At 34.7% G+C, this 144179-nt stretch overlaps 5 protein-coding genes across 7 annotated transcripts in view; all 5 read right to left on the bottom strand.

Moving 5' to 3' along the window:
- Positions 1–5266, bottom strand: part of LOC136409132 (uncharacterized) — a 7621-nt gene extending 2355 nt beyond the window's left edge. Inside the window, exons 1-3 of the mRNA XM_066390458.1 lie at positions 5195–5266; positions 733–3791; positions 1–669 (exon numbers count right to left, since the gene is read on the bottom strand). The exon at positions 1–669 is cut by the window's left edge and continues 2355 nt beyond it. Of these exons, the coding sequence (XP_066246555.1) occupies positions 1–669; positions 733–3791; positions 5195–5197 (3731 nt within the window). The 5' untranslated portion in view covers positions 5198–5266. The remainder of the gene's footprint in view (positions 670–732; positions 3792–5194) is intronic.
- Positions 5267–6345: 1079 nt separating this feature from the next.
- Positions 6346–8672, bottom strand: LOC136409291 (uncharacterized). The gene is made up of 6 exons (XM_066390702.1): positions 8612–8672; positions 7633–7803; positions 7303–7584; positions 6998–7250; positions 6740–6888; positions 6346–6680 (listed from the first exon to the last, which is right to left on the bottom strand). Exons 1-6 carry the CDS (start codon positions 8670–8672, stop codon positions 6346–6348), a joined length of 1251 nt encoding a protein of 416 aa, XP_066246799.1.
- Positions 8673–10123: 1451 nt separating this feature from the next.
- On the bottom strand, positions 10124–40585 carry LOC136409157 (uncharacterized). The gene is made up of 5 exons (XM_066390488.1): positions 40197–40585; positions 12974–13079; positions 11509–11741; positions 11299–11451; positions 10124–11244 (listed from the first exon to the last, which is right to left on the bottom strand). Exons 1-5 carry the CDS (start codon positions 40276–40278, stop codon positions 10802–10804), a joined length of 1017 nt encoding a protein of 338 aa, XP_066246585.1. The 5' UTR covers positions 40279–40585; the 3' UTR covers positions 10124–10801.
- Positions 40586–54431: 13846 nt separating this feature from the next.
- LOC136409155 (pyrokinin-1 receptor-like) lies at positions 54432–110818 on the bottom strand. Its single transcript, XM_066390485.1, has 6 exons — positions 110429–110818; positions 90214–90745; positions 71078–71314; positions 68572–68794; positions 62291–62508; positions 54432–56164 (listed from the first exon to the last, which is right to left on the bottom strand). The coding sequence occupies exons 2-6, from the start codon at positions 90634–90636 to the stop codon at positions 55673–55675; spliced, it is 1593 nt and encodes a 530-aa protein (XP_066246582.1). The 5' UTR covers positions 90637–90745; positions 110429–110818; the 3' UTR covers positions 54432–55672.
- A 25196-nt stretch (positions 110819–136014) lies between these two features.
- Positions 136015–139578, bottom strand: LOC136408970 (protein Malvolio-like). 3 transcript variants are annotated; one of them, XM_066390221.1, is made up of 8 exons: positions 139471–139488; positions 138188–138376; positions 137928–138117; positions 137474–137878; positions 137211–137419; positions 136964–137153; positions 136360–136612; positions 136015–136306 (listed from the first exon to the last, which is right to left on the bottom strand). In XM_066390221.1, the coding sequence occupies exons 1-8, from the start codon at positions 139471–139473 to the stop codon at positions 136039–136041; spliced, it is 1707 nt and encodes a 568-aa protein (XP_066246318.1). In that variant the 5' UTR covers positions 139474–139488; the 3' UTR covers positions 136015–136038. The 3 variants fall into 3 exon arrangements, with proteins under 3 accessions (XP_066246318.1, XP_066246316.1, XP_066246317.1); XM_066390219.1 differs by having other exon boundaries at positions 136964–137419; positions 139471–139578; XM_066390220.1 differs by lacking the exon at positions 139471–139488 and adding an exon at positions 139076–139192 and having other exon boundaries at positions 136964–137419.
- Positions 139579–144179: the final 4601 nt, after the last annotated feature.

Raw genomic sequence — 144179 nt, 5'->3', positions numbered from 1 at the left:
GGAACTCTGATAGAATGGTTCTCCATGATCACATGGAATAATATGTCAAACATCTTGGTGCTGAACATCAGCAACTGCAAGAGTATGTAGAGCTTCCTGTTGTGCTTATCTTTGAAATGGAATTCTTTTGGGGAATTAAACCTTATATCGGAGATAACATTCTCCACGAATACGGAATTATGTTCCCATAAGAGTAGCAAATAATGTTTCAGCAAGTTTCCAAGGCTTTCGTAGATTAAATAAAATCCGAAATTATAGATGTGTTTTGGCCTTACAATTTGATCTTTGCAGTTCTTCAGCACTATTCCAGCAGCTTTCTCCTTACTATTTAAGCAGCTACGCGTGAGCTTAAAGCTCATGTCGCTCAGAATGCGTTGACAAATCACTGCTTGAATCTTTTGATTGCCACAATATGTCTCTAAATATGTAGCTACGAATTCCTCGGCAAAACTTCGATGGACAAAGCGGACATTGTCGCCATGAATAGATATGAAACCCACTCTAGCAATTTTTGTTTCGTCGAACTCTATGGGATTATCCACGAACTCTGGAAAGAGCACTTGAAAAGCAAAAGCCCCATGGATGTAGCTGAGGTGTTCAATGTTCGCCTGGCGCATGTCTTTATCGGCTTGATTTTGAACGCACGTTGAGGTTTTTTCATCGTGGAACCTGCAATGGGGACAGAGAAAATTAAAGAATTTTGTGTTTCCAAAGATTCCTATGGATACAAACCTGCTGAACTGAATGGTCTTAAATTTTGCATACAGAGAGCACAAATCCATTTTGGCGAAATCTACATCTTTATCATATAACACTATATTCAACAGCATGGTCAAATGCAGAGGATTGTCGGTAAACTCCACTGGCAAAACCTCGAAAAGAATGGTCTTGTAGGTTCTTTCAGGAGAATAGAAAGGGGCAATATCTTTTCCCGAAATATGCAGAGCTTCAAGACAGTTAGACAGTCTCTCAGATATCATTTTTGAGTTCATTGTCTTTGTTTGGTATTCGCTAAAGAACTGAAACTTATCAGCTTCGCTGAATTTGTTCAAATACTGAGCAGCCACTCCTAAAGCATCTTCTAGAACTGTTGTCTCTTGTAGATTAGTGGTGACCCAAATTTGTTTTACCCTAGTGCCTCGTAAAGCTTTCAGCAATTTCAGAGTAGAATCTCTATGCGTCGGGCAAACTTCATCAAAGCCATCAAAGATAAGAACCACTTCTGGGAACTTGCATACATTGCTTGAATTTAAGGATAGTTCCAGGAATTTCCTACTGAATTCATCACCTCGTAGGAGCATGTAGGAGATGAATGTTGCAGCTTCACTTGAAGCGAATTCGTTGAAGTTAACATCAGCAAGGATGGTTTTAGGGCTCCTGGAATGTTTGGAGGAAACATAGTCTTGAAGATTAATCCTCCAAACCCATAGAGTTGGATCTAAAGTATGCAGCTTCTTGTGAATGTTTGAAACAAGTAAAGATTTGCCCAGGCCTGGGTCTGCAGCCACTATTATTATTTTATCCCAACATTGCAACAGAGAATCTTCAGGGATGTTCAGACTTTTATCACTTCGAGATAAATGTTTTCGCCATAGATCAGCACTTCCGGAGAATTGTTTCATAACCAGCTCTCCATTGATGAAGTCCAGCCAAGATGTCGAAGAACTTATCATCTCGGCGTCTACCAAATTTACACCCTTTTTTAGGTCTTTGCCAATATTAACATCATCAGCCATTTTACTCAATTCCTCAAGAGTAATATTAGAAACCACTATAGATTCAGTTGAGACCAGGTATTTATCTGTTAGAGCTGATTTTGCTGCTACTTGAGGGCTGAGACAGCGATTTATATAGATGTTTTCTGGTTCTAAGTATTTGTGGTTATGGCCGATTTGAATTTGGTCACCTTTGAGTAGTTTCAGAAGAGTTTCATTATCGATTAGCAAGAATGCAGAGTTTTCATCGACAAGCTTTTTCAAGGATAATTTAGTGCCTTGAAAATAAACCTCCTTACTGAGTATTGCAGTCTGAGACTTTGAGCTGAGATTATGAAAGCTGCTTCTATCCACAATAGTTTCGTCAACTATCAGATTTTCTTCAAGCTCATTTCCTGGCTTTGCAATCAGGATGAGCTTTTTCAAAGTTTTTTTTTTCATAGTCTTTAAGAGGTTCTTGGACATACTCTTCGCAACCTCTGGTTCTAGCTGATGATTTAGCTCGCAAGTAATAACCAAGAGTCTATGAGAATCTTCGGCTTTAAAAGACTTAAACACCAAATTCCTAACGTTTTCTAGGCCTATTAACTTTGAAGATACAAAGATGCAGCTGTCCTTAGTTTGTAGCATTGCTTTAAGGTTCTGATCCACTTTAATAGCACTCAGCAAGGGATTTTCTGAAATGACTTGTAAAATTTGCTTATCACCGCTGAGGAAACTCCTTACATCCAGATCACTGCTAAACTGGATGTTAAAGCTGCGAAGCTGCTGCGGGTAAGTGATAGATAGTCCTGCAGTCATGAGGGTTTGTATTTTTTTCTTGATCTCATTCAAGAATTTCTTCCCATTCTCTATTAATAAAAATTCGCTGTGTTTGTTTTTATAGCGTAGGAACCACTTAAGAACGTATTCTTTTAAGGTGTTAGTGGCCAAATCAGAGTCCACTAACTCAAAATACTCTCCTATCTGCTGTGATAATATTCGGTTGATCTTGCGCCTATCAGGGTAGCGGACTATCAGCCGGAACTTGTTCATAAATTCCTTTAAGAGATTTTCGTCAACGTTAGAACCTTCCAGAGATTTGTATACCATCGTAATCCGCTTCTTGGCAGCACCAGCTAATTTGAATTTCTGCATTTCATATCCATGGAAATAGAGAATTTTATCGTCCTTAAAGCGACTGTCTTCTACAAAGAATTTAGTTTCATCACTTGCTTCGATGAAAGTGTTGGTGCACAGCGCAAACTCTTCGAAAGTGTCATTTTTAAATAATTCCTTTTTGGTGACTGCAAGAAATGACTTAAAGTATTTGTGCAAACAGAACTTCAAATGCTGCTTCTTGGAGACGCTGAACAGCTCGCTACTTTTGATTTTATCTGTTTCCACACTGAGCAAATGCTTTGCCTGCAAGAACCTCCAGTAGTACCCCTTGTCTGCCGGTGATTTCTTGTACTTAAGCACCACATCATCGAATTTTTCAGCATCGTCGAACTCAGTAGCCAATGTAGCCTCGTAGTAGGTTTTAACAGCTCGTTGCAAGAAGAGCACCAACAGCAATATCTGGTAGATAGATCCGTGCTGATTCAGCTTCAAACCTGAAGCTTCATACGATTCATTATTAGCATAAATTGCTTCATCCCAGTCCATTTCTTCATCATGTTTGACTATATTAGGTTTACTGTCTTTGTTAAAAGGTGCTCCATTTTGATATAAGAGCCGATACACTGGATCGTTTGTATCCGCCTTCTTGAATCTCTTTTCGAACATATACAACGGAGTCTGTCCTTTGTTGTTTTTGCTCTGCAAGTTAGCACCATTTTGCACCAAGAAATCAATGATTCCAGTGTTTTTATCTTGGTCGTCGAGCTTGCGCTTCTTCACAGCGATATGCAGCAAAGAATTGTTTTTATCGCCTGCATCCTTGATGTTTACTATATCTATAAGTGGACGATGGCTTGTGGAGACCAGTTTCTGCAGAGACGTCAAGCTGTTTTTTTCTACGGCGGTAAATATCTGTCGATTGAATGTGACTTCTTCAGAGTCGGAATCTGATGTGTCTGAGGTGTCTGATGATGCCTGAAATAGATTAACTGGGATTAGTGCTTGCGCATTTACTAGTAGAGGTGATGTAAAACGCGATTTGGTTTTTCACGGCCTCAGAATATCATGAATGCTTTACGTGGAAGTGAATTTCTGAATATGGCGCACTGAGCTGAAAATGATTTTAGTTTGTATCATAAAGTGCAGCTGCACTGGATGTCCGCTAGTCTTGGCAGCTTCTCCCTAGTTCTTTGTCTTGCTAAAATTTCTCTCTAGTGCTTGCTGAGACATCCTCTGTTGGTTCGTCATCCTTTCTTTTCAATTTTCAAAAAGATTTATGAAAGATTTTTTTAGGTATTTGTAATACCTTTTTATCCATTGCTTTATCAAGCACAGTCTCCAAGTTATTCCCCTCATTTTAGCTTTTAGGACGCACTTATCCTGTTTTTTTTTCAGATCTGTTCATTCTTGTTTTTCATTTTCTCAACTAGATTCAAGCTGATTTCGAGATACACTTTGAAAATATTTCTGAAACACTCTTCCCCTAACAACTTTTCCTCTTTAAGCATCAAGTCACTTTAATGATTGATTATTGGATTATCTTTGCAATAATCTTCTTCATTTGGTTCCCAGATTATCGTCCTTAATTCTTTTCCATCTCGTGCTTCCCAAGTTATTTTCTGTAATATTTTCCTCAAGTTCTATTCCTGAGTTTTATCTCTCTTCTTACTCTTCATGGTTTAGTGACGATGACGTTTTCGGTTATTTTTAGAGGTCACTTCTCCAGTCCTACCTCAAGTTCTTTAAGTATCTCAAATTTGGCGTATTCGAAGATTTTATAGCGCTGCGTGGAGCCCTGTTGAATGCGCCATCGTGTTCTAATTTATTAGGAGGCATTACTTGGAGAAGGTTCTGACGAATATTTTCCTCTAGAAATACAGTAGCGTCTATTCCTTTTTTAATTTGTACAGTTCACCTCATAACTGGCAAATCTTCGCACATTTTCACCTACTTAAGGACTTTCATAATTCCGTATAGCACCAATATTTTTACCTATTTGAACAGGCAATGACTAATATTTATTTTTGAAAAATCTTTGTCGTAACTCTCCTTTTTCAGTGAGTACAGTTGAAAAAAAGCATATTCATCTTCACATATGTTGACTTCCGAAGACTGATGGTACGATATGGTACTACTATGGTCGGAGTAGGAATCTACCGGCAAAAATTTCTTTACAGCAACTCAGTGGCGTTGCTGTCCTGTAGATGTCTGCATATTTTTCTAAAAACATTTTAATTTGAGTGCTGTAGGCATTTTACTTTGCGCCACACTAGATTCGGGAATTTCACGATTTGAAGCTACGAGATTGGTTGTTGACACACGATCTTTTCCTAACGTAACAAATGCATAAATTAATAGATACAAATAAATATACCAACCATTAAGACGTGTTCAATTTCAACTAGATAAACACTCACACATATGGTATCTGAATGCTTGTAATATGGATGTACGGTTCAACAAATTTCAGTATATTTTAAGCTATATTTAGATAAGAGTCATCAGCAGTTCAAGGTTATATGATATGCACGATATAATCGAGAGAATATTATAATGGTGAGATAGCATATCAATGGAGATTGGAGGAAAGTGAGGAGTAACATATCAAAACGCATTTTAAGCCAGAAGCGCAAATTTTGGGAAATCGCAAAAAACTATAACCTATTACCTCTTTATTCTTTGAATGTAAAATTTTGAAAATCGATCATTTTCTGGGTCTACATTAATGTCATGTTCGATAAAATAAGGCAATGAAAGATTCAAAAATATTTTGCAAAATTTTAGGAACAAAATGCGTTTTGATGCGGAAAATGCATAACATGCATTTTCATTTGAATGTCACTGTAGATAATGTACTTTGTAGTTTTTTTCATACATACTTCATTTGCGTTCCCTGCCACTACACAATGATGGTCTTCCATCGCTTCTTGTTTTTTTTACATATAAACTAATACAGTTGAATTAACTGTTTACCCTTTATTTTAAGTTAGATCAAAATATGGGAATCCCCTATTAATTCTCGGGGAATTCCCATGACAACGTTCATAACACTGCGACCTCTATACCGAAAATTGCATAATAATGCTTTTTGAGGTGGGCATGTCAGGACACATAATTCGGTTTGATGCGGAGGAAAATCTTTTCCATATAATTTAAGTGGGTTAAAATGAGTTCATAAGTATACTTATAAAGTTATAAAATCCGCATCAAACTCAATGTCGCCTCGGGTGGCGGAAAATGCGTTTTGATAAGTTGCTCTTCAAATTATAAGGAAAACATTTTTCATCTTTAGATTAGTTGAAGTTTCGCATTTTTCTTGAATAGCTTTAGTCAGATTTGGAATGTTATTAAGCCAAATTTCACATTTTTTCCGAAAATTGCTAGTGAAATTTGCAATTTTTGCAAAAAACCAATAAACATGGCTTATGCCTACGTTTTTCAATATTTTGTACAGAAGACTCATAAGATAGCGATTTAAGCCTGAAATTATAGGTTTTTAGGATAAAGAACAAATTATATAAAACAAAAATCAATATTCTATTAATTTACTCTTGAAATAATCCGAAGACGACTCATTATCAGTAAAAGGATTTACTAGCATTGCAGATACTACTAATTCAGGAGAGCCCATGACTTCCTTCTTGAAATCGCTGACACTGCAGCAGAAAACGTATCCAGAAGAAGCATATTTCCAAGTCTTTTTCAAAAATCCATATTCCAAACACACATCCCGGCAAAACACTTGTGGTGTTGCATCTTTAGTGTGAGGGTCATTAAGCGCAATAAAAACTATAGCTCTCCTTGTTTTGGGTTCATACGCAATTTTCCAGAAGTACTTTGGAACTGGAAGAATGCCATTCCTGCCTAAAATAAGAAAATTTTTGAGGTGTAAGGTAGATTTGCGTGATAAATTATTTTATTACCTAAAAATATTGGTTGAGGGTTGTCATCAGAGTCGTTATAGGTCAGAATCCCATGGGTGCCAGTAATGACTTCCAGATATCCATAATAAGTAGCCATATTTCTCACGGTGAATTCTATGCTCTTCCAGTTGGCGGTGTTGATATTTTGCCTAAAAATTACGATATTAAAATTATTTAATAATAGATTTCTCTTTCGGTATAAACGAAGTATTCTATCGACTGCGCCATTTCGTTTTAAATCACAGAAATTTTACTCACCATTGAGGGGCCACATTAATATAGTAATAAGTGGAATATTGCTCAGTTGCCAGCAGAAAATCTGCATCTGGAGACAGGTGACCCTTTGCCAGGAAATATTTACTGTTTATATAGCGATTGGCCAATACTGAGGACCCCAAAATGCTATTAAAGATGGATTTCTGATAAGCCTGTTTGTACGCCACTGAAGAGGTAATATTAGCCATCTCTCCTGCAGTACTGAAGAACGGTCTATATGATGTCTTTGACGCATCTACAACACGGTCAGCTTAACAACCTTTAAGACATCCAAAGTACCAAATTACGCTTAATTTCTCTGCCATGTATTACATGCCGTGTATATAAAGTGTTTCCATTTTTTAGTATGTAGCATATAGATATTAAAGTGAGCCAATCAGTCCTTGAAGGCGGGTACCCGATTTGAAACACCATCCCCCCTTGTGCATGCGTACCACACTTAGTCTTAGTACCCCGCACTTCCCCTCGTACGATATTTTTGCAGGTGATTTCCTCAAATTTGTAAACATTCCTAAATAATTTCACGACGTCCCCTTCGATGCAAGTCACAGTACTTATGTTTGCATTTGCTGGAATTGCGTTGTTAGCGCCATTTTAGATTTTATTATAGTACCCACTTTGTCGAACATAATTCCTGTTCCCTGCGCATAGTAAACTGATATTTTGTCCTGCTGCCAAACGAATGGTACCCTGGTATGGTACTGCCAATTGGTAGTCGGATGAGGAGTTGAATATAGGTACCGGCTGGTGCTTCTCAGTTGCTTTGTTTGTAACATTGAAGGTACAGTCTGCATGGAAAAAAGCGTTTTGAAATGATAATTTGTAATATTAAATTTAGCATTCCTATGTATTAGGTGGGAATTAAAGCTTTGACTTGAGTAACTTGAATTCATTTGAATGAAAAGTCAGGGGCGTACATTCACAAAACAAGTTTTCTTTTGAAATAAACGTCGAACAGAAGATATCAAAACTTGTACGCCAATGGATATAGGAAACTTTGCCCCTATTTTAAACAAAAAAAAGTCATAACTGATAAAGCGCCCGTATGTGTGTCCAACTAGTATTATAGACTTGAATTTCTGACTTTGGATGAAAAATATCGACTTGTTTACAAAAGTTTGCGTCCTAGTCCAGTACACTTTTTATACTTTCCTGATGTCTGTTTAATTTACTACAAGAAAAAAGGTTTCGATCTTCACCATTGATTAACGATAACATCTCAGCTTAGATAGGTGCCCATCAAAAGCATTCATTATATTTCTATGAGATTAAAGCGAGTCTAAATGTCTTATATGACATTACTTTTAACGTGCGTGCATTAAAAGCTGCGTTTTCCCGTAAAAACGTTGAAATTGGAAAAATTAATCGTCATGTTCCAGTCCTTTTAAGATTGTCTTAAATTCTTCCATGTGGAAACGAAAAACCCAGTCCTCAAAGTCTTGATTCTTTATGCAGAATTTCAATGATAAAAAAGGGTCAATTTAACTCATTAGAACTGATATTCAGCGACTGATTATCTATTAGTACTAATCAAGCAAACCTTGTTGAAATCGCATGTACCACTTAAAAGACAGTAAATGAACCACTTAAGCTTACCTGCTCCCTCTGTAAGTGGTGCTAGACACTGAAAAAACTCGAAAAAGAGGAGAACAATCATTTTATTCGAAACAAACAAATCCATGATATTTATTATTAAATTATAGAGATTTGCGACCTCAATTCGTCTCTGGCTGGGAGGAACTGAAGTGAGATAAGTTAATGTGTTGGTCACTTATCAATGCCTTACGGACAATGAGCTCTTTATCGAGAATAACAACGGCTTGAAATAGTACTACTTGTGCTCAAATTTGCACATGATTCACGTATTTTACATCACCGAATTACTGCATCGACAATTTACTGCATATGGTGCTCGTGTTTTAAAGAGAGATGGCAACAAAATGGTCTAATAATAGTTGCTTACTACTGAAGAGCGCGGTAGTGATGCGATTTTTAAAAAGAGGAAAGTTCAAGGCTGTTTCTGAGATATTTTCATGGAAAAAGACAAATAATAATGACAGTTTATTTGACAAAACCCTGATATAAACCCCCCGGATGAATAATGCGCTCGATTAAGTGACGAGGGCTTTATTCAACCCAATTTACTCGGCCGGCTCTGAAGGACCGTAAAACCATAAAACGCGATTTATCCCTTTATTGCAGGAACAGGCTCAAATAACAGGGGGTTTCCTGTTGAAAATTCCTGTCTGAAATCTTGATGAAACTTTGTTTTACATACTTTTATGCTTGGAAAACAGGACGAGTACGGCGGAAGTTGTATAATTTTATTAGTGTTCAGTTGTTTCTGTTAGAGAGGTGGCGAAATGGGACTTAACAAAGTTTTTCAGGCTTGACATGCATCTTTAACTAGAAACTGTGTCTGAATACATGTAAATTCCTTGCATCAGCATTTTGATTTGCTAAAATCCTAGCCGAATTAATCAGAATAACAGACGTGAATATACCGTCAAAATCGACCTAAAATGAATCGAAATTCTCAAAAAAACAATTCAATATTTGCAAACAAGTTACATAGGACCCTGCAACGGCGTTTCAGACGTTAAAGACGGGAGTACGAAATTTTAAAAAATTAGTGAAGAATTTAATGAATTTAGCGAAGAAAGATGCATATTGAAATGCAGGTGGTGGCACCACCTTTTGAACAATAGCCGCACTGACTGTTTTTCGTTTTTTTGCAAGTTCAATTAAACAGAGCGGCGGCATCTGCCGTGTGTTTTGCAAGTTGGTTTCTAGCAGGTTCGCTAATACAACTGTAGGTGACGCACCTATTGCTGAGTGTTAAAGGTGTAGCTGTTGTTGCTACTGCTACCCTCTTTCGGGCACTAGCGTAACTAGAAGAAAATTAATACATTTTAAACAATCGAATTTGAATTATAGCGTTTTGCATGTTGGAAGTTTTGAATTGCAATCATTTCAAATGTTGGTAGAAAAGAAACCTACATCAATGGTTTTTCAAAACCGAGTTTCCCCTCCACTTTAGTAGTATATATAGTATTAAATGGTATTAAACAGTATTAAATAGTATTAAATAATATATTAATAACTGTATTAAATAGAAAAATAAATTTATTTTATCAATAATACATCTATCATATTACAGATTCAACAAGTACTAGCCACTACGTCGATAGCATACTTACATACTATTACCAACTACATACAAAGCTATACTATTTACCTGCAATTCACGTATACAAGGAGTGTCCAAAACTGTGCATTTATGCACTTGTAATATGCAAAGGAATATTGCAGAAATAGAACTAGATCATGGTCTAAGGAGAGTATAAGGTCTTTGTCACCTACAAGCATTGACACAGATACCTAGTTCAATATCAATGCCGATAACTATTTTACATTCTTCAATGGTTTTAGATGCAGAAGAAGTGGAGAAGAAAAGCATTCTTAAGTAGTTTAAAATGTAATATGTAAGTACTAAGTAATCAGTCATATTATTGCAGCTTGTAATGCTGAATATTGCTTGGTTACTTCTGAAAACGTAGACACTATGAAGTAAGAAAAATCCCCTAAGTTTTTATGAGATTGATGAGTGGAATTGTTCCTGGAGGAATTTTTTTAGGGGGGATTGTAGAAGAGTTACATTTGTAACTCTTCCAAAGGAACTTTTGCTAAAAAGTTTCATCATTTCTCTATACTTATTTTTTCCTATCACATCACCAACACTCTCAAGAAAGTTCTTGGTCTAATTCACTGGGAGAGGCCTCAAAATCAACTCAGAGCTAATAGAGGCTCACTCATGTCTCTGGCCTTCTGGACCAGTCTGGCCTCATGCTTCTTCTCTGGAAGAAGCTCGGCCAACTTCCTCTTGGATTTCGACTGTTTCTTCTCGGGAGGGATTTCTATGAGATCCCCTTGATTGTAAGAGGGAAGCATCATGGTTCTTGTGAGGTAAACTACCTCCTCGTGGTCTCCCTTCTTGTTGTCACCTTGGTCTAGCAATGCCAAACTTTCCAATATGTTTTTGGGTCTCTTTACATCTATTTGCACAGCTTTAGCCTGGTTTTCAGGACTTCCTTTAGGTTCATTTGTCTGGATTCTAGTCCCATTCTTGTTGGTATATACTACGACGTATTGAGAGTATTGACGTTCTACAGGAGCGTTGCTGTTGATGTCTGCGAAATCTCTGAAGTTTTCGAACTGCTGTTGCTTGACTGAAATAATCATATTAATCATCAAAGTATTTTCAGAAAATCACGAAGAAATACCTGGTTTGGGGTTAGATCTGAAGGAATAAGAGGGACGTCCGTGGCCGTTGTGGAAATAAGAAGAAAAATCATCATAGCCCCCTCCCTCAGTTTCATATCCGTCTTTCTCGGGGTAGAATGTTCCTCCTCGGATTATACCAAAATTTCCATCTCCTGCATTAAAAATCAATACAATTTCATCATGTTCTCAAGCTTCAAAAGGGTTCCTACCTAAGAGAGCAGCTGCCTCATCTTTGGGGTTTTGTTGAGTTTGTGCTTGCACTTGCACTTGCTTCTTGTAGGGGTAAGTTTTTGCTTGATTAAAGGAAAGGTCTTGCTGGAATGGCTCGTTTCGCTGGCTATAAGCTCCTTCTTGTTGCTGGTAAGTGTTGTAAAATGCAGGTCTTGAGTGTCCTGAAGGAGGATGATCGTAGGGCTCATATGCCCTACCAAATGAGGGGAACCTGGAGAGATGAAGAAGCAAAATTATTCTGAAGAATGCGAAAGGTAATATAAACAGGCAGAGAAAAAAAAATACAGAAAAAGGAGGTGAAAGCAAGGGTATTGAGAGATTAGATAAGGGAAGGAGCGATGTAGAGACGAACAGAAATAGGGATGGAGACAAGTTGGTAAAGGAAATGTAGGAAGTGAGAAAAGAACTGAAGATCGGGAAAAGGAGGTGAAGGCAGAAGGCAAATTCATGGGAGAAGAAAGGGTGATGTCCGATGACAATCATAAAAGAAATTATAATATTCTGGATAATCATATGTATAAGGGAATTATTGAAATTGGAGAGGGTAGAATTCGAATATTGACTCAGATCCTACCAAAATATTGGCTGCAATGTTCAGTAGAAGAGTATAGACAAGAACAAATTAAGAGAAGAGAGGGTGGAAAGCGGAGATAGAACCAGAAAGTAGCATAAATGGGGGAAGTGTTAAGGATGGCGGGTTGGGTATAGAAGAGAGAATACATTTGACACAATGATAACGAAAGAAAATAAGAGGGCGAGAAAAAGGAATGTTCAGAAAGTATGTAGAAAGTAAGAGCAAGAATGAAATTGTGCTAATTCAGTGATAGGAAGAGTAAATCTAAAATGATGAGGAAAACTTAAAAAAGTGGGTGCCATAAATTAGTGCAGAGGGACGGATACTATGCAGTGTTATGAATCTCACCTCAAAAGGGGAGTAGGCCTAAGAGGAAGAAAACAAATTAATAGAGGAATGGAAAAGTAAAAAATTCTAGAGAGCCAAGCTAGAAAAATGAGAAGTAATTACAGTGAGTATGACAAAATTGCGATGGAAGAAGAAATATACTGGAAAAAAAGAAATAAATGAGGTAAAGATAGAGACAGAAAGGGAGAGATGGGGTGGGAAATAAAAATAGAGAAGAAGAATAAAATGTACAGGTATTTAACGTTAAAAAAAAGATGGTAAATTTACATTTAAAATACCTTCAACTTGGTTTACAGATTGAGCTGTCTAGCTCCTTTAATTTTGAAGGTAATAATCTTGACTTGCTGCTCACTCCGGATTTAAAAAAAAACAATTGCAAAGTTCATTTTAAGATACCTCCAACCTGTTTGGAGAAGCGTTCACACCGCAAAAGAGAGTTTTCTTGATATACTAAGCACAATATTAACCTTCACGTTTAACAAAAACTAAAATTAAACTCTCTAAACTATAATTTAACACACCATTCTCCGGCCTGGTAATTACTCGAAGCCGGCTGATGGTCGTCTTCAATATGCTCCATGTACATGTCGGAGTCATCTTCAACAATCGTTTTCGCATTTGCTGGTTCTGAAAGCAGAAAAACGATTTTAAATTACACTTAATTGCGCGTCCTTCATAGTGCAATAATAAAAGTTCAAATTGGGAATTTAATTATATTACTTTTGTTCAAATAGTGATAAATTTAAGCTCTCTGGGGCCTTTTTTTGCAGTTTTATTGATCAACGAGAAAGCGGACCGATAATAGGTGTTTCATAAGTAAAAAAAAATAAGGAAATTATAGTCAATTCTTGCTCCCACACTGCAAAAACTATATGATTTATATCTTATTTACAGCCAATAGCATTGTCTTCCTTTTCGATTAAGCCTTCCCATATTTGGACAGTACGTATTATTATGCTATTAGAAATAAAATACCCAATTTGTAACTAAAAAAATTCAATAAGCTTTCTTCTACATCTGTTGGTAAAGGTCCTGCATGCCCGTTATGGTGAAGGCCATATGTCACTTTAAGATTACCCTAAATCTCGGCAACATAAGGGGGGGGGGGATGTTAAACTCACCCACCAATATAAATTTCTAAACCTATAATTCTTAAAATAACTGAGACTTAACATATATGTATATACATTTCGGCAGCATATGTGAGTCCTTTTGGAGACACCCCGGTATAAACTTACAAGAACATTCTCAAAAATTTGAGAACGACTGATGTATTTGAAACAATTCGACGTCGTTCTGGAAATATCTCGCTGATATCGCAAATCTAGCCGACGAATCTACAGGGTGATTCGCCATGAACACAGAACCTGTGCAGTAAGCTTATACCGGGACGTCTCTAAAAGTAAGCATATGCACTGCCCCTACAGTGTGTCAATTTGACAAAACAAACCATCGTTGATATTGCGGTGATTATAGAAAATATGTAAATATGCAAAAATACGTCGATTTTATTTTCAAGAGAGACATTCTTCAAGTCAGTTTGCTACAAAATGGCAAACACCCTTTAACGGGAGTGGAAACAATAAAAATATCATAATGAAAAATCGACTTGTTTTAAGATCTTCTATATGCACATGTTCTGTGTTCATTGCATAGGGATTCATCCTGTATATCCACCCGATAGACCTGCGACATCAGCGAGACATTTCCAGAACGATATCGAATCGAACAATTTAGAGCCGCATTGTATACAGGGTGTTAGTGAAATATCTTGTTCTGTGAGTGTATATCTTCGTTATTTTAAGGCTTATAGGGCTTCGTAGTGGGGAGAATAGGAGAGTTTGGGCCACCCCCAGTGAGGTGTGTACGCAAGCGTTTTGAGTAGTTAATTTTTTAAAGTAATTCGTGCGTTATTTATTGTTATTTTTATTATCAAATAGAATTTATTGAGTCTCGCAGTTTGATAAGTAGTCCCACATATCGGCAAACCCACCAGAAGTATGGCACTATACATGCGAGTAATTGAAGTGTAATTCTCATGCCAAGGAGTATTTTAAGTAGGTACCGATTCATTGTGTTGCAATATTGTAATCCTCTATTGTTCTACGTGTAACTAAACCATATTAATGTAATAACAAGTTATTTAAATCATCTCAAGCAATATGATCTTGTTTAAACCGATGTTGGGTCATCGGAGGTTTCATAAGAGCTGCAATGTAGTTAATTTCGTTTATTTTAATTAATTGCTGATGATTGCTCACGATCGCTTACAAGGGAGAAGCAGAGTCAGTGTAAGGTATTTTTTGTTTCATCATATACTGGGTGTTTGAAGAAATAGGTATAATATAGGAAATGAAGCCAGAAGTCTGTTTATGAACGAGTATAATGAATAGGACCCCGATATTTTCCAGGTACTTTTTTACAATTTCTTAGTTCAGAAAAGTAGCAGTTCTTACTTGGTACAAGTGGTTCCGATGATTGCAATTTAATTTCTAAACGAGAATTTTTCAAACGATGACTTATATGAAGCAAAGCTTCCAGTTCTAGAACGTCGCAGCGATTTTGATTCTGATACCTCTCTGTTAGCCACCGGATCCTCATGAAAATATGACACTTTACGGAAAAAAGTACCACCTTTCTGCTAACATAGACTTTATGGGGTAATTTAACTTAGATCAACAAAAAAAATTATTTCGAATTTTGAGCAGTGTATCTATCTTCTGATAATGATTTTTTACACTCATTTAGCACCTACTTCTTTCCCCTTAAGACCACTAAAACACATGCATGTATTCATACAAAAATCTAGTTCAGGTGCCACGGTTTGTGATTCTTTGTTTTCGTCTTACCGTTCACGTTGATTGTCATGCGTTTCGCCAACGAAACTAAAAGAGTGATTTATGCACGGATTGATTGAACATGAACCATTATTTAGGTTGGAATGTGAATTCCTTATAGTTCTGACCGTGTTTTGATGGTCAACCAGCACAACAGAATTATATTTGGTTAGTACATTTCGGTGAGGCCGAGAGAAGTTCTATGAAGGCGGTTTCTCGAACTGAGTGATAGCTACATCCAAACTGGCATTAGATTTCGCCTTCCTGGGAAAAAGTAGCTGGAAATGAGTACCATGTCGAGGGGCTTATCTTCATCAATAAGAAAGTTATGAATTTTCACAAAATTTAGTCAAAAGCAACTTTAATGTGAATGCATGTGCTCCACGATCCTCCGCCTTCATGTGAAATAATCCTTTTCTCATAACAACGGAATCTTCGTTATATAACGGTTATGTAACTTTTTGTTATACCGATCGATTAACCGTTTTGCCTAATAGGACTAACAACGCACTACTCAAACATTACTGGAAATTTGTACATCCGACATGATTGTTTCAATACCCTTAATAACAAGTCTTGCCGTTTTTTTGCACATCTTGTATAACCATAGCGAATCTTCACGAATTGGAACATAAGGTTTGAACATTAAAATAGGCAGAATTGTTACAAGAGCTGCCTCGTTTGCCCAATGCCCAACACTAATTGGATTAGTGCGGACTTGTCTGAAAAAAGGCGATTGCCTAAATGTTTTATTGGTTTTACAGCCTCCTGCAATAACAATCCAGTAACGCGTTTGTGGTTACCCAGATGGTACACTGATGGAGCATTTAACTGTACCGAACCGAAGGTGTAATAAAATGATTCTGTGGTAAACATTGCGAAAATTGCATTGAATGCGAGGGAACGTAAAGGAAGGCATCTTAAGATATGGTCTGTTATGTGACACAGAGTTCTGAGCTTTAAATTTACCTGTAGAAAATATGAAAACACATATTCGTTATTTCTGAGCAGTTCGGTGGTAGGGAGAACTATTTGCAACTGTTCCTGAGACTACCAATACGCCACAACCAATAGTAGTTTGAGAAATTTATAGAATAATTTAGACGATACTCATTTCCGAATATATCAGAAGTAATTAAAAATAATTCGCGACGCCCCTGTAAATTATCTCTGAGACTGAGAACCTACCAGAACTGGAGAATTGCGTACGTTATTCGTTATTTATACAAAGTTGTAACTGAGAAGCAAGCTGCTTATGTTCAGTACCTACTCCATTATTCTTCCCAAAAATCAGTGGCGTAGGCGGGTTCTTTAGGAAGTTACAAATTTTCTGAATTTCCTTTCTACCAAGGTCTGTGCGGTTTATCAGATTATCAAATATGGATCTTCTACTCAACTGGTTTTGAATGAATCTAATTACAAGTTTTTCTGCTTATACTCAGTAGGTCGTTAATTACTCTCCATGAAATTCGTTGGTGTAGGTCTGCCGTGTAGGTAGTTACCAATTTTTGAAACATCCTTTCTAATAACGTCTATCCTCGAACAAAATAAAAGAAAAAGTATAGATTTTAGAGAGGTAGTAATTTCTGCTTATATCTCAATTGCCTATTATTAATTCTGAAGCTGACACTAGCTACAAATTAAATGAAAATCTTATTTATGAGTAACAACATGAGGAAGACGAAATTATTTAGCGCAGAGTTATTATTTCTGAGCACCGGGGGTTATTTTTTCTTATTTCTGAGCATGTAGCCAACGTGCAAATCAATGAATGCTGTTTATTTCTGAGCGGCTATTCTTTAAGGCTCTTTCTCAAAACCTTATTTCTGAGCATCGACCTCCAAATGTGACTTAATTTTTTTTGCCTAGCTCGAGGCCGCATTGTGTCTTCAACCATCACTTCTTCCACTTATTCATACATCAAACAAAAGAACAATAATTGTGACTATATTTCCGTCCTTGACATCTGCGACATTAACGCAATTACACCCAAACACTTGTTATCTGATTACTATTGAGCAACTCAGGTTAGCAAATAATCGCTCTTGTTGCAGCACCTGAGGATGTCGCAAAGTACCAAAAAACTTCAGCCGTTTTTATCCCCAAGAATCCGCCTTATTGAGCATTGGCGGATGTGTTCCGTTTCGTGGTTGATTTCATGCTCTATTTGGGCATTTATCTTGTTTGTGCTGGACTGGATTGGGTAATGGTACCGCAATGAAGTTAGTAGGTTATGTTTTCGGTCTGGTGGGAAATTGTGTTGGTAGCGAGGCAAAAATTCCGTTTGGTAGAGGAAAAGCCTGAAAATTTTCTTCAACTGAACCTCCTTAGATTTGCATTATTATGCAACGACAAAAAGCAATAATTGATATGTTATGCAGGCACAGCCAATTACCGGTGTTGAGATGAAGTAAATAAATATTTGATATATTATGTGAAGATATGTGTAAACATATATCTTCTCACAATGCGTAATAATTCATTTCATCGAAGACACACATACGTAATTTTAGCTTATAAATTACTCTAAGAAAGTGCCCATATAACTTCCTTTTCTGGGCTTGCCAAGTTTCTAGTCTCGAACTGAAATAAAAGTCACTGAACCATGCAGATCTTTTTCAGCACAGTTTGTGATTTAATTGGTAAAATGCAGATAATGTTATCGTGACTGTAAGTTAAGCCAAGTGACCTTCCAACGCTACAGCCGCAAGCGTTGCATGACCGCCAAAAGAGTCAATGTTTAAGCTTTATTTAATTGCCAATAATGGTTTGTGTTTCCACATCAATTTGCACTTGAACAGCAGAAAGGTGTTCAATTTGGAGATGTGTGGCTTGTTAGCTGTCATAAATAATTATCGAGAACTTTGAGAACAAGCTGTCCAAAGACGTAAACATGATGTAGTGAAGACTGATCTAGATTCCATGCACAGAGAAGAGCTAATCTCAGAAATCGTTCATTAGATAGCTGAGAGGCCAAGATAACGATTTATAAGATAGAGGAAATACTTCTAAGTCAATGACCTCAGAAATAATTATTTTTGCTTCATCGAAACAAACTTCAATTAGATGAGCAAAAAAAGAACTTCACATTCATAAACTTGAAGTTGGTCCGAATTAAAAAGAGAAGAATTCCTCTTCTAGGCCTCAGATAAGAAAAATGAGGAGGAGAGTTCAGAAACATCGTGGCTCAGAAATAATAAAAAATAGTCTTGCACACAATCAGTAGGCACTCAGAAATAAATTCGCATCTCATAGCATTGGCTGTTTCTGTAAAGTCAGTATGAACAGGAGGATTATTATCACCAATAGCTTTTTAGGTAGCTTACTCGGGTTCAGACACCCATCGGGCTCGGAAAATTCATTATCTTTGCTCGATGATAACAAAGTTCAACCTGTACGAAGATCGGCCTCAGGAGTAATTTTGAGAAACTTCATTCGAAATTTTAAAGAGTAGTTAATAAAAAAAATTGCCGCTCAGAAATTATTTTTCACATTTGTCTTAAAATTTGCTACGAAGTGGTCCCTCTTAGAAGCTAACCATCAGAATATCGGAAAGTGTATAAGATGCCAATTCCGCAGTTTGTGGAATTTTGGAAACTTAAGGAGGCAAATTACTGAGAGAAAATTTGCAAAACATGAAAGTATCCACAGACGGATGAATGTGAACGTGTTAAGTTAAGCTCCCTCCCATAAATAACGTAAACCACCGAATATTTGCCGCATTGCTTTTCGTAATCTCGGTATGAATTGGAAATTTTTTCGTCCGAATAGGGAGTGTATGTCACTGACAGGCACTTACATGTCTGACGACCTTTTACAATATGGTTTTAAATTCAAACAATACTAATACCAAAGCCGCACAAGAGCGAGAATAAAAGCAGAGGCGTACCAGAGATCCTTCGTCAGAGACTTAGAACCACGTAGAATATCGATATGAAACATCGCTGTTTGAGTCATATGAAAAGAAGAAAGGCTTTTCTCAGATTTTATATCTATTCTAGTAACACTTTCTGGTATAAGGAGATCGACTGTAAAATCTGTTTTCAAGGTCAGCAACTCCTAACCCCCTTACACACTTAAATCAACGTGGATGATACACTTACGCAAAGCGCACTTAAACGAGCAACTAGCGCGTAAAAAAATTGGCTACCGAGACTATTAAGTGAATAAAATATTGCGCATTTTCTATTACGGTTGCTTGATTTGAATATTTTGCGTAAGTGCTAACTGCTAACTGCTAACAACCAACTATAACCCTATTGTCTGCGTTTATTACACATTCATTTATTCCTATCCTTGTTTCTCGCATTGAGGATTCCTACACATGAAGGCTGAATCTTTTGTTAATAATGAAGAGCAGGATGGTGGTTTCCAATTCTGTAAAAATTCCTTTATGCGTAAGCTCTTTGAAGCAAAAGAATTGACTTTGGACCATGCGGTGTTTAGTAGCGTTCTATTGGAAGAAGTGATAACGAAATAGACTGCTAGTGACTAAAAACTCTTACGATTTTCATAAAATTTGCACAACTAGTACTGGCTGTGATATAGGTAGTACCACTTCGGTTTGTGTAATAGAATTTTTCGTATTGTGTAAATTAAAAAAAAAAACATATTTATACAAGAATTCATCAAATTTGACCTTAGTACCTCCCTGTTGCTTATCACATCATTATGAAAATTTAACAGTTTGTAGGGAAAAGTACCATCTAGCAATTGATATAGGTGGTACTGAGGTTTCCACTTCAGTTGCTGTACTATAATTTTCCATACAGTGCCACTTTTCAAAGTAGAGTTGATGATCACAAAAAATTGCAACGAATACGACCCTGATACTTTCTAGTAATTTATCATATCGTCATGAAACTCTCAGTTTGCAAATCAGGCGTGATATTTATAGAACTTTGCAATTAATCTGCCTCTGGCTCTTCTCAAAAACTTATCATATCATCCTAAAAGTATGATAGTTTGTAGAGAAAAATAGCAACTTTCAGACGATTTAGGTGGTTGATTCTAGGTAGGTTAATTTCTACACTACAATTTTTTGGAATAGTTGATCGAATAACGAATTTCAAATCAGCCAAATTCCTAAAAATTCATTGCATTATTAACGCATATTATTGGCCAGCACATTTTTATTTCCACCAATAGTAAGGCCTGAAAATGTCGGTCTCAGTGGCGTACACTATTTAACAGGATTATATTCATAAAAAATGTCTTGTGTTGAAATGTTGAATTCTTTTGAGAAACTCGTCTGATTGCATTTTGTAACGTCACTGATACTTTGGTCGAACTTGAGGCATCTTCAGCACAGTATACTGCATAATTTGGCGCTTTCAAATTCCGGGTGCTGTATCTTTTGGCACGCCACTGTATATATATATATATAATTTTTTTAATTTGAAACTTTCCTGGTACTTCTTACTGTTAAGACCTGGTTCCTCAGACAAACAGGGACATTTCTTTTAAAATATGTGTTCATAAACCATCATCAAAGCCCCATAAATCAGATATTTTGAAATGCACAAATACAGCCATTTAGCCGACATGACAAGTTTATTTATTAGTGGTGTAACATAAAAAGTAAGCCACGGTTTAAAATGCGTGGAAAAATCCGTTGTCTTGCCAAAGTTTTTACGTGCTATCAGATGGCCCGTGATTAACATCAGATGGACATGCGACCACAGTCATAATACTTCACATTATTCAACTTTCTTTCAGGATCGGTTTCACTTTTTAAAGTTTATGTTTTATTCATGGCAAGTTGGTCGGAATTGCGCTTTTTCGGGGCTGATATTCATTGGCCATATCAAAATGGTCATGGCTTTTATGTTGATTAAGTGATGTGATTAAATTAACTGCAATATGTTTTTTTTTAGATCAAACTGAAGATCGCAGAGATATAGAAGTGCAGGGATGTCCAAAAATAGTCCCTTGGTGTAGTTGGATTATGAATTTATATTAAATGTTGCTAGACTTATACCGTGCGGCTCTAAATTGTAGCTCCCCCTCCCCCTTCACTCTAACTTTTTATGAAATTATTATTTTAAAAAATTCAAAAGTAACATTAAATGGGACAAAAAATACTATTTTTTGACGTTAGTTTCTTTTTTAACCTTGTTTGCGTCACCGATAGCGCAATATGACTGATTTATTAAAATTGAAACATTGGTCAAGTGACACCTCAAATTAAAGGCCTTTCAAAACTACATTCAATGGTGTATTGCGATTCAAAATCTATCAATTAGTTTTTGAAAAAAACAGCTATACATTTGGTAAAAAATGCAATACAAATTAAGTTAAATAATACGCAAACAATGAAAAAAGTTGTTTGTTAATAGGAAATTCGTTTGTTTTCGATTTTGTGGTCAGAAACAGTCTTTGGTAATATTTATTTATTTATTTGTTTATTTATTTATTTTTAACCAAATACTGTTTGTGAGCACAAAATCAAAAACAAACTAATTTTCTGTCAAGAAACAAGTTTTTTCATTGTTTACGTATTGTTTAACTGAGTTTGTATTGCATTCTTTATCAAACTTATAGCTGTTTTTCTCAAAGACTAATTGATAGATTCTGAATTGCAATATACCATTGAATGTAGTTTTAAAAGTTTTGAGAAGTGTCACTTAATCCATATTTCAATTTTTAAAAATTAGCAATTTTGCACTACTGGTGATATAAACAACATTTAAAAAATAAAGAAAAGGACAAAGGACAGTATTTTTGTCCTGTTTTAAGATGCTTTTGAATTAAAAAAAAATGGTAATTATTTAAAAAATTACTGTTGGGGGATAGTTTAGCGCCGCGTGGTATATTTTTTTCAGTGAAACTAGTGGACAAGAGCAGATAATTTGAAAAATCACTATACAGCTAAAATTCACAACACACGTCACTGATTTACTATTAAATATGGAAGTCATCAGGGTATTAGGTTCAGCTATATTTAAACAATTAATCAGGGGCGTATCCAGGTCAAATTTTACAAGGTAGCACGTGTGGGTATAGTCTATATAAGGGATTTGCATCAAAAGTGCCAAATTTAATTATTTTATAACTGACCTCTGAAGTTAGTTATACCACTGATTTTTTCCAAAAAACTTATTCGCCGGTTGGAAAAAATCTCTTTCATCATCAAAAACTTGTAAAAATCAGAGGCGTACGGAACCCAAATTTATTTTCGTGTAATCGTGCTTAAAGTCTGATTACACTACTGATTTTTGATTGTATAAGCGCTACAGCTTATTTTTTATAATACTGAAAAATTTCATGTAATTTGTGAGAAAGCAGGAATGTATCTAAATTAAATACGAATGTTGCAGAACTTTCTATAAGAAAGCAAGTGTATAAATCACATTTAGAGTACAGCCAGGCAAAAAGATTTTTCTCACAAAACATATTTAAAAATATACAGGGTAAATCTTAAGTAGAAGTTTCTCTTTTAGCACGACATAGGCATCAAAAAACTAAGCAAAATCTTTATATGACATTTTTCGGAATCTTAAAAACAACCGAAATAATGGGTTATGGACGTTTTCATAAATAATAAAACCTTTAATTATGATTCACTTCGAGACTGGCTACAAATGATGTTCGAAATTGTCACCATTGGTTTCATTTACACAAATTGTTGCTGGCCTTACCCACGACTCGGTACATGCTGCTACAAGGGATCTTTTCTTCCAAGTATTTCTACGGCGTCTTCTATTTGTTCACGCAACTCTGCCACCGTGTTAATTTCAGCTGTGAACCCCAAACTTTTCATATAACCCCACAGATAAAAATAACATGGATTTAGGTCTGGTGATCCCGCAGGCCATTTCATTGATCCATTGCGATCTATCCACCTGTTAGAGAAATGGTTATTTAAAAAGTCTAAATCTTTTTCACTTTCTTTTCATACGCAAATATTTTGGTTGTTTTTGAGATTTCAAAAAAAAGCTCTATAAATATTTTGCTTAATTTTTTGAGGTCTATATCGTGTTAAAAGAAACTTGAGATTCATCCTGTAGAGTAATATGAAATATGAAAAAGTATTATATTTAAGTGTGCCAATTTCCTTGAACGAAAACTACAATGGAATAATAACACTAGAGGTGTACTACAGCTCATCCTTTAGCGCTGCTCACAAGCGTACTAATGAACACTTGCAAACTTTCGGCAATTTTTCAAAGTTTAAGTAAACATTATACGCCACTGTGCACTTCTATTCTTTATCGGATTGCTTTGATTCAAAACACAGAATAAAATCAGAGGCGTGCCAAAAAGCTGTCGGATGAAATCAGTTATACAGGTGTAAAATAATTCAAGTGTATAACAACCTGAAATTTTCAGTTTTCGATGGAAATTTACATAATATTGCTCAATTTCTGAGACAGATAGCGAAAACTTTTCTCGCGTCCGGGATTTCAGGGCGCAAAAACCGTCACGCTGATCGGTTTTTTTGCTCCAATAAATAAGCATTTTTAAAATTCCCTCATAGGTTCATTTCTTCATGCCACATGCAGCATTGCAGAATTTAACAGCGTTAAAAGAAGAAAATGTGAATGTGGCAATTTCAGAACTCCGTCGCAAAAATTGTGCACAACAAAAATGCCTACTTTCAAGGCATACGCATGTGAGTCCACAATATCCGTAACTGCCTAAACAAATAAATAACAATCATCGGACATATTGCAACATCATCACGTGGAGTATTTGATCTAAATTGGATCTATCTGTGCCGATAATCCAAAAACCTGACTTTTACTTTTACATAAACAGAAGTCCGCATCTTAGGGTATTTATATTATCTTGCCGTGTAGCTGGATCATTAAAATAATTGAACAGATGTTGGCCATCTGAGTATTTTTTCCTTGGTAGTGCTGGTACGTGCACGAGTGACGATTACATAAATTTTCTCGAGTAATTTTGGTTCATTGGAACCTAAATAATTGTCAAGAATTATTGCACTATGGTTCGTTACATCTAAGGTACAGGAAGCTCGGTTTAAAGCTGAGGCATTTAGTTAACTCCGAGTGGTATTTTGCTAACTAGCCGCCTCAAGATAAAAACAATTCGACGAACAACGTGTCTACGAGGGGAAAAGACTTCCTTGATTCTTATTATGTAATTCTGAGATGAATATACATGATTAGAAGTGGCCTCTGATTGGGATTTACCTAATCGGAAATGAGGAATGAAAGGCGGTGAATTGCTTCTTTAAATCAGGATGGTAGATAGTTCTGAACAGGGGGGGGGGGCATATATCATACAAGCAAAAAGCAAATTCGACTCTCGCCAAAAACGTGTCAGTCGCAAAAATTGATCTGCTCTTGCATAACACTGACTTTTCCTGCGAAAATATTCAAATCCTGCGCTTTTGTTTTGCAATAAATTAATGTTTAATTTCCCTGATTTTCTAAAAATATCGCAATTTGCCTTCAAACATTTCACAAAACCTAAATAAATCGAAATCTGGTTGTCATTTTATGAAGAAAGATGGCTCTGACTGTCCTCTGTAGTACGTCAAATTGGCACTGTCATTTGAATCAAACCAGAGGCGTACTGGAATCTGAAGTATGTTTACGAAAAGTTCTGAAAACGAGGTTTTAATAATATTGATTTTTGAAAAATTGCCATACTTGAAGCCACTAATATTTGGTCATTATTTTATGACGATATAGAGGGTATTATTTAAGTACGTGGTCCAACTTCAACTGGTGATTCTTTGAGTGATTCTAAGATGCAAAGTTTATATAAACATAGGCCCGGTAATGCTTCGTTTTCAAAATATGTGGTGTCAAACTTTTTATTTAAATCATGTTTTTGTAAAAATCTTAATAATCCTTTAGTCGATTTGATCGAAGTTTGGCATTTATTTTTTGTTAAATGTTTTTTTCACTAAAAAAAATCGTACTATTTGTTTAAGTGTAGTTTTAATAAAGAGTTTTTCTTATTTGATTTTTCGTAATTTTCCAGCTTTATCTCTGTGCACGCTACTAACAAAAGGTACAAACAATTTCTAGCTTAAGAAGTTTCTTTGTGCTACATTAAAATCGGTCACCAAGTTTCAACGTCATATTAGTTTAAATGTTCTGGTTATTTAGGGGTCTTTTCTTAATAAGTAACGATTAAAAAAAGTCTGATACCCAGTATTTTAAAAACGAAACATTACCGGATCTATATTTATATAAAATTTTCGTCTTAAAATCAACCCTTGAAGTTTGGCCAGATATTTAAATGACACCCAGTATAGCGATAAGTATCAGTAAATTGCCAAATTTGCACTCTCGTTTGAATAAAACCAGAAGCGCACATGGCTCAAACCTGCAGTGTATTAAAAATCCTGAAGACAGGGTTTAAATTTCACTGATTTTTTTTAACAATACTTAGAAAAATAAAAATTTGGTGACTACACCAGAGGAGCATATGACTTAATCCAGAGTGTAATAAAAATCGAGAAAATAAGGTTTTAAGTCCACCGATTTTTGAAAATTTAAATCATCATACATCAGATTTTCCACTTATAGACATTGTCTTCTTCATTTATAGAAATCGTCTTAATGTTTAGTAAATTTTTTCCCATGTTTTCAAATAAATTCATATTCACCTCCGCTACGTCACTGTTCATCAATGTATTGGAATTCCAAATTTAAGAATCAACAAACACTCTTTGAGGTATTTTCTTATGAAAGTGCATTGGCGTAACATATGTCTTTTGTTGACTACATTCTTACAAAATTTATGTTCTTGTCCCTCTCAATCAAATCACTGAGATTTTTTTGAATATGAAAAATTGAGAGGTCAGTTTCTTGCAGCAAAATTAACTTCTGTGTCCAAACTTGATTGCACCTGAAGCCTTTAGCTACAGTAGTCTTCCTCCCAAGTTAAAGCAAATTTTGGTTAACTATCGGGTTTGCCTATGTGCTTTAGAAACTATGAAATTATCTCTATATCATCTCCCTAGCTAGTATGAAACGAGAACTGTTATGGGAAGCTAAAGTGAGTTCTCAGAAGAATAAGAATTGAGTATCTTGACAACTGAGGAAAGAAAACGAGAGTATCAATTCTAATTAAAGGATACATTGTCCTGACTTACATTGTGACATCAAAAAGATCTGCATTTGAAACATGGCGATTTGCAAGTAATTATTAAGTTCAATTTCGCTTGCAGGAAAGTTCTCGTAACTTCCCAAGGCCTGAGAGAAAGGAGCAATTTGCTTTGAAAACAATTTGTTATAATACCAATAATTTATGGCTTTATCTATCATGGCAATAAGGAAGGTCGTTGTTCAGGCTAGTTTTAAGGCAAATTGACTAGAGAGGATTCTTCCTAAGCTGCACCTCTTGTTCGGTTTCAGGCATTAAAGCTTCGTGATTTCAGTGTCGAAAAAGAGAAGGGTGTTTAGGAAATCGATCGTGGTTCAAGAGCTTTGCACGGTTTGATTGAAGATATTTTTTAGCAGCTGCTCTGTGGATTTTCGCAATTTTAAAGAAAATTTCACAGTAAGAAATGTTTGAACTATTAATAGCCACAAAGAAAATCTCTGGAAGTGGGCGGGTGTAGTCGAGAACAATCGCGAAAGATCGAGAACATTCTAGTAAAATCTCTTTGAAGAGGATCAGGAAATAATGATTTTCAACGATGGGGAATGGATTAAAATGAGATTTATTTGTCATTCCGCATATGTTATAACGCCTCAGAAGACCGCTTAACGATAATAGGATTTCACCGCACTATTTTGAAATAATACACTGCAAGTACCAAAGTAACCAATTATCAGGCACGGCGATTGAAAAACTGGAGAAAGAAAACCTTATTAGTTTTTTTGCCTTCGAAAGCTACATATAGTTAATAATCATTAACCCAGTATGTCTCTTTGAATCAGACTGATTGACATGTTTATTACGTAAGGAACCAATAGGTAAATAATAAACAACTGGTCAATTTCCCATACAATGAAAAATTAATAATTTTAAATACGCATGTAATGCTTTATTAGTAATTTGTATAGGAATTTAATTATTGTAATTGAAAGTTAAATACAACTTTCATGAGCAGGGGAGTAGTGTAAGTTTTTATTTGTTCGAAAATGTGCGCTACTGTGTTCGCGTAGAGCGGGAGATCCTAAAAAAGAAAACGAGAGATCAGCAGCTCCCAAGTGAGTTCCGGTTAGTTCGGGTTAGGGGCGTTCTCTGATGGAAAGCAGCCTTGCAGATGATAGTAAAAAAACTCAGAAAAACTCTTACATGTCAGGAGATTTTCCTAAGGTCATCAAATCCATGTTTCCTTTTAAGGAATTTTCCATTTGGGAAATTTAATAGATCGAGACAGGAAGACTCTCAGGGATCAAGCGATTTCCTCGTTTTCACAGACAGGAAATCCCCTAAGGAAGGATGGAAAGGAAGGATTTCAATGACCAGAAGAGTTTTCCTTCTTTCATCAATATAAGGGTAGTCTGGAAAAAACAGTCATTCCTAGAATATTTCCTTGGCACATTTTTTTTAGTACTAATGGAATATTGGTAGGTATAGTTTCTAAGGGTCATCTGAACTGAAATGTTACAGAGTTGCAAATTAAACAAACTCTGAGGATCAAAAAACTTCTTATCAACTCTCAAAAAAGAGCCTGGAAAGAAAGGCTGGACAATAGAAGCTTTATTCTACGCCCATAGAATATTTTGTATCCAAGATTTTTTTAACTTTGAAATTTTCCAGAAAATCTAATGAAAAGAAAGACAGATTTCAGCAGTTCACAGAATATGTGCTTAATTCTATTTTATTGCAATGAAATCTCCCATAGAAATTCAGCAGATATTCAATAACAAGTCAACACCCAAAAATTTCTTTCCGTGGAAATTTTTGGCCCATTCGCAGTCCAACGAAACTAGCTGGCCCCTCAGTAAAAAATCAGTTTTCCTATTATCGATTACACATCGATTGTAGTTTTAGGTAATTTTTGCAATGCCAATGTCGCAAGGCAAACCCCATTAAAGGCAGACCATTTCTACCTAGTTGATTAACTGATTAACTGATTAACCTTGGAAAGTTCTATCAATCTGCATTAAAAAAGTACACTTTCCAACTGCTGTTGGAATATAAGATTTGTTGTATATTAGAAAATAAATTACTCTTTAATTTTGTTATTGCATTAAACATATTTAGGACATACTCCATTTACAATCTAAATAAGCAGTAAAATTTTCAGTTGACTAAACATTCATTGACCAACGTACCGAGCCTTAAGAGTGAGGTACTTCCTCTTTAACACACTACTGATGCGTAAAATTAGATATTGGTTTTTGAACCAATTCCAAACCGCAACAGCCGATTGGTGATAGTTCAATAAATGGCAATATCACCATATTTTTACATAACTATATTGTTGGGTGGATATAATAAAGGTTACATTCTAATGTGCACAGTGGTGTAAATCAAGGTGGAAATGGTTAAAGTAAGTGTAACATATCAACAACCAGTCCAAATCTTAATTCTAGGTTAGCAGCTTTAAACGAAAATTTCCTTACTTCAAGGAAAAACTTGCTACGCCGATGAGCTTTTAACATGAAGCAGCGACGTACTGGGACCTTGGGTTGTCAGCTTGAAGGGCAGATTTAATTCGAAGAAGAATAACTTTTAGGAATTTCTTCTTCCAAGACAATATACTACACCAATGTGATTTTGCTCGATTTTAATTCCATTAGTTTCCAATGTAAATTTCGAACAATTATTAACTTAATTTAGCAGGAAGCAATGGCGTTCTGAAACTTTAAGCTATCATCTTGAAGGTAAAATTCAATCATAAGAAGAATTTTCAAAAATTCCCTACTCCACACAAAAACATGCAACGCTAATGTGCTCTACTCCAACTACAGTTCTGTTTCTTAAGTATATTTACAAATATTATCCACTTCTATCCACACACACGACATCAGCATCCTTGGAAGTGAATTAAGGTTATGGGCTTCAAGAGAAGGTTCATGTTAAGATAGAGAGACTTTCAAAAATGTCTCACTCCAAGGAAAAACGTGCTACGCCAATGTGTATTTATAAAAATTGTCAACCTCATTTACTGCGAAGCAGTGGAGGTTATCGACTTGAAGAAAAATTTCAAGGAAGAAGAATTTTCATAACAAGGGAAAACTTACTACGCCAATGCGCTTTCGCGTGATTTTTAGTTTCACTCATAAAAATTATCATGTTGCTTTAAAATGAAGCAGCAGTGGAGCACCGAGGCTCCAGGTTAGCAGGTTCGACAGATGATTCAATTTGAGAAAGAAAAGTTTCAAAATTTTCTTACTTCAAGGAAATCATTCCACGCCAATGCCTTATTTTAGTTGAATCACTATATTTATTTTCGAAAGTCTACAGCTTGACGAAATGCGAAGCAGTGGCGTAGCGAGACTCGACGAAGAAACAAATTCCAAATCCGGTGAGATAGAATCTAACTTTTTTCTTTTTTCCCGTTTTTCAGTAAATTTGTAAATATACCCCACCCTTAGTACGCCTCTGCTATTTTAATAAACTTTTACCAACAAAAAAAATCATTCTGGGTGGCATCGCCGCACAAAATTCTACTGACATGTTTTATTAATCCCCTAGGGGTTTATCAATTGAAGCTTCAGTAATTGTGTTTTAGGGACCTTTCAATGATAGCCACATTAACTTAACGATACGAATATATTAGATAAAACTTAGCAAAAAACCGCGGGCACGACCCCTGAGTCTTCAGTCCAGCAGGAAGCCAGGAAAAAGAGAGCGATCCGCTTCCTCCCTAGCCCTAAGTATTAACATCCATGGTCGTAAACCATGGGCGTACCATGTCTAGACAATACTTAAAAGCATCGGGACAGCCCTCCGCATGGAGCCGCTGCGTCCACATCTGGCACCCAGCCCTTGGCGAAGACCTCGCCGAAGGGAACCAGCATTGTACTTCCCATGCCAACAGAGCGTCGTGGAAAAAATCCAGGGTAATACCAACCATGGGCGTACCTTAAGAGTGAATCGCCCTCGTGCCCCATTCCTTAATCCTAACTTACAGAATAATATTTACAAGCTATGTACAACTAAGCGGTCTGACAAGCAGATCTCACATTTATATCTCAGGAACTAAAAGAGGTGTCACCGCCGTTTGTTGATTCATATTCTTAAAGAATACCGCGATTGAAGTCTTAATGAGAAAATATTATTAACTTTTAAAGCGACAGTAAATTACTGGTGTTGCATTTTGATTGTTGGAGGTGCTGGTGTAGTGTGTGTAATATGGTTAACGTACCATTCATGTAACGTGGAGATTCATGTGATCCTTCTTGCACTTCAGTTTTTCCAAAAGATCAAAAACTAGTTTCGTCGTTTTTTCTTCCTCCATCTGATGTCTTCAAGCGTATATTTAACACTGTTTAAAGGCAGTACGGAACCATCGAATATACTCGCAAATTATTAGCCTTCTTTCTCTATTGCCAATAAAAACGAGGAAATAGAAGCAGACATAAAACAAATTGCCAATGGCAACACAAGAGATAAATTAGCATCGATAACACCAACGTCAAGAGTGCATCAATGATTTTTACGATGGTTGTAGTAGTACCATATTGGTAGTACTATAGTCCTTTCTCTTTTCCGAAGAAACGTAAACGCATAATAAATTGAGGTAAGAGCAGCGGCAATACGCTAAAACATTGGGTAAAGGCACCCTGAAACTTGTCCGGATTTTATGTGCGAAAAGTAATTTTTTTAATGACCTATAATCTCTATAATTCAAGCCACTGTAGGTGTAATATGTCTAATCCCACGATTTATAATTAAGTGCAAAGGTTTAGCAGCTCGTATGGGATAATAACAATTTCATTAAGAACCCGTTTCAGTACGGAAACGACTACTCGTATCCTTCACACAATAAAAAGAAAGCGACTAGGCCACTTATAATAATTTCTTTTCTCGCTTTTCGGTTACGTAACACATTTATGTTTAGCGAATTGGCCTGTTGTGCAGCATATTGGCCATTAATCATTCTCGAATTTGTCTTAGGTTGGGATAAAATTCATTACAGAAAGCCCCAATTTCGTGACGTAACGTTTTTTCAATCGAGGAAAAAATAACAAAAATTATTATTACACTAGTTGCGTAATGGCAGGATTTTTCAACAGCCACTGCCTGTCGGAATGCCAAATCTAAGGATGTTTCAAAACCATGAGAAATCTGCTTTAATCCGTTGAAAAATGTCGATTTTCTTAATCGATTGTTAAATCACGATGCATTATGTCGTCTGTAAGCCTTTTTTAAATAGGTTTCCTTATGATGAAAGTATTGTCAACGTGTATATGCATTGCGAAACCGTATAATATACCGTCGAATTCAATAACAATAATGTGGCCGCTTTATAGCTATTTGGATTATTGCGTCTGCATTTGTTATTAGAAGCGATGGCATTGTTGCAACGTTTTTAATGGAAGTTATTTCTTCACTTGAGCCGACGAGGAATCTGAAAAGTTTGCGTGAAGTCGCTTAATGGGCGCAGACAAGCTTGAAAGCTCGCGTTTAGGCGATTAAACTCCACATAAATGCGAAATAATGTCAGGCTTACGTACCTACCGATTGGATGGTTCCAAACAGATCGCTAAAAGTTACCGAAAAATGTGACCTCTTAGTGGTAGCCCTGTGGTCAGAAGGATGGCACGAGGGCTGCCTTTTAAATTTTGCATGTAGACTTAGAATAAAGCACTAAATTTTTTTTCGAGGTATTCTTCGCGAAGATTAATGCACTTTTACATACGCTGGAACCACTTCTGCAGCAGCAGTTGTACCACTCGTTTGTTAGTACAGCCAAAATGATGTTTTTGAAGGCATCGACTGGGTCTTCCGGCGACTGGACCCTTTGACCACGCAATCCGTTCTTGATTTTCATAGAATCGTTGTCGAGATTTTCAAGAAATCGTTGGAACTTATGTGAGGATGGATTTAATTCGTAGCGTTTTTTTGCAAAGTTTGATGGTTTATTACGAAAATACCATTCCAGTGGCATTACTCAAAGTATTGTCCATCGTTTTCCACTATTTTTACCATCTTTCTGGCAAAACACGGATACGACGCCCAAAGAATTATTCATCTTTAGTTTCGATACATAAATCGATCCATCTCTTGGTAGTTTCGTAGTTGTCGAAGTGCCACTCTGCCAAGCCATGCGCCATGGACCGGAACAAGTGGAAATCACATGGAGCAATATCTGGTGAACATGGCGGCTGGGGCAGAACTTTCCATTTCAGCGTTTCCAAATAAGTTTTTACGACTTTCGCACCATGGGGTTTGGCATTGTCATGCAACAAAATCACCTTGTCGTGTCGATCCTCAAATTGCGAGCGCTTTTCCTTTAATGCTCGGCTCAAGCGCGCCAATTGAAGTTTGTAGAGGTTCCCAATGATGGTTACGCTCGGTTGGAGCAGTTCCTAAATGGATTTCGCCCAGTTGATCCCACCATATGCACAGCATGATCTTCTTTTGAATATTCTGCTTGGGGGATGATATCGAAGCATGACCGGGCAAACCCCACAATTTTTTGCGCTTAGAATTGTCGTACCGCACCCACTTTTTGTCACTAGTAACTATTCGATGTAAAAATCCCTTCCTTGCCTGCCGTTGGAGTACTTGCTCACAGGTGACTAAACGTTGTTCGACGTCTCTTGGCTTCAACTCATATGGAACCCAGGTTCCTTGCTTTTATATCATTCCAATGGCTTTGAAACGTTTTCCAACCATCGTTGAGTCAACTCCAAGCGATTCGAATAATTCTCGAAGCGTTTGGCAGGGGTCTTCGTCGAACAATGTCACCAATTCTTTATCTTCAAACTTTTTCGACTCTCCGAGACGTTCCTTGTTTTCCAAGCCAAAATTTTCATTTTTGAACCGCACAAATCACTTTCTGCACGTTTGCTCAGCTAGAACATATTCACCGTAAACATTCACTAAAATATGGTGACTTTCCGTGGCACTTTTCTTCATATGGACGGATGAAATAACACTCCTCGAAAAAGAAATTTTTCAGGCACAAACATCGACATATTTGATGACACACAACAAAATGTTATGAGCACAATAACGAAATGTCATATAGTAGAAAAGATGCGCCTTGTCAATACCTTTATGGAAAATATAATATTTACTTTCCTGTGTGTGGGTATGGATAGTTGAGTAGCGCCATCTTTTAGAAAACGCTACGAATTAATTTCACCCCCTTATAAGTCGGGGCAGTACGGAGGACAGTGTAACAATTCGACGTTTTATTCCGTTAAAAATTCCATTGTCTTGTGAGCTGGGTGTGAACTTGCATTGTCCTGATGAAGGATAATTCGTCGTTTAAGATTGGTTTTTCTAAGCTCGGCGATGACTTCCGGCAAACAAATGGTTATATACCAATCGGCAGTAGCAGATCTTTGATCTTTCAGGAGAATTGTTGTTAGATAGTCTGCTTTGAAGGCAAATGTCAGGACCATTTTTTAAACACACTTCGAAAACGAATAACTTTTGTTGGTTTTTCTTTACCTTGGAACACCCGAGCAGATGACTGGCGTTTATTTTCAGGTTCACATAAGTAAATCAGCGATTCATCACCACCGACGATGTTGTAGACGTTTTCAGAGTTTCCCGCGTTGAAGCGGTCTAGAATTTTTTGACGCCAATTAATCCTAACTTCGTTTTTGTTCTTCGGTCAACAGATATGGTATCCAACAGGACATTAAGTTTTTTACAAATAATTTTTCATCTAAAATTTTTTAATTAAGGTCTTTGAAATCTCCAATGATGCTTCATCATCATCATCATGCTTCGATCTCGCGATATGTCACGCGTCGATCTTCCTTGATACGCCTGCGCACAACATCGATCTTTTTCTGGGTTACCGTCGTTTTGGTGCACCTGCTCTTAGATCGTCGCTAAGACTCATCCACGTCGACATCAATTCTTCATACCAACGAGAAATTGTCGACTGACGTGGTGTTCCATTGCCAAAAACAGAAGCCAAATCGGCCAGACATTCTCGTTGAGATAATTGTTTTCAAAAGTTGTAAAACATTATTAAAGGAAAATTTTCTCGATTTAATTCCATTGTTCGAACAACTTGTCAATTTTGAAAATTCATTGCACCTCCAACACTATATGTATCGCCCCGAAGCGTTCGATTTAGATTAACTAGAGGTTCAAGTGAAGTTTTATTAATGACATATAAGTAGTGCCGCCATCTATGTCCTTGTACGTAAAATATAAACGACAGCCCTCGTATAACCACCTCATGCGCCGTCGCCGCTAAGTACCTCATACTTATGTAACTTATAATCGTCTCTGCGCAATAACCGTTACGGTAATAACATTTTCGAAATTGTGACCGAAACAGTTCCAAAGGCATTATCGGAATATTACTGCAGATCTTCGCAAAGAACTCTTGAACCTTCAGAAGAAGGTCACTATTTGGACAGAACCAGCAAGTCTCTACTCTCGTTTCTTCATTTCCCCAGAACATGATGGCAGCTTTTGATTCTGAGTCAGTGTTATCACTAGGTTTTTTAATATATCAGTCTTAAGAGATGAGGTGTGCTTTGAAGTGAATATTCAAATAATATCAGAGATTCGAAAAAAAATTTTTGTTACTGGCAGAAAAAGCACGCTCTTCAATCGTTTCTTCATTTTGTTAGAACGTGGTGACTTTTGGTCCTGATCCAGATTAATTGCATTGAACGCAGTCTTCATGAATAAAGAATTTATTTTTTATTTGGTTTTATACATATGGTAAATTTTTTTTTTCCAAAAAATCGGGATGGATGTTCATACCAGATCTTTAAATGGACGAACTAGCCATTTCAGTTCTGTAATCGGACTAGGATTGAAACTCTACAACCTCATTTCAAAAAGACGATGGATGGTCCGACCAGCAAAATATGAAAAAAATTGATACCTACGTCCCTGTGTTTATTGATTTGAAAAGCACCTTTTTCAAATTAACTAAGACCTCCGTCTAAAAATCAGTGGCGATAGTAAGGGTAAATATAAACCCTTTATGAACACAGGGTTCGCCTTTGGGAGCCGACACAATCCGTATATGGGAAAATTACAAGTTTAATGTATTTTTGAAGTTTGCATTTTTGTCTTATGAAAAAAACGTGACGTTGTAGAAATATTTTCAACATGATATGATTTCCGGTTAAACCGAAAATTAACCTTTACTTAATTTTTTTAAATGGAACATGACAGTTTTTTTTAACGAAAATTAGTCTTTTATCGAAAATAAACATAAGTTTCATAATCAACATAGTACGGATTTTCAACTGGTTTTGATTTATTTTGATTTTTATGATTTATTCGATACTTGTAGAGCTCTACTAAACCTTGTTTATCTACAAAATTATTTGACGTAAATTGATGGAATAAATTTTAAATTACTGAAAAATTAACAAATTTTTATAAATAATTAAAAAATTCAGAAAAATATTTGAACAAGTTTTTGAAAAAATAATTTAAATTTAGACTTTGTAAACTCAAAAAGGTTATTTTTTTCAAATCCCATGCAACAATTATTTTTGCACTATTAGATTAGTAGGAAAAAATGAGCAAATATATGACATCATAATCAAAAAATATAAACATCATAAATATAAAAAATTAGTACTTTTTGGGTAAATCGGAACGCAGTATAAACTACTTTATACTGCGCAGGTAATAGATACATTAGCGCACTTTTACACGATAAAGTTACTTAATGTTTATTTTGTTTTTTTTTTAAATGTCAGGTTTTTTCCACAAAAGAAAACTACAAATTTCGAAAATACATTAAAGTACGATTTTCCATATACGGATTGTGTTATCTCCCACAGGCAACCTCTGTATAATTAAGACTAAGTGACGTGCAAAATGTATCGCGTTCGCAAGTTAAGGCGGAACAGACTGCCGTAACGTAGTTAAGACCGGATTTTGCAAAAGGCTTTCAAAACAGCTATTTCTGCATCTGCTCAGACAGTTTTGGTTTTCGTCGTAATTGCGGAAAATCTAATTATTTTACATTGACCTCCTTAACAATGCGCAATTTCAGTCTTAATTTCAAATGTATAGATACGATCATTTGCTGGTACTTACTTGGTTACACCCGATGCCTCTTTTAATAGGTTTTATAACGAGTTCGACGTATTAATTACTGTGTAGTAGCAATGAGGATAATTAAGGTGAAAAGTAAAAAAAATAAATAAATAAATAAGTAACTCAGTCTCGTGGCCGTACGACGACAGGAACATGTGTAAATAATGCATTTCGAATCGGACATAACCCAAAATAACCATATCTGGGTCAATACTAATACTGCATAGTAGTTTTTGATAAAGGTATAAGTTAGTGCTTTTGCAATGTTAATTTTTTACGTATTACAAGTAACTAACGGAAAAATTAGATGCCTGTCCACGAATTTGGCTATGTAGCACATATTGTTGCAAATCGCATTAGAAATTAGCGTTTCAGCACCATGGAACTTCCAATCTGCAGAGATGTATAAGTTTTACTGAAATATTACTGTAAACTAGGCGTTACTGCATTGGAAGCGGCATGAAGGGTCCTTAGAGCTTCCTTCGTTGTGTAAGCAGTTAATACTCGTACTCCCCTGTTTTTAAGTCGCTAAAGCCTGAATGTTTCATGAAATCCCTGAGATCAAAACAGCGTCGCGTACTTCTTGAAACTTGACACAAAATCTTTTTCTGAACAGGTAACTTACTCGGCTGATACGCCTCTGGTTTGTGAGCAACCCTCACACCAATTTTTTACGACATATATGAGGCCTTGACGTACCGTTCCAGGCATAATGCAGAGGCGTACATGCTCTTTTAAAACCTAAAATGTATTTTAACGCATTTGCATAAACTGATTTACAAGAAATTCTAAAAATCTAGACTGATACGTCTCTGGTTTTTAAGTATCAATATTTTAAATGACCTTTAATAAAGGGCACAGAACTACTTGACCCTATTAACGATTTTTTAAGGTTAATTCTCCACTCCTAACTCTGAAGCAGGCTGAGTTAAGATAATTTGCACGATATGGCGAAATCTTCAGAAAATCGAGCGTTTTTCTAACCCCCTGAGGGCACCTCTCCCAGTGCAAATCTTAATAATTGCGACAGAGAATTAATCATACAGACGTATTTAGAGGAGGAACTTGCAGGAGAGCACGGCCTCCGGGCAGACACTGTTTTTTTAAATAAATTTATAGATTAATAACATCCTATAGGTGGGTCGCGAAAGGTCACAGTGAAACAATTCGGGTGTGTGAGGAGGAGAAATGACGAGACCGACGTTTGGAAGTCTTTTAAACGGGATTGGCAGTCATGAATTCCTGTAATGCGTCCATCAAATGTTTCCCTTTATGACCAAAAACATCTGTTGTACGTAAAAAAGCAATGCAAATAATTGCTCACATGCACACGTATTTACCTACTCCACCCAAGAAGCAGATGACTTAAACTTGTATAAAGTGTTTAACATTTGCAGCAGATCGGTACCCCTTCAGGCGGTCTACGTTAATAGTCCTAGGTCAATGTTACTTAGCACCAAAGCAAGTAAATAAATATATTGATTCAATTGTTTGCCAATAGACCAGCAGACCTTTAACAGAGCTCTGCTGACATTTATCGAATCCATGGGAGTGCACCGACATGAGAACCACGTCGGAATTGCAGTCGGAACGACGTCAAGAGATCCCGAACTAGAATTATTGCCTTTAGATAGGATCGAATCGTGGGAAAAAATTGGAATGCGAGCTGAAAAGTGAAGGTTGAAAGGTGATGATGATGAAGATAGAGGAAAGTTCGTCATGAATTGGGTGTGAAAATTGTTGCCGTTCAAGGAAAACTGAGAAATCTTGAGTTTACATTGGCTCAGTAACTCTGCTAAACTCGCATCTGCGCAGGTTTTTAAACTGCAAGAGTTGTGGCACAATCAAAAGTATTAAATCAGCATGGAATGCTTCAAAGTGTTAAAACACAAGAGCTTAAATTGTCCGTGACTAGAACGCAAGATTGTAACGTTTGTCAAAACATTTCATTCCAGCCTTGAGGCTGGACGATGAGAACGTGACAATCCCCTTTTTCACATTAGTGCTACTTTCGAAGCCTCAACATGAAATTTTGAATTCTCTCAGAATGCTCAACACTTTCCCACGACTATGTAACAACAATGTATCATTTCTCGATACATTAGTTCGCAGCATTTCGATAATTTTTCCGAGCCTCATAGATAAAACATTACAGCGCGTTCTTATGTAAGAACGTGGCGCTTTTCAATTCATGTTTTCATGAATTAATCAAGCTGCTTATGTCACAGAAGAGTGTAACGAGAAGAGTGTTAATTCACTATTATAGTAACCCCATTATTCCTAATGAGATTTCTCATCTTCAGTTCGGTATGCGACAGGCCTGCTAATAATTGCCGTGGAATTTGCGCCAGTCTCAACACGTCCATAACTGAATTCGCTCATTCAACTGGCTAAATCACAAGAGTCCAACATTTGTGAATGGATTTTTTTCAGCTTCACGTGTTTTTTCGCTTTGTTGCTGATCGCCGGAACGTTAGAATCGTCATTGAATGTTTCTAAAAGTTGCCGTGCATCCATGAACGACAAATATTTTGTCGCGCGAAATTTAGAGCTTCAAAAACTCGACCAGCTGATTATATCCCAAGACTGTAGCATTTATCAATGTGTTTTTTGTTCTTAGTCGAACTAGGAAGAACGACTTCCCGCGACTAAATCACAAAAACGTTACCATTGTCATTGAAAGTTTATAGATTTCATATCATTTATGCGAATTTTCAAATTCGTCCATCTCGCAATAAAAATACATTACACCCCCAAATCAGAGAGGAATGCCATAGTTGTCCCGTTTTTTGCGCGTTGTTAACTTACGAACTCCTTCGCATGAGCTTTGTTGTTCAACCGTGAACCGCACTCTGTGCCAGCCCGCTAATTTGCCCTAATTTCAGTCATGCAAAGAACAAACACATTACGAATACCTGTTCGTCTAGTATTACATGCATTTTCTATTACTCAGCTCACATGTCCTTCCCACAACAATTTGCCGACCCATAAGGTGTTGTCAACCCGATCGCCTTGCCCTTGTGGTCTAATCAATAAATACATTGGTATTACAATACTTATCCCATTTACCATTTGGGTGCAGGAGAAACTAAGGCTAATGCATTATTAATGTCAAACATTTGATTCGGAAGTGGTCGTTAATGATCAACTGCAGTTCCGGATTTGTTTAAATCAATTATTGCCGTAATGTTTTTTCGTTGAAGGAAACGAACTTTAGTTCTGCAGGTCGTTGAGATAAGCTATATGGCATGAAAATCCACGCCATTGGGAAATAGATAAGTAATTAAGGAATTGCTCAGTGCGAGAAACAGGCATTACGAAAGGTTTTAAAATATTCGAACTTGAGGGCAAACGTGAAAACAGCGATCCGACTTCCTCCTCGTTGGTACCACCTGAAAGCCATTAAGAGAAAAGTTTCGCGTTTTATTGGAAATAAAATAAAATAGCTGAATAAATTTACAGATTTTTATCTCTTGGTGACACTAGCCGAGGTGCAGGCAGCAGGAACTAATTGGCTTTATCTTGAGACAATCAGAAGTACCCCGATCCAATGATGTATGTAGCGCAAGTGCTGTATGTTATTTTAATTGACGTGAGTAGGTTGTACATAGCGATAACTCATAAATTTAGAGCTTAAAAGCTTCTTCTATCTCTGTCTGCGGCACTCAGTGCATTTGTAGCAACAATTGCTGCTTAAATCAATTTGCTGCAGTTTGAGCAACCAGTCAATAAATTACTCTCTCCCATATTACCATACAATTGCTTCTATGTCCTTTGACACTATTACACTTAATTGCTTCGTGAAATCACTCACCTGCAGCAACCTCTTGACGGTCCTTCCCAGTGCACACCACCACACAAAACAACAATGCAAGAACCACCCTCAAGTCCAGCATTTTCGCCCTTGAACCTTTGGAATAGTCACGTAACCGGGTGCTAATCGCGATGACAATAATTGGTCAATTTACTTATATAATTTGCTTTGCTCAAATTGAAATCGCCGAATTTCGTATCGAGTCGAACTACTTGCAAGAAGTCTACCACTCGGTACCAGTTGAGACCAACGCTGGTAACAGACTCCCGGCGTCAAGCACTTTCTACAAGATTTAATATCCGCGGTGGTTCGGTCGCAAGAAGTATCTCGTCGGGTTGTAGGTACGATTTGATTGAATACATCAGTAATTGGTGGTGGTGGATCGAAACGAAACGCAATTTAAAAAAAAATCATGTCTTTGAATTCACGAAGGTCGGAGGCATGTATTTGCTCCAGCAGGAAGAGCTAAGTGAGGCTACATGCGGAGAAATTTTCAGCGCTTTTTCGGGGAGGAGCAGAGCAAATATGTCCATAAAAGTGGATAAACAAACGTTGTCCAAATTGGGAAAATTTTAAGAAACCTATATGCCTGCGTATAATCAGGGATATATGAGAGTTATCTGCGTGCTTTAACTGATCGCTCTAAGTGGGCTTTATAGAAGAAATTCTAATGTTGTCAGTCAGATGGTACCAGTGAAGTTACAGTCACAGACACTACTTACAAAGCGAGCAAACATTGTTAAGGTAAATACTCCAAAATTCTTGTATCTAAAAGCAGGAAAGTCAGACATTAGCCTGATCGATGTATGAGAAAAAAATTGTAGCTTTATTCATAGCATTAGAGACGTCCCTGGCTTTTAATATGAAAATGTACTAAAATAGTATTAGAAATATTTTGGAGTTTGGCGCTTTTTGACTGTAATAAACAACGTTAACAGTGGCGTAGTAAAATGTTTTCTTTTTATTAAAGAAGGATATGTAAACTATTGCGACACGTAAAAAAAAAATCGTTCCGCCACTGTATATAGAAATGCGCGATGTTTGCTGCATCGGCCACGAGTTTCTAATGTAGAATTTGTGGCAAATTTGCAATACGAATCCATAAAAAAAATGGCGTACCAGAAAAAATTAGCAAAATGTTTGGATTAGCAATTCCTCTTGTACAGGGTGCTATTTAAGTATGTGGGCAAACTTCAACAGGTGATCCTTTGGGTGATTCCAAGATCAAAAGTTTATATAAACATAGGTTCGGTAATGTTTCGTTTTCAAGATACAGGGTGTAAATTTTTTTTTAATCGTTGTTTCGTAAAAATCCTAACAGTTCTTTAGCCAATTTCGTTCAAATTTGGCAGTGTTATTTATGATTATTATTATTATTTATACTCCACTGATTTTCTAAAACTTGTATTTTTTTTCGCTTGAAGCGACTAAAAATACAACTTAACGCAAAAAAATTCAAAGGACAAAAAAGTTATATTTCTAATTGCTTAATACAACAAAATATAAAAGTTTAAAAAAAATCAGTTTTGCGTAAAAAACAATGTTAACCATTAATAACACTGTCAAATTTCAACAAGATCGGCTAAACGATTATTCATAATTTTACGAAAAAGAAATTTTGAAAGAAAAGTTCGACGCCCTGTATCTTGAAAACGAAGCATTATTGGACCTATGTTTATTTAAGCTTTTCGTTTTAGAATCACTCAAAGAACCACCAGTTGAAGTTTGGCCACGTATATTAACAACACCTTGTATTTTTCTCTGTTCATTGATTTGCAGTATTTTCCCGATTTAAAATGTCTAAAATGCAGTATAAAAAATGTCAGTAAAGAAAAATGCCTGATTTTCAAAGAATTTAACACAATAAAGATACCGAAAAACAAAAAGGTAAAGGTCGAAACATAAATTTGTCCGAAGAAATCGCTTGATAGTTTTATCCGTGTGGTATTCAGTGAACAAAGGAATACATTTTTTTGCTTATACACTTTGCTTAGAGTTATTGTACGGAATGTAACGACATCTCCATCTGTCCTGTCTGCAGTGATAAAAATTTTAAAATGTTGACCCAGTTTCGACTACATGTGTTTGCCTAGAGTGGACATCTGTAGCTCTAATTTCACTAGCGTTCACTCAACAAGTTTGTAACTTTTCCTGTGTATAGAGCACACTTAGAGCGGTCATGGGGAGCAAAACAATTTTCCTAACTTTCCTAGCTTCAGAGCTATGCATTTTTAAGTACTTGCTCACACTTCGCTATATCCCCGAGGTTGAATGAAACTATCGGTGATTATTTTCTTAGGGACTTGCACGTACGATTGTTGACAAAGTTGTAATTTATTATTCTGATTTATCGGCATCCGTTTTATTTGCATCAACTGCAAGATCTGAGGCTATAAAGTTCAAAAACCCCGATACACAACACAACTCTGTGGGCAGATCTGCAACTGGTTCTTCGGCGACTCCAGGAATTTTTACTTTCGCCTTTGCATTGAAGATATTAACTGTGCGCGCTGAAATTTAAATAGTTGAAATATGTAGATGGAAGATTTGCTCGAAAGACAAGAACCATCCTCAGTTCAAATTAATTAACGAGTCATGGTTTCGCGATAATCTAAATTAAAAGCGCCTGATAGTTGTGCAAAAATCGTAATTGAGACAGTAAGAATTCACATTTGGCCCGAGCGATTAATTATTTACCAGATAAAGCACATGATTAATCTAATTATAATCTGATTAGCATAAGGAAATGTTTAATAGGAGATGCTTCTGCATTCTTAATCGGCGATTAAAAGGATTAACCTACAAATTTTGTGTGGCAGTTTCGGTAACCGAGACTTGCGAAAGGTACGCAAATCGTTAATCAACGTATTTTTTGTTACGTAAGGAAAGAAGTTTTAAATCCGTAGATGCCTGAAGGGTTTAAGATGCCCAGATATCAGCCCAAAAAGATGAGGACAGTTCAAAGCTACTAGGGAACGTCCCAAAACTCAGAAATCCACGCAAGAGCGTCGCTCAGAGCACTCAATTGGGGCTTTATAAATGCTCAAAAAGCAATCAAATACTTCTGTCCGCAATATTTGAGGATCAGAAAAGTGAAGAACATTGTGAGAACAAGAGATGCAGCACTAAAAGTACACAAAAAGTATTTTCTTCTTACTTTTGCGGACGAGTAAAGCATTTCTAATGCGGCTTATAACACTACGAATTTTCGAGAAAGTGCAATAATTTTATGAACTTAGCGGGTGTCTGTAACTGTATATTCTGATTATGATCAGAGTATATTTTTTTCATTTTAAAAGATATTGTGTATACAGTGTGTCTCCCTAAGATCGAATCATATGGGAAATTTTTTTATTATTAATTTTACGAAAAAATGTGTTCTTCGTAAAAAGCCTTGCATGGTCTATATATATATATATGTCGGGGTAACATTAGGAACGTTTTCCATGTTTAACGTTATAATATTTTAGAAAATAAAAGTAGAAAGGCAAACTAACGAATTCACTACTACTCGACCGCCCTTCTGCCCTTCTATCTCTTAACTGCCTGTTCCTTTCTTCTTCTTAACTTTCCCCGATCGGGTGGTCCTTCAGACCCAAAGGGAGTACCTGCTAGTCCCTGTTTCGCGTGGACAAATCCCACATGTGGGCACTTAATTATGTCGGTAGTAGTGACCTCGTTTGACAATGCTTTATCTTCAAGATGGCTTTGTCAGTCTGCCCCTCATCTATTATCGGTTCTAATGGTACAATTCCAACTTAAGGACTAATAAATCTCCGACATATATATATATATATTGCTATATATACATATTGCATGGTATGAAATAATCAGACATCACATTTTTGAGGTCGTATACCAGCTTCCTTAAAAACATGAATTTTGCTCATGAAAATTTTATTATTCTTAGTTTCAATAATGCACATTTATCTCAGGGTTATTGAAAGCATGATAACTTTTTGCCTCTTGATACGTTTTCGCAACCACTGCACAATTTAAATACGTAATTAATACAATGATAATACAACAACAATGATTTATTTTGTTAACAGAAAAAGGCAAAGAGTTAATAATTTATATAACTATGTAGGATTATTTACTTTAGTTTTAAACCATTGCGTTAGTTCCTCTCCCTCCCTTTCAAAACATTTAATCGTTCTTTTGCCAAATGTCCTTAATACATTCATTATCATATCCTGTCATGCTTCCGAAATGATTGTCTCCAAATGATTAACATCTAGAAACGGCTTGTGCTGGTAGACTTTCTGTTTTAAGTAACCCCATAAAAAATAATCCATAGGGGTCAAGTCAGGAGATCTAGCAGGCCAAAAAATATTTCTATGTCTGTGAATTACTTTTTTATTGAAAATATTTTTCAGATATTCTCTAACAGCTAATGTACTGTGACATGAGGTACCGTTTTGTTGGAACCACATTTGCTGAGATTCTTGTAAAGATAGCTCGTCCAAAATGTCATTGAATTGATTTTGTAAAAATTTTAAGTAACGATCTGCACTTATAAATGGTGGAAAAAATATGCCTGAAAATTTATTTGTTTTTTAAAATACCACGCCACGCATTCGATTTAAATAAATATTGGTCACGAGTGTTTATTGTAAAATTAGGATTATATTCAGATCACCAGCGACAATTTTGCAACGAAACAGTTCCATTTGAAGTAAACTCAGGCCTCATCGGAAAATTATACGTTTTATTAAAAAAGGATGCTCTTCTAATTCTTCTTGTGAAAGCTTAAAATTCAAACCGTTTCTTACACAGTATTTTTACTTACACTATTTTGCATTGATGTCTTCGTTGTTTCCAATGATATTTTTGGAAATTCTGCTACAGACATCGTTACTTCTAACTACGTGTCTTTTTGGCAACAAATTTTCGGAGTTTTTAAATTATTTTGAATACTCCTATAAGTCTTGAATATATTTACCCATTTCGTAACTGTTGATTGATTAATATCTCTGTTCGGATATCTATTTTTATTTCATATTAGGTCTCAAACCATGCAGAACTTTTTATGAAGAATATTTTTTTAATAAAGTTAATAATCAAAAAGTTTTCCATATGATTCCAATTTAAGTAGACATATTGTATAAGTTTAAAACAGTAAAAAATTGTAAAATTTCTCCCTTGGTACGCCTTTGGCTTTCAAGCGTTCTCAAATGAATAATTTAATTGTATGAATTGTATGACGTATGATGATTATGTATTTTTGTTAATGTCAGAGTTTGATTTCTTCAATGCACATCATTTTTAATTTGTTTATTTGATTTGTGCGTTAATAATACTTGTAAATGCCTCAGGAACATTTTGTCGCCTGTCTCTGTAATTCACGTAATCAATCTGAAAATTGTTCTCTCTCGAAGACGTTGTGGACTCGAAGTCGGGTTTTTCCAGTGCATTCATATTTTTTATCAATTATATGACTAAACCATTATATTACTGGCCTGTAGCAATATTTGTCTGTCACGCCTTTGGTTCTACGAATCAAATTAAGAATTTTTCTGCAATTTTCATATATCGATAGTTATTTAACAAATCCCTGAAAAACTCCTCTGCAGTAATATTATGTCTAGCACACCTCTGAAAACTAAACAATTAAATTGTGAATTTTTACTGAAGTTGACAGGCATTATTAACTATTGCCATCCACTATCATCAGTGGCGTAACACGCCCTTCTACAGTGCAATTAATTTTCATAAACAGTGATATACTAAATAACTCAAACAACTCTCTCGAGAAATATTTGGCTCGGCACGCCTCTGAGTTTTCGGTAATTGAACTGAGAACTTTTACGAAATTAACAGATATTGATCTCGTTACAATCAGTGGCGGATCACGCACTATAAAGGTGCAGTAATTTTCCTAAAAAGACTCAATGGAGGCTTTAAATGCTCAGAGGACAATTGAGCATTTCCATCCGGAAGGTTGCAGGATGGAGAAAATAAAAAATATTGTGAGAACCAGATGAAAGACACTAAAAATGTACAGAATGTGTTCTTTTTTGTTATTTTTACGAATTTGGGAAGTCGTAAAATGTTGCTTCCTTAGTAGAAAATTCGTATTAACCTTTCGTCTCCTTAGAGGTGTCCTGTGATTATGACTTCCTTGAGAACTCAATAAGTGAGCAAAAATGTCGATTTGGCATTATAAAATAATTCTGCAGAGACTGTTTACGAATAATTATATAATTTGCATACCTTTTAACCTTCCGAGTGAAATTCTCGATGGTATCGCTTACACTATACAATACGAAGAAAGTTGTAACCCATTTGCCGGTACCATAAACATATTTGACAGCTCCAAATTTGGGTAACACGTTACATAACGAAAATTCTTCTTTGTAGTATCAGAGGAAAAATGTACCTCGTTGATACGTTATTACATAAGCGTAATCAAACGTCTATTTATTTATAAGGTAATGAGACGTAAGGAAGAGATTTAGGTGAACGTGGCGTCGTTGTCTAGGCTGCTTACTTCTATTATTTGCCTGCGAATGTGGTTGGCTAACAGATCATGGATATTAAAGAAATGGGTATGATTGATACCGTAACTAAAACATATGTTTATCTCTGGCTAAGTGTCTGATTGCCGACATCTGAAATTTGTTAAATTGTTAGAGGTCTGCTGAACCATTATATCATCCACGAATAAAAGACGTTGTAAATTATTTAGTATTTAACCCCTTTAAAAAATTCTTGAAGCTGTGATGTGTTGAAATCTTAATGACCGTATGGTTTTGGTCTTGAATTATGTCTTGGTAATACCATTCAATATTTCGGAATTTTTAAATCACACACCATGATTGTTAATGGGTTTTTAGGACTACGCTTTAACGGGGAAAAATCTCTTATTATTCACCGATCTCTCATTATACGCCCCTATGACTAACTCCTCCAGTTATCGAGTTATCAGAAGCAATGCAAGCAACAGCAACGTGAAATACTTTGGAAATCTCGAGAATATCAGTTAGGATCTCGATATTTTCATATGAGACATCCTAAGTATTAATGGATTTTTAGGATCACCGGTTAAAGGGAGACCATCTCTCATTATAAGGTCCGGGACAAAAAGATAGCTCATGGTATATTTTTTAATTGTGCGTTCGTATATCGACTGAATAAGGATAATTTTCAATAAATATTCTCTTTTTTTATTAAAATGCTAAGAAGTTTTGTTAACTTAATGTTTTAAAAAATATATAAAGGATTGAATTAAAATCCAATTTCGATGGAACAAAAAGATAGCACTTTTGTAGAAAAATTTCATTAACCCTTAAAAAATGGTAATAATAAAAATGAAAAAATTCGTTTAGTATCCTGTATATGCTCCTGTCTTTTCCAACACAGTCGTCATCCGATCTGGTAAGGAATCGTAGAGGCAACGAACATATTGTGATAATTTATTCCACTTTTCCTGGACAACTTCTTTCAATTCTTCTGTCGGCAACCTTTATAAACAGCCCTGGCAAGTTGCTCCCAAACGTATTCAATAGTAGTAAAATCCGGGGACCTCGCTGGCCATTGCAGAACTTTACAATTCTTGTCTTTGAAAAATTTCTTTACGATTTTCGTGGTATACAGAACTATTCACTCAACTCGTTCATTAAAAGTTTACTAAGATTTAAAAATGATACGAATTTGAAAATTTGGAGTTAAGTTAACTTTGACATGTACTATTTTCTAAAAATAGTTTCCACTTCCTTTCATTTCCGGTTTAACCGGAAATAGCTGTTAACTTGCTTGTTTCAAATGTGACCTCCAGTATATTATTTTATTTTTAGATTCTATATAACATTTGAGACACATTTTCTGTATAATGTCCTATACTTAGCCTTTACCGTTTTTGAAATATTTCGCTTTGAATTAAAAACATACCTCCTGGGAGAGCCTGCGGAGGTGCGAAGCTATCACAAAGGCCCTCTCGATGTCACGAAGGGTGCAAAAAGCACAACAAAATCGAGATGATTCAAAGAAACAGTAGATATTCTGAAAACACAACAGGTGCGAATATCATGGAATCAACTAGCAGAAGGCAAGTGGAGTAGATAGTAGCTACTCGCAGTCCTCTCCGACCTTGATGATATATCCCTGAGGGACAATTCGGGAGTTGGAGGAGGTTCTTTCATCTGAAGGTTTTTAATGGGTATGCGTTTCGATAAATTCCACATTATCCGGCCGTCAGAACTCCAGGCCGGTTGTCTTATGAAGATTTTCCTCGTGACAGAAAAAAATCCCCAATATATGTCCCTATGATTAACTGTGATAGTTTCCAAAATTCAAGTCATCTAATGGTAGGTTTGGGTCTAAAGATAAAGCAGCGCTATTTCTTAGAAGCAGTAGCTAATAGCTCTATAACTTAAAATGAGACACTATGTACATTAACAAGTTCACAGAAAACCAAATTCCTGAACCTCAGGAAGGAAGTTACAGTCTTCGTTGGTCTTTGATGCGCTAATTTTACCGTACTGAGAGTTTTAGCACCCGATGCGCAAAATATCTACTAATTTCAGGAGAATGAATTGTGTCGCCCTCTGGTACTGTAAAGTTGTGATTAACGAGGAAAACTGTGTGAGTCAGTGCAAAGTGAGCAAACTAATCACTAACAGTAGATGGAACCATCAATTGCTAGAAGTCAATAACAAATTAGCATTATGGTCGCTAGATGCCGCATCAGTAGGGCATTGAATGGTTACACTATGGGTGCTAGATGGCATCTGTTGAAACATAAAAATCAATTGACTCTCAGTATTTCCCAAAACTCATTCTGTCCTTTTATTACTCAAAATCCAGTGGCGGGGATGGATTCACTCTTTCATATTTGCAGTTTCTATTAGATCTTGTTAGTCTCGTGTTAGAGTAGTCTTAAGTAGAGAGAAGCTCATATTGACCACTGAAGTACGAAAAAGTGGTCAATAATAGACTTATAAAAAGTTTATTAATGATTGAAACAAGACCCTCATAACAACACGAAATATATTTAAAAGGATTTTATACTTAATCTATATTTACATATACTCCTTGGTACTTCCTTAGTTGCTAATTTCGTTCCATTTGTGTACAACATGAAACATTAATGAACAGCAATTATTACGTAGTATAAAATAATGTTCTGCCTTACTCAACATTAAATAGAGTAGGTATCCTTGTATAGGGAGTGAAAAAATGTGTTTATAGTTCATTTCAACGTTAATTTTCAATAATTAGGTATTTGAGGGTAGAATTAGAGTGTACAGCGTGTGTTTGAAATAATTCTAAAATAATAAATAAACAAGAATTAATCAGAACCTTTTTATGAATCGTGACAGCCATAGATATTTTAAGCGTAGATATACTTACATACTTTACAATACGTATAGATTAATTACAAATTTTTAATTTTCCATTGCTCCTTTCTCATTTCGTTGCTTAAAAAATGTTATTTTCAGTTACAGAGCGAAATTTAATTTTAATATTAAGATTCATTTAATTACTTATTGAAAAAAAAATATGTAGAATATTTGAGCAACCCTGAAAAATTGGAGGATACGCCTCTGATTTTTACGAAGAAATTTTTTATTTTATTTTGTTATTTTTTTAGCTTTAGCAAATATCTAGTAGAATTGCTTCAAACCAAAAAAACATCTAATGTGGCCTAGGACGTTACTGCTTTTCACGCAATCATTAAGCACAACAATTTTATGAAATTAGTAAATGCCTGTATCTCCATGGTCTGCCAACAAACAGAGTATATACAGGATGTCCGATTCATTACTGCACATACTGAAATAAGTGATAGATCTCATCATTTTACGCAAAAAAGTTCATATGAACATAGGTCCGATTTCGATCGATAGCGAAGTTACAGGGTGTTGAAATTTAAAAATTCCAAGTTTCTGGCTTGCAACTTTTAAATTAAATCGACAACCCTGAATAACTACAGCAAACAGTTTTTTGTTAACAAATGAATTATTTTGTTTATTATTGAACCAAAGTCTGTATTTTTTCAGTAAATATGAAAAACAAGTGGACAAATTTAGTATCATTTATTTTGAAAAACATTATATTTTAACTTAATAAGAAAAAAATTGAGGGTTGTCGATCTAATTTAAGAATTTCAAGCCTAGAAACATAGAACTTTTAATTTGAACACTCTGTAACTCCGCCACCGATCGAAATCGGATCTATGTTCATGTGAATTTTTTTGCTTAAAATGATGAGATCTGTCATCCATTTCAGTATGCGCAGTAACGAATCAGACACCTTGTATATTTAATTTTAAAAAGTATCGTGTACATAAGCACAAATATTTCGCTCCTGACACGCCTCTGGCTTTCAAAAGTTCTCAAATAAATAATTTGATTTATAATATCCCTATGATTATTATCTATTTCAGTCAGTGGCGGAGTTTGATTTTTTTCAGTTCGCATCTTTTTTAACTTGTTTATTTAATTCCTGTGCCAATAATAAATGCATCAGGAATATTTCGTCTTGTATCCCCCTATGTTTAATGTAATCGAACTAAAAAATTTTCTCGAGCTCGAAGAACAATATTGACTCAGAGCAGGTTTTTTTTCCAATGCAATAATTATTGTTATTCATAAATCATGATATTTTACACTCTTGAACAATTGTATTATTGTCCTGTAAAAATATTTTGCCATAATAACGAATGTCTAAAATTATGCATCGTGCGTCTTTGGGTTTTAGACGATATAAAATTGAAAATTTCGTTGTAATTTACAGATTTGAACTCTCGCTTAAAAAATTTTGCCAGATACGTCTCTGAGCCTTTAGGAATTGAAATTTAGTGTTTATCCGCAATTAACATACAGGGTGTCCCAGAATATAGAGGCAGCCTTTTGAATTCACAGAGAATGCATCAAAATAATATGGCAAGTTCCTATAAATTTTTTTCCTACAGACCTTCCCTACGGAGATACAAGCTCCTAAGGACGCCCCTGGAAATCAGTTTGAATACCTTTTGAAGTACTTAGTGTAATTAAACGATTTTTTAGTATTATGGACGTTATATGAGGTTCCTTAAAATTACGCTATTTAAAAGCATTTGACTTGTTTAGTTTATCAACAACGGGCCAGCTGTAACACAAAAATCGTAATTTTTCTACACTCTATATCAATGAAGGCGTGAAAATAATTTTTTTTAGATAGCCTCCACCTTAGACAAAAAAAAATATTATTGCTTGTTATCGTAAAAATGAACCGCTTTTGAAAAAAAAATTACCGAACATGATTTGTGCGCTAGCGTTGATTAATAATTTACAGTGCCTTAAATTTTACAATAATTTTATTCTTCTTGTATTATTTATTTACTATTATGGGATTAACGTTCAGTGTATACGCTGACATGCAACAATTTTCAATTCTTAGAGCCAGGAAATGCATACGATTAGAAGGGGCCCATATTGAATCAACATACAAAATAATTAAATCAAAACCATAATGAGTACAAATTGTTTTTTTCTGAAAAACAGTTCATTTTTGCGATAATGAGCAAAAATACCTCTTTTTAGTGTAAGGCAGGGGTTATCTAAAAAAGACATTTTAATGCATTTATTGATACATGATGTAGAAAAATTACGATTTTTGTGTTAAAGCTAGTCCGTTCCTGGCAAACTAAACAAGTCAAATATGTTTAAATGGTATAATTTTGAGGAACTCCTGACAACATCCATCATATTAAAAAAGTATTTAATTACACTAAATGCTTTAAAACTTATCCAATAGAAACTGATTTCCACATGCGTCCTTTAGGACCTTGTATCTCCGTAGAGAGGGCCTATAGCAAAAAAGTTTATAGGAACTTGTTATATTATTTTGATGCATTCTCTACGAATCCGAGACATTGCCCACATATTCGGGGACATCTCGTATATTAACGAAAATGAGCTCACATCATAATCAGTAGGGGATCACATTTTTAAAATCCACTATCCTTCGAAGCAATATACAGGATGTTGCAATTTAGGAGGCCAATCCGCTAACCACAGATTCCTGGAATGAAAATAATTGGACTTTCCTCGTACCACCTTTTTCTTAGGCGCTTTATACTCACTATACAGAGTGTTGAAGTGGTTTAAATAAATTAATTTTGTTAATAACTTCGGTGTTTCTTGACATATTTTAATGAAATTTTTCAGATGCACAGTTCGATGAGGCGCACTTTTCCTATAGTTTGGCTAAAAAAATTTGAAATCAGGGTATGGAAAAGTGGGAGCTCATGGAAAAGCCTCCTCTCCCAACTTTTTTTTACGCACACCAATGCTGAACGTGTTTAATTTTTTTGACTAAATGTTGCTTTATCTTAATTTTTTTATTCTAGTCAAATTTTAATTTACCGCTTATTTTAGACGGTATTTCAGCATATTGCCTCTCAATAATTGGTACCCATTTTACGTTTATGTCGAGAACGTATCTATTATTTATTTCTGTACAAAACGTACTTTGCATAAATATTGAAATATCTAATAGACGTTTATGATTATGGTAATAAAAAAATTGTCAAGGCAACGATTACTTTCTATTTATTAAACAGTATCCGGAGTAACTTTTACTCTTACTTGCAAATTTTATAGAGTATATCCAGCGTAAGAATAGTTGCGCGTCATCGCGGTGAAAATCCGCTGCGTTGCCAACTTGTAAATATTATATCTAAACGTAGAAGGTCGCACAACGTTTTTGTTCTTAGAACAGTTTTGAAAACTGATAAAAACCCAGAAACTTTTTAAAAATTCCAAAAATTTGAAATGTGAACAATGCGATAAAACGTCAAACAAACAAATCGCAAAATGATGTTTGAGTAACGGCAACATCGCAATATTTTGCCAACATAATTTATGACGCGAAATTAAAATTCCAATAATGACGCATGTTGTTGTTCCGTATGGTCGGTTGGCAATGAAATTACGTCACTTGTGACGTGTAACCATTCTTAAGCTGGATACACTATAACTTTACATTTATATAAATTTTACAAACGCAAATGGCTAATAAGAAAACAATTTTATCATTTTCGAAAATGACTCATATGGTTTTAATTATGAGCACGTAGCTAACATAATAAAATTTACAATAGTAATGGTTTTCGTCATCATGGTAAATGATTTTTACCATATATAGGAAAATGTAGTTCTAATGCTAGTTGAGCGGCTAGATGTTGTGCAGATACCTTTCCTAATCGGTACCGTCCAAAAAGAAAATTCCTCTTCAATTTAATTAATCTTTGAGGCAATCGGGAAAACTTACAAGCTACGGCCAAATCAAAAAGAACACATTTTTCAAATAGCGGAAGCAAATCCGGACATAAGTACTAGACTAATCGCTATAGAAATAAATTGGATTAACGAAGATGTACACGTAAACTTTAGCGATGTTCGTAGAATCTCAAGACAAAATGTATTGTATCCATATCACGTTCAAAAAGTCTATGCGCTTCTACCATCAGACTCTTTAGCAAGAGTTACTTCTTATAATTAGCTTTGCCGGCAGAATAATTATATTGTTAGATTTCTTAAATTTATTTTATTTTCGAATGAAGCGACATTTACGCGCAATGGATTTACGACTATGCACAATATTCACGTATAGGCAGAAGATAATCCAAAAACTGCTGTTGAGAGACATTAACAAGAAAATTTTCGTTTAAACGTCTCGGCAGGAATAGTGACAATTTTCTCTTAAGTCCAGTTTTCATGCCTCCTCTATTAAATGCTGAATAATTTTTATTTAAAAAAATCATTCATAGATCAACTTGATGATTTGCTTTTAAATGTGCGTCAAAATATATGGTTTCAGCTAGATGGTGCTCCATATTATGGTCGAAATATTAAGCACCATTTGAACTTGGATTTTAAGCTATTAAGCTGGAATGGGAAAGCTATTAAGCTGGATTTGCCAGATACAAGCACGTATTCAGTGGCCAGTTCATTCTCCTGACCTTAATCCTCTCGATTTTTGTTTTTGGGGATTTATAAAAAACGTTGTTTATATGGTTCCACAATTTAAGTTAAAACTACAAATTTTTCACAATATTCGTATTACTGTAACAAAAAGAGCTCGGGCGTACATTTAAAAAGGGAAAAATTATATTGAACACTTAATTTAGATTCATTTAGGCCATTTGTTTATTATTATTTGTTTTTATCCATTGTTGTATTATTATTATTTATCTTTAACTTTTCAAAATCGTTGTCCCTTTGCTGAAATAACTCAATTTGCATAAAATAAAATAAAATCTAGAAGAAACATTAAGGACAAGATTTATTGTACTATTAATATGGTATTTAAGATAGTCATGTGACAATACATCGTGTTTTTTTAAAGATACGTTCCCGATGTAAACGAAAAATAAATACCATGTATTGAGAGATAATATGCTGACATGTATTCTAAAGCAAGCGGTAAACTAAATTTTTATATTAATATTTAGTTTATCGCTTGCTTTATCTTAATATTTTTACTAGAATAGAAAAATTAAGAGAAAGGAACGTTTAGTTTAAAAAATTAAACACGTTCACCATTGGCATGCGCAAATAAAAGTTTGATGAGGGGGGACGTGTCCACGACCCCCAATTTTTTCCATTCTGATTTAGCATTTTTTTACCCAAATTATAGGAAAATTGCACTTCGTTGAATTGTGCATCACTGCAAAAATTCATTAAAATATGTCAAGAAGCACCGAAGCTATTAACAAAAAAATTTTTTTAACAACTTCAACATTCTGTATAGCGTGTATGAAGCACCAAAGAAAAAATTCAGGTAAAGAAAGACTAATTATTTTCGCTCAACAAATCTGTGGTTAGAGGATTGGCCTACTAATTTCCAACACCCTATATATATTAAAAATCTAAAGTAGACAGCATTATGCTAATGTTTTGTGAGGTTTCAGGGACGTTTCGTTAATTCCTGCATTTGTTACATATGTAATTACATGTAGATACAAAAATACATTATGTTGTGCAACATTGCCTCTATTGAAAACCATCAAACCATCTGTTCGTAGTCTCATCCTGAGATTATCAAACCCAAACTTACTACTTATTATTAATAAATTTGAATTAAATCCTATGAAATCTTAACTAACTAATATTTATAAAAACATAAACATAATGCAAATTCACAAGCCTTATATGACAATATGTCATTACCCGTAACTCTAGAAATGAATCTTAAGTGGTAGGACTTACTGGTGGAATCACAAATAGTCACAATTCAGAATCAAGGTTTAAAGAGAATTTTTAAAGAGTTTGTGTATGAAAAATTGAGGGCTTCATAGTAAAGCTTGAGTATTGCTGCTCAATGGTAGATGGCGACACTAGTAACTCGATAGATGGCGTACTTGACTTGTAATAGCTTTTAACCGTAGCCGCAAATACGTATAGTTTTTTTACTTTCTATATACTCAGTCAGTAAGAAGAATTTTTTAGAAAATTTAAAAACATAAATGTCCATTACCATTAGCTTTAGAGCACGTCATTCACCTGCTTCATCTGTCTAACCAAATCCGCACACACAAAGTCCATCTCGTCCGTGTCTTTCAGGCTGGAATTACTAATAGTGTTTGAGCCCTTATTAAGCTTCGATTGACTCATGTTGTAACTCTGACTCAACCCCGATTTGAACAGTTTCAGAAACCGAGTTTTAATAGAAGCACACGAATGCCCTTCCTCCGCCGGTACTGGCATCAGCCTGTCGTAAGTCTCTTTCTCCAGGTGGGACTGCGATGTCTCCAGTTTGGAGGAGGAGAAGCTGGTTTGACTGGTTTGGGGAGTAAGTCTGGTCGTCACAGGTTTGGTCCAGTGAGAGTTAGAGGAAGTTCTCGCATCGCCCGTTTGGACTAGATGCAAGGCTTCCCCTAAAAAATTCTCGGGGTACTTTTTAGTGGTGTTACGCACAGGGGCTGCTATGTAGTGGCGTCTTCGCGAGCCTCTCGAGCAGAAGTTGTGGAATGTTTTCTGGAAATCAACGAGAAACTTAATTAAAGGGAGAAAAACATGGAATAAATGTAACGATAATTGTAACCATATAATGGTGGCTGTTTAAAAGCGATAACGACCTAGAGCTTAGTAACGGTTCCTGTAAAGTTATTTTAACAGCGAAATGTAGGAGTGTGAAAACGAATTGGATTGAACGACCCTCCACTTATGCCACGGTTACTGCATAGTAACCATTATTTAGTTTAAAATTGCTCTTCCCTTGAATGCCTGTTTGCACCAAGAAACTGCGACTGATAAAGTAATATTACCAATCAAATGGTTATCAACAAAAGACCGACTAGCAGTTTTTGATACCAGCTGAAGTAACTGTTACCAATAAAATAACTGCGAAGCCGTGGTAATTCCAGAACTTGTGAATTACTGAATGAAAAGTCCGTTCTATTTTACAGCCTCATATACCTAAATTTATAAATTTCCACCCCGCAACTCCAGCTTTCATGTTGTAACAAAGACCTCTTTCCCAATTCCAACGTGATGCACTCAAAGTCCTCGAGATTAAGAATCCCCACTAAAATTAATTTTATCCGAACAAGGACTAGCACCGATCAGACTGCTACAGACCATTTTATTTTTCTTAGAGGTTTCTATTTTCTATCGAAGTCTCTAATCAATTTAAGTGTCTCTCCTTATTTTTAGGTCAGCAAAAAAGCAATATAGTATATCATATAAATAATCGATATCCGCATCATCTGTCTTTTTTGACCCCTTTTACCATTTTAGATCCTTCCTACATCTTACTAAATGTTCATCTCGTTTTGCCTGGAAAAATCTTGATAACAAGGTTCGTGTAGTTTCCAGTTGCCTTCACATTTTTATCCAGTTATTTCCATTTTCCAGCATTCATGCTATCCGCAGATTAGACTTGCAGCTGTCTGCATTCGTACACCTTTCCAGTTGATTAGCCCGAACTAATTAAATTTTTTATCCAACCGGAACATCTAGTAATCATTTTTTCAGCAATCACTCGTAAGTGGCCTAAGACAAAACACACTGTCTGCCCCATCGAATTCGTGGTTGGAATTAATTTTCCCTTATCCAGGATGAAAACTGGAAACGTGTCTGGGGGCCCTTTGCGTCTGGACCAAGGACAAAAAAGGGGTCTCAACGAGAATAAGAAGTGATATGTGTAGTAAGATCTTCATCGGTTTTATTGCTATTGAAATGGGGTTTACTCGGACTCAAACAATAAAGTAATTAAAACTGCAAACCCTTAAAGCTTTAGAAATTGAAATTGGTGCGAAACCCCGAGTGCATTTCCAGTCTTTTAATGGTCAAACAAATTCCTCCCGCAATGGTAAATATTGTTTTAGTCAGTGGAAGTTTGAGTTTCATGTTGGTCGTTAAAATAATTGAACTCTAGTGCAGTACCGTTATCACAGTTTTAATTTCAACAAAGAGCACGAGGCCAAGGTCGAGTAGATTCTTTCAACAAAATTTCTGGAATTGTTCTGTACATTCGAAGCTGAAACAACGTTTTACTAACTAGATCCTCACTCAGCTCTTAACGGTTACCGTTACGTAACAGTGATTTCTGCTAAATAAAGGTAAATTTTCTCGAGATCAACTTATAACATGAGCGTTACTAAGTAACTGTTACAGTTACTCCTCGTTCTCTTAAGAGCTTATTTTATTATGTAACGTTATCGTTACTCAATAATTCATGTTATATTTGTCAGTTACTACTGCCATTACTTCACTAGTATTTACTGTCTTCTCCATTTCACAGGTATATTTACTTATATTAATTTTAACAGAGATTGTTACTTAAAAGTCCCGACTGTATTATCCAAAATTTTATAACTGATTTAACGGTTCCACATAACCGTTGCTTCATTATCGCTATAGTAATACAGCCTGCGCTTATTTTTTTGTTTGAGAATCTTGGAATATTTACCTAACGACTAAATTACCGTTGTTTGCATGCAAACATCGCTATTAGATTAATCCGATTTTATCGGAAGTCCCTTACAGAAGACTGTCTTTATTGGTTTTGGGCCCAGTTGTTTGAAAATCAGTTAAGCTGAACAAGAATTGGTGATTGAAACCTCGTGACAGCAATCTATTAGTTCTTATGAGATGGTTCTAAGTGACAGTTGTGGTAACGCTGAGTCAATTCATGTAACTGGGCTTTAGACTTAGAACTACACGGAACCAAAAATATCTAGTAAAATAATTTCGTAACGAAATTGTCAATAGGAATGTCTTCTGTTTTTTCAATTTCCATTTAAAATTTTATATTTGTTTTAGTTCTGCATGAAATAGTCGAAATTTGGCAACTGAATTTGCCCCACCGTGTACTATTTGTCAAGAAAGAACCAGAGGCGTAGGTTACTTCATTTAAACTTAATAAAATTTCTGCACGAAATGATGTATTTCAAAAGTCTTTTTAGAAGATTTTAGAAAATTGTCAAAATGCGTAAAGCCGTTGTATCTTAAGCAATTGTTAAGTGAAATATGCCCGTGAAGATTAAATTTCAAGACGTTTCGGTTTCTGGCAAGATCATCAACTTATATTTTTCTTATTGTGGCTATATTGGATTTTGTAATTTTTACGATCGCGAGCGAGAAATCATCAGTTTCCTCCCTTGTTAAGAAAATAACTATTTCATCGCCACCCAAAAATTCAAAAATCCAATATGGTATTCGTAAGAAAAATATAGGTTGATGATATTTCCAAAAATCCGAAACGTCGTCTTGAAATTTACACTTCAGATATGTATTTTCCACAAAAATTAACTTCACAAATATATTTACATATTTCGATGATTCGAAAATTTCTCAAAAACTTAGACCGTTAGCGCCGGTCTGTTTTCACTGTCACGTTACTAACATAATTGTTTAGAATTCTCCCTCTTTAACCAGCCTTAAAGCTCGTACAGTTTTCAAGATTCCAATACATGAAAGCTCAATTTAGGATACATGTATAAAACCGATAGCAGTGTCTAAGGTAAATAAAGTAGATCCATTCAACGGCTTTTTTTTAGCCTCGTGATATTTACCCTGGACACGGAGGGTTTATAAATATCCCTTTTTCCTGACGTACAGGCTTAGATTTCTGCCAGGGAAATGAAAATCTAATGCCGGTTGTTAAATGTATATTTTCAGACAAAAATGTATTTTTGAAAAAACTTCATTTGAAATTCATACACCTGCTTTAGTTAAATCCCCATTTATGCACGCACAGGAATGTACATTTGTGGAATAATTCCTGGATTTTTATTTCCGAATTTAGCCGCATGTGGCTTGAGTTTGGAACGAACCTCATAAAGCATTCAAGAACAAAGGATGTTTTCCATAAAAAGCAGTTTTCCTAGACGACAAGGGTTTCCTCCCCTATTCCAATCAATTATTTGTTCTTTATCCCAGCAATATTTCAGCAAAAAGAGACAATTTTCATTTCTCTTCCATAAAAAAAATTGCTTCTGAGTAAATCACTTGTTAACAAGTACTTTATTTATCTCTTTTCAGCGATATTTCCTGGCAAATTGGACAGATCCTTATCATAAAAAACTAATTCCCATGCACCACCATAAAAATGTACGAAATATCGAGTTTGATGAGAAGCTTAATATAACTCAGAAGGAGTGTTAACCTTTTTCGCCGTTAAGAATTTACTCGGATTTACTGCAATTCGCAATATTGCAGAGATAAAAGGGGTTTTTATGTTATCGAGTAACGTAAAACTGTCTTTTGCCATCTGATCACTTTTAATTTACGTGAAAACTAGAAATAAATGTCATTGCAGATGATGGAAAAATGATAAAATGGATTGTTTTCGATGTAAAATACGATTAAGGATTTTTCTCAATGGATTGACGCGTCGTCTTCCCACGTATTGCCCGAGACACCTCTTTAGAGCTCGAAAACGAAACGGGCTTAGAAACAAAACCCAATTAATCCATCATCTTCGAGACAGAAAAGCTCGCTGTCAGCGAGAACTGGGACTCCCAACGGTTTGAATAATGAGTCGTGTTTCCACATACCCAACCACGTACATAAAAACTGAATCGTTTGAGACCAAGAATCATATTTTTCAACTCTGGAAAAAGAAAACGTCTAAAGCTAATACCTGGATCTATTGTCATTAATGTGGCAATCACTCCAAGGGTTCGGTCCTTTTTTATCATTTAACGACACAATCTAGTTGGGACCACAGTTTCCCATCCATACAGAATTCTTAGTAAATTTCAGCAAATAAAATTACTAAAAATTTAATTTAATGTAGAACTTGTTTGCCAAGCAGTATCCCTAATCGGATGGAAACTACATCCCGTTATATGTATCTCAGGCATTCGAATGGAAAACAAAATCTCTGCCAGCACTGAAGAACTGAAAAACAGGAAATATCGCGTCCCAATCCGAAAACTTTATCCCAAAAGTGGGAGTTTTTTTTGCGAAATTGCCAGTTTTGCGTTCTACATTCGAGCTCTTATTGCCTTAAGATGCAAAAAAGCTGGGGGAAAAAATAAGGCTGTTTTTCCTGAATCACTTTGTTTACGAGAAGGCTCGCATTACGTCTTATTTACTGAAGGCAATGTTTATAAACTTCTTAAATCTTCTTAATAAAAGAGTTTTAAAAGGCTTAAGAACCTGATTTCTGGAAATAAACTGTCGTTACTTTTCTCGACGAAATTTGTGATTTCGCCTGCCGCACGGCCGCAAATTTTCGCCGCGCTCGCAACACGCTGCTTACTGTTCTCGTTATGTAACTCTATACGTAACGTACGTAACATGATCCGTCATATAATTAAACAGTTCAAAAATATTTATCAATATTAGATGGATTAAGAGAGTTTTTCCTGGCTTACATTTAAATGTAAAAATATACAGGGTGTTGCATCTAGAAAAGCTAATGATAACTTAAATTGTAATCTTTAAAGTTATATACAGAGTGATAAATAAAAGAAATCTTTTTGTTCATGGCAGATTTCTTTAAGTAAAGATATTTGAAAGCTCTTTATCTCCGAAACTATTAAAGGTAAATACGGAGGGATTCAGAACTATGGGATGAATCTGCTGAGGATTATTCAGTGAAACAATAGAAAACATTAGAGTATCAGAACCCATGTCCGGAAATATGTCATTAAGATGCTATGGCCTCATGATGCTTTAAGACAGTCATATACAAAAATGTGTTTTATTGAATTTTAATACATTTTATTTTTAATTTGTTTATACAAAATGATACTACAGTAATTATTCAAAATGTAATCCTTGAACTTGAATGCAGCTTTTTAAACGACCATCATGGTTTCTGAGAACTTCGCTAAAAATTTGATAATCGTTTTGAACATGCTTCAAATGCCTCAGTAATTCGTGCAATCAAGTCTTGTTGTTTACACTGGCGTTTCATAAATCAGAGACTTTACATGTCTCCACAGAAAGAAATCTAAAGGTGTTAGATCGGATGATCTAGGGGGCCGCGAAACTGGACCATCTCTGCCGATCCAATGTTGTCCGAATTGACGATCCAACGAAATACGAAACGTACGACGTAACTTACTAAAACTCTACAAAACACATTTTTGCATATAATTGTCACAAAGCATCATAAGGTCGGCAACCTTAACAAGTCATTGCCAGACATGGATTTTCATACTCAAATATCTTCTATTGTTACAGTAAATAATCTCTAGACTCTTGATTTCATAGTTCTGAATCATGCTATATGAAGATTTGAATACTAGCAATTTTCTTATTCGTATGTATTTAAATATATAAAATATACAGTGTTCTGAATTTGAAAGCACGCTCGATGCCAGAAACGTGAGGTGACTAAAACTTAATGTGTTTTGAGTCTCTCTGTCTCCGAAACGTGTAGAGGAAGATTTCATACCCGAGATGAACCTAATTATGTGTACTATTTAAGTCTATCAGAAAATAGAAAATTGCGTTAAAAATATCTTTTGAAAGTGTAAACACGAGGCGATCAAAATTGCATTTTCTTTAGAAGCTCTATCTCCAAAAAGTATATGCCAGAAACTCTCTAAATATAGTATCCATAAAAATACGTGGCAATACACAGGGCACTGCATTAAACAATTCAATTTTATGGAAGTATTGTCGTGGGATTTTCTATCTTACCTTAAATGCATTTCTATACTTGTTGGACATAATATGGTACAACAGAGGGTTGATGCACGTGGACAAGTAGTACAGCACGCCGCTGGTGTACATCAAGTATAAGTACATTTGGAAGTACGTGGCTTGGGCCTCCTGTGACGCATCAGACAAGTATACTGCCAGTAGTCTTTGAGCGTGGAAAGGGGCCCAGCAGACAAAGAAAGCTGCCACAACTGCAACTGGAAGAAAAACAGAAAACTTAAATTTAAAGTGGGCGTAAATTTACAAATTGCTTATAAGATAAATGTTTCAGCGAATTCGTTAATAATCGCGCAGATATTTTGGAGGCGATTGAGGTTGGGGAATCGATTGATCGGGCATAAAATTGTACAAATAAGCCAGGAAAAAAGGTTTTATCTATAATATTTAAGCACATGATTATTAATATACAAATTTATTAGATGACAGCATTATTTCTGACCACATCAAATTACATTCTTAAATCATCATTTCAATCTCCGTCTTGACCACTGTCCACCAGACAAACCCTAAACGTCTATATGCCTTGACTTCTTTCATTCATTCACACACAAGGTTTAATTTTCCCCTCTGTTGATTCCGTTACGAATCCCTGCCAATCAGTTCCAATTTTTTATTCCAGGAAAAGTTGAAAATAGCCTTGGTGTGCATCAGATTTTTCCATTAAATTTCTCCTGCATCCAGAAATAAGCTGAATATTGTAAATCGTTACGGCTAATAGGGAATTGCCACATATAAAACCAGCGTTGGTCCAGGAGAGTCAGTATGAATTTCGACTTTTTTGTCCAAATTATCGACAAACGGCACTGCGAATATGAACAAGCGAATTAGTGCTCTTTGTAGAAATAAATTGTGACACAGTAAAAGTGAAATTGAGTATAAGTGCTTTGTCTTTATTTGCAAACCACTCGACAGAAATATCTAAAATAACGGTGAAAATTGACTAAAACATTGAAAATAAAAGCTTCTGAATTAGACGGCAACAGTTTGCCAAATTCAAAGAAGCTAAACATGTACAAACAAGATACGCCCTCCGGGAACGAACAACAGATTACAGAGAAAATTTTTTAAAAATTAAAATTACGTATATAAATGGAGAAAGGTACCTTTTTTCATTTTTGCAGACAGCCAAACTTATATGGAATCACCCCGTATTTTCCGAAGAAGTTATTTTTGGCGAAATTAGGTACTGGAAATTAAAAGATTAGGTTAAAAAAGATTTGTACTGCCAGAATTTAAAGAAAGAAAAAAATTCTATATGTATAATAAAAAACTCTCATTTTGTAAAATCAAGATTTATAAGAAATTCAAATTATAAATGAAAATATAGACTTCTTGAGTGTTCTAATAATCTGTATTTCCACCCCTAGCTTCAGTACAAAAACGGATTCGACGGAACATGATTCCTATAAGATTATTAATTTCTTCTTGAGGAAGATTTCTCCATTTTTCATGAACTGCTTGTATCAGTTGTTCTATATTTTACGAGTTGTGTTGACGAGCTCTAATTTTTCTTTTAATCATGTCTCATAAATATTCTATGCGATTCAGGTTGGGAAAACAAATAGACCAGGTTAAAACTCTTATACCCCCCGGTTCCAAGGTATTTTTCGCTACTCTCTATTGGTATGCGGTGGGACATTGTCGTTCACAAATAAAAAAACCCTCTCCAACAGCACCTCTCCAAGTTGTTGTTATTGGCTGGAAAAACCAAATCTACGTGTCTCTATCCAGTTAAGGTGGGTCGAACGCGAATTGAGGGAGGTATTTCCCCTATCGTTATACTGCTCGAAAACATTACTGTTCCCCTTTTATATTTCGGGACAGATCGGGCAACTGAAGCCTGGCCTGCCTTCCATAGCCTCTTAAAATATGGAATCGCCGAACATCAGATCTAAAACCAATTCTGGTTTCGTTCGCAAACAATACGTTTTGTCATTCGTTTATTGTCCAGTTTTAGTGCTACAAATACCAATTTAATACATCGCGTTTATGTGGCGTTATCAATTCAAGGACCTTTAGTGGCCTTTGGCTAAATAATCCCCTAGCTTGAAGTCGTTTCTAATTGTTTCCACGGATACGCGTATGTCGCTTGTACAAGTGGCTTTTGAAGCTTTGGATTTGTTATCGTTGGATTTCATCTAGCTATTTGAGCTAAAAATCGGTTTTGTTAATCTGTGGTAACGTTTTGGCGACTTCTTGGTTTGCTTTGTAGTGTTCCCAATTCTAAATATATCCTGAATAGGTATTTGGAGTCCCATATCAGTTTAAGCCACTAGAGATTTAAGGTTTTTTTTTAAATGACTTATTTGATGTTGTAACACGTGATTTTTTACAAAAAAATGCGGATTTTAGACTTTTATTGCAAAAAAAAATGTTTTTCTTTTGCTATTTTGTGCTATTTTTCGAGTTTAGCATTTATTTCCAATAGGTGAAGTGTCCTTCGAGACCATGGAGTGAATTGAGGTGCTGGGTGGGGTAAAACAAAACAAAAGAGTTGACTTGAATTAACCTGAACTAACCTGAACTTAACCTGAACTAACTTGAACTAACCTGAACCTGACCTGAACACCTCCCCCTTCTTCCATTTAACTTGAGCGATTCCTCTTACCTTTGACTCTGGCCCTTACCCTTACCCTATCTTACCCTACCTAGCCTTACCTTACCCCACCCAGCACCCCAATTTACTCCACAGTCCCGAAGGACACTTTACCTATTGGAAATAAATGCTAAACTCGAAAAATAGCACAAAATAGCAAAAGAAAAAAAAAATTTTTTTTCGCAATAAAAGTTTAAAATCCTCATTTTTTTGTAAAAAATCACGTGTTACATCAAATAAGTAATTTAAAAAAAAAAACCTTAAACCTCTAGTGGCTTAAAGTTATATGTCACCGATATTTGAAATCACACCTTGCAGAAGACCAATGGTACGGGCAAAAGTTCTTTGAGGCATACCCTGCTCCACTAACGCAATTATTCTTCTTCTCTGTACACCCGATAATCCTACAAAAGGCATTTTAAGGCAGTTTGAAACATAGAATACAAATGAGAAAATCTGAGATGTGACTTCCAAATTAATAAAATCAATGCACTAACTTTAATTTTTTGACTAACAACATTTTTTGACTATAAAAACCAAGTTTTTTATTTGAATGCAAAAACAAATCAGTAAAAACACCTTTCTATAAAATACTGGGTGATTCCATGCAAGTTTGGTTGTGTGTATTTGTTCAACCCGTAACTAGTAATAAAATTTGAGAATTTTTAGATGTTCAAATAAACAAAGTCCCACTCGTTTATTTTAAAAATCCCGGATTATCACCACTTTCTGAAAAATTTGTGTAACTTCAAGAATTTTCCAAACGCCTGCAAATATACCTGAAGCCCTGAAAAATAATCCTTTCTGTGTTAACAATAAGTTCAGATTTGCCAGGTAGCAAACTCTGGTTTTCCTGGCAAAGTTTCCAGGGAACTAGAACAAGGACTTTCAAACACTTTAACTTTTGTAATGGAACAAGTGGGGTTATTTTACTACGGAATTAAATTCCGATTTAACCTTCGACATTGTCTTTTCTCAAAACGTACATTATTTCAGGAAAAATAAGTTTTTCTGGGAAAAATCTATGAAATGATGTAAAATTTGACGATAATGGCAAATGCTCAAATATGGCTTTCCGGACTCGATAATATTATTTAACAAGGAAGCATGGCGAAGAAATCCTTTGCGAACTCTTTAATCCGCATCTTAAAGATAAAATTTGCATAATATCGCTTACGTATTCATATTCTGGCAATTTCCAGCCGAAAGGTTTCAGGAAATTTCAATCTTTATTTTAGTTTTTTCGTTCGATTAAGCCCCCAAGATCAAGGAAGGTTTAAAGGAAACAAGCGGCTCCGTGTGAGCACCAACACTCACAATTTGTGTTTTTAGAAGGTGATCAAATATTGTGTCACTAGGTTTATGATCAGCACTGAGCCAGTGGATTGATTGAGACCCAAACCAACCTGAACTCGCGATCATAAATCCTCGGACCTCGTGTATACATACAAATTCCGGGATTGACACTATTGAATCGTGAGCCCTAATTTGCCCCTTTGAAAGGTCACAATTAAGCTTACATAAAGCGGTATGTGTTTCACCCCGCAAACACAGAAGAATTTGCATTTTAGTCAATTAGATTTTATGGAAATTGTGCAGCTGACCGAACGCTAGGAAGAATGGCTAATTTAAAGGACTGAGAACATGCATAAGTGGACAATATATCGAGTTGCTGGTTCAACTCCTATTGCCATTGGCAACAGCAGCTATGTGCATGCAAATTTAGTGGTACAATGACTAATAATCGCGATAATAAACCTCATCTAGGAGGAATGTAAAATTAGGGGATTTGTACTATTGTTCGTTTCAAATAATTTATTATCAACTTCAATTTTTCAGATTTTATCTGTTTCCTGTGTGTAGTTCTCTTCAGCTAAAACTGAATTAACCCTGTCTGTTCGCTTACTATAGAAAATACCCCCTATGCAATTTGTCTGTTCCCGAATATTTGTGAGAATCAAGACCTTTAGTGCGTTTCCGCGAGCTTTGACATTCGTCCGAACATCATGGGCGTGGAGTGATTGCACGAATGATTCCACTGAAAAATTGTTAGATGCTTGTTTATAATAAAGGTTCCTACCCGCATTATTATTTTACTTCGTTGCCTTCATTCCAATTGATCAGTGGCTTCTTTTTCAATACACGCGCATTGTACAACATGTATTATTAACTACTAATACTAATATTAATAACAAATAAATTTATTAGTAGTTCAAATTAAGCAGATGAAGTGAATGATCCAATTGCTAGAATTAAGTTGATCTAACCTTGATCTAAGCAGAATACACATATTGAATTGCACATGCTCTATCAATGTCTGTTATGATTAATCGTAGCTTATATCCGTATGAAATATATATTATTATTCAAATTGGTGACACAAATATACAATATATGTATATAGCTGAAAATATAATAGCTGAATGATAAAATAAAGACCCGATATTGCACAATAAACTAGAATAGTTTACTGGAATTATTCAATTGTAGTACTGCCCGTTTGAAGTCTAATTCCATAGAATCTATATGTGGGATATTTTAATTGGATATTGTATATTTATATTATTGGCATCACTCTACTTTAATTTATTTGGTACATCACATATCTAATCTTCCAGATTTCTCTCATTTAATTGAGTTTCCGAATCAAGACTCAAGGACGTCTCTAAAGGGGTTATTGATAAGATTAGACATATTACACTTCAGGTTTAATTAAAGGTTTGAAAATATTTGTTTCTCTTTGTACACCACTGAATATATATCTAGTTACTTAAAAGTTTACATCAGTGATTAATGAAAAATCTTGTTTTAATTCAAATTTTGAACGTGTATTGAGTTCTTTATACGTCACGGATTAGATATCTATATGTCTATGTCACAATGTGTAATTAACATCCATCGGTTTCTCCAGAATTTAGTTTCGAATTTAAATTAGGAACCAAAGGCGTCTTTGAAGGGTTTCTTGAAAATTTGAAAAACCACTATTTAATGGTACAGTTTTGAATATTTTTTAATTATTAATATTTCTGCACGCTTTTGATTATCTGAACTTGTCCTTAAAAAATTATAACATCCTCAAAGTCTTCGGAACCATATTCAATACTATTTAACAAACTTGTAAAAACTATTGCTCTTTTTGTACCCCACTGAGTCTCTGAATTTTGACTTAAAAAATTGTAATCAATTTTTAAAACCTAATTTGATATCAAAATTAAGAACTAGTGGCGTCTCTTAAGGTTTTACTGATAAATTCAAGTAACTAAATTTATTAGTGCCAAGTTTTGCTTCAAATTATGGAAATTTACTAATTTTTTGGTTCGCCAATGAGTACAATTTTTACTGAAAAAATTATATAAACTTTGATTTTCCCGGAACCCAATTTGGTTCCAGGATCAAACACCAAAAGCGCCCATGGAGATTATATTAAAACGGTTTTAATTGCCTTCCTCGCCCAGTTTTAATTTATTCCATCAATAAGCGAAAGCTACTCAGATAAAATAAACACAACAAACAACGTGAGCAAACAAAACAGGAAACAGATCAAGGTTTTTCTTTCAAAGTGTCTAAACGGAATGTCGTTTCTCTTCATAAAATATATGTATATCTAATAAATTAAAGATTTTTTTTCAGCTTCCACGAGCTCTGGAAACTGCCAGATACTTACTCAGCATCTTCACTACTCTGTTCTGAGACTGGGTATTTCTGATCCTTTTTTTAACGACTTCGGTATTGTTATAGTGAGTGGAGTATCTGAGCGCTGTACAGTTGCTATTGTGCTGAGTCAGCGATGGCCTTTTGGCAGTTGATTTCTTCAATTGTCTACCAATAAGGATATAGAGCACTGTGATGAGGGTCATTGGAGCTACGAAGAACACTATCGTAGATATCTGGAATTGATGAAAATAGTAATCGGTTAAATCTCTTGCCAAAGGACAAATTTCCTTTCATTTAGTTATGAAAGAGTGAAACTGAATAATTAATAGAAATATCCTCCTACGAAAGACCGAAAAGGAAATATTATTTCAAAGAGGGTAATGAAAGGACAAAGAAGGAAATTAAGTTTTTAGGCTAGATTATTTATTTCGGGCTAAAGAAACAAAAGAAAATTCGCTAATTTCTCTTATCTCTTTTACGGCTCTTAGAAATGGCCCAGATTATCCGGACTTTTTCAGTTTCGCTGGTTTTTCTGGGATAACAAAATGTAGAATAGGAAAATTGGCACCCCGTCTATCGAAAAGTAAGTGAAATTACCTTTAAATTTAATTACCGCCAGACTAAAATTAATCCTTCGCGTTGACTTCGCCTGAAAGTCTTGTGGAAAGTTTTCGTGAAATTTTAAAGTTATGTGTCTGGTTCTAATTTAAAGAATTTCTTGATGAAAGTTTCAACTAGAACTGCGACAATGTCTTCGTGTCGTTTTCAATTGAGTACAGGGCATGTCAGGAGTTAAAAAAAAGTCCAAACCATCATGCCACACCAATGAAGTTTTGCAACATAAAACTCTTTCAGTTCTATAAATTTGTGCTTTAACTCATTTAAAACTTGAGGCGTACCACTAGTTGATTAAAGAACAAACTTTTTTCCCAACTTCCTGAATATTTCCAAAATAAAGTCGTAAAATGACCCAGCTACGCCAAAGGAGTCTTGCACGGTGGTATTAAGTCCTTGGAAACCAGAGGCGCGCCAGAAGGCAATTGAACAATTAAATATTCTCTTTAATTCGTCGCTAAAAATGAAATTATTATGAACGATCCTACTATGTTAACAGAGTCATGCACGAGAGTATTTCTCGATCATCAGGTTGGACGATTTAGGTCATAAAACATTAAAACCAAAAGCGTACCAGGAGCCAATTACACCACTTAACTTATTTTTAAATTCCTCATTATGAAAAAAAAACAATAATTAAAAACGGCATCTTCTGGCAAAATTGTGAAATAACAAGGTGAAAACCAGGGGCGTAGCAATATTCGGTTAACTAATTGAATATTCTCGTACTTTCGTCTGATTAAAAAAAACAATTAAACGTGCTACGTCGATGGAGTCTTGCAGGACGATCTTCTGAAGTATCTCCTCCAGCCCGTAAAATATATACATTAAAAACAGGGGCGCATCAAGGGTCGATTTTGGTAGTAAAACTTTTAGTTAATTTAACAATTATTTTAACAATATCACTTACGAGGATAATTATGTTACGTCGATGTCGCAGTGCGTTGGTAATATTTCTAAGTGCCTTCCTCGGGCTGGAAAATATGTGCTTTCACACATCAAAGACCAGGGGCGTACTGAGTGGCGCATTTGGAGAAACATTTTCGATTTGTGGATGCCGTTTTAATAGCAAATTATTCTCTAAAGTTTTCCAGCATTTCTAACAAAACAACTTGAAATAATTATTCCACGTCAATGGAGTTTTACTGTGTGGCATCCAAAATAACGGTAATCGAAGTTATCTGATTCTCAGTTATTTATTAAGTGTGCAGGGAGTTTATTCTACCCAAACACTAAAGCAAAAGAAAGCGTTCGATTTAATGTTTCAATTTCCCGATTTCTATCCAGATCTTTGTAAATTATGGATAGATTTGCAAACATAAATATTATGATAGTTGATTAAATTTGAGTAATTCCCCCACGTTTTCGTAAACATTAATTACCGCAACTGCCAACTATGTAAATCATATAATTATTAATGTAAAACTACCTACATCTATCTCAAATTGTTCTATTTTGAAGGCAACATAGTTTTCTTAGCGGATACTAATTTAATAATCTCTAAAACTTCAAAACCGTGATATTAATGAAGTAACGCAAACATGCTAATAGCTGCGAAACGAAAATAAGAGGCTGGATCGAGGACACTACTCTCCTGGATAACGTTTCCTGAAAAATTAAAATATGTAAAGGATATTTTAAGGGAAAATTTTTGATCCTTGAATGGATAATGAAAGTTTAAAAAGTTCCGTCGATTCGAATTAAAGGGTCATCAACGATGATTAGTATATTCATTTTAATACTCCGCATACGTTACCTGGAAATTCGAAAAAAGACGACTTTATTCCATTAGTTCAAATTTACCCTGAATACCTCCATGAAATACATAATTATAATTCACCTCAGGCTGATAACTTTATACACAAGGCTTCAATAATAATTACCCCTATGACCTAACATACCTCGAAAGCATGGTCGAATATCTTAGTAACAACAGTGCAGTGCGTGAACAGTTTGCCATTGTCGTCCAACTCCTGGATGCCGAACTGGATAGCCTGCGGCACGGCCAGCGTGAAGGCCACCATCCAGATTATAATGATTATCCGGACACATCTGGATAGTTTCGACATTGTATGGGAAAAGAAGGGATGGCATATGGCGAGGTAGCGTTCCACCGTGAAAGCTGTGATTGTTAATACCTGGAACAAGAAATAAAACTAACTAACTTTCGCGTTTACATTCAAACTCGTTGAGACCCGAAAAAATGGGAAAATTAGCGTTTGTCACTCTAAATTTCGTAAATGTGTGAAAATTCCGAGAATGCGCCATGACTTTCATGAAAATTGAAACGCCAATAGTGACGTAATATTGTATGTTGAGTGCTGCAAACGCTCTCTGTAATTTAGGGAACGTGCATTTGAACCCAGTAAAATCTGAGGCGTACGGGCTAAAATTTTCTTCACGTAAGAACCCCTTAGAAAATTGCGGCGAATTTTACATACAGGGTGTGCGTTCCTACAATTGAATCATGAGGATCATGGCAACCACGTGCGAAGTCCACTTGATTGGCGGAGAGCATGGAAAACACTTTATTTCTCTGGTCCTCGTGAAGAATGCCTTTACATGAGCACAGATGATGGTTTCGTTAATATCCAACTAACATGGACCTAACGGTGATCACGTTAACCTGAACAAACCAATGATCTTAATGCCTACACAAATTATTTCTGAAACGAACTTTCTAATGAAGTACTAAAAGGGTGCGTTATTTATTACTTTTTTGTGCACTTTCGTTTATTTTCACTTTATGTTTGTCCTAATGGTGTTAAATGAACCATTGACATGCTCATTCCCAGCAATTTTGCACCGGGCCTTGTCAACTAAATTTGCAATATTTTTATAGTCGTTAAATAGCTATTAAAGAATAGAAAATAGTTTTCAGCTGTTTTTCTTGGCGTAAAAGCTGGATTTTATCTTGTAGGAGCTCGGAGTGAGAGACTATGCAAACCAGAACTTACCCGAAGATCCGCTACTGCCTAGACGCTCCTCACCCACCACTGAATTAAAAGAATTCAGTAAGTAGGTTAACTTGAAATACTCAAACCAATGATGATATCTAAATTTATCCAGATATCCAATATCCACATTGCCCTGAATTTTCATGAAGCGCCTCAGACATAAAGCAAAAAATCCCATTTTGCGTTATATGAAGCACAGTATCAAGAAGCGAAAAGTGAACGAAAAACCCAAAACTAGTTAGGACTGTGTTAAAGCTCAATGCTTCATGTCAAAGCCCTCGCGATATTTACATTTTCCTTATTTTGCCAATTCCAATTCTCTATTTGGTAAAAAAAACCTGAAAAATAAACTAGAAAATGTGTTTCACGACTCTGCAAACGGAACAAGAAAGAAGTGAAAAGGTGTTGTTGGTTTTGACGCGAATGCTTCAATTCCACGTTTAGAATCATAAATCCCGAATTGTATTGCTAGAATGAGATTTCGGGACTGTTTGTGTGCCACTTTTAAGGGCAAAGACCGAACACTCGTGCGGGAATACTAAAGGCCGCTTCATACTATAGCGCCACTCATTGTCCACTCAAGCAAAGATCCAAATTGAATCCATTGAAGGGAATCAGTATGTTCACACTAAAGCGAGTGTTATGTCGCTGTACATTCAAATGGGAGCCCCGCTCATTTGAGCGTGAGCGTGAACGTCGCTTGACCCATAGGACGAAACTGGCTTAAACCTCATAAATTCTTAACAGTTTAAGAAGGTTTTACCTTTTCGCAAATTTATTGTCCCAAAGGTTCAGAGTGACCTTCGCAAGGGTCTAGGGGACCTTTAACTTTAGGGCAGCCGTTAAAAAAATTTTATTTAATGCGGGTGTAATTTCTTTGACTGTGTCGACAGGTGGTAGATGCGTTAATTCCCTAGACCAGTGACGGGTGTGTGGCTAGGGGAATGCCACTGCGGATTTCAGCTTGAAGTTGAATATCATTAAAAACGTTAAAATGCTTCAACGACAATTAGATATGAAAATCGCAAAGCAGGGGCACCCCTAAAAAGACCTAATATTGAAGCAATTTAGGTTGACGTACTGATAACTTTAGAGAAATTCAAGATATCTTGACACGCCATTGTACACTTCAATTTGAGGCCGAAACCTACTGAAGACTGCAAAATTCAATTCCATATCAAAATAATAATGCAAACAGCCCCTGAAAAGTACGCTGATGTTAATGATATAGAGACATTGAATGTTTTTAAAAAATAATAGATACTTTTGGACGCCACTGAAGTTACAGTTTTTTACCTGGAAAACCTGAAGTTTTCAAGTTGTTGAAATACTAACTTGCCGACCAAATCCAGGAACAGGAACGAGTTAAAAATCGATTTACAAAACTCGAAATTATTGCAATAGCTGTGAAATCAGTGGCGTGGGCACTTACAGTCTGAGAACTTCCATGAAACGGGACCCGATCTTATAGTCAGGGGCGGAGCTAAGTGGGCCCACGAGGAACGAAACAGTGAATGTGCCCCTCCTAATAATTTTTAAACAGATTTATTTACTGCGCATTAAAACATTATTAAGATATATGGCCTGGAACGTGGACGTTTATGTTCAAACACATGTTCAATTAGTTTCTTTGAGTTAAAGTTATCTCTGCCAATACACACGAGCCCCAAGATCCTAAAATAATATTCCTCTGTCCCAGACGTATTTATGTTTTTTATTGCTTATCCTGACTAACGAAGTTACGATCATTCTTTCTACTCAAATATGTATATTAACATTCATTAAGGTCGGCATGCTCTCACTATGATTTTCTATGAATATCATTAATACATGTTATTTCAATATGAACCCCAATCTAGATCTCGCTGAATTGATGTTTCGAATCAATAACATGTTTAGTCCAATTTTTCTTTTACATTTTTCACTTGCTTCAATGAATATTTTAACCAGGGTTTCTGCCAATGAATAGTTGTTTTTTAGGACAAAGGGCAATTCATAAATTCTTGAAGCCCTCTGCCAGAAACAGCATTGAAATTAATATAATGGATTGTTTTCATGGCGAATGGTGCTTTATGGTTTTGTCCTCGGAATGGGGTGAAAAAATTGTTTGTTTTGTAATTATCATTTCTATCTTTGTCGCCATCAAGATGGTTATTTGTACCACAGTTTGTTGATTTTTCTGAAAAAATGAAATTTTACGATACCCAATTTTTTCATAGGGATGTGCTTTTTTCTGTGCATTAAAGCTCCATTTTTGGAATATAATCCTAAAAATTTATCCAGAAAAGAGAGAATTTATTATGAAATACACAGTATTTTGGGATAATAGAGATGGGCGATATTGATATTTTCCGATAAACTGGCCAAAAGCGCTTTGTTTGAAAAGTATTTTGGATGGCTCTTTAGAAGTGAGGCTCACGTCCATCGCATTAATAATTTCATTAAACACTCGTCACAGTTGCAGGTAGGCGGAATTTGTTAATAATAATTAACATTGAACAGACTATAAAATAATATTTGAAAACGGACTTTAAACAAATGGCTCATTAACTACTTTCCGCTAGTCGACGACATAAGCAGGAAAGGAAGCACCATTGATAACTAGCGTTTCAAAGCTTCGTCAAAACGCACTTGTAATAACAATTAATTATTTATATATATAAAAAGTGCTATAAACTTCAAAATATACATGAAATTGAACCATCGTTAAGTGGTTATTATAAAGGACAAAAAGGCATTTGCAAATTGAATTTCAGGTTGACCTTAATTAAGAAAAAAATAGACTTCAAAGGCAGCCTTAAAAATCTAAAATGTTAATTTCGAAAAAAAGCTAATATAAGTACATTCTAACTAAAAATAATTACATACTTCCTTTTAAAAATGTAAAATCGGAGCTTATTCAATGAAACGTGTCACTTTCAGCTTTCCTTCAGAAAATTTCCTCATTATTACATTTTATTAACGTACAAGCAATCAATTTCTTGCAGTCGATTACGCTTTCTTCAGTTTGTTATTAGAAATTATTGCCTGCACTAAATCATTACAAGAAGTGATCCAGTAACATAGAGATACTTCTAAATGTGTAAAAAGATTTGAACACATTTCAGGCATCTAAATATGAAGTATTTTAATATTTTTTAAAATTGTTTTTTATATTTTTATGTTTTGTACTATTTTATTTACTAATTTTATAAATTGCATATTTTTCAATTTATAGGCATTTGGTATTTTTAAAGTAAATTAGTTACTTTCAGATGCCTCTCTGCACTTTTTACTAAACGAGCGCAAGCGATAAAATCATTTTACCGCACGCACGAACGAAATTAACAATGACGTAAACATTTTGCGTATATTTGAGCTTTTAATAAATCTCTATACACTACATTAACTGCGTATTTGTGGGTGTTATAAAAACGATACCAAATAGCTTATCTATTGATTATTTCCCTAGTAACTGAGGGAGTATATTTTCTGCTTGAAAAGACATAAACAATGGATTTCAATTAATAAACGCATTAATACATCTATTTAGTATTAAAAAGTACATTCACCAGCTGATGTACACTATAAATCAGGTATTTCATTATTAAGTAACAATCGCACCCACAGTCATAGACGCTAACAGGAATCTTACCCCAATAAAGTGTCTCTATCAGTAATTTTACCACCGGGATTAAACTTTTATCAATGTCTACAAAGTCAAAAATCCTGAAAAGGTATCACAAATACGTAGCATTTGGCTTATGAAATTCTCCTCTGGATATACATAATGTACTTGGTGCGTTCATGTATCTGGATCAAAAATACGCACCTAAACCTTAATACTTTGGTTCCAACCTTCTCATAGCACTGTTTATTATCTGACGTTTGCACCAATTTGACAGGTTATTAAAGGACGTTAAGGCGAAAATTTGGCAAAAATTCATAAAAACCTTAAGTAGTAATTTTCTCTTCCGGAATTTGTCAAGACTTGAGAGCACATAAATTTAATTAAATCCTTAATACTTTGATCCAAGACTCAGGACGCTACTGTTTATTGTCCAACGCATTCACCAATTGAGCATATTATTGAAGAACATTAAAGCGACAGACTGACAAAAATTCATTAAGAAATTCGTATTATTTTTGCACCGAGAATATTTCAAATTTTGAGATATTCTCGGTGCATAAATTGGATTTTACAGAAAAAATTCTTACTTTGGACTCGGGCTTGGCACGCCACTGGTTTCCGTCTAATTCAGCGATCAATTTGGCACGCTATTAAAGAACTTTAAAGCGAAAAGTTGACGAAAGTTCATTAAGAAATTAATTTTTTCATTAATTTTTTTCATTTTGTAATTTGATCTCTTACTCGATACCCACTGCATTTACTTCTGCGTTAACGCCAAAAATTCCAAACTTTACCTTCCCCTGTTTTTTTATTAAAACTTATTAAGAGAGACGAAGTGTTGAAAGTGGAGAACCTTCATTAGTTAGAAAAGGGGGACTAAACCATAATTTTCTCGTTATTATCAATTTTAAGTTGAAAATCCAGAATTAAGCATGATTAACACCTTAAACGTTCTAAAGGACAAAAACACTGTAAGGTGATAAGTGAAGGCACTTTGGGTGACGATTTCCATCCAAAATCTGGCGTTTCTCGGATTTTAGACGTAACTAATGGGAATTTATGTAGGAAGAAACATTTTTTCGGGGTACAGCTGACCTTTAATTTCCGGATTATCACGGAAACCAAAAATCACAACTTCCCAAATAGATCACCTTCAGCAATGGAACTTGGACTCGTAAATCTCCCAAGCAGCGAAAAGAGAGTAAATATTATTGGAAAAACAGTGGCGTGGCGAATTCGCAGTTGAAGACACTATAAAGCACTTTTTCAATGTTTTTGAAGAATTAAAAAAAGCACGTTTGAGATGAAATAAACTTTCTGTAACGCCAATATATTCTAGACATCAATGGAACATCCAGGTGTCCTCCACCAAATGTATTGCCAAGTTGGACCGCTCAGACTCGAATTCATCATGCTGACATTCCTACAGCTTAAAGTTCTTAAAAACACGATGGGGCAGACTATTACTGTACCTTCCAGGAGGGACCTCGTAGTTCCGTCTTGCTGCTAGAATATTCGTAATTATCCTCTTAAAGGAAGCAAAGTATATGTATTTGGAGTTCAAACTAGTGCATGCAACTTCTTTCGACTTAGGAAGCTTGTCAGGATTTTTGACCTCGAGACAGAATCTCTTGAAGCAAAAAATGCTTTTTTGACATAATTCCTGGAATTCAAATGGTCCGACTGACTTCAAATTCTGAATGTGTGCTTAGTGCTTGGTTTCTTCCTCACTCAAAAAAAAACGAAGTATGTCTCGAATCCAACCAATTTTAATCCTTCTCTGCAGGCACTCCGTATTTCTACTGGTCCAACTGACTTCAAAATTGAATAGGATGTTTGCTGCGGCTCCCTAGCTAAAAGCTTTAACGCTCTGGGGGAAAATTTTCCGTTATTCGAGATTGGACCGCGTATTTTCAACTTCAATTTGCGAAGCTTTCCACTGCCGAATTTCCAGGTTCTGGTTGACCGACAGACTTCAAATTTTCTGAGGCTGTTTCCGAGATTTCAACGACACCCTTTGCGACGAGATTTATCGCCAAAATTTAACGAGAAATCTCAACTCGATTAAGTTACAATTTTAGGGGAAGCCCCAATGCGATTTCGGGAAGAAACAACTTAACCAGAACCACAGGCCAAACGTGGGTGTGAGATAATTTTCAAATAATAATGGCGACGAAACATTTTTTTAAAAGCATTTACTTGGTGGTAGATTAAGGGTTATTCACCGAAATTAAATTGTGAATTTCCATAATGAGTTAGGAAGAGTTCCTGAAATAAAGCACCCCGGAAGGAAAACAACATCTCCATTTTAATAAAGATTAATCAATTTTGGAATTGTTTGTAGGTGATTGGGCTCAATGGAATCTGGAGGTTTTCAATTACCCCTTGAGATCCTCTCCGTAGATGATTCGAAACTGCCCTTATTGTGTTCATAAATTATCTTTGAGCTTCTAATATTCTGTGTGCGTTTTCTGCAAATTTGATAAACTATCAAATCAAAATTAGTTTAGTTCATCCCCACACTTGATAATTCCCATTTGGTGATTTATCCTAATTTAGTCCCAAGCTCGTAATAAGGGTCTTTATCGGAGTTTGCACAGCAAACCTTCTCCCTGGAACTGACTCTGACAGTCAAACCCGAAGTTTTTCTTGTGTTGTGGGGTTTCATTAAATTGCGCCAAATTGCCTTTTTTTGGGCCCTCCACACTTTACTCAAGACGACCCCGAAGACTTATTTCTCCACTTCACTCCTCTTGTCATCGTCGCAAAAACAAAGTTAAACGGGACACATCAAAGCGAAAAGCTCTGTTACGACAGACTTTTTGCCTCTATAAAGCAAAAAGTGCTAATTATTTCCTAATTTAACTATCAACTTACAACTAAAAACACGAAAATCTGAGATTATAAAAGCTCAGATTTAATCTCGAAAAACCGGTCGTAACAGGTAACACATTCAGGGATTAATTATTATGAAGCATAAAATTGCATGGTTTATGGTGTCATCCACAAGGCGGAATAATTTATCTTTAACAGCTACCGTTCCTCAGGATTCATTTTATGAGGACTCAGAGGTTAAGCAATTTTAGAAGTCGAGAAACTTTGCTATCAATATACCCTTTTCATAATAAATAAAACATATTAATTGTAAATGCGGGTATTCAGATTTTATGAGCGAGCAGTCCCTAAGGTAGACAGGACCAGCGCTGCCTGAAGAAACTCTCAGGCAGCTTCCTGGCCCATTTTGGAGTGAATTGGACCACTTGAAATTCACCCGTTTTGAATGTGGTCGAATTGCAATGCCTAAAATTCGAAAAAAAAAATTTTCCATTCTTCGAGAAGACATCTAAAGGTTCTTGAAGATTTACTGCGGCAACAAAAAAGGTAAAACTGCCAGACACACCGATTGTTTCGACACTGATTTATAAGTTAAATATAAGATATCCATATGTGCCGGCTGAAGTAAGGAAAATTTGCAGTTTACTTGTCTCAAAATCAGGGGCGTATCAGGTGGAACAGCTATGTATTTCTAATCTCCAAGATCTCCCATACACTGAGAAGTTAAAAACTATGTAATTAAGAAAAGGCTTCTCGAACACTTGACAAAGATATTAGTTGGGAATATAAAAAATAATAATTTGTTTATCATAAGGAAAACCAGAGGCGTGCCAGGCCCATAGAGCGAAAATTGCTGATTTCCAAAAGACCTTAAAAGTGGGGGGGAAATTATTCGTTCCGATCCTGATAAACGTATAAACTATAATATCTATACGTGTCAATTAAAATAATGAAAATTTGCTATTTATTTAGCTGAAAATCATTGGCGTACGAGGGTCGTATGCCTAGAGAAACGCTAGTAATGTATCCTAAGAACTAAATTTTAAAAAAAGGCAGCGCTTGTAGAAAGTGTTTCAACACGTTTATAACTTCCATAAACCCGATATTAAAAAAAAAATGCTCAAACACGTACAATTTCATTTTAAAGAAGGCATTTTAATGCATTATTTTCAATGTTCAAATTTTTCACCTCTATCCAACAACCCCTACGAACTTTTTATTTTCCAATGGAAAGGTAAATAAAACAAAGTCTATATCCTAAAAAGATTAAAAGTTTCAATGTTTGCTTCCCAGATAGACAATCCATTCGTATTTCACTTTGAAAAGAGTGAAAAAATGACAATAAGGCGTAGAAATTCGAAATCGTCTTTAATGTAAACAACTTTTTAGATACAAAATACTTTGGTTTTCGTAGAATTCTTTAAAGTTGAACTCAATTGTTACGCATTTACTACAGTTTGAATATCAAAAAATGGATTATTTATCTGAGAAGTAAAAAATTGAAATTTTAATCTTTTTGGGGTATGGAGATCGCAAAAGAACTGACGAAAAGGTGTGTCTCATATTTAATGAGAAATATCTAGACCAAACTACTGATAGAAATGTAGTTTGTCGGATTAATAAAAAAATTTAGCAAACTGGAAGTGTGAAAGTTGCTCCAAAACGTGGAAGACCTCGAACAGCAACTATTGGCGATAAAGGACTAGACATTCTTTATCTATCGATGAAAACCCCATACAACCTACCAGCAAACTTGCCAATTAATTTGATATATCTGCAAAATGAGTAAGGAATCTTTGAAAACGAGAAAAAAATTCATCTACACAAAATTTTCCTTAACCAAAAGTTGACGCTTGAAGACTTTGATGGCAGGATGAAATTTTGTGAATTGATGCGAGAAAAATGCATTCAAGATAATAGGTTTTAAAAAGTAACAAAATTTTTAATTTAAAAATGACTAAAAATTTTAATTTTAGTAGTACTCATTTGTATGAACAGAACTTGGTGATAACAGTACTGTAAAAGAGGTCCCTTTCCAGTTTTAGTAAGACTGTAGCAACGAGACCTTAGTAGATAGACTCCCGTGCGAATAACCGCGACTTTTAAGTAACCGTTACTTATAACTAACCCTGCCTTTGTACATTAACAAAATCCAATCTTATATATAATATTTAACTTTTACTTTGCTGTATTCCATCGTGGAAATCGTTAATTAGGCTTCAAACTTTGAAACGTATCTACTTTAAGTCAATTCAGTAAATTTCTCTCCAGAAAAATGTTTACAGATAACTGAGGGCCCTATGGAACGTTTAAATTTTGTTCGAAAATAGTTTTAAAGGCCTTTCAGTGAACAAAGAAAATTTTAACCGAAATGCTCAAATATCAAAATATCGAAAGGATATTTTTCTCTAGCGTGTACGTTTATTACAATTTCCTGCATGGCTGGAAAGAGCATACTTGGGACGTTTAAAATAAGTAGGACCATTCATGAAACTGGCACGAAACTGTTAAATGGAAATTGAAATATTGAATTTATAACCAATCGATGACCATTCTAAATAACTCTCTTTTTAACACAGTTTTTAACTCAAAGGAACATTGATACTTTGCGAATATTGATTTCATATCTCATAAAGAGAAGCATCTAGAAAAGGAGATATTTGCTACAGAGCTTAAGAGAGTAACGAAACATTTGAAAATTTATTTGAAAAAAGCTGAAGTTCTTAAAACTCTAAAATCTTTTACGCGAAAATTTTGGTAATAATACAGTTCCCCCGCTAAGGGTGATAATTGGTAAATAACAGAGTTATTGAGGACTTCTAAAAAACATTTCCATTAAAATTACTTCCCAGACGTTGTCGTTGGAAGCTCGAATACACGTGAGTGGAAGGATGTTAACACTTAAAAGTGTTAGCACCCCTAAAATCTTATATTCAGGTTATCGCTCTTTCTTTAAATCATATTAGTCAAAATCAGAAGTCGACGAAAGCCCTTCAAATGGCCCCTTTCTTCACGAGTTCTTCTGAGTTCTTCGTGTGCTCATATTGCTGTTTCTTCAATTTATTCTATGATTTAATTACAGTTTGAAAACCACCGATATAAGAAAATTCACAACAATACCTTTTTACCTAAATAATGAGAGTTTACGTATAAATCATAAAATATTTTCTATTATTATTTCAACCACAACTCCCTGAATAGCTGGAAAAACTACCTACACCAACGAATTTTACTCCTTTATTCTTCCGAATATTCTGAAATCAATAGTAATATTGTTATGTAAATAAGATTCGGAACAGTTTTCGAACCTTAAAGAGTGGAAAACTCGTAAAACTCTGCATATATCCCTATTAATTCAAATGTGTTTATTCTTTCGAGATGACGAAAATCAAGGTACACCACTGAATTCCTTACTATCAATACTAACAGCACTTTAAAATAAAATCTTAAATTTTAATTATTGATAAAAAAATTTTATGTTAATGTTGATTTTAATTTAAGGAATTCTAGTTCACGACAATGGCGTTTTCTGACCTGAAAACCTGAAAGCTCGTTAAAAATTTGTATTAATGGAAATATGCCCATATTCCGTGAAAAATCAGTTAAATTAGAGAAAAGTTGCACTATCATGTGACCCTATACACGGCGATTGCAAAAAGAAATTTATATTATATATGTATTATATTTTATATTATATTGTTTTTTAAATATTTTAGTAAAAGCAATTTTTTGAAATTTTGTTATTATTTATTTGTTAAATCATTTCAACGAAAAACAAAGGACAAAAATACTTTCTCATGCTCCTTTTTAAGCTCTACAAGTTGGTATTGAGTTTAAAAAATCGTCTACCCTAGGGGATTGTGCATTTTATATTCCAAATATTGTAGAATAAATTCTAAAATAAGGGCCAAAATATGGTAGTGGCACTTTAAGGAAACCTCAAACTTTAGCAATTTGAACAAGAATAAATATAGTATCTACTCTCTGTGTTGGTTATACTTAGAGACTTGGCAACTAATTTTAGAATGCAGCTAAGTCAATGAGTTATGAACATTTGATGCTCAAAATGTTCTAGGATAAAAATCGCATGAAGGTTAAAGTGTAGTTCAAGTTTAGTGTAGTGGCGTTCTAAAGAGTCCTAAAACTTTAACGTCTCTTGCAAAATATGCAAGTATGTACTCATTTACCGATATTACAATTCAAATTTAGTCATTAAAACCCGGTGCCGTTCCACCCCTTGATGACGATCCCCTTTACTCGTTTCATTTTATCTCGAACTAAGTAGAATGAGCTAGGAAGTGAACCTAAATAATTCCCTAAATTTCTTATTCCGAGGATCAAATTACGATCATCATGCTGACCCTAACTTAAGTCAGTTTACCCCAAAATTTATCTCCTTAATTGCCGTAATGATGTCTGCTTCAGAGCCCAATTTGAACTATCCCTTAAAACCAACTGTTGATCCTACAGCTAAAACAGTGATTTTTGCACCTAATAAGGAAAATATTGATATATGGCTTTGTTTACGAGCTGAATATAACTGGCACATTCATTCATCAATATCGCGAAGAAACATGGCTATTTACGTCACACTATACAGGGTAGTGTCAAAGTTTGAAATAAAATTAGTAACTTTTCAACGAGTAATTTAAATAAAAAGATTTAAATACGTGAATTGATTTTGAATTATATATGTTTTTTTGCAATAAAATGAAATATTTGCCTTCAACTCGTTAGCTGCAACCCTTCCCAACTTTTTTTTATGGAAACATACAGCCTTGGACAAAAGTATTTGCCACTTATGTAAAACCTCAATCATTTTAAATTATTTTATATTCGAGATAAAAGGAAAATACCAGATGGTAAAAATAGAAATATTTATTAAAATAAAACATTAAACGTTAACATTTACTAGAAAACCCTTTAGCATTACTAAGCGGTGATTCTTTTTGGTAAACGTGATACTAAACGTCGGCATTGTTGTGGAGTAATGTTATGCCACTCCTGAATCAAACATTTTTTATTTAATTTCATTCCTTTGATGTAATAGAGTGTCCTCTAATTTTGCGCTTCAGTATCATCCACAGATGTTCAATGGGGTTGAGGTCCGATGACTGAGGAGGCCAATCTATGACCTCAACCCCATTATCTCAGAACCACTTCATTGTCGTTCGCCATTTATGACATGGCGCGTTGTCTTGCTGAAAACGGACGTCATCCATGTTGGTGTTACCAAACATTTTATTGAAAAACGGTACTAGTGCCGTTTCCAGTACTTGAATATATTTTTTTGGATCCATTCGGCTTTCACACACAACGATTTCGCCCACCCCGTAGGCCAAAATACTACCCCACACTAATATACTTCCTCTTTCGTGTTTTATGATTGGTACGATACGTTCTGGCTTGTATTCCTCGCCTGTTCACACCGCGCGTCTAACAAAGGTTACACCCACGGCACTAAAAACCTTAAAATATTACAAAAATCATTAAATATTTAAAGGACGACTAATAGGAATTTTACTTGTTCCTCCATTATTATAATGTATTTCAAATAAATTTAGAATTCATAAAATAAATATACCTCGAAGTTACATTCATCCGACCACGCGATATTTGACTAATCCTCTTTAATGAAATTTTTATGTTGAATACACCATTGTAAGCGTTTTTTAAATCATTTTCTGGCAGCCACGGTTTCTTCCTTGCTTTGCAACCTTTGACCCCAGCATGTTGAAGCCGTCTTCTGACTGTTCTGGCAGAAACTTTTTTCTCAGTGCCCCCGAATACAGCCAGATCAGAAGATGTGTCTTTTCGATTTTGTAAAGATGTTGTAAAGAACCAACTGCCGATCTTCTCCTGCGCTTGTAATGCGCTTTCTTCCACTTCTTTTTAAATTTTCATTACTTTTTGTTTTTTTTTGGGATTTTATGAGGGGATCTTGTCTACGTTATTCAGATGACCACGCCGATCAATAACTAAATACAAAATAATTGCTTAGAATTAAAAAAAAAAATCAAAAAATTGAGAGGGGTGGCAAATAGTTTTGGCCAAGGCTGAATGTTGTGTGTGGTGTTGAAGTATTTAGGAAAATCTTCTGACATCAGGTACTATTTTTCACTTGAATACTGCAACGGAAGTCAGTATGATAACCAAGAAAAACACTACTGTTAACATCAACAAAAGTCTGTATTAAGATCAAATGGTTCGATCTTACATGAAAATTAAACACTCAATAACGAAATCAAGATTAAAATCAAAGTTAGGAGGAAACGTGGATAACTACTTTGCGGCTCGAGTCCCTCTCTTTTTCTGTCTTTTGAGAAAAACCCCTGGGAAAAATGAGCAGAGTTTTGTATCTGCCTACTTTGTTCTGATTGACCGATTAGATAGGTTCCCACGAATTTGGGGTTTTAGTCTAAACGATTTAAAAAGTAAACTTTAAAAGGTTTTTGTAATCAACATTTTAAAACATTGACTCTGCGAAGGGCAAGGTCACTGTAAACAACTTATGACTACCGAGAGAATCATGATGCCTAAGAGTACACGTGAGTGCTTCTACGTATAGTTTCTCGCAGTGAATCCAGAACCCCCTTAAGTTGAGTGATTTATGCATTTTTGACTTTCAATCATCTATTATATTATAGACCCAAAAATAAGTAAAACGTAGTGAGTTGGGCGGGCATCCAACAGTGGGCTGGTTGGAAAGCTTGTGAAAATGAAATCTGACCATACCTTTTTTTTTTAGTTATGTGGTTAATAGAGAATAAAAGGACTCTTAAAAAAAAACAAAGAAATGACGAATATCTTCTTAATCCTATTTATAGGTTATTTAACATAGCAGATGCTGGAAATGCTCTCCGTCCTACACTTAGCTTGCTCCCAGGCGATGGTAAAATCCGTCGATGGAATTCCGAATGGCTTCAGCCGGTATGTTATTTGACTCCATTCTAATTTTGGTTTCTATGTCTTCCGTATTAGCCGGCCTATTTTGATAAACCTTATCTGTCAAATATTCTCAAAGAAAGTAATCCAATAGCGTTAAGCCTGGCAATCTGGCAGGAGGATATCTTGATGAAATATTTACGGGTCGCTGGATTGGACGATGTGGCACAATTAAATAACCATCGAGATCCCCGGACTTAACGTTATTAGATTACTTTCTTTGAGAATTTTTGAAAGATAAGGATTATCAAAATGGGTCGGCTAATATTGAAGACCTAAAAACCAAAATTAAAGTGAAGTCAAATAACATACCGGCTGAGGCCATTGGGAATTTGATCGATAGATTTTATCATCGTCTGGGAACTTGCCAAGTATAGGGCGGGGAACATTTTCAGCATCTGCTATGTTAAATAACCTGTAAATAGGATTAAGAAGGTATTCGTCATTTCTTTGTTTTTAAAAGAGTTTTTTACTCGCTAATAATCACATAACTAAAAAAAAAAAAGGTATGATAAGATTCCATTTTTCGCAAGTTCTCCAGCCCACTTCCGATGTATGTTCCCATTTAAAAAAAATTGGGTAGGATTACAGCTAAGGGGTTAAAGGAAAATATTTCATTTTATTGTCAAAAGACAGGCGTAATTTAAAACCAATTCACGAGTTTAAGCGTTTTTTTTTTAAGTTATTCGTTCAAGAAATATTAATTTTATGCCGGACTTTCGCCCAGCTCTGTATATAAAGATCGAAAGTGTTTCATTACTGTCGAGACACTTAATGCTTTACAGAGACAAGCAACGTTAGTTTCTTGACAAAACGGCGAAGAAAATGAACCCCCAAAACGATATGTTTTGGAGAGGAAAGTGAACAAAACGAACCATAAGCTTTGTCAAACTACTTGAGGAAATGCTAGAAACGAATAAAAATAAATCAGGAAATTAAGGCGGGAAGTGAGGATGGGAAATAACTGCATTTTCCCATAAACCTATTTCCCAGCCTGTAATGAAGTGAGCAATGCCAACATTACATACGTATATGACTGTAAGCAAGTTGGATTTTACAATCAAAGACATTTTAAATTAAATTAAATTAGCCCAAACATTAGACAATGGATAGATACTACGACGCAGATTTCAATTAAATTCAATCAAGCCATTTGATGGCAAATTGGAATATTGGAAACACATTCTCTTTTCGAGCCAAATCCTATTTTATTAAGGCAAAATCTATAGGCTCATAACATCAAAACTATTACAACCAATGTGTTTGTTTACAAAGCTCGAACATTTTATAGATTAGAAAGTTATCTTTGATTCAATGGACCCTACATGTAACTGGATTAGATCCCTGTCAGCTCCCATACCCGAGGGAGAATATTATAAATCGTATACATTGATATTATCTCTATATTGTGCCTGCTTAGAATGCCGAACTGGGCCCAGGAATATTTCTGTTATAAAAGTAGATTTCTCCTTACTGCATAAGAGAAAGTGAATCTGGGTGAGTGCGTGGAAATTTCCCCCCTGAAGGATTTAAAATGTGCAACAGTAGATCTCCGTACAAGGGAAAATGCCATTTCCTCGAGACGAGCAATTTTCTGTCAATCCTCGCTTCAAAAATTGAATAGAAACTTTTACGTGTGGCAAATAAAATATTTATAAGAAATATGGCAGAATCATCATTCGCAGAAGATTGACCCACTAAGATAAAACTTCTGGAATGTATTTCTTTTCGTTTCGTACTGCGAATTTTCCAGAGGGATTTACGTATATGTTTATATGCAGGGCTTCTGTGCCTTTTTTCCACTTTTTCCCGCGGTAAAATTATCCATAAAATATTTCGTAAGCACAGTAATAATGCTGGCATGGTAGACTTTTTGCCTAAAGTTGTGTCCGCATCCATCAAAAACAACTTTCCGCCGTTCTTTCGTTAACTTCCTTTTTCAATTTTTCCCAGCGTGGAATTATAAAGTTTGAAGATACATCAGGCATATAATAAGTAAACCTCCAAATGCCTAACCAGGAACTCTTTTTATATGATTTTAATCCAGAGCTGCACTGAGGGAATTCGTCGGCGATAAGAGAAGGCTGACGATGGCAGTATTACAGTTCGGCAAAATTCATGTCTTAATATTATCAGCCAAATTACTAAGATAACCTTGGAATAACATGCGTTCCTGGCCTTGATGTACAATTTATTGATTTTGCCTTCAAAAGCTCCTCAAATTATAGGCGAAATTCATCAGATAACCTGGGAGTAGCGGACTTAATTGTGGAGTGGTCAGCAAGGTTTATAGGTCAACTTGATGATTACACTTAGTTGGAAACCTTTTTACTTCCATATTAACACACCCTAGAAGCCAACTTAGCCGAAGGGAGTTTCCCTTCAACTTCTCAAACTACAAGATAAAATCGTCAGTTTGCCCGGGCATAGAGGGCAGCGAAAGTTTGTATTAATTTGACCCGGCACTGGCTTCGCAGGGTCAACATAAAAACTAAACAGTTTGTAAAGCCAAAATCATAAATCAGACTACAACAAAATCAGCGGCGTACCTTAACTGTAATAACAGTTATAAATATCCGACACATTTATTGAGAGATTCCTCGTGAGGTTGAATTCTAATAATTCCAGTACGGCACTGATCTACCATTAATATTCACAGTAAACATTCCTAAAGCTAATTTCATAGTGGAAAGTTTGAGGCGTAACTAGCCTTAAGGTTTTATTTATGGCTTAATTTATGAATTTATAAAAAGTGGAGTGTTCTGAGATGGGTTGCACGGAAGTTGTTAGTTCTGATTATGATATGGCACTGATTTTGAATCATAAGCCATAAAAAGCCTTATGCGTCCAAAGTAAATTTCAAAGGACAATCTGTAATTAAAGTTAGTGGCGTAACTTGCTTTTAGAAAAGCATTCAGGAATTTATAAAAATTTTAAATTCTCATAAGGAATAAAAGCTCTTAAAACACGGTGCGCCAATGCTTTTAGAACAATTAAAATCAATTTTCCAATTAGGCTTTTTGCGAAAGATACTGTTAAATAACTAATAATCTTATAAATTTCTCTTGGATATACTCCTGATTTTTACCATTTCTTGATTATACAAGGGGCACCTTGGAAAAAATCAGAGGCGTATCTAACCTGTTATTCGGTAAGTTATAAAATTATGAACTTTAACAGTTTATCAAATTTTTTGTGTAGTTTATACACTCGTTTATGCCCTTCTAAATTTTGATTAGAATACGCCCCTGATTTTTATACTCTCTCGATGATACAAATTATAGATGAAATTAACAACCCTATAACGAATCAATGATGCAACCAACCTTTGAGGACTAAAGCTGGGATATTTGGCAGTTTAACGAAACTTTCCATCCAAGTTATCCCCTGAACTCCATATGTAGCTTAAAAAAAGAGAAGTTGCGAATTTTCTACAGTGGCGTAACTGCTTTTATTTAATTTATCTCAAAATTTTGAACTTGTGTATATCGCTTCATCCAGACAATGGAGAATTGAGTTTAAATTAACTTCCAGAGACAAGGAAACCTTTATTCCTAAGTGGAAAGGACTTGAACCAAACTAAATTGCTTTACGACAGAAATTTCATTTCATTTGGGGTAAAATAGTAACAGCAACTATTACCCTCTAAGGCAATGAAACCTATAAGGATACGGGCTGAAGGAAACTTTATTAAGTAGATTCTATTCCGGAACTTGCCTCAGCTATCACTTTTCAGACGAAATCTTAGATTTACAGTGTTCACTATAAACTTTTCTATTGGGGGAGCAGGGTTAAATCGGGTGCTTATGTGGCAGAATCCTGTTAGATGAAGCGTAGTTGAGTAATGCCGAACATACGAAAACAAAATGATTCTTTAGGCTAGTTTTCGTCCTACAGAAATCGCTCTATTATAGTTGACACGTGATTAGTTAAAGTTCAAAATTCAGTTTAATGGAGTATTGAAATTTGGGAATTATAGTTCCAAACCAGTGAACCAATTTTAATATTTCACTTCTGTTTAATCAAATGTTTCGAACAATATTACAGGTAGAGCTGGAAATTTGCCACTACAGCAGGGCTTCCAAAGTTGGAAGTTTCGCTGACAAAGCGTAAATTTAATGTTTTCTGTTTAAGCTTTACTGTTCAATTAATAGATTTAGTTTAATTGGCAGATACAGACAAAGAGATCAGGAAATTACATGTATCCATATCTCAGGAATTACTTCTATAATCAAAGAGAGTTAGCGATGAGTGCGTATATCGTGGTAATTTCATTAATGACACTTCTTAGGAAATTAAAAAATGCTTCCCAGTGTTTGGATGTAGTCGGGATCCAGTGGTGTACTAAAGAATGGGATACCGTTAATGAACGCAATTTTGATCAAAATATTGGAAACTGAAAAGAGTTAATACTTTAGCAGCCCCTTTAGAGACGCCCCTGGATTCTGATATTTAAATCGTATTGACGTCAAGGTATTTATGTACGTCTGAACCAGTTAGTAATGTTTTGGCTACAAATTGAGGTTCCCAGTGGCGCATCAAATAATTTTAAAAGAATGCTAACCTACACGTTTTGTCGTATTTTTTCGCTAACAGAGGGATAACGGTGTCTACTTTCCTTTGAAGCTCCATCATTGGAACTTTTCCAATTTCTACCTGAACTTTTTTCTTAGGTCTCAAGAGCACTTACCGTTGCATTTGCCGAGGTTTCCGCACTGAAGCCCTGCAGAAAACAAATCACCCTGCCGAAAATGTATGTATCCGGACTCCATATCCTGTACATCTCCGGTGGTAATCCGGAAATCAGCAGCAACATGTCCGACACAGCCAAACTGAAGAGATAATAATTAGTCGCAGTGTGCATAATCTTATTCTTGGCGATCACCACACAAGTACTGATATTCCCGATCACTCCCGTTAAGAAAATCACCGCGTATACTATAGTGAATGGTATCACCAATTCAATAGGGTACAGAGTATCCAGGTTTTCATCGGTGGTATAATTGGTGACGGTGGTTTCGTTTTGGGGCTCCATCAGGGCTGTAGCTATGGTGGTGGTCATCGCCTGGTAGATGTTCATGGATGGGAGTTTGGCCACGTGGAGGTTGTCCATTCTGGATTATGTTAAATCAAGAATTGTCCATTTGATCCACTTTTGGAAATATCAAGCTCCTGGAAGGACCTTGGTGGTGTGTCAGTGGGGAGAACATGGTGAGAGAGCTCTGAAAGAAAATGGGGTTTAAGTAAACAAATAATACGAGTAAAGCATGAACGGTTGCCGACAGACTAACGCCCGGACCGATCACAACAGTTAAAAGGTGCAAGAGACCGAACGTGTTCCGCCACTGATTATTGCTACATCATTTTTTTTTATTCAAAAATTACATGTATTTACGAATTTCAAGAAAACTCTTTATCCAGATTTAAAATTAGTGACGTATCATGTGTTCAACGCGATAACACAATTTTTCAAAAAGTCGGTGAATAGTAAATTTATTATTAATTTTTGGCTGCACCCATGGTTGGATATGTTTCTGGCCAGTCCTGACGCAAATTATCAATTCAAAATTTTTAAACTCGAATGTTAATTTGACATTAAAAGTGATAAATCTTTTCAAACCAAAGTAATCTGTTTTGATTTTTAGAGCATCCAAGTTTGCACAGGAGAGATTTATTTATATGATTCAGGGTTAGCAAAGAGAATTGATTATGTATTTTAGTATCTACGATTTATTTATGATGATAAGATTAATGCGTTATAGGATTTTGTGGTTCTGTTAATGAAATATCGAATAAACAAAAAAACATTTTAATTGTAGGGAATATTTATTTTCAGGGAAAAATTTAGTTTCATTTGAACTTTTTCAGCGTTTTACGCGAGAGTACAACGAATACGGGGCAAAAACTACAAGATGGATTTTTTAATTAGCATTTTTTGTACCTCTGCGTAAAATGCTAAAAATTTCGAGTTACTGTTCAAACTGCAGTTTAAAAAGCAAGACAGAATGAGAAAACATTTTAAACAAAAAGAGCACGAAAAATTCAGCAGAGGGAAGCAGTTAGATGCACGTCCAAAGGAAAATTTCAGCAACTTTAAGATGAGAAAAAATTTTTAAGCGTGAAAGATAAACTCCAGGAAATCCAAAGAGAAATTAAAAGTGGAAGAGGACACCTAACAATCATTTGAAACAAGAGAAAAATTGAAATGAGTGAGAAAATCGTAGAATAAGAAAAATTCAGAGCCGTTGAAAACTAAAAAATTTAAGAGAAATTGACAGCCCAAAAGAACTTTTTAGGCACAAAAATCAAAACAATAAAACAAATTAAAGAGAAAAAACAGGGTGAGACGAAAAGGAACATTCAGAACGAGAAAAAACTTCAAATAAATTGAAATAGGGAGTGAGTTGTAAAAGTGAGGCAGTAAAAGAAAGAAACAGATAGAGAAACAAATTAATGATGATTTTTGGTTTGTAGATAAAAACAACAATGAATTATCAGTCTCAATATATTTATAAACAAAGAATTTACAATGAATTTACATTTAACTCATAAAGCATAGAAAAGTCTTGCCGTACAACCTAAGCTAAAGCGGAATCTCTGTTGGCTTTAGTAATGATAGGATATTTTCGAAGGCAAATATTTACAAAACTGTGGTAATGGTGGCGAATCGTGTGTTTGCATAAATCAAAATAAAAGTGTACGAAGTGGCAATAAGAAACCTTTAACTGTTTTTTCTACGTCAAATTAAAAAAATGCAATTAACGAGTTTCCGCACTAAAAAGAAATCGAGTTTAATTATTCCTCTTTGGGTTTAAATTTAACTAATACCAAGGTGTGTTAATCACCGCTAGATGACATTAATGCGCTTTTCATTTATACTTGCACTAAACCCCAATAGATGGTACAACAGTGTACATCAAAGCTTAATACAGACTGGCATCGATGACTCTGTTAAGGTAAAAAGACACTGTACATTAAAGGAAAAAGGCATTTGCCTTTACCTTCCATAGAGAGAGTGAAATAATGGCAATCACTGTCAAGCTTGTCCCTTTTATCATGATTTGGAAATAAAGGTGACGAGGAAGAAAAGTACCCAACGACGAAAAAGTTCAAGGCACGCTGTAAAAATTCAAGGGAACGTCTTTTGGTTTAAAAAGTTAAATTGTAGGGCTGATGCCACTAACACCATTGCCTAATAAGGCGAGATAGAGTGGAACATCGTTAAATCAGTAAAATCAATTTAAAAAGAGATTTGTTCCATTTAAAGTAACAATTATTGCAAGTTCAATTCCAATGAAACATATCTTGAACATGGAATAAGGAAACGAAGAGCGATAGAATAACGCTATTGGTGCTAACCTGAAGTTGTTACCGTTACAATTGTTACCGCATTGAAATGGTACTATCCAGTAGTACCGTAGCTTTGGACTGTAACTAATATGCCTGCTTCGTAATATACAAATTTTTAATATTCAATTGTCGAGATCCAAATAGACCATCTGCACCAATGTAGTTTTTAGCTTAAAAATAACTTGAATATATTTATATTTATGCTTAACAAACAAAAATTTGACAAAATAGGAAAAGTGCGAAAAAAATTTTATGCCCAAATTGAAGCTCTACAGCAATTAGTTTCCAACTTGATGATTCCTCAAGTATTGTCTTTAAACATCGAAATGTTTATTTTGCTAAACTGAATATATAAATAAACCCATTTTAAAGACCTGAAAAAGAACATTTACGTGGAAGGGAAATTTTTTAAAATTGCAAATGACCAAATAGACGATCTGCACCAACTGTTTTTAACTTAATGATCCCCAATAACTGAGTTTAAAGAGCCAAATTTTCAGCTTGATTTCTGAAAAAACAATATCGTACCTGGATCCCTTTTGGAGACCTGAAATATTTCATTTACACGAAATGAAATTTTTGAAAAATTGTAAAATGGATATTCCACACCAACGATTTTGAAACTGCATAATTTCCCAAATATTACGTAGATACAATAAAATTCTCAGCTTGAAAGCTGCAACAAAAGCGGTAGTATGGTTGAATCCCACTTGAGAATTCGGTTGATGCTTATTGGACCAACATGATCATTTTAAAAATATTAATTTGCCAAATAGACCTGTTACACTTTCTGGAATTTGCAGGAAGTCTCTGAAATTGCCGAGACTTTCAGTAATATTTTAATTCCTTTTTCTCCCGGTTTGGAACAGCTAAAATAAAATTATTAATCCGTTAACTATGTCCCTCAATTTCCCAAGCAGCAGAGTAGAGGTTATAAAATTGTTTATGATACGAAAAACAATTCTCTCCAGGGCTTTCCTGAACAACAAGCCAGCTTCATGAACCCTTCCAGAGGCACAAGAGAAATTTCTCCTAAATTACTGCCCAATTAGAACCTCCCCTATTCCACCCTTTAAGTGAAATAATTTACGTGTAACTCCTTTATTTGCAAAGCATTTCTTAACTGAGGCATATACTACATATCCTTTCAGTTTCAGACAAGAATCCAGGAAATGCGTAGACAAATTAGGAATTATTCATAACGAATTTAGAAGAGATTTTGGAGGTTTGAGTAAGGATTTGTGATAAGAGATCAAAGCTAGAAGCTCAAAATTAAGCTCCAGAGGGCCGTTAATAAAGATTTGTTTCAGAAAAAAATGCGAACCCTCAGGTTGGACTTATAAAAAGTAATTGGAAAACTTTATCAAGTTGAGATTATTGAGAAAAATTATTTAAGAACGTTTTTGTGCGTGGGAGATTTATCGTTCTGTAAGGACACTTTTAGCTGTGGGTTGGGATTTTATTGGTATTTCATATAATTGAAATCTAAATATGTCCAGCTTCTGCTGTTGGAGGTACAGCCTTGGCCATAACAATACATCAAAGATTTCAATGCTATTCAGATTCAAGAACTAGTCAGGTGCAAGCAATACAGCATTATAGGTAAAGTTCCTGTTAAAGCGTTAAAACGAACCTCAAAAGTTCTCGCAAACTTGAAATTACTTAAGCTAAGTTACCAAAAGCAGCTTTCAGGTTTCACTAACTTTTAATTGAGCAACTTACTTAAATTCTTTTGTGGCTGCTATTCCCAGTACCTCGATATGCAACCTCTCAACTAACTAAACTAAGTTAAATTCTATAGTAAGGAAATTTTTTAATGCAAACTCCATTTCATGGCTTGAAGCTGAAATTTTAATTTTTCATCTTGCACTTTTAAAAATTTTGTTTACTGTAAATTAAAACGCAAAGTGAAATATTAAGTTTTTTAATAAACATTCATCTCCTACCGCATTTTAAGATAATTAATTTTTCTATTGTGTTTACTTTTCTAATCATGAACATTAATCACAAGTAAGGATAAACACAAATGAAAAGTGAAATTTCATGAGAGATTAAAGGTGATTTTGAGTTTTAAAAGCGATGTTAAAAAGTCACTTTTAAGGCTCTTTAAACTATCTTTAGACATGCTTAACCAACAGTTAATATTGACCAGCTATGCAACTCGTTGATTTTTATTTTTTTGAGGGTAAAACTACGAATTTCGAAAATGATTATCATTTAAATAGAGATGTAAATCGTCAAGGTCACTTGGAATCAGCTAAGAGTTAAACGTAAATAAATACGTATTCGACCCTCTAATTGATACTAGATAAGCAATATTAGAGGTAATTGAGGATATTAGTCGGTTTATGCTTAAGTGTCAGTCACCGTGACTTAGATATTCGACCATCAAATTCAACTGAAAATTTGGAAATTTCATAAAAAACCAAAGCGCAATTCTTATGTAGTACATCAAAAATTACCTATAAGGGGTCTTTAGTCCAGCTTTAGTTAGATTTGACTGACAGCTAAAAGGGATTCATCCCTCAAATTGCATCTAATACAAAATAGAGCATCGAAATATTTCCTTTTAGGGCTTCTTGCACTTCTTAGGTTAGGCTTAACTGATGGTTCCTTGCAAAAGTGAAAGGGTTAAGACCACTTTAGTGGAGTCAGTAGAGATATTCTATTTGGGATTAATATAGTTAATAAATGGTGGAGATTTCGTTCAGGAGTCTGAACCAATTTTCCTGTTGTCCATATTGACTCTGGAGACATTTTATATATATACATATTTTCTTGTTTTTAACAAATAAATAGGGATGTGAGGGTCAGTAAATCCTCTTTGAAATTGAGATGCTGCCTTTGCCAGGAACAAAACAGAAAATAGTGAATTTAACGAACAGATATTTGCCCTTTAAAATTGATGAAGTCCAGTAGCGTAGCTCCATTTTAAAAGTATTTATGGTTTTTTTAAGTTTCAAAGATTCAGTCTTTCCCGCATTTTAAGTTCCTAACATACGATGCTGACTTTTGAGCAATTAAACCACAAATTCCTTGGCATAGCGGAATACTAAAAATTCAATGCATTTTTAACAGAATTCACTGATGAATTCTATGTATGTAATAAGCCACTAAATTTTTGAAAAATTGTATAGCAGCAAGAAAAAATTATATCATAAGTCATAAATAACGTAGAGCAAAATAATACAAGAAAGAGATGAAAATAAAAGGGAAACAAATAAAGATTACAAGGAAGGTTTGCCAGGAAGAATACGCAGAAATGACGAAAAAGGGCACGATATTGGTCAATGTTTTGGTTTCATGAAATTTACCAACATTTTAGTCCTTAAGGGTTCTTTATACTTCTTACAGTTAGATTTACCCAACAGCTAGCTTCAAGTAAGGTGAGAGTTCCCTGAAAAATTTTAATTCAATTTTCAAGGTATCAAAGAAAAGTCTTTTGACTCCGAAGCCAGGTTAAGACTTCTGAAACAGCAATATTTTCTACGAGCAAAGGAGTCTTATCCAGAGTTTTCGCTGCAGTAATCAAAGGACGTTCGGAAATTTAGATTCAAGCTTCAAGATCTGAAGAAGAATATTTCTGACACTGGATTTAATTCTGGATAAGGAAGTCGTCCTTAAGGCTTGATGATGGCTAAGCTCACTTTTAATCAGTCCAAAATCATTTCGGGGAGCAAATTAATCGTCAATTCCCCAAAACCATTTCCAAACTTTTCGACATTGATTTGATAACCTTTATCGACTGCCCTCTGGAGAGCCTGGTCTCAATAATCCCAGTTTATACATTATTATTCTTCCCTTTTTTTTTTAAGTTGGAATTCGAATTACCTCCTAAACAGACATTTCGTACAGGTTTAATATTTGCTATAAAGCGGAAATCGGCATAATCTGGCAGTTAAAAAGGGGGATATTTAATATCTCCCGAAAGGCTGACAAGGGTCATCCATGAAAATATTAAAATTCCGCATATTTTCTGGAAAAAAATCCTTGAGGCTGGAATTACTGTCGAACCTAAAGAACTTCAATCTTGCGTAGATTTATAGGTCAAATATGGGCACGTGTCAACAAACAACTCTTATAATGTTTAATTACGGAAGTCAAGCTCTGTGAGGAAAAATTAATTACATAGGGACGAAGACAAGTTAATGATTCTTTGAAGAGCTCAGAAGGGAAGTTCAAACTCTTAAAAACTGTTCGATCTGGAAAATTCAGAGTGTGTTTTCTATACAGAGGCAATTAGGGTTCGAGGGTGAAGATTTACGGCTGCCTGAGATATTTATTAAGCCGAGATAATGGGATTAACCTGGCATATTTGCCTGTATTGCGTTAAAGGAGCCTAAAGGTCGCAGACGTGTTGCCCTTTGTTAGGTGTACGCGTCACAATACGACCCAAAAGGCTAATGGGTGAGAGCACATGGGCGATTGTTCCCAAAAAAAAACAATTTTTTTCTTCGTTGGTGCTAATGAATAAATTGATATTGTAATTAGTTAATTATATTGAACCACCTAGCGGTGATCCTGTAGAACAACAATTAAACCGCAAAAGCAATTGTATTATAACAATTGTTATCTCTAGTTGTAAAACATGTCTGTTATGGTGTATGAAAATTGGAGGAAAATGATCTCATGTAAATTTTTTTTTTAATTTAAGCAAATGGATCTCTAAGCTTTTTCGTCATGGAAACATTCCGGATAAAATTATCCAGAGCTTCACCGGAATAAAGATTTTCTAAGAACCGCCACCAGTTTTTAGTCGTTGCTTATTACATTGAGTTAGCTACATACTTAGTTACTTAAAAAAATCATAACCAGCTCCCCATGAAGCTACGACACTGATTTGATTGCGATAGGAAGATTTCTACTTCATGACCCAAAAAAACTTAAATACTTTTAACATTCATCAGGATGGTGTTATATGGGGATTTAAAAGGAGTAAATGCAGACTTCGGTTCACGTTGTTGTCAGCAGTCATTGATTTAACAAATAAAATTCTCCTTTCTCGTGAGGTTACGCCACTGATCTGGCTACAACTAGAAGATTTCAATGTCCTCTATAAATTCCAATAAAATGGAGCAGTGTGGTACTTATTTAGGAATTAATATGCATTTTTTGTCAAGCTACGCCACTGACTTTACTCTGTTTAGAAGATTCAAATTTATTTTATAACCGGAAGGATTTAACAGATTCTGTGCATGAACAGGGTCGTACCAAGTATTTATAGCAAATCGAAATGAGGACAACCGTCTTCTCTGACCTTTCTTCTCCTTCACTAGCTGCATCACGTGGAAATGAAAACGAGAATATTTCCGTACCTGAGACGGTTAAACGAATGTTCCTGATCAACAAAATAGTCTGGATAGCAAATACAGTTTACGAGATATTTAATTTTATCGAAGTCTATAAACTCTAAATGTCACCGGAAAAAGGCAGAACAAAATGACACACAATTTTACAGTTTATGTTCCCAAACAATTTGGGGTGGATACTTTTCCATTAAAATCGCTTTTAGAAAAATTTTACATTGTTTTCATTTCGCACGTGGATCGAAGAGTTCTGTGGGAACTAACACAAAAATCATGAATTTTAATTACCCGCTAAAAGTCTAGACAAATAGCTTTTTTCAAGTTTAATACATATGTTTAGCTTTATGCAGAGCTTTTTCATAGCCCCCAAAACGGTTAAAATTATTAAACCGCAAAATCATGGCATTATCCGAAGCCAAAGGCCCTGTATGTAGGGATAAACCCAGTCTTCCCGATTGTATTTTAGGCGAATTAGTTGCGAAAAGACAAAAATGATTCTTGTTTCGGAAGAACGAACTTGAAAAGGAGATTTATAGTGGCCACAGCCAAAAGGGCTAAATTACCAACTGGGATAATCGAGTTCCTGCCTCAAGGGAGACGAAAGGGAATCATACAAAATTAAAGATTAATACGGCAGTTTTTCTCCCAAAATACGTCTATTTGAATTCGGTTTTAATTTGGATTCAGGCAATGCATCTGTTTCAAAACGAAAAAAGGACCAATTAAATGGAATGTCTGCATGAGGAACTCTGGAAACAAAACTCAAAATACGAACAAAAGCATCAATCATAAAGCTTTACTTAGCACATAATGCTTAACGCAAATTTCCAAAGTCCTTTCGGTGAATGCGTTTTTCCACCCAAAGGACCGGACCTAAAAATAACGAATATCTGGATTCTGATAACAACATATTTCAATCCCACTCATATCTATGCCCTTCGAATATGCCGCAAACAGCATTGCTCTAGGGACTGAAAAATGTGCCGTTAGTTGAATATCTCATCCCGAATGAGATTTTGAAACAATCCGACGAATATTAATGTCTAAAGGGGGGCTTTATTACGCGAAACTTGCAGTGTATACTGAAAACTGGGAAAGCTCTGTCTAATTCGGAAATGTTATATTGAAGTCAAATAAGAAATGTGGTACGCTGATGACGCGCTCTGCAAGTTGAGGCCCACGATTTTTTTGCATCAAAGCCCGATTACCGCCACTGAGAAAGTAAGAAGCACGCCAATGCTCTTCATGGTAGGTATCCATGGAAATCATCCTCCTTGTAAATTTAACTGCCCTTTGGTCTAAAGGCCCTTAGGGTCAAATTATGTGAAAGAGCTGATTTTAAGGGACCGGTGAGAAAGCCGCTGTTAGCCATCCCATGGGTACCACGAAAAATAGGAAGAAAAGAAACAGAAAGAAATAGATTGGTTATTTCCAGGACATGATTTCGTATTTTGTTCATTCCAGTCCAGATCGGTTTAAAAGATTTAAAGGAGTAACGATGCTTTAAATTCCTAAGATCCTCCAACCTGCATCTTTCGTTGTATTCATTTATTAACCTGACCATGTGTACAATAACGAGCTATTAAAGTACAATATTAACAATTATTAATGAACAGAGGTCAAGGTGTTTTCATATTTTTAAACTTCCAGACGTAGATATAAAAGCAATTACCCTTTAACTACTTCAGAATTAATTTACGGTTGTGCAATTATCCTAATTAGTAAAATAATCGTTACTTTATGTGCTTACAATGTCCCATTAAAGCAGCCCCAAAAATTGGTTCGAAAAAGGAAGAAAAATACCAAACTGAGTGCTAATTATAACTTAATTACAACACAGAGAAAAACATAAAACTCCCATTAACCCAAAACCAGGGTTGCAATTCCAGTTTACTATTGGGATTCGGGATTATCCTCAATAATACTAATCTCCTAAAATAAGAGACAACCAAGAGAGAATTTTAAATAGATTTTGCATAAAAATGGCGGTCACGTATCTCGGGAATTAGAAGAGACAACCGACCTATATAAGCTGTATTTTCGATTCAAAATGTGTTTCCAGATTAATTAAGTTAAGATCGGAAAAACGCTTAATATTATTTTATTGTTTTCATTAAAATCACCTAATTCCGATATTGGGTCACAGGAGGTTTAAATCTCAATGGTAATTTTTGCAAATGTGGTAGAAAATACGTTTGGTACGAAATATCGAAACAATGCTTTCATGGAATTTATGCACAAATGGTGGGAAGACACTGTTAAGGTGACTTTCGGTGGCATTATCGTAGCTGGAAAATGAGAACATGAATAGGCAAATAGACGAATATCAGAAACCGCCACTAAATTGTAAAATCGCGTGTTAAACCTAAACTTTGATTTTAAAAATCCATGAAACTTCAGCTGCTTGATACGCCACTGTTAACTTTAATTTAAAGTTCGAATTACTGTGTACGTTGAAAACATACAAATCTCGATGCGGCTCATATATCTGAATCTAACGTAGAAAATTAGCTTCCTCGTTTTTCATCCCACCTCTGACGGCTTTAATTTTATTTTGGACTGAAATTTTACTGAACACCTCATAAATGTCTTAGATATGAATGCGATTTACATATGTCCTACTATTCAGGGACACGGCTAAAGGGACTGCAAGAGTGGTAAATTGTAGCTTAACTGAGTTTCCAGTTTTTAGAAAATTTTTAATCCACACGTTACTGTGAGTCCGAATTTTGAAATAATGAATTATTAGTTACTTCAAAATTTTCAAATTCACAATGAGATTTTGGAAGAGGCCACTAATCTGTAAATTAACCCCTTTACCCTTTTTCTGAGCTTTTAAGTTTTTAACAAAATTTTAATTTCTTAGCGCGCCACTGGGAAATTAATTTTGAATTACTAATCCTATTGAAATGTGTGTTACAAAATAATTAAATCTACAAAGTCTAAATGATACTTAAATATGCAATAATACGGGACTGTTTCCGAAGCGGCTTGTGGAAAATAGAACATTAGCCCTGTTTGACGATATTTAGATTTTGCCGACAGGGCACTGCTCAATTTTAAGCTAGTAATTTACAAAATATTAAAAAAATATCATAATTTAAATGCTGCTTAAGTGTGAGAATTCAGGGGCGTTCTGAATGGGCCTGCTTAAACTTGAACATCACTATTGTTCCTCCGTTTCTAGATATTTATAGAAATTTCTTGACGCGCCACTAGAGACCTCAACATGAGGGTTAAGAAATGCCGAACACTTCAAAAATCGCGTAGTTTAAATGTGACTTTAATATCTTAATCCATCGGGAAGTGACTCCAGGGGATCCCAAAGTGTAACGTTGTTTGTTCGGTTTATTTTCCTAGTGCTGAGTCCGTGACACGCCTCTGAGGGCCTCAATTTTGAGGTGAAAATTTAGGAAGTTACTTTTTTTATTATTTTCTTTGGTTTCCTTCAACGGTTCTTTATATTATGTTAGACGCTGCCTTTAGTTAGATTTTTATCCTTCATCGCTCTGGTTATGCTCGAGGAATTTTACTTCGATCCCTTCTCTATTTAACCGCCCTATATTTTAATCTTCCCTGGATAGCTGGATTTCTGAAATCTGAATATCTAGAGTGTCCTCTTTTTTTACTGAGCCTGTATTGGTGTTCGCTCAAATTTTCGTTTTTTCAACAAAACCCTTCCTTCATCTAGCGCTACTTATCAGTGATAATCAATCACCTTCTAGACAGAAGTCTCCCCACGTTTCTTTATCGGCAGTCCAAGTCTAAACATATTCTGAAAAAATACCATTTCTCAGTGTTTTGTTTTCTTTTTGAGACATCAAAAAAGCATTTGAAAGGAGACCGACCCTTCACAAAAGTGGTCAAACTATAAACGCACGAAACACCGAAACATTTACTAAGTTAATGTGCCGTAGTATTGTATGGGCGTCCGAAATGTGACAGATGCAGAGCTTGAAGGGCTCGATAACTTGTAAATGTCGGTTCCAGATGAAGGGAGAGCTCTCATTAAAAGGGCATAAAGCGCCACTGACATAAAACGTTCGTTAGATTGATTAATTTGAACGTGTTGTTGAAGCTCTAATGTTATATGATTCAAGAAGGTTAGCAGGAATTTTCTTGCCGACAGTGAAAAATAACTTATTTATTTATGTAGGGCTTTGTAGTTAAGTTGCAGTTGACTGTTTGGTGTACCGTTGTAGATAGGCATTAACTTTAAGTTCGGTAGACGCTAGATGGTAGGAACTATTCCTAAGATCGAAATACCCCTGAGGTACGCCCGTGGTAGGCGTTAGCTGGAGCGTGGGAACTTCCCATGCTGTGCCTTGTTGGTACTCGAAATCCTCGCAATGAACTTTGTCGGCATTTGAATTGCTCTTAATAGATTCCGTTGGCCCTATAGTTGCAGTTCCAATTCCCAGCTAAGACGCCACGGTTTAATGCGGCAGGTGGTGCAGATGGCACCCTAACCTGGGTACTCTCATGGTTTATCACCATGGGTTTTAGTATTTGCAGGGCATGTACCAGCTCTCTTTTCTTCTGGGTTCGGTTGGTCGTTGGCAACCAGGAGTGGCGTCCGCGCTCACAAATTCATAAGTTACTTTATATTTTTGTTCACATTTGTCCACTTTTGTTCACTTCGTATTAATAAACGCACATTTATAATCTTTTTCCTGACCTGTGATTTTATTATAAGATATGAACACCATCCTATACAGTAGTATCAAGCCCGATGCTATATTTATGAAATACAACTCACTCAATACCTATTTCAGAAATATCTATCGTGAGAGGCCCACTGGACACTGGCGCTTGCCCGCCATTGTTTGTCGCTACGCCGAAATTATCCAAAAGAGAACGGAAATTTCCGGTAAAGGACGAAGAGATCCGAACGGCAAAACTACACCTATAAGTTCCGTTATTTCAATGCGCATGAAAAGATAATGTTAAATCGGCAACTTCGCGCATACGCAGAAGCTCTTCCAATTTTTTTGCCTCAAAGAGGTTCCTGTAACATCCTCCGCTCGCTTTCCTTCCTGTTTCCAAGGAAGTGGTGGCAGACAAACATTGTTGAAATGCCCACTATTGCTCAGAAAATAGGGTCAGATTACGTGGCCAAAGAGAAGAGGGCAAATTATTTGTTTAAACTGACGCCTTTGTTTGGCCTGGCATAATTGAATTATGATTGAGTGTAATTACATCAGGATCTCTCGACAGTAAAGTTGAGCCTCTTGTACCGCCTCGTTGTTTACGTTGCATTAATAATTCCGACTCGGATCGATTTCTTTCAAAGGATTTTGAAGAACTTTATACCATTCAATTTCAGTTCCATTATTGAAAAATCATATTTTATTGGACGCTGCCTGAAAATTTCATATTGGCCAGTGGCATCAACTAAGATTACTTTGCAATTAACACAGCGAAACAATTCCAAAAGGAAATTGGGCTTACAAAAATTGACCTTTGGTGCTTTCTATGCTTCTTTAGTTTCTATCATTAAAAAAACATACAATACTGTTCGTTTCCTGAAAATTACATATCATCCAGAGACGTTTCCCAAGAATAACAATTTTACCAACCCACCCTAATACAAACAGCAGAACACTAAAATGATCAAAAACTGAAATTTTGGATTTTTTTTTGCTATTAAATGGATTAATTTACGCCACTGCGGTTTTTCAAATTGAAATCGCGAACCTCACTTCTCGTGTTATGATATTTACATAGATCCAGTGCCATTCCACACACTAGAAGGAATTTGCGAAACAACCCTCAAGAAGACCAGATTTGGCAATAACGATTAAACATTTTTTTCTTTTAAAAAAGTTTATCCGCGCCACTGATTTCTCTACCACTTTATATTTCATTGGATATTCCCTGAGCATTTCATATTGGCCAATAGTGTTTCACATCAAGGGTGATTGTATGAATATTGCGAAGCGATCTTAATAGGAACTTGGGCTTTAAAAAATAGTTTTTTTTCAATTTGCTTACTCTCAAGTGAAATAGGCCACGCCAATTCGTTTCGCTATTAAAAGACCATACAATAGTGTGCGCTCCCTGGGAATTTCATATTAGCATGTGACATTTCACACGTGTGGCAATTTCTCGAACAATGCGAAGCAACCCTAACACAGACAATAGAAACTTGAAGCTATCAGAAACTGCTATTTTGAGAAGTTTCCGCTCTTAAATGGGTCAATCTCCTTCGGTTGTCATCAGTGAAAAAATTACACGTTATTGCCCAAGTTATGATAATTATATAGAACCAGTGGCGTACGTTTTATATAAGTGTAAATTTCGGGACATTGCGAAGCGGCTCTAAAGAAACTGAAGTTTAGTGAACTGATTTTTTGGGAATTTTATCACTCCTAAATGGGTTCATCTAAGTAACTATTTCACATCGAAAATGATTGAACGAATATTGGCTTTTTTGACACTATTTTCCTACCATATCCAATAGACTACGCCAATGCAATTTAAACCACTGAAAAAACATTACGACACTGTACGTTCTCTCAGCATTCCGTATTAAATAATGGCAACCTTGATAGAAATTGAAGTTTACAGAAATTAGTTTTTTTTACTTTTAAATGGGTTTATTTACGCCACTGCTATATCGATAATTAAAAAACTGATTTTATTGGACGTTTTATGAGAATTTTACATTGACCAGTGTAAAAATATGCAACTTTACTGCAAAGTTAACATTCCTAGAGTCGAATCTTATTTCAGCATGCATCAAAGTGGGCTTAAAAAAGGTTATAAAAAGTAAAATTTTAAAAAAGTGTACACAACCAAACATGTCTTCTACACCAATGGATTTCGGGAACAATACTTATACACGCTATGCGTACCCACATTAAAATTTTGTAACCCCATTGAGTAACCATCAGTGATGTAGTCTGACTTTATTTTTGGACCAGAGAAAGCAGGCTAACAAAAGTTCTTAAATGAGAAGAAAAAATGTCTACCTAGCCAAATAGACCTTCTGCGCCACTGAATGTCAGGTTCAATAACTAATCCAGTCATGTCTATGAACAGTAGAATTTTTAGATTGTTTGAAAAATAGTGGCGTAATGGAAACTTTTTGAAAAATTTTTGTGAAAGAATTTCTTGTGAGAAAATTATAGATTCTAGGTGAGTAATTATTACTACATAACTAACAATAAAGTAGTACCGCGTACAGTCAAGGCGACTTCAAAGTAATTTGTAAGGTATTTTTTAGTAATTACCACTTATTCAAATGTCACTAAAAATATTAACATTCTTCGAATTTATGACCAGTTTTCGCTGTTTTGCCCCTCTCTCCGGGAAACACTGGAACTAACCTAAGCTAACCCGAGTTGTACGAGATAAAATATTCTTTTTGCTGTTTAGATATAAAATAATTATTTTTCAAGCGTTATTATTTAAATACGGAGAGCTGCTTGACCTTGGACTGGTTCCAAAAGAGGAAAAAAGCCATATTTGTAGTAATGCGTGTACTCTGAAAACGACAGTTCGCACAAGAAAAACAGAATCATAATTTTTCATCACAATTACTCAAGCTTCCAACATGTCTATCTAGTTTTTAATGACCGCCATTTACATTTTTGCGCGTCACGTTATGAGATGCCATTATCACCATTGTCCCTCGTTAACGGCCTATTATCATCAAATTATACGTAAATATAATGAAAATTTACGATTTTCTTCCAATATTGTTAATAAGCTCTCAATTGTTGGCTAACAAGTGAAATTTCTGTCAACAAGTGACGTGACAAGTAATTTAACAAGTGGTGTTTCTGTCAACTGTAACAATCTTGATGGCGACAGTAGCGAAATGTCTTGTCAACACTGGCATTTAAAACACGTATAAATCTGACAAGTGCCATTTACAGATACGTATGTTAAACCCAGAAGATTATAGAAGGAATATAACAATTAACAATACCGGCAATATAATAATGATCGCAACAGTCAAGCCGCTAAAAACCTGTTTAAAAATTGTTATCTTTTACTCAAGAAACCTTCTTTTAATTATTTCCCATAACATTTTGAAATTTTCATTTTTGGATTGTTATTTTATTGCGACAGACCTACGGACTTCTTTGTTTTGATCAGCTTAAGTGCACTCATTAATTGGGTCTTTGTTTGGCCTAAAATGCAGTCAACTTGTTCGCTCATTCCTACCTCCTTTTAGAGACTTTCTGAATTTCATCAAAAGTACTTTGAACTCTTTCAAGGTTCAGTGGTGGATCTACGGGTAAACGGGCTCGGCTACAATGCGAATTCACGTGGGCCTGGACCTGTTTACACAGCTCAAGATGCGCGTACTGCATTGGCGTATCAGAATGTTTTAGAGTTCAGCAATTTTCCGACATTATTTCTCCTCTTTATTTTACTCGTCGTTTGGATATCATTCTTTCCGCTGTAATTCAATGTCAAATTTAATTACAATTTAGAAAGAATAAAAAGAAAATTTCAATTCGTGTGTCCCAAAAATGCTTTTTTTCAGCTTGTTTTCTATTTACTTCTAGTGCTAAAACGAAAGACTTAAAAGATGGTTAGTTAAAATTACACTAGAAATCAAAGCGTTTTGACACCTTATTACGGTATTGTTAGAATTGTAACAATTATTCGTAACTGCTCATAACCAAAATGTCCCATTGACATACTGATAGACGTAACCTCGTTATAGCCCTAAAATGCGCATATGGCATTAGTAAGTAGGTCACAATGAAAATTTGATATCCAACTCTTACTGATGGGCAGATGACTACGTGGCTTAATAAATATTATCTTATAATATCTTATAAATCTTAATAAATATTATCCGGGTGCTACGGCTCGATAAGATATCCTCCGCGCGGCCCAGACCAAACACCATTGGATTTTACGTTTGGGCTTAACCTATCAACTCTAAGAAGAATTCTTTTAAAAATGTTGGAACGATACTGATATTTCAAGTTCAGTTAGAAAACAGGCAGCAGGTAAGGAAATATAAATAGCAAATCAAAATGAGTAAACACGTCTGCTAACGTTTTTTATAGCTCAGCAATTATGGTAAAGCTGTGCTTTCTTGAAATCCGTGATTAATAAAGGCGCTGATCCATATCAGGGTATTGATTTTGTCTATACAAACATTCTAGAGCACCTCACCAGAAAACTGTTAATAATAAACAAAAGGTTTAATTATGTTGAATAGGCACTTAAATTAGACTAACGAGATGACCAACAAACACGCACTCCACCGAAATTTTTCCGGTTCTTACTTGAAAATTATACTATGTACGCTTATATTCTAGCTGGCTTCATATCAATTTTTTAAATTATGAAAACCTTTTAGATCTCAATATACAACGTGTCACCAGCGTTACACTTACCGACCTCCCCCCATGCAAAAATATTATACAATTTTTTGAATAAAAATTTTAATTTTCCATTAGATATACTCCCAAAAATATATTCAAAATTTGCATTTTTTTGACATTTCTGACAGTTATCTACAACTTCCGATTTAACCGAAAGTGCCCCACTTTTACCATTTTAAATACTCATTTTAATATAACTAAAAATGGCAGCAAAAACGATGTTTTTTAAATTTCAATATCTCGCTATATTTTTTAATGTTCATCCTTCAGAAGGCTCATTCGCTTCGCTCCTCTTTTTGTTGAAAACTGAACTGATACGCGAAAAATGTGCCACCCAGACATTTTTAAAAACCGTTTTGCCGGCATATCGTATCCAGATATTAACTTATACATAATCATAAAGGAAATTTTATGCTGTTTTTTTTGAATATATAAAAATATCTGGTATCTTATGTTTAAAATAGGTTGAAGTAATTGCATGTTAAACAGATAGCGTAAATGATTATTAGGGCTGTTATTACGATTCGCGGAAGAGAAATGACTACGTATTATGGGATTGAGATAATTGCGTAGAAATAAATCAGAAGCTTACATATCCAATCGATCAATTTGCCCCTTTGCAGCCTGTTCAGAAACCGTCAAAGACTTTCAAGAACAAACAATTCCAGTATCAAAGGCAAATTTCGTTTGCTTTAGGCGTGGGGAATGTGCCTTGATGTGAAAGAAATTAATTGTCTTAAAGGGGGGAGATTTTATTTGAACTAAGAAGGTCCACCAACACCTCCTGTAATAATACAAATTTCCCAACATTTACCCTTTTATTACAATGCTTTTTCATTTCACATTTAATCAACAACGACTGAGTTAAAAATGATTAATCTTTGCTTCTCACATGTTATACAAGTTTGATCCCAATGACCATTGAATTTTAATATAAAATCCAATTTAATCAGGATATAGGAAACGTATGTAGCATAACGAATTTGTATTAAAGAGTTGATTCTTATTAAGTAAACAACGAAACGGGAATTTTACCAACTTTAAAAAAAATTCTTGTCTACACACCTCTGTTATACAAAGCTCTGCTTAGATGCTGGATATTTTCAGAACTCCTTGATGTTGGTACAGGAAGACTACTAGAAATCATCCCCTTGATTTGCGATTTGTGAATATCAAAAAATGTATAGAGCGTTCTATTAAAAAAAATCAAATTCGAACAACTACTAGAAATTGTCTCCATGATTTCTGGTTTATAATAATCAAAAAATATATAGAGCGTTCTATTAAAAAAAGGCAAATTCTAAAAATTACTAGAAATTTACTTCCTAAGTTACGGTTTGTAAATACCAAAAAATATGCAAGGCATTCTATCAAAGAAAGTTAAATTCTGAGAATTTTTTTCATTTATGGCAAATTCAATTATAAAAAACTCTGAATCTTCAAAACTGTTAGAGATAGGTATAGGGACACTTACATACACTAGATATCATTCTCCCAATTTTGGAAAAATTCTTACTCTTTTAAATCTTTTTATACAGGGTGTTTCAATGTTGAAGTGACAAAAGCTTAGGCGAGATTCCTCTTCGCAAAACATAGAAAAAAGTTCATGTGAACATGGGCTCGAAAATGTTTCGTTTCCGAGGTACAGGGTGTTAAGTTTTTTTTTTTTAAATTAGCTTATATTAATAACTTAAAAACGCTTAAATCACTTTTAATGAAATTTTTACGGTTTCTTAAAACAATTGTCAGACATCTATTAGACCAATAAGATTTGATCCAGAAAAAAAGGGGCGTACTCAACGAACAAGTAAGTTGTTTTTTTGCATAAAAAATATCACCCTGTAGTTTTTTTATGGTTTTGTTGTAATATTCAGATAAACCCAGTAAAAATACATTTTTGTTTCTTAACTTTTTTTAGTGCCTTGCTTTGTTTTCGAGAAATCATTATAACACCATATGTCGGCACGTCTCTAAACTCCATAATAAAAATAAAAAGGATTAGGAATTATCCAAAAATTTACCGCAGTGTGTTTAATTTATAAAAACAAAAAAGAAAAAATTTGGAAATTCTGGATCAAATCTAATTGGTCCAGTTAATCTTTGACAATTGTTTTAATAAAGCGTAAAAATTTCATTAAAATTGTCTAAAGAGTTTTTAAGCTATTAACAAAAAACCCCATTTTTAAAAAAACTTTACACCTAATACCTCGGAAACGAAGCATTTTCGGATCCACGTTTATATGAATTTTTTTCCATATTTTGCTGAGAGGAATCTCCCTTAGGTTTTTGTCACTTCAACACTGCAACACTCTGTATATAACATGTATACAATTTTCAATTACTGGTTCTTAATAATTTTCGGTTTCCATCTTTACATTACAGCGAAACGTAGCAAATTAATTGCTTCATTTCTTTATTTTCCGAATACAAAGCAGCCATATGGAGCAATATATCATTGTCTGCATATCTTAGAATTCTTCCCCTATTATCTGCATAGAACATACATCCACCTCAAGCTTTGGTGCTTGATTTTAGAGTCTAAAGAGAAAATTTCGTTCCGCTTCCACAAGTTTCATTAGCATAGACACACACGCTGTAATGATATAATAAAGACCGAAAACTGCCTTTAAGATTCTATTACACAGGCTTAAAAAGTTGGTTGAGTAGATTGAAAATTATCTAGTAATTGGCTGAGAGAAAGATAAAAAAAATAACTATCACTATTTTCAGGATGTTTTTCAAAGTATTCAAATTTTGAAAAATGCTTTAATTGCTGAGTATTTATTTTTATTTTTATTTTTTTTGTTATTTTGTTTTGTTTTTTTTTGTTGTTATTTTTATTATTTTGCGGTTTCCGAGTTTCCCACGAATTTATTAAACTCAAGAAACTTACCAAATTTTTTGCTTTTCCCAATCTCCAATTATCTCCAAAAACCAAAAATAATGAGATCCAAAAATTCTTGTTTGCTCAAAAAAAAAAAATCACTAGAACTGGAAGTCCGTCACCAGCACTCGGACGCGCGAAAAAATTGAAACTTCGCTCTCGCACTCACTCGCACTCGCCGGTGATTTTCCGGTGCTTTTCACAGGCGGAAACCCGAAAAGCGAATAAGCTCGTGCCGGGTTTTCATATCGGAAAAGCACACGCGTGAGATGTCGTCGCTTGGTCGAAAATTCGCAACTTTCAACTATTTCGCTTGCCGTCGCTCGCAGGAGCGAAAGCTCCACTCTGTTTTGTTTCTACGTGTTGATGTGTAATGTTTCAGTGTCGTAGACCTGTTTTGTCAAAATAAGTTTATAAAAAATCAGACTTATGCGAATTTCTGCCTGATTTCATTGGCCGCTGCCTTACTATACACGCATGGCACCTGAGTACTGCTGCGGCAATTGCGTTAATTATGCGGCTGAATTGGGTAGTACCACCTGTCTGTGCGTGGATTTCTTATCATCGGATTATTCAATTGTTGCGTTTTAACCAACTTTGTGCGCTTCCCGCTCCGCGTTACGGAAATTTTCAAGCTTCAGATCAGTCATTTAATTTAGTCATTTAATTACTCGATAAATCATAAAAATGGTAATGGTGAGATTGTTGGTCAGTGCGAGGCCTGTCTTTTAAGTTTTGTATGTAGAGTTGAAATAAAACAGTAGAAAGCTTTTAAAGACTTTGTTTTCCACAGTATTCTAAGATCGATGCTTTTTTGCCTGCGCTGGAACCATTTCTGGAGGCAGTCATTCTAGTCGGTTGTTGGCACAGTCGAACTGATGTTTTTGAAAGGGTCAATTGCGTCTTCGGGCGACTGGAACTTTGATCACGCAGTGCGTTCTTGATTTTCGGAAAGGTAAAGAAATCGTTGGGATTTAGGTCAGGACAGTACGGGGAACAGTCTAACAATTCAACGTTTTGGTGCGTTAAAATTTTCATTGTCTTGAGAGCTGAGTGCGAACTTGCGTTGTCTTGGTGGAGGATGATTCTTCGTTTGTAATTGGTTTTCTTAAGCTCAGCGGTGACTTTCAGCAAACTAATGGTTGTATACCAATCGGCAGTAGCAGTTCTTTGATCTTGCAAGGAACCTGTTTCTACATGGTTTGTTTTTGAGACAAATGTCGCGATCATCTTTTTGGACACATTTCAAGAACGGATGACTTTTATTCGTTTTTTTTTACCTAGGAACACCCAAATAGATGACTGACGTTTCGGATTCATATGTATAAATCTACGATTCATCACCACTGACGATGTTATAGACTTTTACAGTTTCCTGCATTGAAGCGGTCTAGGAGTTTTTTGACACCAATTAACCCTAGCTTCTCTCTGTTCTTCAGTCAACAGGTGCAGTGTCCAACGGGGCACTAATTATTTTACAGCCAACTCTTCATGCAAGTTTTCTTTAATTGAAGTCTTTGAAATCCTCAATGATACCTCAATCTCACGATATGTCACATGTCAATCTTCTTCGATGCGCTTACGCACCGCATCAAAGTTTTCTGTGACTATCGTTTTTGGTGCACCTATCCTTGGATCATCGCTAAGATTCATCCATCCATGTTTGAATTCTCCATACCAACGAGAAATTAACAACTGACGTGGCACTCCATTGCCGAAAACAGAAATAAACTTAGCGAGGCATTCTTGTTGAGGTAATTGTCTTCGAAAGTTGTAAAAAATTATTTCGCGAATATTTTTGAAATAACTTGTAAAATTCGTTGTACCCACAACACTATACGTATCGCATTAAAACTTTGGATTTAGATTAACTAGATTGAAGTGAAGTTTTAATGATGACATGTGAGTAGTACCGCCATCTATGTCCCTGTAAGCAAAATATAAAAGATGCCCTCGTGCATACCAACATTACTAACGAGTATTACCAGTACCGATAGTGTTTTAAAAATCACAGGGCAGTACTGGCGAATAGTTGATAGTGGCGAATCAACAAACAAAACCCAAATTTTTCATTTCAATAGCGAGATAAATCAGATAGCAACTAAATGAGTTAATTTCCATCATATTTCACTCTCTTAAGGTTGTTTTCCTAATTTTAATAATGATGCTTTGATATGTTAAGTTTCAGTGCCGTAGTGAGTAAATGTTAATAGGAATCATCGATTAAGTAAAATCAAATAAAAGTTTTCATTTTGACCTATTATTATAAAATAAATTAGGTAGTTAGATAAATTAGGCAATTAAGCACACACGTATTAATTACCGCCCATTTGACTACCTAAAGGGTATTCTACATATCCTGTGAACAACACCCTCATATTGTAAACCTCATAAATTAAATTGGTAATTGAAACATCATCTACATACACAAGTTAAGTGTCATTATTATTAATTATAGCACTTAATATGTATGTTATTATAATTTATTAAGTATGGTTGTTGTATAACTTTGCATTCACTGCACGTGGTTTAATTGGAAGCACACGTTGTTTTTAGGTAAAATGAGATTAAGAGATCAATTTTTTTGTATTAATTACAACATAATTTTTTGCTCCCTTTCTCGGCTCGATGGACCAATGATAAGGAACATTTCCACTAAAAGAATTAATTGCCTCTTGGTTCTAACGACCAAAAAATTGCTTAAATTTAATCTTCACGACAGCCTCATGTCAGGAATTACTAAATCACAATGGGCTTTCATTTGAAAAATTTTTATAATCCCTCATGTGACTCATAAATAGATCTTTCAAACAAAAGGAAAAGAAAAACTAGAGGCATTCCACGGACTCTTAAAGAAATTTGAATTTTAATCAAATTTCGAATTTTCAGAATTTTTTACAGCTAAATGAAACTGCGTACGCTAATGGAAAATTATAATTAAATTTCTTGTAATAAAAAATAATACGAAAATTAGGCTAAAGCAAAAGAATAAACTAGAGGCGTTCCACATTGAATTGATATTCAATGTGGATATGATGGAAATAATCTGCGACATAGTACTACAATGTGAAGGGAACGCCGGATTTCAAGTCTCGAAGAAACAAAAAAGCCCAAAATTTGGAGATGCCTCACCAAGATTGAAGGACCATGTATTTATTTCTATTTTATGTATTTACTTAACTTTGTCCCAACACTTCTCAAAAATTCTAGGATTTTCTACAATTTTTATTTTGGTAATGAAAGGCACTATCTCTTGACTAAACAGAGGTATGCCAATGATAAATTAAAATGGATAGAAATCAGTAGCTGAGTATGCATTGAACCGTATCTATTTCGAACGACAAACAGATAAAATTTCTCTGATGTTATAAAATGAAATAATGATTTACAGCCAACACGAAATCGCCATTAAAATTTTCATACAAATCGGTCCTCAAGCCCTTTGATAGTTGATAATCTGCATTTTTTTCTTAGACTTCGAGGAACATCATGGGTAAATTGTGAGGAATGCCATTAAGATTTACTTAATTAATTAACAAATAACTAATTTGCCTCACTCAATTTTAATTTCTGTAAAGACCTGGATTTCCACTAGATGAGGCAAATATGCAGGTAAAAAGAACTCTTTGATTCCATGTTTTCCTGCATGAGATTTAATATGCTCAAGTATCTTGTTTGCTCTAATATTCCTACATTTTGATTCAGAATTGCTTAAATATACAGGGTGTTTCCAAAGTAAGATCTGCGACTTTACAATACAATTTCTTATGGTATTTAAAAAAATCCTATAACTAGGTGGCCGGAAACGCTTAGATGCCGAAATACTGGATATTGAAAATAAAAGAAAATATGGGTCCATATCACTTTAGCCCAACAAAAATTTATCATTTCTTTTTTGAAAAAATGACTTCTTTGATATTGTAATGCGTTATTCTTTGCAAAAAATGCGGATTTTTTCTTTTTTTTTCATTATTTTTCATATAAGTATCTGTAGTATCTGCAAGCTTTCGGGACCGTGGAGTGAATTGGGATGCTGGGTGAGGTAAAATAAATAAAAAATATAGTTGGATGATGAATAAATAATGTAATGAAACTAACCTAACTTAACCGTAATCAAACCCATCAAACCCTAAACTAACCCAACCAAGCTAATCTTACCCAAATAAAAATAAAATATCATAATTGAAAAAGGGTTAAAATACATTTTTTTCAGCCATTTATTCGCAAATATTTATAAAAATATCACTAGCCTTTCCGCCATAAACTTAATACCATAAAAAGTGATCAATGTGCTCTGGCAATAACTTTGAAGCCATGACATTATTTCTTCTGCAAAATCCCTTTAGTTGAGCCCAATATCCTTCTACATAATTAGTGCAAACTCCGGTTCGTGGGTCCACGAAGTTCTCGATATGATTTACAATCTTATGTGTATACGGTGAGACACTTTCAAAGTTATTAAGGCATTCATAGGCTCTGCACTTGTTCAATATCTCCGTTCCTGGTCTAATGTACTTTATAATTTTTTCCAATATGTGCTTCTTTAATCGGTTTCGCATATAGTCAACAACTCCTCTTTTAGTTGTGATATCGACCATGCCAAGAACCCAAACCTGCGGCACCAATCGGCCCACATTATATTTTCTTTTAGTAGCTACACTTTCATCAATTTGTCATCAAATGCGCCCAATACCGCCTAATACAGATAATTCAGGGTTTTGTAACACCTTTCGGTTAGGTTAGGTTAGTTTCATTACATGATTTATTCATTATCCAACTAGGTTTTTTATTTATTTTACCTCACCCAGCACCCTAATTCACTCCACGGTTCCGAAAGCTTGCAGACACTACAGATACTTATATGAAAAATTATGAAAGAAAAGAAAAAATCCGCAATTTTTTGCAAAGGGTCACGCATCACAATCATAGGTCATTTTTTCAAAAAAGAAATAATTAATTTTTGTTGGGCTAAAGTGATATGGACCCAAAAATGTTGTTATTTGAAATAAATTTGGAGCGCTAAATCCTTAAAATTTTGCGTTTATTGTACATTGGTACAGAGCTGCATTTTTAGTGCGAAGTCAATTTTTATCTGCTGCCAGTGACGTAGCTAGGCATTAGTCGCTCAACATTTTTATCATAAAATTTAGAAAGTCAATGGAGTTTTAACATTTTTATTATTTTCAAACTCTCCAAAAATTTTACAGTAAAAAATGGTATCTTGATTTTTTTGCCTGATACTAACCTATTCTTAGGAAACAAAACTTATTTATGTATTATCATTCAGCTGCAATAAAAATAAGAAATAAGCATTATACGCATTTTTTGTATTATATTGTATGTAGTTATTTATTCGGCACCGAGATTGTTGGCATTTTATTAGTTACAAGTTGTGAATCAAAACTATGGATTAGATAATAAAATTCTAAAATGTATAACTTTACTAACATTGAAATGACTCAGATTCATTGACTGACCCACGCCTAACAAACACCAGATAAAAATTGATTTTATACCAAAAATGCAGCTCTTTAACAAGCTACAATAACTGCAAAGAAGATTTAAAAACCTAGCGTTGACTGTTCCAAATTTATTTCAAGTAATAGTATATATTTTGTAGTTTTCAACACCCTGTATTTCGGAATTTAAACGTTTCCGAGGGGACATTTACAGGATTTTTTTTTCTTCATATACTATAAAAAATTGGGTCCTAAAGTTACGGACCCTACTTAAGAAACACCTTGTATAGCAGATAGTTAATTTTAAAATGTCTAAATTGGTAATTCAGTTGAGAGCCTTCCTCTTTTTCGCACAAAATCCGTTTTATTCGGAAATATATACCCTTCAGCCGTTAAGTATTTTAATTTAAATGACACTCTTGCACTTATTGATATATCTGCGTTGAAAACTTTGCCACAGAAGAATAGTTTTCATCCAGACATTTTATCTTGTTTAGGTGCTCGATATCAGTGCAGTTCAGACCTCACAGCAATATAAAATTCAGAGAAGTTTTTCTTTAATTTGGTTTGAAGCTTTTCGAAATTAAATTAAGAGAAAGAGAGAGAAAGAAAGAAATGTTGAGAGATTTTTAAGTATGATTGGATTTCGATAATTGGAGCCAAAAGTAAAGTCCCCAAATTAAAATTAAATTGAAACAGTCCTTTATTACGAGGCATATTAAAATCGCAGGAATGTTCGTATTTTTCAAAGGGTTTATTAAAACTCGATGAAGCAATAACTACTCCATAGTAAAAAAATTAATTTTTTTCTATGGAAACTTATCTGTTGCAAAAAGCAGAACCTTTTGGTCTGTAGTAGTCTTATAGTCTACAGAAGAGTGAGATAAATAGAATTTTTATCAAATTCTGGAAAACTCAGTATTTTCTTTCAAAAAATTAGTCTACTTGGCAATTTGTTCAAGTGAGTTTAAACATTCGAACAAAAACTCCAACTTATGGCTTATAAAAAAATAGATTTCTCCGCTGCGTAAATGATTTGAGAGATGGTGAGATTAAAAACAGATCAAATGTCAAATTTTATGTGTCAAATTTCGAACCTCACTCATTTGTCAAATTCCGTCGTGTTCTTCGGTTGAAGTTAGAACATGGAGTAACGCAACATGAATTTGTGTAATGACATAATTGCTTGTAATTAGTATTATTGCGAATTCCATTTCACACAGTTACTCTGGGCAAACAGCAAACACTTCAGATTGGGAAAAGCACGTTCTCTTTCAGATAAAATTAGGATAGTGGCACATTACACCTCGGTGAGAAACGTCTCTGGCGCGTACTTGCAAAACGTGCTTCCTCCATGTGAAGAGTTTCCAAGGTAAGTATAGCATTGACCATGCTTACTTCGAGTTTTCCGACTTAGTTACACAGGGCGATGCACGGCAGATTGTAGACTTTTCCCGAAAACTGTATTTTTGGAAATTTGCAAATACATTCATGTAATTGCTCTTGTCCAATCTATGCAACGTTGTCGGTTATACAAGAAAGTAGGAGAAACTCCGATATATTAAGTGTGACATTCAGTATATTATTTCACTTTTAGGGTCGCTATTGCTTTTTGATCATTTTTGCCGGATAATTCCGATATCTATCTTTACCGGTTCTCGAAAAATGAATTTCTATTTTTTGTTCGCAATGGAGCCCTAATAAAACCGCGGTTGTAATAAGGTTTGAATTGAAGAAACGCAGAAAGAAATCTGGAAGATTATTTTTGGAAGGTCCACGAATTTGCCCCATATAAAAAGAGTGACTCTACTTTATACACAGTGGCTCACAAAATTTATAATTTTATGGTTAAATATTAAATTTACCTACAGTGCAATTTTTAAGTGGAACACTGGATGTATTGGAAAATACGTTGAAGAACATTTAAATTTTCTTTAAAACGATGTTACCTAAACCGTCACATTTCCCAAATAAATACTGTTTTGTGTATTGTCTCTAAACGTTCTATTGATTTGACACAAGCGTCTCTGTTTATTCATGAAATGATTTTTAAATTTCAGTGCTTAAAGATAAAAATCATTGGTGTGGTGTGGCTCCAAACACAATAAGGATTTTTTTTATTGTTTGGTTTTTCCATAAATTTTACTTCGTTTCCATCGGTTTACTGTGTTGCACGCTTCCATTTGTTCCTGAATCGATTCGAAAGGAAATCATGCATTAAGGGACTTGATAAAGCTCTTTGGCATAGTGTGGTTGTACACGCAGTCAGGAAATTCATGATTAAATTTCATCCAAAGGTATTAATCCTCCACACTCCTTTGTTGCACGCCTCCATTTATCCTTGAATCATTTCGAAAATTTGAACATTTGATGTTTCACAAATTCACACAGATTCCATTCCACTCTTGCTGTCTAATTAAAACCCTTAATGGTGGGTTCCCAACATGAAGTAACCTTGACTTGGCACTGAAGGAGATCTCACAAAAGTAAATAAGTTAAACCATGAATCATTCTAATATAAATAAATCACTGGACACCAGTTTCCTTATGTTAAAAAAAATGCAAGAAGTAAAAGTAAATGTTATACAAGATAACGTAGAATTATGCCTTCGCTTAAAACTTTTGGCTTACAGGATGTAACACATCATCATGGAAATATTTAGTGAGGATATATAATATAGAAGCGATAATCTGCAAAATAATTAAAAAATTCTAATAGATCATTGATTAAAAATGCACCATTTTCGAAATACAGAGTGGTAAAGTTTCACATTTTTTCTTATATTTTACGTTTTTCACACGCATGGTTTGAGCTAAATTTTTGAAAATCCAAAACGTCAAAAATCGAAACGATATTATTAAAATGGCTAAAACTGAGCCATGGCATCCTACACTACAGTCCGGAACATGTAGACTCGATTTTCTAAATTTACATCGACAGATATATTTGCAAATTCTACGAAAACGATGAAAGATACTGAAAGTACTGCAAGAGACCAAAAACCTGAAAAATTAAAGAAGGAATTTTAATTTGGTGTCAGAATTCCTACAGGGTGTTCTAAAAAAAGATACGAAGCATAAAATAGTACATGACCCACATAAACATAACACCCTCTAAATGGCTACCGCGAGTTTGACCATGGGCTCATTAGCATTTTTTATTATTTTGCAGAGTGCTATCGCCCCCTAAAATATCTCTATGATATGTTATACCGTATGCATTTAATTATTATAATATTTATTTATTTAATGTGTATAATAACGTAACACTGAGTATTACACCAAATTGTTGTGTATGACGTTTTTTGTGGGCATTAATGCAAATATATACCATTTTTAGTTTTGTCTATTAATTAAATCTCAGCCGATTATCTCGTTTCGCATTTATGTTGCTATAAAAAAGCAATTAATTTAGTTTATCTTTGGGTCGAATAATTCAATCCACCGCTAAGATTATTTAAATGTTGGTTTTCCCCTCAGGTAGTTCTATTTCTGTATAAAACATTTGTCGCAAAGAATAGGGTCAAACCTAAGTTATGCAAATCATGAGAGTTCCAGAATTAGCAATGGAAATGAACAACCCCCATGGGCTTTATTAAATTGAGTTTTACCACAATCAGGGTACATTATGAGATGATTTAATTATATTCTTAGGAATTTTATTAACACACTCGTATAAGTTCGCAAAAAGCACATTTCACGCGATAATCGTTCACAGAATAGTGTCTGTCAGGAGTACATTTATGAAAGAAGTTGAGAAATTTTTGAGAAAATCTTTATTGCCTTTTGAAACATGCCACGCCATTGCTTTTCATACTGTCTATTGGCAAACATAAACATTTTCAAATTTATTATCAGGGATAAACAAAGGTGTGACAGACTACTATTTGCTGGAGTAAAATCTATGGAAAAATCAAATTATTTTTTTAATGTTACGATGTACATCATACTACGCTAATGATTTTTAATGCAATTCTGAAGCTCATAATTTTTTCTTCAAACGTTGAAAATTATTTCACGAATAAACAGTGGCACGCAATACAGGGATTGGAAGAAGTAAAATATATATTATATACATATATATACAGGGTACGCCATCTGTAGGTACCACATTTTAAACGCTTAGGAAATAGAGAAAAGGCAATTAAATGGAGTGCGCTTGGCAATGTTTATTTAATTTGGTTTATACCATTACAAAAAAATCATTTCTTGAATAAAATATCAGGCAAATGATCGCCGTTATGTACGACGCAGGGAAATGCTCGTTTTTGGGCACTTCTCATTACTTCGTGTAACGTTTCTGGCTTTATTTCCGCTATTTCTTTGCGGATTGCGTCTTTCAGCTCCTGAAGGGATCGGGACGCGTCAACATAAACTTTAGACTTTAAATATCCCCACAGAAAAAAATCTGGAGCCGTCAAATCGAGCGAACGCGGAGGCCAATTGTAATCGCCATTTTTCGAGTTTATGCGATTTGAGAACAATCTTTTGAGGATAGTCATTGTTTCGCGCGCAGTATAATATGGTGCGCCGTCCTGTTGAAACCATATCGTACATGAATCATTTTCAGAGATTTGCGGCCAAAGCCAATCTTCAAACATGCTTCGATAACTGTTTCCATTAACGGTAACTGAGACTTCCTGTTTGTCCTCGAAGAAAAACGGCCCGTAGATTTTTGTAGCACTAACGTCACACCAAACAGTGTCTTTTTGGTCGTGGAGAGGCTTCTCATGAATTATAACTAGGTTTTGAGCACCCCAGTAACGGCTATTTTGTTTGTTAACGTGGTCATTCAATGTGAAATCGCTCATGATGATTTTAGTCCAAAAGTCGTATTCGTTATCCACCAAATGAAGCATCTGATTGCCATAATTTAAACGTTTTGGCTTATCAATTGGCAATAATCGTTGTGCCATTTGAATTCTGTAAAGAAATAGATGCAAATCATGCTTAAAAATGCTCCTTAATATCGTTCCAGTCAAACCAAGTTGTTGAGCACGGCGGCGATACGACACATTCTGATCTCTTTCAACATCAACCCTAACAATTTCGATATTCTCCATACTACGTCTTGGACGCTGTTTTATACACTTTATACGATCACTAACGTTGCCACTAGTGCGAAACTTCTGGATGATTCGAGATACAGTCTTCCGAGTAACGTTGAAATTTCGTCCATACTTTTGCCTCGTACCACGTAAAATTTTAATAAAAGACGACTGTTCTCTAAAATACATTTCTACAATATCGGTGCGTTGTGCTGGTGTTAAATTATTCATGGTAATTAATGGTATACAATGAGCTGTCGAATGAGCCATTATGATATTTCAATTGTTTAAAAATGACAGTTGTATAAGAGTTTTAAATAGGGTACTTACAGATGGCGCACTCTGTATATATTATATAGTAGAATTTCAGCAATAAAAAAAAACATTTAAAATGATACTACAGTACTAACTTTTATACAATTTTCAAGTGGATAATTTTTTCCTTTGAGCTTGAATTTTTCAAATCAATTCATGAGTAAATAAAGGTATACCTAATCGGGAAAGTACAACCTCTAGACGAATCTAAAAATTTTTTGGCAATATCACTAATTTTTTAAGGATTATATTACCCCAATGATTATCTTGCTTTCCTAAAAGATATTTTCTTCACAAATTTTTAAATTTATGATCAACTGAAAGAGGAACATAAGCATTCCAAACAGGGATTAAGGGGAATAAGTGTTCGAAAGTGGCTTGAAAGAACCTAAGAATTTTTTTAAAAACCTATATATCAATCATTCATAATACATCATGGGCATTTTTCAAATTAATACAAAAAGAAACAAGAGCATGCCAGAGTTTGTGGGAATCAAAATCTATGGGAAAATCTAAAAAATTTTTCAAAAAATTGTCAAAATCCTAATGGCCTTTGTAACCACACTACACCAATGATTTTTACGTAGTTTTGTGGCGTATAAGTATCTATACGATTTATTAATAAATAGGAAACTAAAATAAAAAACTCTTAACTGTTTTCGAACCCACATGAAATCCACCTCAAAATTCTTGAAATTTCATAATTAATTCAGAAATAAACATAAGCGTGCGGGGTAGAAATCGGGAAAAGTAAAGTGTAGAAAAGGAAGAGCAATGCAATTCCTATTGCGCTATTGTGAAGAAACTCACGTTTATGATACGTTTTATATGAAAAATGAAAACGTTGGGACAACATTGACACGAGCTTGAATGCAGAACTAGGTTGATATTAAAAAGTTATTCGTGCCATAAAGTAACAAGGTCACTCTTTGAGAGCTGAAATATATTGCTTACATTGGAGAAATTGCATGGAGTGGGCAGGATTCGTTTTAGAGCTGATGCATTGTTGGAATTACTCAGAAGTAGTAGATTTTTGTTTGAAAAAAGTCTCTAAAACAACTTTTTTATGAATTTGCACCAAAAAAAAAAGGAATCCTAGATATCGTTAGCGGGAATTATTTACCAAATGTCTCGCATTTCATGCATAAAACATAATTACACGGTTTTAATTAAACTTTATTTACTATTTAATCATAATTTGCTTAAAAATAATTTATAAATTATAATAATTAATAAGTTATAAATTATAATAATGGTTCGGCAAATTTTAGTTCGGAAGTATTTTTACTTGCATTACAATAATGTGTTATACGTGGCCAAGACCTGTGAAGCATCTAAATAATACTGATTATTTTTGTACTAACTTAATTCACTTCGGTATGCTCCTTTGTTGTTAGCGTTCAACCTTTTTGGCTGTAGGATCATCCCTTTTGAAAGAAAAACTGCGAAGCAAATGGACTATGAAGGCGAAATTTTGAGGATGAATAAATTTAAAAAACCGTAAAATGAGGATTTAAGCGAGATCCAAAAATCGATAGAATAAGTTTCAGTATCTAACTGTGAAGGCAGGTAGTGAGGCTAGCTACTGGGTATTTATTTTATAGTTACCATCTTTAGATTTTACTTATTATAAAATATTTCAGGAATTTCCCATGTCAAAGATCTTTGGTTAAAAAAAGAGTTCAGTCAAGAAGCCAATACACAAAACCTTTGATGAATGGGCACATTAATAAACTAGATCATTAAGGAAAGAAGATGGATCATTGAAAATTATTAAAAAATGTATTCAAAAACTAATTTATTATTTCAATTTATGAAAGATTATTAGAAAGGGCAATACTATATGAATTTCAAAGTAATTTGAATCGGTATTCATTACGTCTAAAGATCTTATGAATGGAAATGTTTCAGGTTTACTCAATAGAAGGGGTCTATTAGGTTCTCATGCACCCATCATTATTACCATTTACCCACGTTGTCTTATCAACTTACAACTAGCGCAAGTATCGAATTACACTAATGGGTTTTAATAGGTTACAAATGTGTAATTAAACTTCCAAATTTTTAATAGAACATGAACATCAATTCAACCAACGTATGACGGTGCGTTAGCCGAAATTTGCTCTATCAAATATCGATTATTTCGATGTCCGACAACAATCGAAAACAATTTAATTAATGGATTGACAAATTTATTACTCTACTTTAGTGGTGTTTAAATTAAATTGTTATTGACAAAATTATTGCTGAAAGAACGTTTAATTCTAACGTTCGAAACCCTGGACCAGAGGCTAAAGAGCTTACAAAGGGGTTGTTATGTTATACCTACCTGAAGGCTTAGAATATATCACACTCCCTTTCCGAAACCCTTAAGCTCTCAATTCAAGTTTGAGAAGGGCTCTCAATAAGCCCATATAAGTTAGGGAGAGAGAAGTTAAGGAAACTTTTTTCAGAAATGGAAAACATAAAAATATGTATCAATAAACTCACATTTAAGGAGTTTTTCCTAGTTTTAAATCGTTCTTTCCTTCTCAAATTATTCTTTTTCTATCGTTCATTTCTTGTATACTTCGACAGTTTTTGTAACATTTTGGCGGCAAAAGTATCATGCTCTCCCTTCTCCGCCACTGCTCGCTAGGCCTCCTATGAGGAAGTTTTATAGACTTGTTACCAAGAAGGTTTAAATCTAGTTTAAAATGTTTGGAATACTTAGTCAGTTTTCACGGAGCAAAATTTGCATTACACACACATTGAAAACACCACCTGATGCGCCCCTGGTTTATCACATTTAATTGTAGGTTCATTTCATATGCATAAAACAATTTTTAAAATCCGTTAATGCTCCACTTGTGGCTTCTAGGCAATTGTAGTAAATTTTCCTGGAACTAAAATTGAGCCAGAACTTCTATCTGGCACAATAATGAGTGGCGGAACCAGTTGATTCAAATTGTTTTTTTTTTTTAATAATGCTTATTGGAGAAAATCAATGAATCTTTCTAATTTAGAGCCTAATTAGAGCTATCATTTAGACGCGTGCGGAGTGTTCTAGGTCATCGCAGATAAGAGGTAGGAATTTTTTAACATTGCTGCTTGAGACTGCTTCAAAGGGCCAACCGTGAACTTCGCCAGAATTGCTCAATTAGTGTAGCAGCCTTCACATTAACCCACGTTAACTGCCACTTTATTTTTATCAAAACATGCGATTATGACAATTCCTACACCAGTTCAACCTTCCTATTAGCATTAATAACTACTCGCAATGCAAATTCCCGCATATTGTAACGGTGCGTTTTGGAATTCTAAACTCGTCTGAAAAATGCCCGTTTCTACTTTTAATACATAAACGGCTGTTATTTTGCTGATTTGACCTTTATTCAAACCACAACGTAAGCCCAAGCTAGATTGAGATACAGCCCTCGGGTTGTTATTTTGCCTAATCTCTCCAAAAACCGATTACACCCCCTTTGTGATTTCACCTGCACATATCCAAAATACTTAATTTCATGTGTAATGGGATTTGTTTATTGTTTCTGACGTCGAATTTTTTTTTTAGGGTAAATTTGCCAATTCATGGAGAAATGCCTTTGTGGGATATATGAATGAAAAAATAGGGCAACAACAAACGTATTGTACTCACGGAGTTTGTTTACCCACCAACTGGAATCTCAGTCATGCAAAATGTTTATTTGCAACGCAGAATTTTCAGGGAAAATGAATGAATGTTTGTGAATATTAAATCACCATATCAGAGAACTAGTAATTTGTCTCGAGTATTATAAGTCAAAATGTTGTTTTTAGGCCCTGAAAACTTCCCCAAGACAGTTCTAATGATTAAAGCCAAACCAGAAGTGCCCCAATTCAGGAAAGAAGCCAATGCGGAAGCCAATATTCTCTCGTGTCGTCGTTTCTTCAGGGCGAAATTTGTTTTCCATAAGAGAAGCAAAAGGAAGTCGTAAACGGGGAATGTATCCATCTAACATAGTTGGAAATTGCGTTGTTTTCAGATTATTTACACCTACAGAAACGCGGCGTTTTGATAAAGAGGCCTTTCAAGCCTGCATAATATTCATGAAAACGTGTATATATGTATGTACATCGTGTATATAATCCTTATTTCCAGAGAAGTAGGCTTTCAATCATTTTCTTTTTTCACCCCAGTGCCCAAAACATTTATATCCACGGGATGTTTCCAAAAATGTGAGCAATATTCTAAAAATGGAAAGTTCTTGTCAAAAGATTGCACTTATGTTTATAAATTGTTTTCCAAAAACTTACCCTTACAGAAATATAGTTCTTAAAAATCTTATAGCGAAAATGGAACTTTTTAAACAATTTTTCTTTCAGTTGATGAAATGTAATGAATTCTGGATTACCTGTGTATCATATCAAGGTTAAGAAAATCGGATTTAACACTTCTTTCTACATCTTGAGGGAGACGGAGAGGAGGTTACTCTCAACTTCTTTATTCCTAAATTTTTAAGGACTTAATTTTTTTTAACCGTTATGTGGTTTATTAGATTTCCGGCGTACCTAAAAAAAGGCACTCTTGGTTGATGTACATAAACCGAACCGTTTTTCAGAAAAACACCATTTTGCCAAAGGGCGTATTTTACAAAAGTAAGGGAATTTTGTATATATTTTTTAGTCTATCACCTAGATAATAAAATAAATTTTTGTGTTAAAATTAAAAAAATTAATTTATGACTTTGAAATCAATTCATTAAATTTTATCAACTAGAAGAACGGTTGTTTAGAAAAAAACATTTTCGCTATCAAATTTTAAAGAAGTGTATTTCCGTAAAGGTAATTTGTTGGAAAACAATTAATAAGTACAATCTTTTATCGAGAACTTTTGATTTCTCTGATATTGCCCATATTTTTAGAAACACCTTGGGTACATACTCTAATAAAGTTGTTGAAGGGGCACGCGAACGAATTTTCTAAGGAAAAATTGTCAAATCTTAAATTGATTATATCCTAATATATCAATATTTTTAAACAGCTACGGCACTGGATTTTGAGCTACAAAATTTAAAAAAATTAACTCAAATCGGGAAATCGATCGGAAGTTGAACCTGCTGGAGTGTACACTATAACTATCATGACTTATTCATCGAGGCCAACACCATCTCTAATAAATAAGTTGTCATGTCAGTGACAAATATTTCAGATCAGGTCATTACGATCATCGAGGGCAAAAACATTCTCAAAGCAGATTGATGTAACACAGTCCAAAGAAATTTAGACTTGAAGATTTATGTAATAAATATTCCGGATTTATACCTTCTAAGCCCTTTAAGTATGTGGATTTTATAGTATGTCTAAAAATTATTCGGATTTTTTTTAAATTCTTGTTATTTTTATGACTTTTCGATATCAAGTTTCCACGTGAAAATTCATCATGGATGGCTTTAACTGACGATAAAGAAGAAAGAAATGTGTGATGACAAAATGTGTCGCCAGAAATCATGTTAGCATAAATATTCATTTCCCTTTTTTTTTGGATCTAAGTCCGGCGGAGAACATACGAATGGGGAAATCATGAAAATGGAGTGAACAACTAATGAAAATTGTGGTAAAGCGGAAAGCAGCTCGCACTAAAATTCAATTAATGGGAGCCGTTTTAAAATAATGGGAAGTAGTAACTGAAAAGTATGCATCCACATTTTTGTCGCTGGGTATTTTCAATGAAAAGCACATAAAATAAAAGAGCTCTTATGTATAATTTGTTTTTAAATAAAGAGGACAAAATTATTCGTAACTGTTTTAAATCCAAATACTTTCTAAACGTATTATAATTGGTTTCTTTGCTCCCTGACGAAGAGCTCAAGGGCAAAATCCTAAACATAATTCGGCCCTTTGATCCAAATATTATTAGAAATATTATATGGAGTCCTAAATTAACTGAAGCAACTGGAGCTCATTGTGGTAAACTGCTCAGAGTTGGAAAAAGACACTATTGCTATTACGAAAAAATGTCATATAGGGTGAACTAATCAAGAGGGTAATGTATCCTTAAAATCCCTTAAACCTCTGAAGAACAGTCGCAAACTTTGTGATTAAAAAAATTAAGTTTTGTTGTTTTTTCAAAATGATATTACCGTGTGAAATGGCAAATATAGAAAAAGTGGAAGTTTGTCTGAAAAGTTGGCGTGAAAAGTGGAAGAAAATTTGTTAGACTACACTGGTTTTATAAAATCAGATTAACAACATTTTCAAGGGTTATTAACACAACACAAAACGTTAAAGAGCAAATTAACTGCTCAAAAATTTTAAAGTCGGAGACTGATTAACCAAAGCAAATGATATTAACAGAGAATTTGAGAAGTACCAAGAATCTCTAAAATGCAAGGTGAAAGGTGCTGATCATTATAAATATCATGATAATGTTGAGGAGAAATGTTATTAAATTGCTTATATCACCAACGCAATTCTTCCTATTTTCAATATATCAAGCGGAGTAGATAATCATTAGAATAACGATTCTTCTGCCAGTACAATTCCCTCAGGAGATGCCCCTCGTAGTGCTTCGCAACTACCTGCTATTCCAATCCCGAAGTTCCCAGGTGCTTATGAGAATTGGTTACAATTTCCGGATGCCTTTGATTCATTTTCATTTCCTAAAGTTCCATTTTCTAAAAGGGCATTGAAAAGGACTGCTTGCGAGATTGGTAAATCCATGGAGGTGTCTACTGTAAATTATGTTATAGCAAAACGTCTGGTTTATGAGGTATATAATAGTGATGGAATGACAATTAATGCCGTGACTCAACAAAAAAACTTTTATTTTTATGTCGGTGCCTTAATGGCCTTTAATGGATTTTTATGATTAAAAAAAACATAAATCCCGTTTGTCATTAAAAAAATTTGCTTTTGTCATTAAAAAAGTTTGCTTTTGTCATAAATAAATAAATATGTCAGTTTTTTTAACCTTTTAAGGCACATGTTTTTAATATTTGATGATTCGGACTGGCGAGGAGAACACAAGAGAAATTTCCTTTTGGGGCCTAATTATTGAACTCGTACAAGTCCCTTTCAATACGGTATAGGCACCATCAACGTATATCATAAACGCGGAAGAAACTTAAATTCCTAATTCAGTAGTTTTAAGAATAATCTTTTTTAATTTATCTTTTTTCTCAATTAATATTAATATATAATTTTTCTAAGTTTTCCTGTTACTTTCTTTTGGAAATAATACCTCATACAAAACTAGGGACTGTTAGAATGGTGAAATTGCACAGTATTCTCAGTTAAAACCAGTTGACCATAATATTCACCATTTACTAGGGGCTCGGACAACTGTCCTTTTCAACATTTCGGTGACACACCTATCATCATCTTTAGAACGTGGGAAAAATTATTATAAAAAAATTTTTCAAAAAATTTTGTATAATTAGTTAAGCGAGAAAAATGAAAATTTAATTAGGAAAACCCAGACACAAAATTCGTGTTAACTGATGTTAACATCATACTCATGTAAATGCGTTAAGTTTACCAAAATCGGATGAAATATATTCGGCCAACTTGAGAAAATTATGAATGCGTTAACCGAGCACTTTGGTCTGTTCATTAATTCAGGAGATAAACATTAGCATTTTTTACCCAAATTATCACGTTTATTATTAACGGAAAGTAAGATAATGTTACGAGTTGAGTGTACGAAGTGCTAACGAAATCAGAGGTTCCTATTCTAAAGCAATTTCTTGCCTACTGGAGTAGAGGCTTAAGAAGGAGTGAAAAGCAAACCATTACGAAAGATCGATAGAAAACCCTTTTTTGAGCGAAAACGTAACTGAGCAGTATGTGGAAATTAGCGTTTTATAACCATCAACCAGGGCCACCAGAAATCCCAAAATCAAATTTTAACAGTAAAGATGGTGAGATTAGTCCAGAGTCAGCGCTGACCATGTATATGATTGTTCTGGTGAAGTGCTACTTGTAACTTCTCTGGTGAGATTGAAGACAATTAATGGAAAATCTGTTATCTGTAGGACTGTTGGACAATGGCTCTCAATTTGGTGGCCTGGTTAGTGCGGGATAAATTGAGTCTTTTTGTGAAAAATTTGTGAATCATTGCCAAGCTCTAAGATGTAAGTATATCAAAATTGGAGACATCCCATCTTTAATTATCCGATCCATGGTATGGAAAACCTAGAGGAAATGATTAAATTTTTGGTGTGGATTCGTTTTATCAAATATTTTATATAGTCCAAATTGGTTGCTAGATTGCACTTTTTGCAAAAGAATTGCAATTGCCTGGATTGTTGATAGTTCAACACTGAGATTCGGAATATTTTTTTAAGGGGCAGGGGCTGGGATAGGGTCAACCTGATAAAATTTTTAATGGAAATTTAAGGTAGAACAACTCATGTTGGGTAAGGCAATCTAAACCAAATAGCAATCGTCCATTTACCAAACGTTAAAGCACAAACAAAAATTAAGGCAAAGAATTTCTGTCTTCACAAATTTTCGTTTTCTAAGATTTTCTAATTTTACCCGCTTAAATCAAGGTTTACACATGCATGGTTTATTGGCGCCAGTGTAATTATTGGTGAAATTACTTAAAAATTTAAGTATTAACATCCGCAAAAACACTTTCACTAATGGTTCATGTATGTGTAAACCTTGCTTACAGCGCTGTTGTGGTTACCAGATGTTATTTAAAAATCTAAAAAATTTGTTGATTAAGTTAGACCGAAAGAAAATTTCACATCAGCATAAGAAATTACGTGTAGAAGAGTTAAAACGGTTCCATTAGAATGAAGTGAAAAATACAACCCCCAATACCGCATTCATGTCAATCGGGGAAATCTAAATTCACGAAATAAAGTGTGCACTTCTTACAATGCTACTTCAAAATGTTCTTACCTTTCCAAATGAGTCCAGTCCAGTTCCAAGTCTTCTCGAGGCTACCAATAAGATACAAAGAGACTCATTAATGCACGTAACTTTCTTGATACAGGTAAGGGCATCCTTAAATTGGGAGGTAGAATTCTATTATCAGATCTAGATGAGAAAAAAATCAGCTTGCACTATTGGCAACAAAATATCCATTTACTTAGCCGGTCCACAACTTCCAGTGTCGTGAATTAGGGATAATTTTTAACTTCAGTAATTCACGCTGAAGCCACGTTAAATTTCCGTTCTTTGACCCTTCAATCTTCTGATCCTAATGATTTTGATATCTTTCTCTTAGATCTGCCTGATCCTGCTGCTACGGATATTAAAGGATCCAGTCTTGGCAAATTCCTACAAATTCAACATTTTTTTTAACAGGTGATCTAAGGAGTACCTTGTTGAGTAATAAAAAAAAATTAAAGTGGAGTGTGGTGGTGGACCATTCAAATCTTGAAATTGAACAGACGGTTGTTATAAAAGGTAACCAGCCGACATTAAAGTGGATACTTGCAGGAATACTAGAAACTTTCACGGGCTCCGATGGAAAGTGCCCAGTGGTAACAGTAAAGACTCCACCCTTCATTCCGAAGAGGGCAATCTCATAATTGTGTCCCTTACTTTTAGAAACTGTGGGGTATCGTAAGTTAGAAAGAGAGAAAAAGTTAGGGAAATCTTTAAAGCAACTACCTGAAAAAATTCTATAGCACCGACACAAAGCAATTATCTCACCTTACTGACCACGAAGTATGAGGTCACGTATGAGGTCGTACTAAGGTCAGAGAACAAGGTGTAGAAAGCCAAGAGAACGAGTTTTTTGTCCTTTCCACAAAAAACAACCCTCTATTGTAAAAGAACTACATATTTAAATAAATTTTGCTGTCTGTGTAGAGCTTACTAGCTTAATAATTAAAAGCTGCTGAAGCTGGAAATTTAGCTGCGAAGCAGCTAAATTTCCAGCATTCCTCAGCATCATGAAGTATGAGTTAATATTATATAGGAATTTCAGTTTTTTATCATGTTCACTCAAATATATATTTAACACTCAAAGTAATGTCTCGAATTTATAATTAATTGGACACTTAATAATACCAGACTAAAAGCTTAGTTAAGCAAACATCCTTGATTAAAATTACCACAACAAGTTCTGTTATCGACCATTTTGAAATTTATTGGTAAAACCTATCAGATCAAGCGTATCTGTTTTTTTTTGTTAAAAGGAAAATAGGTTTACTTTATAAGTGGGGAACCTAATTTTGATGTTGAAGGCGGTCATAAAAAACTTGTTCGATAGATTTTATTGAGGAAGTTTGGATGTAGAAGCTGCTCTATTAAGGGAAGTTTGGAACTGAAGATGTCTCAAAACCAGGAAAAAGTTTCTAGAAAGGAGTAATAATGTTTAAGTAATAACTGGTAGCTTATTAGACTGTCAACGGTCAGTTCAATAGGTATTGATTGCCTGTAATATACAGGCTTTGTTGACCTCTATAACTTTTAGTATCTACTTTTATCTTTAATTGTAATACGAAAAGCACGTAAATATATTATGCGTTTCATTATTATTATTTTCTATTGGAAATTTCCTTTTTTTTTAACCATTGGTGCCTCGACTGGTGAATTATCAAATATTATCATTTTGAGTTAACCAACACATAATATTTTCCTCTCAACCAACTCATTTTTTCCTCCTTTGGATCTTAAATTGGAATAACAACTATTAATTCACAATTCGTCTCGAAAATGGCTACCTCCTTCCACAATATATGCATCAAGAATTTTCTTTAACATTGATTGGCGAATTCTTTCGAATATAGTCCGTGTATGTTTAATAATGGCCCATGACTCAAATACACTGTTCCTTAGATCTTTTTCGTTTTAGACTACCGATTATAAACTAGCGACTTCAAGTGACCCCTCAAAAAATAATCCAAATGATTCATATCGAGTAAGTTGGGAGGTCATGCATGAAGTCCTGCTCTTTCTATTCAACAGTTGTTTAGAAATTGACGTGAATCTAGACTGAAATATAGTATGCACTATCGTGCATGATCCACACCTTTTTACTTGTTCTGAAATCAACATGTTGTAAATGTTCACGAAGATCATACTCCAAAAACCTTTGGTACTGTTCAACATTAGGTCTTTTCAGAAGAATGCGAGTTTGACAGGAAATTACATTTGATAATGATTTTCTATAATATAATACAGATTTTCTGCATCTCAAAATATGTTCAGTGTGGAAAGCACATTACTTAGAAAATCGGAGGTGGCTGCTGAGTACATAATCAAGTGCAAAAATCTACTCTAGTAGGAAAATCCCCATGCAACAGGGCTTGTATGAATGGCATATGGTAAAGGTATAATTGGTGAGCTTGTAAACATAGTTACATATGTAACTGAGAGTTGCAGAGTTGCAGTTATAGTAAACATGTAACAATGTCATTGAAAATAAAAAAAATAAATATTTTTTAATCAGTTGAATATCGCATTCTAATTTATGATTTTTTTTGCCAGAAATGAGCTATATGATCGTTTTCTACAGCTTCTTCCTCTTGTCATAGAGCACAATGTGTATTTTACTACTTATGGGGGCCCCCCGATATAAACCTAGGAAAACATTCCCGGGAGTTCGACATCGTTCTGGAAGTGTCTTGCTAATGTCGCAGGACTAGCCCATGAATACTTATGTAAGAGAACGAGGCGCTGTAAGCTAGTCATGTAAGTATTAGACGGTATAGCCAAAAGACTTGTAGGTACAGTTAGGACTGTTCTAAGCAGCTCAAAGCGTTGTTTAAGCAACTCTCTGTTATTAATTGTTATATTTGTGTTTAAATAAAGTTTGTTCACTCTCACACAATTCAAGAAATAATCTCACTCATCGTCGAACTCACGAGAAGTGTAAGAATATTTTAAATATCTTAAATAGGGGGGATGTCCAAGTACATTTGAAATTCGGCGTGTTTACCAACTAAGAAGCCGAATTCATTTTAGACGAGTAAAGCAACAGTATACAGGAGATTAATGATTCTAATTCAAAGCCGTTTATGACGAAAAAACAATTAGGGTCGAGTAAAATTGACCCACAGCAAGACCAAATAATTTAATGTTATTCTAACAAAATGTAATTTATGCAAATGCTATGTGTTAATGCAACATTAGTATTGTCGATTTGATATACGCGTAAACATCAACTTTGAGCAATTAGGTTTTGCAGTTCACAATGTATGAAATTTAGCATATTTTCATGTCTTTTTCGTCATTTTATGTTATTTTTTATGAATCCGAGTACTATATCACGGAATGTGCAATCATTGTGTCGTAAACAGAATTGTTTACATTCTTCAGTAATAATTTATGCAAGTTTTCGCGAAATACGAATTCAAGCTTACTTAAAATGTTCATTGCATACCGCTCGTAAATATCCCAGTTTATTACTAGGTGACATGCATGCCTAACGAGCACCGATTTGAATGCATTCATTGTCCCTTTTATTGTGGACTAAAATCAACTTTAAGTTTGAATGTTCAACAACTTTTGAACACGTCAAGTTAACCAGACTATTAGCTATTCAATTTGCAATGATGTTTACTGAATTAAAGAGTTTTGATTTGCAAATTAGTAGTTGTAAAGCGGTAGCTGTGCAAAATGATAAATGTGTAAGTGACTTCAAAAGTGCTCAAGTTATGAGAAAAAAACCGGAAGATCATGTATTATTTAAAAAAAAAATGATTCATTTCGAACATATTCAAAGTTCAAAGTCAAATTTGAGCGGATTCAGTCGTCTCTATACGTTTGGAATGTCTAGTGTTGTAAGGAATTGATGGGCTGAAACATCCAAAGGGTGCAATCCAAGGTGAGGGAAGATGCAATGAATAATTTATTCTATTATACACTCAGGGAAACTACAAGATACAGTTGCAAGAACTGCAAAATTGTTAGAGGGAAAATAATTCACCAAAAACAAACGGGAACTGTTTCGTTACAGGAAAACTCGTAAATAAAAATGGAAATGGACGAAATCATAAAAATTGTTCGTGCAAGTAACTCAAAGCAAACTTTATGATCTTTATTCCATCGTGTAATGAAAAAAGCAATTTTACGCAAATTTATTATCCGCTTTCAGCAATTAGATCACCGAAACATGATCTCATTTCATTGCAGTTTCCAGGAACAATAAATTTCCCTACCTCTATTAGTGGCAGCTATAACAGTTTCAACCAACCTTCGTTACCATCAGCTGCAGTTGAATGCAGCTATCAGTTCACGAAACTCTCGAAAACACCATTATTAGAGCATTAATTTACCGAACATTAAGCTAAATTTTGTGGAAAGCTTCTCTTAATTTGAATGAGAGATTAATAAAGAGCAATCAATTAAATTAAGATAAATAGGGTTTAAGAAGAATGGAATAATTGAAGACCAAATCTGTTTGAATGTGAAAAAATATGTAAAAAATCTAAAACGAGCAAAAAAACGGTTGTTGGGCCGGCATGCTTTCCAAATTGAACTCATTGTTATTTTTCTTTTGACATTGTTTTCTACTAGTTCTGAAATTAAAATAAATTCCTGAGTTATGAAATCACCTTCCATAAGGGACTTAAGGTCCTTTTCGGTCTTTTACCATTGTCAAAGTTCCCTTTATTAAAATTTGCACTTAGTGTTTATTGCGAACATCTCAAACTGGTTGATGTGATAAAATTTCTCAAAGTTGAAGTCTTTGAAGAATATTTCGTTAATTAAAGTGCCGTCATGATACAACATTTCGCTACTAAATTGCTTTAAAGAGGTACAAAGTTGTACCTGTGATTCGAAGTTTTATTGCATAAACTCTCTTGAATATTTAAACTGAGTTGATCGTTTTAATATTTTATTGTAAACTTCCTGCAGGCCTCGTGCAGGTGATATGAAAAGAAAATAGATGGGTAAACATGGAAAATTCTAGTGTAAAATTTCGTAATTGCCTTAACCGATTATGAGGAGGATTGTATACACCCACACAAAATTGCATGTTCCCTGTAATCGTCTCTCCATAAATAAATATTGACACTCAAAAAAAGATTAAATATTTTAATGAAAATGGAGGGAAAACTTAGTAATAACTGTTTTTTATTTCTGAAGTTACTAAGCCGTCAAAACATAATAAAAAGCACCAAATAAAACTTTCACTAAACCTGAAGAGGCTTGAACTTATTGTACATTGTTGACATTTACTAAAGAACCTTTTTGGGAGTCTTCATATGGGTTTTCGGCAATCTCTAGACGTTGTTTGAATTTGAAATGTTACATATTTTTCTGTAAGGAGAATTTGTGAGAATTCATGCATATTTGTGAAATCTTCTAAAGGATTTTTGGAGTCTTCATAAATATTCTCAAGGATCTTTAGTCATTGCTGAAATTCGAAATTTCCAAGCTCTCTTGATTTTCTGTATCGCCAAATCTTTCTAGTATCTTTCAAGTTTACTCATTGTACGTTTTTTATATTTCCAATAGGACTTTTAGGGATCTTAATTAATAATGTTTAAGATCTCTAAACATTCTTTAAATTTAGATTGCAAAACTTTAATTCTTCTGCATTTTATAACTCATCTATGTATTTTTGTTGGTTTACAAAACGATGTTGGAATAAAGTTTTCGTAAGTTTCGAATGACCAAAAAGAGTTTTTAAACTCACAGAATCAGTTCAACCTTAGCAATAAGTATTTCAATTCCAAAACTATTCAAAAAACATAAATATGTTCGAAAATGAAATGTACATGGCAGGGAGATGTTAGGAATAATTAATGTAAACCGCATTTTTAATATACAATATAAAAAAATATATATACAGATATATGTATATATAGATAGATAGATAGATATAAATAAAGAACACATACATAATAGTTACTATGATATCCATTCAATTATCTCCAAATATATGATAATGTTCCATATGCCCTATAATATAGTTCCTCACAAAACTAAATCTAAGCAAAAAACTATTTCCCATGTAGATCATCATATGTAATATCAAATATAAGCAAAATCCAAAGTAAAATATGCTTATAAAGCCTATAAAGGCCAGTAGAGTCCAGTGAAGGTTATAGTCCAGAATAGTCTGAACGACAAAGTAGGTATTGATGGCTATGATAGATAAGCTGACTGTTATAGACATTATCTTGTTGCCTCTAAAATTCCCAACAATCAAAACTTTCTCTGCGAAGAAATTGAACGAACTTACATTCCATTCACAAATTCTCCCATGATTTTGGAACTACTGGTAAAGGCAATGAGAGGAATGGTAGCGAAAGGTAGCTGGATGCTCATGAGGGCATTGAGAATATCGTTTAAGTTTGTAAGCATGTCTATCGTAGTGAAAAATGCTACACAGAATGTGGGGATGATGGCGAGGCTTCTGGTAAATAGAACTCTTTTCCATTTCGGCCAGCGCAGGTTGAGAAATCCTTCCATTATGAACTGGCCAGCGTAGGTCCCTAATATGTGTATCAACGCATTAATAAAGTGACTAAAAGACCTCTAGTGTACGTTTTACTGTAACTATTGAAAAATGTAACTAAATGTTTTAAAAAAGACAATCAAAAAAATCATTAAAGACGAATTGTGTTTCTCACCCGATCATCTTAAAAGTATTTGAAAGCTGATCACAAACATTTTTAAGACACATTTAATGTCCAAATTCAAGTAATACTAAATTTGTCACGTTAAATAAACATTTTTAAGATCTTAAGAACGTCATTTTCAAACGTCTATAAGACTCATTTAAAAACATCTCAACCAAAGAACTGAATGGTGCTCTCAAAAGGCTTTTACGATGGTATAGTAACCTGTCATGGTTGAACTCTGCCCTGCAGCCAGTAAACCTATAGCCCAGATGTACATGGCAGCCAGACCGTAGGCACAGCCCAAAAAAATCCCTCCATTATACAGATCTGCATCTACCAAGTCATTAGCATGTTTACCACTCGAAGGAAATACAAAGGAGTCTATAGCAGTGGAGTTTGGACAAGAGTCATGCTGACAAAAATATCTTTTAGAGGAATTTTTCAAAAACTTATTAAAAACTTTTCTTACCACTTCTTTGTTGGTTTTTCCATAGAGACCATGCGCAAAGACAGCTAAAACGAAAATATTGATGATGAGGCTGACAAAAATGGCAAAACAGCATTCAATGAAGTAGTAGAAATTGGCTTCTCTAATTTTTTCATTTCGATTCCTATCGACTTCTCTGGATTTCACCAATGCTGAGTGCAGATAGAAATTGTGAGGCATTATGATTGCACCTACAAAATAGCTCATATTCTCATATAATTTCATTTTTTTTATAGAGGTATTACCAATTATTCCTATAGCTTGCAAAATAGCCCGATTGTCGCATCCTTCGCACCAAGGTACAAACAACCCTTTCAACACTTCTAAACTATCAGGCTTGGAAGTTCCATATTCGAAACCGAAGGTAATGGTCATGATGCTGATGAGAAACACGAAAAATGCTTCCAGTTTCCTCAATCCGTAGTTATCGATGAAAAGAAATGTGAAAGTGTCCGTTATGGTGACGAGGACTCCTCCCCAAATGGGAAATTTCCGGTTTGAGAGCATGTAAAGGGCAATGGCAGTACCGATAACCTCCTGCATGTCACTCCCGATTATGGCAATCTCCATCATCAACCACAAGAGAATTCTCGGTACTTTTTGATATTGGTTATAGCACAGCTCTGCCATATGTAACCCAGTCACCACACCTAGAAAACCAAGTTTACCCCGAATTTTCTACAAAAATCAATGTTGTACCTAATCTAGCAGAGAGTCTTTGCATTAAGAGGCCCAACACAGTTGATCCAAGAAGAATCCAGAGAAGCTTATATTCGACGATGTTGCCGCATTGAAGATCACTTTCGATGTTTCCAGGATTCAGGAAAGCTATGGACATCAAAAAGCCAGGTCCGCAATAGGCCCATAGTTTTCTAAAGCTAAAACCAGTCTGAACGTTTCCATAATTTGCTTTTGTCTGTTGATCTAACTGTAACTGTAAACTGTAAAGTCATACTTACACCTTCAACCTCTGGAATATGTATTATCTCTTGATCAGAATTAATTACTGGTCTTGGAGGAAATAGGTTGTAGTCTTCATCAAAATCTTCGTTGCCTGAATCAGAATCATCGGTGCTATAGGCTTGTTCCTGTCTTCTAAATTCCTCCTCTCTGAAATTTTCTCCCTGTTCCGGTTCCTCTTTTTTATCCTAAAAATAAGTATTTTACACTAGAAGAGAAGTGGATGTATTTACAGATTTAAAAAAGGAGTACCAATAACAATTGGTGTGAGCAACAGTCATAGAACAATATTTTCAAAAATGTGTGTGTGTGTGTTGAAAAGTAAGATTAATTTTAAGAAATCTGATGCTTTTCAACAAAGGTTGAGCTATGAGCAATTATAATTATGTTTGAAAATAAACTACATCATTGATTTTTATAGATCGAAAGCATCCAATTTTTTGCAATTCAGGAAATAATCTGAAAAGCGTAGTGAGTTATCAAACACAGAGATAAAAAAAAATTTTTTTGAAGAGTTTAGTTAAAAAAATCATTATTATAATTAAAAAAAGGGCACGACATTGACCTAAACATAGATTCAAATCCCCAAGATTCCTTCATAATCTCTGGAATATAAGTAATCTCGTCGTAAGCGGAGTATTGTACCAAAGACGTATGTATTTAAATTATGGAAAAAAATAGTGACTTATCAATTAGATACAAATTTAAATAAGAAAACAGTTTACGTCCAATGATTCAAAGCCTCAAAAATGAAATAAAACTAGCGAAAAAATTAATTAAGAAACTAATGAAAAATTTGCAATGAATAAACATATAAAGAATATAATATAAACATTCATTCAATCTGATACTTCCCAATTTTTCAATTGAATTCAGACTGAACTTACCATAGTAAATATATTTCTTCAAAGCCAAATTTCAAACTCCACAAAAAAATTAAAACAATGCTAACCATTGATCTCACATAATGTAAATTTACTATTTAAATAACCTCTAGTTTGACGATTCGGATACTCACACGATTGAGATTAGGAACACTTAACAAAGTATATGATGATGAGTCATTCACATGAGGTAATTCCCTGTGATTATTAATTAGTGGTACAGAAAAGCGGAATGGAGATTAGTTCTCGGGAATTTCCCATATCAGTATATGGAAGAATACTACGTGTGCGAGAATCCGTAGAAAGAGATAAGAAATTTGCACACGAATGATTTCTTTTTATTATTTATACACCAATAATGAATTTTCACGGTTTTAGTAAAGTTTAATATGCCCTACCATAACAAGCCCTGACCCACTCTAACAAGCCTGAAATATATTTTCTTAGTCCACTTTTATTCACGAAAACTACAAATAACACAATATTACTTTTTATGGCCCATTGAAGGAAACACTGCTATTTCCTTCATTCAACTGACTCTCCTAAATTGGACTGTGAAATACTGATGAAAGTTTAAGCACTCGTGGATTTAATCAGCTGTGATGTAAAGATTAACGAACCCTTTTATGCAATCTAAACGGAATTTTTGGGAAAAACTACAGCTCTCGGGAAATTAAATAAATATTGACTATAATCGCTTTAAGCACAAATATCGATTTTCTTTTATAGAAATTTTAATTCAATTTAATACAAATACATTCTTGATTTTACTACATTTTTAGCCTTTAAGGTCCTAAATAAAATTAAAAATTTGGAGTTACAAATTGTGGAAAAATAATCAATACCTGCCAGGTCCGGGTTCAGAGACTACACCGATAAAGTACAAAGAAATGGAAACTAAGAACTACAATTCTTGATGCTGAACTAAAAGGTATTTCTCAATTAATTTTGGCACAATTATAACCCTAAATGTTCAACGTTATCCTATATTTGCAGTTAAATCCCTGAATAAATAGTGGCTTACCATGCCCTGGTATTAAAACTTCAGCGATGACAAAACTTCTTTTGCGATATGAACTTTTTTAATAAAATATATCAAAGAATTACAAGAGGTACAATTCTGGCCCTAAGTAGCCTTGTGAGGACGGAAAAGAACTAAATCCAATCAAGATTTTAGTTTTACTTTGACTAGAGAACGTGTAGGTAAACGACTTTTTAAAGAAGTTACGTCACTGATTTGTTAAAGTTTCTTTTATGAAAAAAGTTATTTAGAAAACCCCTTCCATAACGTGGAAATCTCTAGGAACCCACGTTATAAACAAAGACATGTCAAATGGAGATTTAAAGTTAATTTCAAATTATTGACTGCCATTTTAGGCGTACCATACTAAATTGTTATGCACAATAAAAATTTAGTAACAACATTTTTATGTTTCATGATTTATTGCAGGAATTTATATGGTATTTTATACGGTAAATTTCTAGAAAATTTTGTGATTCTCTTAGGGCAATGAAAATAAACAATAATAATGTTTTAGACTCAGTTATTAAAATAATCTAAACTGATTTTGAGCAAGCTAGGCCACTGTCTATATGACTAATTAATTGCAGTTCTCCGCCAACAAAATCCCACATTTTCAAAATTTTACATATATTTAACAGTAGATATGGACAAAATGTGTTAAAAGTGTAATCAAATTTAGAGGCTGCTTCATAGAGGTTCAAGTCCAGCCTTTAATATAATTCAATGTCCGTCTCCAATTTAACTAATACGACACTCAGAGGCTCCAAATCTGGCTACTTTACTTGAAAGTAAACACTTGTTTTTAATAGACGTGGGACGATAAAAAGATTTTATTGCAGAATAGATTCTTGTCGTTTATATAAATAGATATTTGCTTTTCTAGTAGTTATTAATTATAAGGACTTATGATTGGAATTTTTTTCTTCAGACTTTATTCAGCCGAATGGCAATTTTCCAAATTATAGAGAACGCTTCGGAATTCCTGAATACGAAGAAACATTGACGTTCGTCTTTTATTTTGAACTAGTGTAGATTTGAATAAAATTTATCCTTCAGTCTTACTACTCATGTCCTAATGTTAAGCATTTCTCTGCATTTTACAATGCCTTTATAATATAATATATACAAACGGAAATTATTCTAATTTAATAAAATTTCATTTATTTAACACTTACTTTCTCCCTACTGTGAAAATCCATTGGAGTACATTCACGACATTGCCTTATAATGACCACAAAGAGGAAATTTTCTATTTGAACAGAACCTAAACTTTAGTTTATATAAAAGCACATAGGCGTAGGTTGATTATTTTACCCAGAATTAAATACTGACGTGTTTATATATTTACACTAATAAATAATAATTTAACAAAAAAATCAAGAATTTCATCATGCTTTTAGATCAAACAGTCTTATCCTTACTGTTTTTTCTATTAAATTAAATTAAATTGATATTATAAACGCATTTACAAATACCAATAAAGAAATAGAAACCAAAATAATCGTCTGTTATTTATAAAACCCAGCTTTAAAGTTTGGAAGGATTGAAAAGGAAAATCAATTTAAAAAAATATGCTTCGAGCTCCCTAAATGTACAAACGCGGAGATTATTTAATTTTTTTTTAGAACATCCTTTTTATAATTGGAGCTTCCACAAAATTGATGTATTAGCTGGCTTTAGAGAAGAACAGTTTTTAATCAACATGGAAGTTTAACTTAGAGAAGCGAAAGGTCAAAAACTCCTTGAGCTCGTCAACTTCCTAAATCCAGACCAATAAGTTAAAATGTCTGAAAACTAGGTCACAAAGTTATTCCTATATTGACCCACTAAAACTATTCCATATAACTAGCAGGTTATAACTTATTTAATAAGTAAATTCCGGCAAAATAGAGCTTCATTCACTCTGCTCCTGTCAGCACTTCTAGAGTGAAATGAACTATGAAGGATTAATTAAATGTTCATGATATGGTGACGTACAAATCCTGATTCCTCTCTGTCTTCAAGTTTGTATGTTTTACCTGATAAATTGTTATGAAAATTATAAGGTTAGCTTAGTAGGCAAATTGAAAGCATCTAATTGAATAGGTGGTAAATGTCCAGAGATCCTTCCTTGAATTATCTTCAGCAAAAAGGAACCTTTTATATCCTCTGTTTGTGAAAATACAAATTTTTACACTTTTTTTGAATAGACATTTTAAGTCTCAGTGATGTCCTGAAGAGCTTAACCATGATTTCGAACCAAAGCTACAAAATTGACTGATATTTTCAGAATTTTAAGAATAAACACAGATGAATATTTTCGCCAAAAAGAAACCTTCTCTAGAATTCCATTTAGTAAACATTTTGAGTATCAGTTCCCGTTACTTCGACCAATAACACTCATTCAAAACTACAAATACTACTCATATTTTGAGAATTTTATGAGTAGATATGGAAGATTACCTCCGCCAAAAAGGAATATTTTTAAAGTTTCGTTACGAAGTTATAATTTTTTTAAATTTCCTTAAATCTTCAAGTAATAGTAGTAAATATTTTTGATCTCAATAATATCCTGGTACTCCTACCCATAACTTCTAACCGACGTTCCAAGTTAAGCTCATATCATCTGTATTTTAAGAGTTGATATAGAGGATTATGTCCAACAAAGAGAACCCTTTTAAAACTTTTCTTTGCAAAATTTAAAAAAATGCTCTTCCCTTGGAGTAGACATTTGCAGTCTTATTGATGTCCTATTACTCCTACACACAACTTCCATTCAGAGCTGGTAACTGAGCTCATATTTCCAGAGTCTTTAGAGCCAATGTAGAAGCTTATCTCCACCGAAAAGGAGCCTTAGCGAGCATTTGGTTTCAAACAGACAAATCTTGAAATTTGCTAAAACCTTAAAGTAGATATTAAGACAGATAATAAATAAGTATTCTACATTGATGAATTCGTGAGATAAAAATATTTGCTTTTGATTTAAATCTTTTGCATGGTTGCATTTTATCTATGATTATCAATTTTTTTTTCCAATATTTCCTTAGATAAAGAAATAAATTGAAAATTACTGAAAATTAAGAAGCTATTACAGAATTCAGATTCTTTAGGACAAAATAATTACTCAAAATTTCAACTTCACAATATTGTGCTCATCCATAATAATGACTGCTAGCAGCTGCTGTCCCTAATTTGGATTTTCAATTTCTAAAGGAGATCCTCAAACCTTTATTGAGCTTATTGAGTAAAGTTTTGAGTAAAGCTCCGTTTAAACCCCTGTAAGCTTCAGATTATCGCCCCTCGGGTTTGCGCAGTTAACGACTTTTACTTTCCTTCCTCTTTATCTCCTATTGGCTCGTCTAAATATTACCCCTTCAGATTTATTCGAAGCTTATCAACCAAAAACCGGTGTCTTTAACACCGCTCCAGTTTTCTGGATATTGCAGCCTCAGGCAACATGCCAGCTTCTGACACTTCTCCAATTCTCCATTAAAGGAAAATTTGCCTTTATGATATTTCTAAGAGAAGAGTTAGGCCACGTAACAACGAAGTATATCCAGTTTTAAGAATTCCAATTTAACTTCCCCAAGGAAAATCATCCAGAAGTAGGACTAAATGCGTTAAAACTTAAGTCATTAAATTCGGTTTCAATAAAAGGCGAATCTGGAGGATCTCAGTTTTCAACAGGAAAGCCATTATGTCCTCGTGCCCTGTTTAGTAATTTAGAAAATATTGCCTTTAAAGCCCTGGAGATTTGGGCTATGACTAAGTGGATATGGTAATTTTTCTTCCTAGTAGTAGTAACTAGACAGTGGGTAGAGGAATATTTATGGTTTTAATGGTTTTAGCAATGTTCGGGTGTTCGAGTTTATTACGTTATGTCAGTTTTCAGTTCGCAGGCTCTTGAGGGCCTAGTACGCCCCTTTGTTAGTTAATTCAACCGTAAATTCCATAGATTACCCTGGACATTTCGAATTTTAATGTACCTAAGCTCACTCGTCCGTATTCGTTAAATTATGAGAAAAGTAGCACAAATGTAACAAAATAATCTTGGACAATCGTTGTAAAGCTCATGTTCCCAAACACGTCACGCCAGTGTTTATT

Source organism: Euwallacea similis, chromosome 5 (genome assembly GCF_039881205.1).
Source record: "Euwallacea similis isolate ESF13 chromosome 5, ESF131.1, whole genome shotgun sequence".
Taxonomy (NCBI): Eukaryota; Metazoa; Arthropoda; class Insecta; order Coleoptera; family Curculionidae; genus Euwallacea; species Euwallacea similis.
The sequence above is the reverse complement of the archived record's forward strand: the minus strand, read 5'-3'. Positions and strand labels throughout refer to the sequence as shown.

Excerpts from the sequence above, each read along its gene's own strand:
- LOC136409291 (XM_066390702.1), bottom strand. The coding sequence starts at position 8,672 with ATGATTGTTCTCCTCTTTTTCGAGTTTTTTCAGTGTCTAGCACCACTT. Across the intron at positions 7,804-8,611 it reads ACCACTTACAGAGGGAGCAG|ACTGTACCTTCAATGTTACA; the intron begins GTAAGCTTAAGT and ends TTTTCCATGCAG. Across the intron at positions 6,681-6,739 it reads CCCTCAACCAATATTTTTAG|GCAGGAATGGCATTCTTCCA; the intron begins GTAATAAAATAA and ends TTCTTATTTTAG.
- LOC136409157 (XM_066390488.1), bottom strand. The coding sequence starts at position 40,278 with ATGCTGGACTTGAGGGTGGTTCTTGCATTGTTGTTTTGTGTGGTGGTG. Across the intron at positions 11,742-12,973 it reads AATTACCAGGCCGGAGAATG|GTTCCCCTCATTTGGTAGGG; the intron begins GTGTGTTAAATT and ends TCATCTCTCCAG. Across the intron at positions 11,452-11,508 it reads TGAGGCAGCTGCTCTCTTAG|GAGATGGAAATTTTGGTATA; the intron begins GTAGGAACCCTT and ends TTTTTAATGCAG.
- LOC136409155 (XM_066390485.1), bottom strand. The coding sequence starts at position 90,636 with ATGGACAACCTCCACGTGGCCAAACTCCCATCCATGAACATCTACCAG. Across the intron at positions 62,509-68,571 it reads CAGAGTAGTGAAGATGCTGA|TTGCAGTTGTGGCAGCTTTC; the intron begins GTAAGTATCTGG and ends TTTTTCTTCCAG. Across the intron at positions 56,165-62,290 it reads AGTATAGAAATGCATTTAAG|AAAACATTCCACAACTTCTG; the intron begins GTAAGATAGAAA and ends GTTGATTTCCAG.
- LOC136408970 (XM_066390219.1), bottom strand. Across the intron at positions 138,118-138,187 it reads ATATTCCAGAGGTTGAAGGT|ACTGGTTTTAGCTTTAGAAA; the intron begins GTAAGTATGACT and ends GGAAACGTTCAG. Across the intron at positions 136,307-136,359 it reads GGAGAATTTGTGAATGGAAT|AGGCAACAAGATAATGTCTA; the intron begins GTAAGTTCGTTC and ends TGGGAATTTTAG.